Source organism: Ambystoma mexicanum, chromosome 2q (assembly GCF_040938575.1).
Source record: "Ambystoma mexicanum isolate Mex_15411 chromosome 2q, UKY_AmexF1_1, whole genome shotgun sequence".
Taxonomy (NCBI): domain Eukaryota; kingdom Metazoa; phylum Chordata; class Amphibia; order Caudata; family Ambystomatidae; genus Ambystoma; species Ambystoma mexicanum.
Window position 1 is genome coordinate 1,114,013,564 of NC_090924.1, and position 144,179 is coordinate 1,114,157,742.

The following is a 144,179-nucleotide window of genomic DNA, read 5'->3' on the forward strand; positions in this document are numbered from 1 at the left end:
AAAAAAGTCACTACTAAAGTCACAAGGGAATACACTAAGTGAAATAACTTGTGTCATATTGATGAATGTGGAACAAAACAGAACAAACATTAAGTGAAACAACTTGTGTTTATGATATAAATGTAGAATACATTGAATAATGTGTATAAACTGTATGAAAAACACTAACAAGTGTGTACCTCACAATAATTATATGATTTGTGAACCTTTTGGGACACCCGAACTTTAAGCGCAAAGGCTCACTTAGGAAAATAAAACTTCTCTCATAACAAATAGACCGACAGGTGAGTATCGGTCCCTACTGAGCCATGCAGCCACTGACCCCCAACTTAATGTGGACAGGTCAGTTACGAACGAAACATAACATCAGAAAGGAAATCAAACAAACTAAACCGTGGGTAGAGCGCACAGACTGATAATATCCACCCAAAGCAAGAAACTTTGTTTTTAAAATGTACCTTCTGGTACTACCACTACAAAAACTACTTTGTAGCCTTATATTGCTGACTGTACCTTCATGGAGTAAGCCACACTGCCCGTGTACTATAGCAGTATGGTTGCATAGTTGGAAGGAGCTCATACAGTGTGATTTCTGTTGCATTGGCATGCCTCTACTGGGGGACAGTTTAGAGTCCTAGGACCCCAGAGGGCTAACTGGACACTACTGTTGGAAGCTCACTCAAGATGCTAGTGATAATGCATCGTGAGTGAGAGGAGATCAAGAGAGACCCATCCTCACACAATTCATATGCATACAGCACTGGCATAGTAACGCAACATTCACAAGCAGCATTAAAAGTGTGGTGTGGTCTGATCGGGTTATTGATGAAAGATCTCATCTACTGATAAACAATAACCATAACCACAAAATACGTTGTGTTTTGCAAAGAATGGCCACAGAGTAAAAGGGGCCAATTATTTCATAGTCAGTGGTGATCGTGAACATTTGTTATTGTATTATTTTTTGTGTCGTCAGTACGCTTGACAGATTCTTTTGCTACTGGTTGTATTTCTACCAGATCCAAGTTTTCTTATGTGTACAGTACACAGCAAATGACTCAGTCTTTTCTAAGGCATAGATGAGTGTAGCAAGGGTTTGAGCCACTGCAAGCATATTTGTGGACAGTTGATAAGGTTGTTAATTGTGCAGAGATCCTGGTGTGTGGAAGTGTTGAATGGAAGTGATTGGAAGGTGGCAGAGAAAGAGAGAGAAAGAAGGGAGTGGACAGGAGGAGAGTTGTTAACAAATTAGAGTTGTGGTAAAAGAAGATGGTCCAGGTGGAAGGGCATTTGAGAAGGTGAAAGGGGCATATACACATAAAAAATGACCACAATAAAGGTAATCAGATCCAATTACTAATTTGCCTATTACCATGCCTGCTGTAACACTTTAGACTTCCGTTATGACAAGCACTGATGAAGTCAATAGTTGGATCTACAAGCATTGTATCGACATTGTCATCATACCTGTAGGCGCTATCGCTATTTACCAGCTATTGCCATCAAGAGGCCAGAGAGAACCACCATTTGTCAGGTATTGTCTCTGGTACTCACACCATGCAGCATATCATGCTACCCTAGACCAGGTAATGACATTAAAGACCCCAGTACTCACCATTTCAAAGCTTTCTTATCCCAACCCAAGGTACACACACTGTTACCAAGTATAGCCACCAATGCACCAGGGTATTGCACCATTGCTTTTCAATTCCAATGTTCTTACTCCATTGTTAAGGCAATGCACAATTAGTATAGCAGTGCCAGTCTCCATGATGCCCAATTGGGAGGCAGTGCCCAATGCCATGATGTGTATTTAGCACAGAAAGACAAGATACCAATATGCCAAGTTATCATAAGCTATGTCGATTTCAAATATGCTGAGCTAGCACCGTAAGGCCACTGTGATGAATCAACTCTGGGGTACCAGTGGTCAAGGGTTGAATATCGTTTTCTAAATCAGCAATCAGCCCCACACCTCTAATACACCAGAAGGGATCCAAACAGATTGGAATACAAGCAAATTATAAACCTTCTTGTCCAATTTTGGTAATGTGGACAGGATGGCAGGCTTATCTCCGAAAGGTCGTAGATCATTGGTTAGTTGCAAAACAGTGAAATGTAATTATCACCCAATGATAAAAGGGACTGTCCAGTCAAGGTTGTATCAAAAATATCTACTTTATATATAGAAATTCAGATAGTTCTAGCAACACTATGAAATACAACCCACCCTGTAAAGGAATGCAGAGGACAGACAGTTTCAAGGAAGGAAAAGGATGCACTCTGGATACTGACAGGTGGGTAATTGGTACGGTTAATAACCACAATAGTTTAAGGTTTTTTTGGCTTCAGCACAAAGGGAGCAATGGGTCTTAAAATGTCTCCAGGGGCCTTCTGGGAAGGAGCTGGGGACAGAACCACAATGTATCTTGTGTTGTAGATGTTCTTGGTGCTCGACAGGGTGGAGTCGGCTTCAGGATGCTTTGCAGGCTTCTATGACAGAGTTTGAGACAGGAGTCGCGGCAGGTATCAGGTGGCACAACGGTTTGGTGAGCGAAGCTGGACAAATGGCTGCAGGCTGGTCTATATGTCAGCTCAGGCTCAAGAATCGGTGTCTTTAAGCAACTGCGACTTGGCAATGGTCAGAATTCACAGTCAGTTGCAGCTCGAGGAACTTAATTGGTTCGAAAATGTATTTTAAGGTGGATGGAGGTAGATGCTTGTCTAGGCACTTCTCCCCGCTTCTTCAATGGGCTTGTGCTGTCCTTCATGGTGGTCGGGCCACAGCTGTGGAGTGTGTTGCAGGCAGCTGCCTTGTGCTTGCTTGTAGGCTTAGAGACCTTTTGGCACTTCCTACCTAGGAAACCTGCTGCAATGCATAGCAGTTCATGCTGTGTGTTGGCTGGGGCCCGGTTCTGCAGTGGGTGAAGCGTCCTCTGAATTCTGGATCTCCCTCTGTTCTATGGGACATCTTTAGGGGAGCGATATTGCTTCAATCTTTGGAAATCCTGGCCGTCACTGGGGGAAGATGTAAGGCAGACTGGACCTTCACCCAGGGTCCAAGATTGAGTTCTTCTTTGTTAACTTCTGGTGAAGTCTTCAGAGGATCTGCCAAAAGAGGGGCTCAGCCGCTTTTAAAGCCATGTGGGCCACAGTGATTGGTGTAGGCTAAGACTACCTTAATAAACCAATCCCGGGTTCCCTACAAACACTATCCTATATGTCTGAGGTCATAACCAGAGTGCTTTGCAACAGGAAAGTTAAAGGGGTGGAAATGTGTGATATTACATCCAATCCATCTTCCTGTCTATTGTTGATCAAATAAACTCTCTGGTTAATGGATCTTTCTGTGGTTCCTCATTGAAGCTGCAGGAAGACCAGACTCTCTTGCTCTTGCAAAGCACATTCTCATACCTTATAAATGGGGTCCCTCTACCGGGGGGCCTACAGTAAACACACAGTCCAAGGCATAACAGCTCACTGTCATTGAAACTGAGGGCGGGAGATGCGTTCAGATTGACACAGTTACATATGAAAGGCTGTTGCACTTCCTGTCTCCTTTGTTAACCTCTGCAGCTAGGCCCCAAGTGGGCCTGTTTGAAGTACCATCTAATTGGTATGTTAATCGCTGTCACCAGCTGCAGGGCCCAACAAAAGAGCAGGTCGGATCCTTGGAGCCTTTGTTAGTTAATCAGGCTGACCATGACAGGGGGAAGCTTGGTCCTCCCCCTTCCTGGAGATGACATAATGTACTCCTTGCTGTCACATTCCAACAAAATATGACTGGGCAGACTGTGCCCATAGGCTGTGTCCACCCACAGTACATTGGTCCATGTGTTTGTCGTAGTGTGAGCATAGGAAAATGAGTGTTGATTAGCCTCACACATTTTCCTGAGGTTGGTCTACCATCATTCCATTTAATTAAACATTTCAAAAAGCCCAGGTAAGCGCACACCCACCATGCGGATGGTCGAATTCCTCACTGCCACATTCAATTATTTGCAAGATACCAGTATGACCACCAGCACAGTAGGTCCATCCTTCAATATGAGCAGTTATCCTTTCACAAACATTTTGTAGGGGGCTGCATGTGTGTGTGTGTGTATGTGTGTGTGTGTGTGTGTGTGTGTGTGTGCGTGTGTGTGTGCATGTGAATGCACATTTAATGCAGTAGGATGTGGTGAGGGGGACAGTGTGAATGTGCAGTGCAGTGGAACCATGTGCACTGTGGGAACAAGAGGGTGCAGTGCTGGAATGGTGTGTGTGTGCAGTGCAGTTCTGAGGGTGGTGTCTGCAAAGTGCCTTTCGGTGTTGAGTCTGCAGTCTATTAGGTCTCTGCAGAACTGGGGCAGTGTTCATGTGTGTGTGAGCATATGCAGTTCTTGGGTGGTGTCCGTGCATACAGGTTAGTGCTGAGTCCATGTTGAAATATTGTTGCAGTGCTGCGTGTGAAATGCTGGGGCAGTTTGTGTGTGCAGTGCTGGGGCAATATATGGGTGCACTGCTGTGGCAGTATGTGTGTGCAGTGCTGGGGCTGTGTGTACAGAGTGCGTGGTTTGTGTAGCTGTGTGTAGTACATTTCAGTGCTGGGCAAATGTGTGTGGTGGCTAGGGTGATTTGTGTTTAAAGTGCATTACTGGGGGCAGTGCTAGAGGCTGTGTGTGGGGTTATGAAGTGCAGGAGGCTTTGTGTGCAGAGCCGTTTTGGGGCTGTGAGCCTGCATGTGGTGTGAGGATAGTGTGAGTGTAGAGCAGTTTAGGGGCTATTTGCATGGGTGCGGTGTGAGGGTGGTGTGCATGCCTGCAGTGCATTGGATGGTGTTATTGCAGGACATTGTTGTTGTGCATTGGGGTGGTGTGCATGTGCTGTGCTGGGCAGTGTGGGTGTGCAGTGGAGATGGGACGTGTGTATACACAATAATGGGTGTTGCAGATGGGCCGTGAAGTAGTGGGCGGTGTTGGTGGGCAGTGCAGTGGGTTGTTGTATGCACAGTGGTGGGGTGGTTTGTGTGTATACGTGGTTAAGGTGTTAGATGGTGTGGGTGTTTGTGCATGTGCAGTGTTAAGATCTCCTTGTGGATTTCTGGCATTTTTATTTAAAAACTGCACTTTGGCAAATGTGCCTGCTTCATGCTCTATAATTAAAGGAGATCCTTAATGGTGAACACATACCAGAACATATTTCCTTTCAATTTTCCTAATAAATGAAAAATGCCTTTCTCAAACTTCTTTAAGAAGTTCTGCTTTGTCAACTTTCAGTCAAAATTTAAAAGTATTTATCTTTTAAAAATGACATTGTTTTTAACACTTTTTGACACAATCCTTCAGCGTCTTGGCACTCTTGTAATCACCGAATGTTTCTAAGACACACTAAATGGCACTTATTTGATTACTTTCAATACGATGAAAGTCTGAGTTGGCTCTGGTGGGATGCAGCTGGTGCGTCAACTCACTGAACTATTTTACCACTTACAATGTCAATGTAATAATTTTCCAGCAACACTGGAGAGTGATTCTCACTTTGCTAAGTCAAAATGAAGCTATATAAAAGCAGGTTAATCTGAAATCATTTGGCATTCCATAAATGACCCCGTTTGTGCCTTTGTCAAAGACAAATTGATGTCGATGAGCGAGGAGGGATTAGCAGGCTTTGATTTGCTTTTAATACATTACAAAATTATAGCCGGTGTATGTGTATGTTAGTACATTTTCACTCTGAATCATACAGAGCAAATATGGCTTAGTGCCTTTAAGCAGTTAACGTTCAAATCTTTTCACTATCGTTAAAAAGATTACACGCAGACTGTCTTGGATTTCCCGCATTTGCCCCCCAGCTTCTGACAGGAAGGTCGAGAGGGCGCAACAGTATTGAGCTGTGCACCTTCTCCTCCCGTACTCTACCAGGACTTTGACAGTCATAGGAAATTCAAAGGAATGAAAGAATGGTGTGCTTACATTTCGAGCACTTGGAAAAAGAAAGGCATGTTTCTAAAAAGACAGCTTCCCAATTGGAAAAATACACAGCCTTTCTTGTAGGGGGGGGGTATGGTGGTTTAAATCATACTTTATCCCGCCTGCAAGGTGAGGGTGATTTATCCCCTCTGGACGTCCCCCCTCCCCATTTGCTATGCCCATGGGCTCGGGGTAGTTTGCCTTCCAGGGTGGATGTGGGAGTCTAAAAAAGTAGCATTTGAGTATATTTAAGTTTTGTGGGGGCCATATTGGTAATATAACTTTGTATGCATTTTCGTCTCCTCCTAAGTATACATGATGTATGTGCGAGAACCTTCGATTACCAATTATGATTTCTTTCCAGAGGTATCCTTGCAAAAAAGTTAGAATGATTACATTTTTGCAAGGGCATTTCCTGGTAAATAATGGTGGGGATAAGGGAGTGGGAACACACAATAATCTTTCCAAAATGTCTGGTAAAATATACCAAATATCATGCACATTCTTTGGGGCCATATTATCGTAGGATAGCGCCCTGCATTGTGTGCCTCTTGTAATTAGCACTTGAATCTAAAAAAGTTATTCCTTCCCAATTATCACACATTGTCCTCTTTTTCCCCTTAACGCAAGCACTAAGAGATCCAATTATGGCTAAGAGATCCAATTATGGCTAAGTGATCCAATTGTCGAACGGGCGCTATGTCTGCATACATTGGTGGAGGAAGGGGGTTGGGCCTTTCATGACTATCAAGGTGGAGAGGGCACATGGCGGATATAGGAAGTGCCTGGGTTTTCTCATATGAAACGTGTTTGCTGTTATGGGGGAAGGACAACATTGTTGAAGTCATGACAGTAGAGATTGTGCAACAAATAAAGAAGCATACTTTAAAGCACAACTGCAATCCCAGTGCAATATATCAGGCAAATAACACAATTTATCAAAGAGCAACACATTGCAAGGCTTCCTGGAGAAGCAATAGAACTACAAGAAAGCACATTCCTGCTACAAGTGTGGCAATACAGATGACGAGCGTAAAGGTGAGAGAATGCTGAGTTCGCCAATGGCAGAGAGCATGCCCCCATCTCATATACCTGCAAACTGTAGATTACGAAACTAGGCACACGCCTTGAAACACTTGTGTATAGGTACGTTAAAAATGCCATCTCATAGCATATCATGTACATGTTGTGTTTTCTGCTGTGCTTTTTGGCTTAATTGCAAAGTGGACGGCACTATGAAGTCTATGTAATTCCTAAGACATTCTTTTGTCAGCTAACTTGTGGTCACTGATCAGTTACCCGGCTTTATCCAGGGGTCAAGTCCTAAAAATTAAAGTTGAGGGACTCATTAACAAATGCAATGTGATGTGACGTCGCCAGAAATTAGCATATCAAGGTGAAATATGCACATTTCATTAAATTGGCTTTGCATAACCATCCAAATTGACCAGGACAAATGGCATTTGCCCTTCATAAAATCAACACACACATAAAACCAAGACAGGATATTTTCAGCGCGATGCCGTCAGGATGTTGTGGATGTTCTTCCTGCAATGGTCTTGTTTGAACGTCTGAACGCCGGTAAAGAGTTTTTGTCCGCTGGTTGCCGTAATTGGATTCCAGCTTTCTACATTTATTGTATGACGGGACGTGCAACTTTCCCGTAATAGGTGAGCGCCACGACATATTGGTTTGAGAAATTGAGGATTGTGTCAGGGAGTGTTTCACTGACATTGTTTCCATTATGTGGTGCTTACTCGGTTCTCATTTGTTTTAGAACTAGTGGGATTCCTGCCAGATAGAGGAAAGAGGTCAGTTTCTTCAGGACGCTGCATTGACTGCAGATTGGAGGACTCTTGGAATAGCCCGTGGGAGGTGAGAACTTCCAGGGTTAGGCAGACCCATTGGGCTGCATAAGCACACTGCCAAGTAATTTTGTTATAAAATCTTTAATTCTAATATGACTCCCACGTTATTGGACATGTTGCAATTACCTATGATTGGGGTATTGGCCCTGTCAGTATTAATTGAGGGGATCGGATTATGGTTTATCAATAGACTATTCATGGTACTCTATAGTGTTTTCTGCCTATACTAGTAGTGAAGAGTCAGAATGTGTCTGACTTGTTAGGTACAAGACATGTAATTCTTGGTACCTTGGTTCAGGTATATGATTTACGGTATATTTGATACCCTTGTGGTAATGAGGGATTGGCTATGGTGTATACATTTAACCTATTATGCCCGTATTAGTGATATGTTTGTTTGTGTTTTTTATCCTTAGAGATAGCAATTGGTGTATGAATAGGAAGATTCTACCTAAAGCACAGGACTACTTCTGCCCCTGATGAATGTCCGGTTACATTGAACACAGAGGACTGAAACTTATATAAGTTGGGCTTTGTCACACAATGGAAAATGAGATTTATTGAGTTGCCATGAGTGTGGTATGCTGGTTGAATATTTCAGCATACTAGTTGCGATACTGTGAGGTGGTAGTGTTTTTACTTTGTATATGACTATGTGATGTGTATATGTTTTTTAATAATTTTTGTATTACCTGTGCTTAACAAAAGATTAATATATTAAAAATGATATTTTGTGAAGAAAATGTTTTCTGATGATCATTTGAAACACAGAATGCAGCCTATATCTGTTCAAGGGCTGTGTCTTGAAATTGCTATCGGAGGGGAATGTGTTGATTGTTCCTTCCTTTTGTAGAAATATAGACCCTAGCCCAGTACATGATTAACTTGAAAGAGGCTGGACATCGTTATAACGAAAATGTATAAATACGCCGATGTCCAGCTAGCAAATCCTGTTCACTGCTCACATTGAACCCTGCTGGTGGTCTCTGTGATGTATTGATGGCCAAATAGCTATTTGTGTACTTTGTTTTGTAACTGTTCAGTTTTGTAATAAAGGTTCTGGGAATCTTTACAAGCCTGTGTCGGTGTATTTCTCTTTGCATGGTGTAAAAGCTTTAATATTGTATTTTCTGATTCCACAGATGGCGCTCGAATAGGGACCCTCAAGATTGACTTCGTCTCGTTGAAGGTTGGCTCGGCTGTCGGACCGGGATCGGACGGTGCCAACAGAAACGGCCACTCTGGACGAGAAGTGAATTCCTCGACAAAACTGCATGATCTGATCCCTGAACGGTGAGCTGTAGCCTGAGACGACGTCTCGACGAGGGTCCATATATCGAGGTGGGTAAATTTGCCAAAATCACCAGACACGTGGGTCCTTAGCATTGTCCTTAGTAACCCGATCGGGCCTCCCAGTCCTTTGGTCAGGTGAATAGTGACCCGATTCTTAATTTAACCCTGACAATTTGAATTTGGCGCATTGTACTCACGAGCACAATTACTTGACCAGGTAAAACCAGAACTTTGATATGCCTGGGAAATTGTCTGCCTGCTTTAGGGCATTATTCCGCAGTGACAGACAATCTTTGGAAGATAGCCGTCCCGCACCACAAGAGGGGTCGCCGGCATGTACTATGTACTGTAAGAAAGGCTTTGGTAGTATAGCATTTAATGACATTTGGCACAGACAGACCAGACATAATTCTAATCTTCGGTGGCCAACCAATGATAGCTTGAAATCCCTCATATAGAATATCTAGAGTCTGTATTAGTAAAGAAAAAGGCTAGACCTGCAACATTTGACGCATTGCATAGTTGGAAAACAGAAGCTTTGCAGCAACAAAAGAGTAGAGAGAAACATATGCGTAGACATATGACAAGTATTGAAAAGGCACGGTTATATGATCAAAATAAACAATTGGAGTCAGTTAGGAACACGGACAGGGCGTTTCAGTTAGGCATTCAGAAAATGTACCCTTCAAAAGATTTTCATACGTCAGATGAATTGATTAATAAACTTTTGCATGAATGAAGGCCCGGTGCCTCCGCGCCACCTCTGTACATCCCTCCTCCTGGCGCTTTGCCCCTTCCCGTTGTTATTCCCCCTCCTATAGTTCCTCCGGCCCTCCCTGCTGCTCTTCCTGTTCTTCCAGCCGTCGCTCCTTTGCCTGCCCCCTTGCCTCCACCTGTTGATATTCAGAACGTGCCTTCTCTTCCTCTTCTAAGTGATTCTGCATCGCTTGTAGTAGACCAGGAAGCGAGACCAAGGGTTGTGGCTCGTAATACTGTGTCCCCAGAAAAAAAGAATGAATTGATCTCTTGGGCTAAACATTGCATGGAGAAGGGTGAACAAGCTGATGTTTTTTCCACACTCGAAAATTTAAAAGGGATTCCTGAGAAAAATGTTTTTATTGAAGGATTAGGGACTCATTTGAGTATAATGTGGAATAGATTAAACGTTGTAGATTTCCCACAAGGGTTACGGGATTTGAACGCCTTAGCGTTGTCTAGAGATACATGCAGAGAAAGTATATGAGCATGTCAAGAATGTTTTTGAGTATAAGAAGGAGTTGGAAGGGTTACAGAATGAGGAAGCAGATGGTGGTAGTTTAGGTATTATGTACTTACAGAAACAGTTTTCTCCTCGCCGTGAATTAAAAGGTGAGGAAGCGCGAATTTGTACAAAGGATGCGATAAGATGGATTTCGCATATGTCGATAACTCCAGATGAAGTATATGACACATATAGTCAGTATACGTTAGAAATGCAAAAGAAAGTGATACAGGTTATGGTAGAATACCTGCAGAATGAGTGTGTAAAAAGAAAGATTTGTTGTCCCGCAGAATTGTTGAGTGTTGATAAGAGAGCCTTTTCGGTTGATACTTCTTCGACTGCCCTAGCGCTTGATTTGGCTCTGTTGCTTAGTAAGCGTATTCGGAGCTGCCTACTTCTCAGTTGCCTATGAGAGAGGTCCCTCCGACATTTGTCCCAAAAGTTGAGATTGCGGCCAATGCCGCACGAGGTATACTCACTGGGGAAATTCCTGCACATTGCGTATCACAGTTTGTTCACGTCCCATTTTCAAGACAGGAAGTAAACACCATAAAGTAATCTATTCCCGATGTAAGAAAGAATCCGACCGGGTTCTATAAAGAAATAGAGTCGGTCTTACAGTCATCGGTATTCACCTTAAGTGATATTGATTTATTATTTCCCGTACTCCTGCCAGTTGATTTGTGGAAACAGATTAGGACTGTAGATGATGTACCTGGGTTAGGAGATACATGGGATAACCTGGTTAGGCTAGATAGAGAAAGACCAGCTGGCGAGCGACCGCCTCAAGTGATATTAACCTTGCCTGATAGGATTATTGTAAAAGATTATTGTAAAATTGAAAACTGGCGTTCCTGAAAAAAGAATCATTTGGGACAAGCTTACGGCCTGTGTTCAAGGAAAGTCTGAGGGTGCTACTGATTTCTTCAATCGGTTTGAAAAGGTATTTTCAGATTTCAGTGGACAAGACTTAGGCACAGAGTCAGGGAAAAGGCTGTTTGTCGACAAATTTGTACGTGGATTGTTGCCCGACATCCAGTTACAGATTATGTCTTCCGAAAGCGCTTGGCAGACGAAGTCTCAATCAGAAGTACTGCACATGGCTCAGTACTATGAAAATCGTGTGAATAATGAAAAAGAAAAACTTGAGAAAAAAAAGGGTGACCTGAAAACAAAAGTCCTATTACAACAGATTGTTAGACACCCTAGATGGGGTAATCAATTTAGAGGTCAGTACTTTCCACAGGGAAGTACGCCCCTGGCTCCGGTAACCATTAACCATTGTGCCTATTGTCGACAGGAAGGCCACTGGCACGCACAATGTCCGACCTTGCAGCAAAGGTCATTTGGGAACATGGGTAGACGATCCAGAGGTCGCCCAGGTGCAGGGGGCCCTGGCAGAGGTCTGTTTGCACCAGAATCACAGCAATCTCCTTCACAAGATAAGCAAGTTTCGAATATGGATAATAGAAACATTTTTGATCACCCTTCTGCCGCGTACCTCTCTGAAGAGATTCCTTTTGATAATAATCTGTTTCGCTAGGATTGCCCGAAGCAGGATTGGGAACCGACGCCTATTCCCGTTCATCAGAAAGGCCCGACGTTGAAATGGCGGTGGGAAATAGGAAGCATCTATTTTTAGTAGATACGGGAGCACAGAAATGTTCCATTGACCATTCACGGGTTCCAAATATTCCCCCGTCAGGGCTGTCCAATGTTTCCGTAGGGTTTTCAGGCACACCTGTAGTTTGTCCGGTCTTTTTGCCGGTACCGATAACACTGGGTCCCTTCACGGAACAGTGTCCATTTCTACTTACCACAAACTGTGGGGAGAACTTGCTGGGGTTAAATTTGTTGAAGGAATTGCATACAGTAATACTTTGTTCTCCGGACGGAGTTCGGTTAACAAATTTCACCTCAACAATCACTCGCCTCTCAGTTTTTGACTCAACCTTTACCGCCATAATTCAGTAATGTTCCGGAATGCTTGTGGGCAATGGATGATAATGATGTGGGCATTCTTCAAATTGAACCTGTTAAAATTATTCTGAAACATGGAGTAAAATTGCCTCGCATCTCGCAATATAAGATCTCAGTTGAAGGCGAACAGGCTTTGAAATGTATAGTCTCTGATTTTGTACATCGTGGAGTATTTGAGGAAATTACGGGTAGCTTGTGTAACAGCCCCATTTTGCCAGTATACAAAAAAGGTGATAATGCTATTCCCTTTCGGTTTATAATTGATTTACGCGCTATTAACAAAATTGTGGCTCCTCAATTTCCTATTGTACCTGATGTTACAATGATACTAACCATGATTCCGGCTTCTGCCACTCATTTTAGCATTGTTGATCTTAAAAACGCGTTTTTCAGTATTCCCATACACAAAGATAGTAGGTATTTGTTCGCGTTTACCCTAGGTGGACGCTCGTTCACATTCACTCGTGCACCACAAGGGTACACTGAGAGTCCAAGTATTTATAGTAGGGCATTAAAAGAGCAGCTCGATACTCTCAAGTTGCCTACTACTTGCACGTTACTACAGTATGTAGATGATCTCCTCTTGGCTGCTGATTCTGAGAGTGCCTGTAAAGAAGGCACCGTGTTGTTGCTTTGTCATCTAGCGAAACATGGCCACAAAACTTCACTCAAAAAATTCCAATATTGTTGTCAGGAGGTCGCCTATTTAGGCTATCTCCTGTCAAAAGAGGGAAGACGGTTGACACCTGAATGAATAAACACTATTTCTGGCATGTCTGTCCCAAATACGCAGAAGGAAGTTAGAGCCCTGATAGGTATGGCTTCTTACTGTAGATTGTGGATCCCTAACTTTTCATTAACGATTACACCAATGCTGGCTTTGACAAAGAAGGGAATTTCTTTGCCATTGCCATGGACTTTGGAACACCAGACAGCATTTGATTTGCTCAAATCCACGCTGTGTTCAGCGCCGGTTTTAGGAACTCTGAATTATGACAAGGCCTTTGTGTTGTATGTGCATGAACGTGATGGATGTGCTTTGGCTGTGTTAACGCAGGAACATGGAGGGAAGAATAGGCCGTGCGGCTATTTCTCATCCGCCCTTGATCCTGTTGCATGCGCTTTGCTGAGATGTTTGAGAGCTGTTGCTGCTGCTGCTGCGTCTGTAAAACAGAGTGAGGGAATAGTCCTGGGTCATGCGTTAACCCTAATGGTAGCTCACTCTGTAGATATTTTATTGAATCGAACTCAAACGCAACACCTCACTTCCGCACGATTGACAAGATATGAACTGATGTTTTTTGCTCCCCACATCCAAATTCAGAGGTGTTGTGTATTAAATCCGGCTGAACTTTTACCTGTCCCGCAAGATACTGTTGATGGTGACGAAACGTCACACGATTGCCTTTATGCAACAGAACAAGAGACTAAAGGTAGAATCGATCTGAAAGACACGCCTTTGAATAGCCCACAAGGAGAGCTATTTTGTGATGGCTCTTGTTTTAAACTTCCAAATGGTACATCCACAGCTGCGTATGCCGTTACTACTTTAAGCACGATTGTGGAAACCAAAAGAATTATGCATAATTCCGCACAGGTCGCAGAAATTATAGCGTTAACTCGAGCTTGTGAACTTTTGGAAGGGCTTACAGTAAATATATATACCGATAGTCAGTAGTCAGTATGCTTTTGGGGTGGTTCAGAACTTCGGTAGACTTTGGAAAGAACAAGGTTTCTTGACCTCGCATGGAACGAAAATCCAGCATGGCACTTTAATAGTGCGATTACTTTCAGCGCTCGCACTCCCTGTTCCGTTAGCCATTATAAAATGTGCAGCACATCGAAAAGTTACAGATGATATAGGAAAAGGGAATGCTTTCGCTGATCAGATAGCTAAACAAACTGCCACTGATTTTAGTTCAGAAAAGTATGCTGTAAGAGAAACTGTAAATATTTGCACTTTGGGTGAAAGTATCGATTCTGTAAAAAACGTTCAAGCAGATGCTACTATAGAGGAAACTAAGAGATGGGTCGTGGGTGCAGGAAGGTTGGATGATGATGGGTGTTGGGTGGACAATGTTGAAGGAAAATGGTTACTCCTTGACGCCTACATTACAATGATGGTTATTATTGCTCATGGTCCGACACATGTCTGCGCGCGTAAATTGACTAAAATGCTACACAGTGTATGGGCCAATGATAAGATTTTCAAAATTGCGGAGTGCTTTGTCCAAGGGTGCATGGTCTGCTTGCAGCACAATGTAGGAAAAGGTACCTCGACTCCTAGAGGAAGTTTCGCTCCACCTTCTGTTTCGTTTGAGGTTATTCACTTTGATTTTATTGAAATGGAACGTTGCAACAATCTTAAATATGTGTTGGTTGTCATTTGTGCCTTTAGTAAGTGGGTTGAAGCCTTCCCGGTTAGAGATGCAACGGCCATAACCACGGCAAAAACTCTGTTGAAAGAGTTTTTTCCTAGGTTCGGGCTGCCGAGAGTCATCTGGTCGGATAATGGGCCACACTTTATCACTGCTGTAATCCTACAAATATGCAAAGGATTACAGATTGATAAACGGTTCCATTCGGCCAGACATGCCCAAAGTGCCGGATTAGTGGAAAGGCATAACGGCATTATAAAGAACAAGCTCGCTAAAACGTGTGCTGGCACGAAGTTAAAATGGCCGGACGCCTTACCGATCGTGTTGCTGTCGATGAGAACAACCCCTCAAACTAAGACTGGGCTCTCTACCTTTGAGGTGGTAATGGGGAGACCTGCTAATGTTTGGGGTTTGCCAAAAAGTAGTTTGTTGCGGGATATAGAGAATGTGCTTCTTTCAGATTACTGTAACCAGTTGACTAAAAATCTGTTTTCAATTTATCACCAGGTGCAAGAGGCATTACCTGTACGGTACAAGGGTCCTGGTCACAGTCTACGACCGGGGGACTGGATCCTCACGAAAGTTTTTGAGAGGTCGTCTTGCCTTACACCTCGGTGGAGGGGTCCCTACCAAGTCCTGCTAGTCACCCAGACTGCTGTGCGGGTGGCGGGTGGTAAGAACTGGATCCATGCGACGCACACCAAATGGATCCCGCAGCCCGTGCCATACGATACAGAAGACACAGAATCCCTTTCCACTGCTGTAACCAATGTGCCCGAAACAGCAATAATCGACAAGAGAGTATCGGACACCGTTCCAGAATTCGCAAGGCCAGACAAAACAGCCATCTTGTCTCCGAAAACTCCAACAGAGGTACTTCCGGATCAGTCCTTTTCTGATCCCATTTCCGTTCACTCGCCACCTCCAATGGGAAGTGGTGACGCTTTGCTTTCTGATCCTTCAGCACTAGAAATTGTGAAATATAATTTACGTCCAAGGAAATAGACATACAGCACGGTTTGACTGTGCGATTGAGGAAATCATTTGAGGGCTTGCCTTTTTGCCCGACTGTACGGAAGGATTCTGTTGGCTAAGGGTTGTGGGAAAGACATTAAGAAGACGGGCGACTGGAGTCACCAGCAAATGAACAATTGGTGTTTTTTCCATTGAACACTACAATGCCTGCACCCGCTACCGCTCGTACTGAACCTTTAGCTAAATATGTGACTAGCAGAGACAATGATCAAGCATGCAATGGGACCCCCAAAGTGTATTGTTGCCTTTTTGTAATAATAACTGGATTTTTAGTAACTGTTGGTTTTGGGTTATGGTATCTGTAGGAAGCATATCCGTTAGAGGAATTTTTACCTATTGAAAATGTATCTGTTATCCCCACTGCTTCCATGCAATTGCATACTTTATCGCCTAGAGATTCTTCGCATAGACAGAACTATCAGAATAATACCCTTTTGTTAATCATGAATGCCACTCATGCAATTTTAAATAGAACCAATTGCTGGATCTGTTCACATCTCCCGCAACATTGGGATAAGGAGCTAGGTTGGTATATTCATCCTTTACCTTTGACAACTGCTTGTTATGCTTCTCTTAGAGCACTATTCTTTGGCCGATGGAATGACAGCATCTCAGGGAACTTTGATGGTACAAATTTGAATAGTTTTGAAAAACGTGTTTTGATGCCCCTGGGATGCTCGCTTTTTGCAAATAGGAGTAAACCAAACGTTGCTTCTGTTAGGCCCTCTGATAGATTGTCTCGTCCTTTTCAGTCTTTAATCTCTTTCAAAATGGCACCTATAGGCAATAAGGATGCCACACCTCCATCTTATTCTGTTAATCATAGCCCCGATTCAGTATCCTTCTGCATACAGAGGAATGGAACACGGTCAATGGGTGATTTTAGAAAATGCGCCAACGTTGCGAATTTGACTAGTGAGAACAAACCTCTGTACGTAGGCGAACCTGTCTATTTTGTTTGCTGTAATGTGGCATTTCCATGGTTGCCCAGGGATTGGCAAGGAACCTGCTTTTTAGGGATTCTATTACCTGGGGTATTTATTGCCAGTACTGCAGAAATTTCGAAGACTCTTCCACGACGAGGTGTGAAAGGGGATACTCCAGCGCAAACTCTAGGGGACATCATGAAATCCTTTGTGCCATTTTTTACTAAATTACTACGGTTGTGGGGATGGAAGTTGTTTTCGGTACTGCTGATTATCTTGGGAAGTTAACTATTCCTTTGTTGTTGTATACAGTGGGCCTCATTACGATGCAGGTGGTAAGTTACCGCCTGGGCCGTGACTTTACCACCATGGCGTAAACTACGTTTACGCCATGGTGGTTGGCGGACTTACCGCCCCATTCCGACCTTGGCGGGGCGGTAAGTCCCCAATCCCCATTTACCCTTCCCCATTCCCATTTTTGTCCCATAGGGCATAATGGAAGTGGGGAAGGCGTTAATTACGCCACCGTAAATTACGGTGGCGTAATTAACTCCATGGTCCCTTAGCGCCATGGATTTTAACACCTGCTAAAAGCAGGTGTTAAGTCTGCCATGGCGCTAAGGGACCTCGTACTCAGGCGGTAAGGGTCGGCGCTGTTTACGCCGCCGTAAAACCCTTACCGCCTGAGTCGTAATCAGGCCCAGTGTCTCCCTGGTATATGTTCAGTATTAGGGGGGTGTTGCGCGCAAGCAACAAGTGTATTAGGGCATCAAATATACACCCCAGATAAGGTTTCCAAGGAGTATGTGTTGAAAGAAACTCTAGTGTCTGATCTAATGTCAATAGATATGTCTGACAATGATTCGGGGTGTATATATGTTGAAATATGGAGTTAATCGCAAAATGATTGAAGGTAGTTTAGCGCTTGGCATAGGCCAAAAGGAGGGTTTGTTAGAACTGATATAATATTGTTTCATCCTCATTGTATATGTTGGCCTATGCCCAGTCGCTTTGCGAGGAAACACGTATTACAAGGTTGTGACCTTAAAGTGAATCAAGCCTCCATTTTAGGTTAAAGCCGACATTTTATTTTATCGTACAAAGTCACCCTGTGGCCTAAAATGGCCGTCTTGTGTTCTCTTGTTCTTGCTTTAACCTCTTCAACATCTGGAGGAGAGTTAATGTCCAACCTGCCTTCAGGCTACATGTTAGGGTCATGTAGACCTTGTCCTTTGTTGACCTCGGGATCAGGGGATTACTTGAATTAGCAATGTTAACCTACAAGTATACAAGAACAATAACGGTATCCAAATACGACATGTAAAACATTTGATTGATCTGTATTAAAGCAATGTGTAAAGAGTGTAACATTAAACTTAGAGAATAATACTGTTTGTTAGTAAATGTATTAAAAAGTAAACCGCATGCACGGGATATGTAAATTAGGAACGAACCTGGCGTGACCCTAGCACAGTACATGATTAACTTGAAAGAGGCTGGACATCGTTATAACGAAAATGTATAAATACGCCGATGTCCAGCTGGCAAATACTGTTCACTGCTCACATTGAACCCTGCTGGTGGTCTCTGTGATGTATTGACGGCCAAATAGCTATTTGTGTACTTTGTTTTGTAACTGTTCAGTTTTGTAATAAAGATTCTGGGAATCTTTACAAGCCCGTGTCGGTGTATTTCTCTTTGCATGGTGTAAAAGCCTTAATATTGTATTTTCTGATTCCACACTGGCAGGGGACTGAGTCCACCCTCTGAATGAAGAGGGTGGATTCTGCCCCCTCCCCTCGACTTGAGCCCTGGCTTTATCTGATCTTGACACGTACCTTTCAAATGCATGTTTCATTCGGTTTTCCGGGAATCCGCTTCTTCTTCTTCTTAATTATCGGATGCGTGGGCAGACCCACGCAGGCGCTTCCCCATCCTAAAGGATGATGTGCACCAAACCCACCAATCAATACTTAGCTCACATAAACTCACAACTCCTCCCACCGCCTCGTCTGCCTCACAAAATCCAACAGCACACTGCTCCTCCTCCTGCCTCTCACCCCGTCACCTCCCAGCAAAGCCTTCCCACTCAGCTCAGCCACACCCAGCACAGACAACCGAACCCTCATCAATTCTCTCTCCTCAACATGTGTCTTACACCTAAGCAAAAAATGTCCCACAGTCTCAGGCACCCCACACACTGCACAGTCCCTCGACTCACGCTTCCCCACTCGAAACAGACAGTCATTCAGCCCCACATGCCCTATCCTCAACCGATTCAGCATCACCTCCTCCCCCCTCCTCGATTCCAGACTCCCCGCATCCACCTTCACCGACACTTTCCCACGAACTCCAAACATCCACCTGCCCTTCACCCCACTCACCCACCTCTCCTGTCACTCATGCATGACCCGTCTCACCACCACAGCCTTCACCTCATCCACACTCAAAGGCAACCTCACATCAACCGCTCCCCTTCTCATACCCTCACCCGCCGCCAGATCCACCAACTCATTACCCAAAATGCCACTGTGACTGGGGACCCACGCCAACTCCAAATCCATTCCCCCACGCACACACCGATCATCTTCCTCCTGATTTCCAAAATCACATCCTTCCTATCACCATCCCCTGCCACAATCGCCTGCAACCCACTCAATGAATCCGAGAACACCACCACCTTCTCATACCCCAACTCGCCAATGCAATAGCCGTACAAATAGACATATCATTCTTCAGTCGCCCCACTTTATACTCCCCAGTGCTTTCCAGATAATACGCCATGCCCACTCTCCCAGACATAGGATCTTTCGAACCATCCGTGAACACCTTACATCCTTCCTTCCCTGCCACATACGCCTGACCCAAAGTCTTGATCTCACCCCGCAAACCCCGCTTCTTCGACACCACACTCGCCAACTCTAAACACAACTTTGGAGACCCCATCATCCACATCGGCCATCTCACCAAATCTGTACCCGTCACAGCCAACAACTCACCCACACCCCACTGCACTCCCTTCTCCCACATGTGAAACCCCAAAGTCCCCCCCTTCCTCCTCCACCGGTCCCCATAGTAGTCAAACCTTATACTTCAAACATTCACGCACCGGATGAGCCACACTCTTCGCACTGCACTTCACCCACCACCTCATATTTAACGCATCCCTCCTCAACCCCAACGGCATCTCCCCCACAAGCACCTGCACCGCATTCACTGGAGAGGACCTCATCACACCCGAACACACCCTCAATGCCCTCGCCTGCACCCTATCCAACCGCAGCTTCTGACTCGCTGTGAAACCCACTGCCACCTGGCATCCAAAATCCATCACACTCAAAATCAATACCTTATACAACATTCGTAAACACTTCTGCTGCGCACCCCACTCTTTCCCAGACACCGCCCGCAACAAATTCAACCTACGTTTACACTTATCCACCACACCATCCACCTGCAAATTCCAGTTCAACTTCCTATCCAAAATCACCCCCAAGTACCAAAACTCCTCTACGCTCTTCACCCTCACACCTTTCAAAACCAAGTTCAACTCATGTTGCACCCTGTGCCTCGAGAAAACCATACTCACACTTTTATCCACAGACACCGAAAAGCCCCATTTCCCACACCACTCCTCCATGCGCACTATCGCAGCTTGCAGCCGACTCTGCACCAACAACAAACTCCGCCCTCTTACCCATACCACACCATCATCTGCGAAGAAATCCACCTGACACCCGATTCCCGCCAAAGTCCGAATCAACCCATCCACCATCACATTAAACAGCATTGCACTAATCACACTTCCCTGCGGCGTCCCATTCTCCATCGTCCAAAACTTCAGACAGCACCCCCCTCACTCTCACCTGAAAGGTCCTATCTGCCAAAAACGCCCTAATCCACCGAAACATCCTCCCCTTCACACCCATCTCCAACAGTCCCACCAACAACCCACTCTTCCACACCATATCATACGCCTTCTCCAAATCCAAAAATAACGCTACCACCAACTCCCCATCACACAATGCCTCCTCCACCCCAGTCACTAACCTCACTAACGGAACAGCCACCGACCGATTCCTCCTGAACCCACTCTGAAAATCACTCAAACATCCATTCGACTCCAAATAAAACCCCAATCACTCAACCACCATCCGTTCCATAACCTTACACAACACAACAGTCCGCGCAATCGGCCTATATGACTTACACTCCGTAGGAACCTTGCCACCCTTCAAAATCGCCACCACAATCGCTCTTTTCCACAACTTCGGCAAAACTCCACTCTTCCAGATCTCATTGAACAGAGCCAATACCTCTAACTTACATTCCACTGGCAACTTCTCCAAAAATACATACATGACCCCATCCACCCCTGGGCTAGACCACTTCCCCTTCCGAATCGCCACATCCAACTCCACCATAGAAAACGGAACCTCATACTGCTCCTCCCAAGTCCCAACATCCGCCAACAACTCCCGCATCTCCTCCTCAACCACACCCATACTTAGCCTCACTGCTTCTGGGAAGTTCCCCGAACTGTGCACCCCCGCAAAATATTCCCCCAACAATTCGCTTTATCCCCATCCTCACTGACCACCTCTTCCCCTTTCAACAACACTGACACACCACCCTGCGGCCTCATCAATCCGGACATCCGCTTGAACTGTTTCCAAACCTCACCCACACCAGAATCATTCCCCAGGGACCCACAATAGCCCCTCCAATATCCACGCTTCCTTTCCCTAATTACCCTCTGCACCACCTCCTTAGCCTTTTTATATGCCACCAAATCCACCAACATTCCTGATCTCACTGCCCTGGCCCTAGCCTTCTTACGCGCCGCCACAGCCCTCGAACATTCCACTGACCATAAAGGAACCTCGACCTTCCCACCCTTCCCCATCTCAATCTCCAGAACTGCTGCCACAGACGCTGCTCTCATTCCCTGCACCAGATGCTCATTCCATTCATCCACCCCCCATCCCTACCTCGAGGAACAATCAATTCCCCACACACTCCCTTATACATCTCCCAATCAGCCTTCCTAAAATTCAACCGGCTCCCAGACATCCGTGGCCTGATCCCTACCTCACCCCTCAGAGTCACCAAAATACCAGAATGGTCGCTCCCCATATCCCCATCCTCACGCACCTCCCAATCACATTCTCCCGCAATCGCAGCAGACACCCAGGTCAAATCCAAACACAACAACTTCCCAGTCCTCGCATCCAACCGCGTACCCGAACCATCATTCAGCAAAAACAGACACAATTCATCCGCCATGTCCTCCAACAGATCCCCATTCGCATCTGTCCGATCACTACCCCACAACGTGTTGGCACTGTTAAAATCGCCACACAAAACACAAGGTCCCACATGTCCCCTTATCACTCCAGACAGCACACCCACCTCCACCACCTCACACGGATTATAATAATTTAACACCAATACTTCCGATCCCCCTACCCGAATCCCCGCCCCAATAGCCTCCATTGCTCCATCCACCACAATCTCTCTTGCAACCAACCCCTTCCGAACTGCCAGAGCCACACCCCGCCTCTCCTCTCCAACCTATCCTTGCGAAACAACTCAAAACCCGGAATCACAAACCTCAGATCACCCCTTAACCACGTCTCCTGAATACAAACCACATCAACATTCAATTCCCCACACAGCACCGCTTTCAACTCCTGCCCATTCCTCAACAACCTCCTCGTGTTCCACTGCAAAATCCTCAGGCCGACACCCCACTCTGCTTCCGCACTTTAGTAACCATCCTGAAAACATCCAGTTCCAACAAATCCACAACACTCAAGAACCTCCTCCCCGCTTCCACCACTCCTTTCGTAAGATCCGACATACTGACAGACAAATTCCCCTGAAACAGCTCCAGCACACTCACCATAAAGCACATAAACTCAGTTTTCGGGACAACCACCATTTCCACGCCTTTCACCTCACCCACCATACTCTTCCTTCCCACAGTCTCATCCACCACCGGCTCCCTCCTACATACCTCACTCACCACCCGTACCAGTTTCACCTTTGCCACAGCCTCCGCATAAGACAAACCTTCCACCACCCTCACCTGCATCACCTCTCTCGCGCCCCTGTGGCTCTCACACCCCCTAAATGCAGTCGAGTGCCCTCCCCCAGAATTCACACACTTCTCCGGGGTCTCCACCTTGCATTCCTTAATATCGTGATCTCCTCCACACCTCCCACAATGCCTCTCATTCCTGCACACTCTCGCCACATATCCAAACTGCTGACACTTATAATACCTCAACGGCATCACCACATAAACTTTCACACGGAACCTCTGATAACCCATCTCCACCACCTCCGGGCACTCCATTCTCGCAAACCTCACTGCCACAGTCGTAGACACCACATCCCCATGTGCATCTCTCCTCCCCAACCTCCACGCCTCCACCACCCCCACACCCGCCAACTGCTCCTCCACCTCAGACATATTTACAGACACCGACACTCCATACAGCACCCCCTTACATGACACACCACTTTGGTCAAACACTCGCACCGCATGCCTACCCAGACAGCGTACCTCCAGAATCTTAGCCTTACTAACTGCTTCCGTCCCCTCCACCAACAACCGGCCCCCAGCCACCACTAGCACCCAAGTAACATCCCCCACAGCCACCTTCACCCATCTAACAATCTCCATCGGATTCTCCCCCAGAAACGTCTTCTCGCGATTATCAGGCTTCAACACCACCTTCCACTCACTGTCACACTGCATCTTCTCCTCCCCAGACACACCGCTCCCTGAGGCTTCCAGCCCCTCCAAAGCGCACTTTTCCTGCGTCCCTGACCTAGAGTTGCCCTGGTCCAGCCCCCCTCCATCATTCCTCTGTGGAGACCTGCTACGAACTCGCCCCTCACTTCCCTCCTTCCCCCCCTCCACAGATGTAGATTTCACAATCAGCGTCTTCCCTCTCTTCTCCCCCACTTCTTCTCAGCCTTCTCACTCCCCTTTGATTTCCTTCCCATCTCCTCCATGCACACTCACCCCCTGCACCCGCCTGGAGAGTCCGCTCCGCCTCCTCGAGCCCAGCACCCTCCACCCAGACACCGCTCCGCCCTGCCTGAGTCAGCCTCACCAACGTCATTCAACGCTCCGACCATGGATAGACTCCTTCCCTCCAGTGTCCTCTGGGAATCTGCATCAGCTGTTTCAAATTACTATGGTAGCGTGCCCGAATTACTTATGGTTACCAGCTTCACAGAAGGGGTTGGAAGCGTCATTCTGCAGTGCGGGAGAACGCTTTTCCTAACCGGAGGTCATTTGTTATATCTGCTTTTGCAAAACCGCTTTTCATCACCCCTTGAACAATGCTCCCATAATACATTGCGCCACCTCTGTACTGACAAAATGAAGGTCATTCCGACGTGGTTTTGATAATGAGGAGACAACTAATGTGTTCCTCAGTTTAAAAAAAATAAAATAAAAGACTCACTAGTGCCTATCTGGGAAACATCCCCCTGCAGGGCAACAGCGAGTCTCGCAATAGCATGTGCATTTCGAAGCGAATAAACTGGGCCTTCTAGTGTGCGCACCTTTCTGATAATCAGAAAGCACGTCAGTTCAAATGAAAACAAAGAGCAAACCTTTGATAATGTGGTCTCTCATTAGCGCAAAGTGAGCAGCGGCCATGGCCACAGCTCATTTATGCAGGCTATAGCCAGTTGGCCACAATGGTGGAAAACCCTATAGTGCACAGCTTAGAAACATACCATTATTTGACATCTATGATGATATAAAAAGAAACACGTTTAGTACTACAGGTGGTGATATAGTTTAGGGAAACCATCGAACTTTAATTGAATTGAAGTTAAGGTAACAGTTTGACCAACAAACTTCCGGTGAGTACACTAGTGACATCACGGATGGCATTTCTGATGTCATCGCTTATGACACCATTGGCTACATCATCAATCACATCAATGGAACAACAATCAAGATCCCAGTGGAGCACAAGGGATGACAATCATATGGTAGAGAACAACATAACTAACCAGGCAAGGAATCAAGTTGGAGTCATGCCAGGGGACCTTGGGGGAAAAGACCCTCTCAATCCCACAGGTCTATAGAGTCATGAATCCCAGAACAGACTCTGTAAATTGTGAGGAAGCTGCAACTCCCACAATGTTCCTTTGAGAAAATGGTTGAATGAGTAAAATAGTCCCAGATAATTTGCAGTGCCACAGGCCAAGCCCACATTGTTAGTCTCTAACCAACCCAAATCCAAGGTTGCCAGAAACCCAGTTATAGCCCAACTGGGTCAAAGCCCCCACCCAAATATAGCCCCCTTGCATGTCAGGCAATCACCTTCATCAGGGGCGGACTGGCCTATGGGGAACTCTGGAGATTTCCCGGTGGGCCTCTGCACCCTGGGCCTCTTGTGTGGATGTTACAAATTGTCTAATAGGAAAAGCATTGGGCTTGCTGAAATTGTGTCATATGGGGCTACTTTGAACATTATTTCCAGGGCCTCTTTTGGTCTCCAGTAGTTATTTCCAAGGCCTCTTTTTTAGTTCCCAGTCCATCCCTGACCTTCATTGCTACCCGACTAGTACAAATTAACACGTCTCATTATTTTCTTACTTGACAAACACAACAAAGGGTTCGATTTTTTGTGGAACTTCACACGTTCTTCTCATTGCATCTATATCAAATAATGTCAAACAATGACTTCAAACATGTGACCTTATCACAGTATTTTAATTGTGTGTACTAAGTGTTTGAGTACATATGCTAAAATCAGAGGAGAACGTTTTTAGGCTCATCTTGCTTTGCATTTCATTCAAGATGAAGAAAATAAACATGCAATAATACTCATTTTGTTTAACATATTTCTAAGATGATTTACATTTTTGTCCGGTTGGATTCTTATGCTGCTCAGGGGTGGGGAGGGGAACTCACTGACTAAGGAAGTGTGACTATAGCCAGTCTCAGATTGAGGGACGGACACGCAGAGGTGTTGCTAGGGAGGTACTATGCAGCTAAGCCATGGGTCCTTTGGTATTTTCCCCGGATAGAAGCTCAGGGGCTACAACCAAAAGGCTAGCTAGCCCCAAGTGCTGACAGTCCTGACATTAGTATAGCCTCGGATCGTTTCCAGACCTATTAACACCTCTGTGGATGAGACACCTGCAGGAGGAAGGGGATAGTCATTGTCGCTACAACTGTGCATTTAAAAAAACATAAGAATACATTGAATGAACATTTCTAACATAGCATGTGGCTGGGTTGGATCCTATAAGGACATTGTACACATTGGCTGCAAACAATGATAGCAGGGAAATAAAATCATTTTTTGGGGCCATGCCTGATTATTATTAGCAATGAACAGAGGCGTTGCTAGGGGAGGGCTAAGGGGGCTATAGCCCCTGGTCTTTTGGTTGTAGCCCCGGATAGAATCTCAGGAGCTACAGCCAAAAGGCTAGCTAGCCCCCAGTCCCAACAGTTCCAACATCAGCATAGCCCCGGGTCTTTTCCAGACCTATCAACACCCCTGGCAATGAACAGCATTCAGCAAAGCCCTTGCCACCTTCTATTGCTCGATAGTACACGTGCTTGTGGGGCAGGCAACATCATCCTCCTAGATCTTAAATGCAAAGTCCAAAAAGAAGGGTCAAGTTAATCCAGCCTCCCACTCCAGGCTCAGGTTCTCTCAAAGGTCTTGGCTATTGTCAGGGACGTCATTTCACAAAATTGCCAGAGAGGAAGTGACAACCCTTGACCCCTTATGAAATCACAGGAAGTGATGTCATTTAACCTCATCCTGAAGTGATATCGCGGGAAGCGATGGAACACAACTTTTCACCCGTTGACAAAACAGGAAGTGGCATCACATAGCATTGTACACTGCGAAAAATATGGTTACCATATCACTATAATGTGATGTACATTTCATACAAGAATGGATTACCATATGTATTGTTAAGATCAGTGTGTATAGGCCCATATTACCAAATTACTGTGAATGCAAGCAGACGTCAATGACCAAATGATAATGATGTCTTATTATATAGCACTTACGCTTAAGCGCTTTTTATAGAGTAAATGTACATACAATATCACCAAACCTGTGTTGGTACTGATTTATCGACCTAAGAAAAATGAACGGCTGAGTTGAGGTATTTAAATCAGTGGCTTTATATAGAAAAAATATACACTCAATATCATCCAACCTGTGTTGGTACTTGTGATGCTGGAAATGCATTGGAGGGACAGGGCCTCCCTCACCTTGTCCTGTAGTCCTTTCTCACTTATGTTCTTTAGTGTTTTCTGTCCAGGAGTCCATGCGGGACTCCTGGCAGTGCAGCTCTTCCTGTTTTTGGTTTGGTGTACAGACCCTGGGATACCCCTATGGCACCCATGGGTGGGGGTGCAACCCTTTGCCCCTAGTGTATGTGTTTGGGCACCTGTGTGTGGCCCACAGAGCAGGGTATGGGCTGGTGGCAGCTCCATGCTGAATTTGACAGGTGCTCTGAGTATCCTCAATTTTGGGATACCCAGGACCTGCCATTGGAATCAGTTGATTCCTGATAGGAAACAAGATGGCCCCTGTGGCCTCTTTCTTTCTATTGCCTGTTACCTTGTTTTTCAAAAGTCCTGGGAAGCCCTGACTCTGTCTCTTCCCCCTGACTGGCTGCTGGGTCGAAGTTCCATATATGGTGTTGTTGAGAAGTCCAGGCCAGACTGGCTGGAGCCTTCCCAGTGACTGTATGTTGTGGGTACACCCTGTGAGTGGGACCTGGGTGAATGGAGTTTGTGACCAATATGCACTTCTTGTTGTGGCTGTCTGGTTTCTGGTATGAGAGACAAAGACTGAGACAGCCCTGCCCACAACTGGTATGAATGCAGTGTGTAGTGTTGAATGGCTGGGTATTTGTCCCAATATACATTCCTTGTTGTGAGTGTCTGAGAGGGAGGAGTATGGCCTGAATGTACTGTATGCCTGATTGTCTGACTGACGGCATGAATGCCCTTCTGTATGATTGGCTGCTGAGTGTGACCCAGCAGTGTGGATGAGAGGCAGATTAGTATATGTGGGGACCTCTAACCACTGGAAATTGTTCAGAAGCTGTGTCTACACTTGAAGAGTAACTGGAACTGCTTATCCTCGACGTCCAGCTGGAAGAAGACCCGATCGAAAGCTGCCGAGTTCGTCGAGGACTGATCCGAGAGAGGACCTGACTAGGCACCCTCTTCCCGTGCTCCGAGGGCCCATCGAGCACCGCAACCTTCGCCAAAGCTCCCTGGAAGTCAGACCCTCGAAAGGCTGCCGACCGGAGACAGGGACCACCAAGGAGAACGAGTGAAGCACCCGGGCATAGACGCTGTCGAAGTCCATTGCTGTCGACCAGGGTTCGGATTATCACTGTAACCGCTGGAGGCCCATCTATGCTGTGTTGCCTAGAAGAGGGGACCGTGCTCTTTTGCCTAAGACTGTTGAATCGAAGGACTCCCTTGTCCACACCGACAACCACAAAGACTTTGATGACTCTACGCCCTTGTCGGGCCACAGTTCTTCAGAAACTCTTTGCGGTCCTGCACTATCCAACGCTGAGGTGCCCCGCACACCTCATCCTTGCAGGACATCACTGACGAGCACCGCCTGGATCGATGCCGTGGTCTCGGGAACCTCGAACTTTTAATCAGCGCCGTTGACGTCGAGTTCACCTTCTTCGATGCCTCTCGACGATCCATGGCTCCTGCTTTAAAGGGAGTCACTGAAGAAGGATCTATCGATGCCTCTTCGAAGAACTCTGCTCCACCAGGTACATTGGGGGGTAGAAACGTCATAGAAGGAAATAAGACTTATAGAACAATATATGGACTGGGTTTGTGTTATATCTGTATTTTACAGGTTGCCCAGGTGGGGGGATCTCCACACAGAACTGTGATTAACGGTAGAGGCCAGTATTCTGCCAATTGTTCTAACCAACTGCTTTCCTCCTATGTCTATTATTGGTTCCCTTTATTAATTGATTTGTGTGACATTTTAACCAGGGTACAGTTGATGCACTTTAATGAAATCTGATAATAATTGCGATACCACTTAGAACTGTATATATTTGCCATTGTAGATTTTCTGAGCCAAAGTGAGTTATTGTGATAGTGTACATAACCTTGAATATTAATTATATAAAGACTGTGATTTCAGTAATACAGTGTGTGGACATTCCTTTGTGGGGGATTGGGGACTACACTGTACTTAGGAACCAGCCTGCATCACCTCCTGAGAAGCTAGGCCTTCTTTGCTCGACTATGTTACCAATAATAGAGAATCTTGGCTGGGGTCCTCTGTGCCTCTCCTCTACCATATAGCAGAAGTACAGACACCCCCCTCCAGTCTTTACACTGGTGGCAGTGTTGGGATGCCTATGGTTTTAAGAATCAGTGTATAACCGTCCCACTTACAAAATATCTGCACATTGTTAAATTAAGGTTTAGTTGTGTACAAGATAACTGCAATACAAGCAATGGAGTCTATTGCAAATGGTAAATTGACTAGGATGAGATTAGAGGCTCTCCAGAGTGCTTGTGAAGCAAGGGAGTTAGACTTTGTGGATAGGTCTAGGGCTGAGCGAGCTGATAGCTGCCCTGGTGGACTACCAGACTGATGGTGAAACTCTTGAAGGTGGGGATGCAACCAATGAGTACTCTGCCCCTCGGATTTTTGCTGAATCTGTTTCTGTGAATGCCACCATTCCTGCTGCCTCTGTTCCAAACCGCAGTAATTCCTTGGAGCTTGAGTTATTAAGGATGAAATTGGCTTTTGAATACCGCAAGTTGGAAATCAATGCTGAGCTTAAGAAGAAGGAGTTGGCTCAACAAGTGGAGCTCATGAAGAGGGATCTTGAACTCACAAATACGGACCTTGAACTCAAGAACAAGGACACTGAATGTCAGAGAATCCAGCTAGAGAAAGCTAGAGTGGAGACTTCAGCTAAACCCAGTTAGAGTGTCAGGTCCCCAGCAACCACGTTTATGAAAGATTTGATTGGTGTGTATGCGGAGGGTTCGGTTATCGTCCAATGGATTGAAGCATTTGAAATGGCGTGTGCAATTCATGATGTAGATAAGAGAGATTGGGCTAAGTGTTTGTTAAGCAGAGTGCCTCAGACTGGATATGACTGTATTCTGAAACTGAGTGTGGAAGAAAGGGGTCAGTATGAGTGCATGAAGTCTGCTCTGATTGCCAAGTTTGGCAAGACACCTACACAATACCTTAAAAGGTTGAGGGATTTTAAGAAAAGAGAGAATGTGTCTTTGGTTGACTGGGTGAGTGCTGCGCACATGAACATGATGGGGTGGATTGATGGTTACAAAGTGAAAACGTTTGTTGAATTGTCTCACCTTTTGTTTTTTGAGCATGGTCGACCAGCACCAGGATAAACCTATTGCCTGAGGATGGTTGGGGGTCAAGGGGACCAACAATGTTGATCCCTACCCTCTCACATGGTACCCTCACAACTGGGAGTGGTACCAATGGAGCTTGGATTGTTGAGCCACTCTTACAAGATGACTGGCAGGAGGCACAACTCCTGCAGTGACTTTCTACATGCACCCCCATCTTGGGCCAGTAGAAGTGCATGGATAACCTTTGCTTGGTTCTCTTGATTCCCAGGTGACCAGCAAGGGGCACTTCATGCGCCAGCTGTAGGAGGAAGGGTATTTCAGCAAGGGGAACCACCAACCTCCTATGGTCTCCCTCTGTAGACTCTGTAGGCTCACTATACAGGAGCCCACCTTCCCAATAAATCCTGTGCTTCCCAGGAGGTTCACCCTCAAGCTGGGAGCAGGCCTGTCTCCTTAGGCGTTCCAGATATGGGCAGTCACATTGGCCCTTACTGAATTCTTCCCTATCAGGACCACCTTCTACTAATAAATCATTTAGTGCAGGATGGTCATGTGGGTCAATTTTTTCAGGTATCACCACCTCCTCGTCAGGTCCTGGTGAGTGACCAACTACCTCCACCTCAGTGGTAGGTGAGTTAGGGGGAATGTTTTCTTTCTCTCTTTTGGATTTTCTGACTCCTTTAGCCTTGGGTTTCCCCTTTGGCTGGGGCATAGCAGTGGTCTTGGCCAGTGCTGCCCTTGTTTGAGACCTTGTGCAGGGTCTTTCAGCTGTATCTTCCACAAGCCCTAAAGCTCTGACATCATTTCCTAGCAAGACCTTTCAGGGACATTCCTCTGTATGCTCACTGGAATTCTGACTGCTGTACCATTGATAGTAAGACTAACAGGTATTACTGGAAACATGAGAGGTGGGCCTTCTGCCAATTTAGTGGGGGCCAGAGGAGCTCTGGCAACTTCCTATGGGTCTACCAAGGTAGCATCCACTACAGTTCGACTGCACCCACTATTCCTAAGAGCTGGAGTATCTGATCCATTGATCAGCACACTTTCTTTAAAGTAGTGCTTGGTATTATCTGGAATCCTAGCATAAGCCTCTGAGACTTTAGGCTCCCAGGAACCCAGGGAAACTAAAACCACCTCAGCTTCTATCCCACTGGGGAATGAGTCTGAGGAGAAGGATGCCCCAGTAATCTCTTCTTCAACATAGCAGTAGAAGGCCAGATTAGCAGAGTGGACCCCCAAAGTGTTGACCTTACATCTGGGGTCCCCCTTCACATGGTCAGTTGCTCCACAAGCAAAACAAAATCCACTGGGTCTGTTTACATAGGGAGGCTTACTAAAACCAGAGTTCTGTTTTAGAGTCTGACCTCCACTACCCTGCGAGTTCTATTGTGTCTTACCCTTATTTCTTCTTTTGTAGCCCTTCTGGGAGGAAGTTTTATCAGTTTCTCCACCCTCCTTATCTTTGGACTTTTTCCCTTCCTCCTGCTTACCAGGATGAGTCTTGTCCTTATGGGACACTCTATGTGACACCCACAAATCTGCTGCAACGGCAAGCTTCTTAGGATCTATCTCCTTTGAATCTGCCAAATGCTGCTTAAGCTCAGGGGACGAAGATGCAAAAATATGTTCCAGCATGACAAGACTTATCATACCTTCAAAGGTAGAGACCTTATAACCTTCAAACCAGCCAGTCAAGTTCTTTAATGATTCAGTTACACAAGATACCCAAGTACCACCTTCTTTCTTCTTGTACTCTCTGAATCTTTTTAAGTATTGGGCAGGAGTCTTTGCAAACTTTAAGATGAGAGTTTGCTTCAACAGTGCAAAATCTGCTCTCTCAGCTTTTGACATTTCCATAATGACACTGCAGCCAGAATGGGGCAGTCTGCTAAGTAACCAGGCAATTTTATCAGCATTGTCAACTTGTTCAACTTCACATGCATATCCAAATGTATTCAGCCAGTCCATAATGTCATTCTTTTCCTCATACACACCGAGCAGATCTTTTGGAAACCTTGGATGAGAGGAGGCCCCAGACCCATGTCCAGGACCCTTGGATCCATTGGCAACTTGAAGCTTGGTCAGTTCCAACTGGTGATCCCTGTCTTTCGGTTTTTCTGCCTGCTCTATCTTTAGTTTGGCCATGTTGAAGTCAAGCTCCTTCTGCCTAAACAGCAGTTCTTGTTTCTTGAATTCAAGTATGGCCTCCCCATCAGCACTGGCAGAGGAAACCTTAGACATTACATCCTCCATGTCCTCATGGTTGCTGTGGATCAGTGCAGCGGCAGCACTATCAGTTCTACCAGTGAGAACAGCTCCACCTCCTTCTGCACTGCCCTCAGAAGCTATAGCTCTAAGCCGAGCTTCTTGCCAGTCCATGATTCTTTGGATCATTTCTATTTTTGTGCCTTGAGAGGATACCCCTCTCTCAGCACACATCTTTTTTCAATGTTTTGGATTTAGAAGCATTTAAAGTTAACAAGGTAGTTGTTTCCATACTGTTAGATAGGACGATGGCCTTTTTAATGTTATACTACAACAATTCACTATGTGTCCTGGTAGAAATAACTTGAAATGCCTTCACTAGTATGCAACACTGGATACCTTCAGTCCTATCCCACCGCTGTACACCAATTTGTTAAGAAGGATTTTTGAACTCTGTCCAGGAGGGGCAGAGGTTCAGAAGGCCAACCTAGTTTCTTGGAACAGGGTAACCTCTGGACAAGCCAGACCAATGAGGGTAGCAGGCGGTCAAGACTAAGTTTCAGAAGGGGTGAGGGTGACTGAAAGACCTCAATGAGCATATAAAGCAAGGACACTTACAAATTACTCCAGACAGGTGTTATATAAAAAATATAGACACATTTATTACTATATTTACAGCAAAGAATCACAATAACACTAGAGTAAACCAATACATCATAATCAACACAATATATATACAAGACCAGTGGGGTCTAAGGAATTAAAAGCACGAAATATATTGACCACCTAGAGGGGGAGGAAAACAGGCAGTGCAGGTAATCTTTAGATCTAGTTCCACATCAAGAATACACCTAACTAAGAGATATTCCAAGCCCTACGAAGAGAGGAGCCTTATGCTCAATAGTACATGCATGCGCTTGTGCCAATGGACAAAATAGGGTCTCTTCAAGGGTTTCTAGCAGCTCAGGAAGGTGGAAATGGCGATGAAGAACAAGTTCCCACTATTCAAGCAGGACCTCCACTTGAGGGCAGAGGCAGTTTGAGAGTGCGGGATGGAGTCGCTATTTCGCAATAGCTGTGGAAAGGAAAGGGGCCCTTGGGCGCCACTCGAGCATGAAAATGGGCTCCTGCACTAGGGGCCACCTGTTGGGGTAAGGACTACTCACCGGTCCCCGATGCAGGCAGACCCAAACTTCGCCAGAACAGTCCACTTTGCTGGCAGGTTTGAATGCGACAATCAGGATGTCTCGACACTGTGTAGTTCCCGAGTTGCAGCGAGGATTCCCAAACGGGACAGTGGCGATTTCTTCGCGGAGAGTGAAGGAATTGGCCCATTTCTACTGCAGCAGGCTTCAGGGGCAAGTGGGTCACAAATTCAGCAAACTTGCACAGGTCGTTGCCTAAGCAGGGCAACACGGTAACCGCGTTTACTCTAGTCTGGGTGCACTCATCTCACTTCAGACCTGGGAATGCCAAGTGTACGAAAGTTGATGTGAGGGTGCCGTGGACAAATAGCTAGCAGTATACCAAGTTTCGAGGGTCTCCTCAAAACAGCGGCGGTGACAGAGCAAAGGTCCTGTGTAAGCTTGCCAGCCCACTTGTTGGCCCAGGGACACTTCCGAAGAGGCTTACTTGCAGGGTTTGATGAAGGTGCAGAGAATAGTGGATCCCACTATTCCAATGGGTTGAAACATCTTCGCAGACCTTCTAGGATGATCAGATGCAGAGGGGGTCTCACGGGATGACAGCAGGCTCAGGGTGCCAAACTTTCCAGCGGGTCACCAGCGGTTCCTTGACTCGGCTTCTTGTTGCAGGATACTTGGCTCCTTATCCTTTGTTCGGTGTGAACTCAGGAGATCGACATGGTAGTGGTGTTTTCAGCCTCCTCTTATCCAAAGTTCCCTTCATGCCCAAATGGAGAGGACCCAATGGGAGATCTGCTCACAAACACTCACTCCATACTTGGACCAATCATGGATCACAGTGGTCCTAGGCATTCAGCACACTCCAGACTGTCTGGCACCCAGGATGCGTATTGGGAGGAGACATCCCAGTCCACATCCTGGAGGCACACACACAAGGCATGCAGAAGCCAGCGAAAACATTGGGATTCGCGGGAAAGTGCATGACCAAATACGGACTGCCCCGGGTTGACTCGACCTGGGGAAGGTGAAGGGGCAAGATGGCCAAACGACATCACAAAGAACCTTGTGGAATGGCCATTTTGGGATCCAGGCCACCTATTCGTGCCAAACGCGGTTAACATGGTTAACATGGTAAGAAAGGGTTGAAAATATAAGAAAACGATAGCTGCCACCAGTCTTGTCCATGACACATCTGCACAGTTCATAAAAAGTCCAGTGAGAGTTTCTAGTGCCTTTGGAAATGACTAGAGACTCAAGTGTGCTGTATGTTAAGATACTTTGAACACTTGTTACATGTTGCACAAAAGCTGCAACATGAGGAAAGGACTAAGGGAAACAAAGTCTCCCAGTACTGACTGTCTTAAGGGCTTGTCAGTTTCCCCATAAAAAGTGAGTGAAAGCCCAGAGGAGTGCAGCTGAAGGCTGTGCTTCTCTGTCAAAGTCAGTCAGTTCTGTTCAAACAGCAGCAAAACGTTTGGGGGGTTTACACATGGAGGGAAAATTACATACAATTATGAAATCTTTCCTAACAACAGCCCTGCCCAAAACTGGTATGAATGCAGTGTGTAGTGTTGAATGGCTGAGTACTTGTCCCAATACACATTCCTTGTTGTGAGTGTCTGAGAGGGAGGAGTATAGCCTGAATGCACTGTATGCCTGATTGGCTGACTGACTGCATGAATGCCCTTCTGTATGATTGGCTGTAAGTGTGACCCAGCAGTGTGGATGAGAGGCAGAATAGTATATCTGGGGACCTCTCACCACTGGAAATTGTTCAGAAGCTGCGTCTACACTTGAGGAGTAACTGGAACTGCTTATCCTCGATGCCCAGCTGGAAGAAGAAGAACTGGTGCTGCATTTGCCTTGACCCGATCCGAAAGTTGCCGAGTTCGCCGAGGACTGATCCGAGAGATGACCTGGCTAGGCGCCCTCTTCCAGTGTTCCGAGGGACCATTGAGCACAGCTAACCTTTGCCGCAGCTCCCTGGAAGTCAGACCCTCGAAAGACTGCCGACCGGAGACGGGGACCGCCGAGGAGAACGAAGTGAAGCACCCGGGCATCGACACCGTCCAAGTCCATTGCCATCGACCAGGGTTCAGATTATCACCGTAACCGCTGGAGGCCCGTTGAAACCATGTTGGCCAGAAGAGGGGACAGCTTGATGCCGTGCCGCTGACACCCGGAGTCGCCCGCTCCTTTTCCTAAGACAGTTGAATCGAAGGACTCCCTTGTCCGAACCGACGACCGCTTTATCCCGCTGGACAAAGTTGAGGACGCTGACGCGCTGAGGAGAATCCACTGGTGGGTTTCCCGCCACCCAAAGACCACAAAGACTTTGACGACTCAATGCCCTTGTCGGGCCAAAGTTCTTCAGAAACTCTTTGCGGTCCTGAACTATCCAATGCTGAGGTGCCCCGCACACCTCATCCTCGCAGGTCGTCGCTGACGAGCACCGCCTGGATCGACGACGTGGTCTCGGCACCTCAAACTTTTCGTCGACGCCGAGTTCACGTTCTTCGACGCCGCTCGATGATCCGTGGCTCTTACTTTAAAGGGAGTCACTCAAGAAGGATCTATCGACACCTCTTCGAAGAACTCTGCTCCACCAGATACATTGGGGGGGTAGAAATATTATAGAAGGAAATATGACTTATAGAACAATATATGGACTGGACTTGTGTTATATCTTTATTTTACAGGTTGCCCAGGTGGGGGGATCTCCACACAGAACTGTGTTTAACGGTAGAGGCCAGTATTCTGCCAATTGTTCTAACCAACTGCTTTCCTCCTATGTCTATTGTTGGTTCCCTTTATTCATTGATTTGTGTGACTTTTTAACCAGAGTACAGTTGATGCACTTTAATGAAATCTGATAATAATTGTGATACCACTTAGAACTGTATATATTTGCCATTGTAGATTTTCTGAGTACAAAGTGAGTTATTGTGAAAGTGTACATAACCTTGAATATTAATTATATGAATACTGTGTTTTCAGTAATACAGTGTGTGGACATTCCTTTGTGGGGGCTTAGGGACTACACTGTACTTAACAACCAGCCTGCATCACCTCCTGAGAAGCTAGGCCTTCTTTGCTCGACTACGTTACCAATAATAGAGAATCTTAGCTGGGGTCCTCTGTGCCTCTCCTCTACCATATAGACAGCAGAAGTACAGACACCCCCCTCCAGTCTTTACAGTACTCATTTATTCACCTCAGAAGGATGAAAGGCTGAGGTGATGCATTTAAGAAAAGACTAAATCAGTGACTGACCTCCTGAAGTGTGCCTGAAATAAACCTTTAATGAGTCTAGCAATTATTTTATAGAATTCCAGAAAGACACATTATTTGTATTCATATTCTTTCTTATTTAGGGTGAGTGCTGAAAGTGTTAGACTTGTGGCATTCCTGTTCTTATTTTTCTTCTTTTTTTTAAGGTGTCTGAACAAAAAAGCCAGCCACTCCAGAAGTAAAGAGCCACATGGTGCTGGCCACAGCCCAGGAGCTTGCATTTAAAAAAACAAAAGGTAGACCACAAAGGTCGCAAGGGAAGTCCCTGGCTATTGTTGAGTCCCAGATGCATGACCCTGCTTGCAATCGCCAGACCCAATTGTTCATGACAAGCTGGACAAGCCTGTTGTAAACCATGCCTCTTTAATAACATCATCTAATATCAGCATAATTGTACTTTCTTCTACAAGTGAATAGTTTTCTCCCTTTTTGTAAAATGCAATTAAAGAGGTTTAACTTAATATTCAAAATATATCAATCAAGTATGCAGTTACATGTAACATCAATTTGTGAATTTGTAAATACTGCCCTCAGGTTGCCAAAGTGAAAAAATAATATATGCCCTACAGTCCCTGTCACATATTCTCACACTTCCCTTCACCTGCCTCAATCAAACAGTGATCTTATGCAACGGCACCTTACCATAGGACTTGCCTCTCCTCTATGTCATTGTCTATTTTGTAAGTCATTTCTGTTTGAAATGCCAACCTAGTGCTCCTATATACAATAAATGCATTCTTTGCAGATCAAACATGTCATTCAATTTAATTGTTCTTCTGTGACAAACCTTTGTTAGTCACATGACCAAACTAGAATTGTGGTGTGAACTCTATACCCTCATGTTCAGGTGGACTCTGTAGCCCATGCCCTTGGAATGGATGTACCACTAATGAAGCTAAGCACCATAAGGAGGGGGTGCAGCAAAAGAAAGGCAAGTTGTTGGTGACAAGCCAAAGCCAAAGGAAAATTAGCCTGGCATAGAAGTGATCTTCACTTTACGGGTAGTGGTGGACTTCCTTACGTAATGCTTTGGGTAAAGTGCCCAGTAGGCAGGTATCAAGAAAGTGTCAAGTGCAACTCCCTGGGTTTCAATGATTGAGTGAGAATTCTAGCTGCCAAAGCACAGCCCCTACCAATGAAGGCTACTGATGTTACCCTTAATGCAAGAAAATGATGCGTGGATTGAGGATACCCAATCGGGCAGCAATGCAAAGCAGGGAGCATCCCCATTATTGCATTTTGTTCAAAGAATGCCCAGCACCCAGTTGAAAAAGTGACACAGCCTCCCCTTCTTCCCCTGGCCAGGAGGTGACACAAACAATGCTCCAACTATTGATGTGGTTCAATTTGAGGTGCTTTTTGGTGATACCCTTAGATTTGTACTCTCGCGACCGATACTTTTGCTCCAAATCTATTTGGAAATTGGAATTTTTGAATTGGAGATTCTGTTTTGTTAACCTTCAGTTTGTCGCACAGGTGTATGCAAACACAGAGACCATGAGCTCCTCAACTCCTGTTACTCACCGGACGGGAAGTATACCAAATCGGTGGCCGGAAGACACAGGACTGAACTATTGATTGAAGAGCTAGGTCGGGGCCTCCAACCTAGCCTCCTCTCTGTGAGGGCACAAGACCTTTTTAACGATATGACCCTCTGCTGGGTAGGACCAGGCAGAGGGACTGATCGCTCAAAAGGGCGGGGAGGACACCCTGCCAAGAACCCAGCTGTAAAGGAAAAACAAGAGGTGAGTAATTGGAAATTTAAGAAAGATCCCTTTCCCTCGATACTTCTTTCTAGTAGTACCTGAGCTATGCCCTCCCCTTGTTTCAAGGCAACCGGAACCACCTACAAGTAAGAGAGGAGAATGTAACCTATCCTGACTATAGTGGTCGATTAGCTAAGGAATATGGAATCATATAATAGAAAACCCTTACCACTGATGTGCTGTTGAGTATGTGTTGTCCCAAAGAGTTCATAAAATGGAAGTGCAAAATAACAAACGGGTAGGTTAGTTAGGGAACTGAACCCGGGCGGAACGAGGGCCGCACTAGAGTCGGGTAGGTGCACTATCCGCAAGACATCCCTGTGCACTACTGAAGTATGTCCAATGGAAGTCTGATTGTGGAGAGGATGGTAAAGTCTGATTGTGGAGAGGATGGTAACATCAACAATAGGGGACACAATTGAGTTGGAGTATTACAGGTGATATAGTTCAGCGGCAAGGTACAATGAGTACAGGAGATATGCTTGTTAGCAAGTGGTGAAAAAGAAGAGTCTTACCGATGCCGTCATCACAAGTTTCCAAAAAGCGACAGGCAAAAGCAGTCCGTGAAGGAGGAAACAGGTCTGGTACACGGGTAGGTAGTTTCCAAGAAGCGGCAGGCAAAAGCAGTCCGTGAAGGCGAAAACAGGTCTGGTACACGGGTAAGTAGTTTCCAAGAAGCAGCAGGCAAAAGCAGTCCGTGAAGGGAAAAAACAGGTCTGGTACACAAGTAAGTAAAGTAGGATCGAAGACGGAACTTCTAAATACCGGGATGCAACTTTAATCAGAAGCAGCGTTTCACCCGGTTCCGAGGTTTAAATCGGGAAGGAGAAGGCGGAACTGGACGAAACCGAGGTTCACGCATCATCGCCTCTCATCTGACAGCGGGAGGCGGAAGGCTGGGAATCGTAGTCCAACTTGCCGCAGAGTGCTGCGGAGTGAGCCGAAGCCACTATTTTCCAGGGCAGTTGCCAGTGGGTGTAGAATGGGTTTGCAATATGATGCATACCCTTACGGAGGGCAATGATCTTCCTCCGGGCCTGCCGGGGCGTAACAGCATCCACCCCCAAAGGCGGCACCACCCCCCTACGAGCATGAAAGCGGCGAAGCAGGGCCGGAGCATGAATATTAGATAAAGGCTCCCAAGACCTATCCTCAGGGCCAAAACCCTTCCAGTCAACCAGATAAAAAGGACGACCCCTCCGAAGTCGGAAATCCAGGATATCAGCCACCTCGAACTCATCATTGCCATCCACCCGCACCGGGGGTGGGCGGACGGGCAACCGCATGTTGGGCGGACAAGGCTTCAGCAAGCTGACATGAAACACTGGGTGCTGTTTCCAGGACGAGGGTAATGAAAGACGCACAGCAACTGGATTTAAGACCCTAGAGACAGGAAAGGGACCCACAAACTTGGGTAAGAGCATTCGTTTACCAGGCATTCTCAGGTTGCGTGATGACAGCCAAACCTTCATACCCACATGGTGGTTGGGTGCAGGTGTCCGATGCATGTCAGCAAATTTCTTAGCCTTTGCCTGAGCATGCAGCAGGTGTTGACGAACGACCCCATGAATGGACTTGAGGTCCCGAACACACGCATGAGCCGCTGGATTGTCAATGGGAAGGTCAGGATCCAGGGGCAAGGACCGCGGATGGTGTCCGTAAAGTGCAAAAAAGGGAGATACACCAGAAGCGATATGCAGAGAATTGTTATAAGCGAATTCAGCAGGTGGTAGCAACGCCAAACAACAGGACTGGAAACGAAGTGTGAGACAGCGCAGGTATTGCTCGAGAGTAGCGTTGAGCCATTCAGTTTGCCCATCTGTTTGTGGATGGAAGGCAGAGCTGAACCTGTCATCAATGCCCAGAGATGCCGTCAGAGCCCTCCAGAAACGTGACGTAAACTGCGGTCCGCAATCCGAAACCACAATAGAAGGCAGACCAAAGAAACGAAATACGTTCTTAAGGAACAATGAGGCCAAAGTCGGAGCGGAGGGAAAACCCACACAAGGAATGAAGAGCGCCATCTTTGTGAAATAATCAATTACCACCCAGATGGTATCAAAACCGTCCACAGGTGGCAGGTCCACAATGAAATCCATAGAGACCATGTACCATGGCTTGTGAGGAACCGGGAGTGACTGCAACAAACCCACAGGTTTAGACCGGGAGACCTTACATTGAGCGCACACAGAACAGGAGGCCAAATAGGTAACCACGTCTCGAGACATAGACGGCCACCAGGCCCAACGACGGAGCAAGTCCAGAGTCTTCTTTTGGCCTGGATGAGCCGCTATCAAGGAGTCATGGGACAAAGCAAGGGCCTGGAGACGAGCTTTCCCCGGGGGCACAAACAGGCGGCCCTGAATATAGGGAAGTCCTTGGACCACATCAAGATTTAGGGCTATTCATTCCTCTTTATGTGTATTCGCCCAGTCCGAGATTAAAGAACGGAGCAAAGGGCGTGGAGTACATGCACATACTACCCTAGAAGGCAGCAGAAGAGGGCAATTGGGTTTGCTTTGCTCCGAGTGAGAGGGCAGGCGAGACAAAGCGTCTGCACAAACGTTGAGACGGGCTGGCCTATACGTGATGGTGAAATTGAACTGAGAAAAGAAAAGGTGCCAGCGGGCCTGCCGGGCAGTGAGACACTTCATTGATTTGAATGCCAATAGACTCCGATGGTCAGAGAAGACAGTAACCGGATGACGGGCCCCCAATAGGTGATGACGCCATTCAGAGAAAGCGTCCTTGACTGCCAGCAATTCTCTTTCCGTGATAGGATAGTTGCGTTTGTATGGTGTCAGTTTCCTCGAAAAGAACGCAACCGGATGAATCTCACCCGAATCCTGACAGGGTTGCGACAGTATAGCCCCGATGGCCATCCCAGAAGCATCGGCTTCCACAAAAAAGGGTAGGAGCGGATCGGGATGTTGCAGCACTGGGGCTGAAGAAAAAGCCGCTTTTAAGGCCTCAAAGGCGGATTGCGCTTCTGGTGTCTATCGGTATGGCTGTTTTGTGATAGTTAAAGCCATCAAAGGAGCCGAGATGGTAGAAAATGAAAAGATAAAGCGCCTGTAAAAGTTCGAGAACCCCAGGAATGACTGTAGGGCTTTGGTTGTAGTAGGAGCAGGCCAATCCAGAACGGCCTTAACCTTGGACTGGCTCATCCGGATACCCCGATTGGTAAGGTCATAACCTAGAAACTCAACCTCTGATGAATTGAAGATACACTTCTCGGCTTTGACGAAGATATGGTTCTCTCTCAGCCTTTGTAAGACGAATCTCACAGGTTCGGTGTGTTCACTCTTGGATGAGGAGTAAATCAGTATATTGTCTAGGTAGACCACAACAAATTGGTCCAGACAATTGTGAAAGACATCGTTCATGAAGGCCTGAAAGGTGGCCGGGGCGTTACACAACCTGAAGGGCATCACCAGGTATTCAAATAACCCGTACCGGGTCTTGAAGGCGGTTTTCCACTCGTCCCCCTCTCTTATGCGAACTAGGTTGTAAGCACCCCGCAGGTCAAGTTTGGTAAAGATTATAGAAGAACCTAGCTGATCCAAGAGTACAGAGATCAGGGGAAGAGGGTACTGGTTCTTAACTGTGATTGCGGTTAATGCCCTGTAATCAATGCAAGGGCGAAGGCCGCCTTCTTTTTTAGGAACAAAAAACAGAAGAGACGCTGCCGGTGATCTCGATGGTCTGATGAACCCTGTAGCCAATGCCTTGTCAATGTACTCTTTTAGCACTTTGTCTTCTGGCAGTGTGAGCGAATAAACCCTGCCAGCAGGTATTTTAGCCCCCGGTACCAGGTCAATAGGACAATCATATGGCCTGTGTGGGGGCAACTGATCTGCTCCACCTTTATCGAAGACGTCCCGAAAAGAAGCGTATTCCACAGGGATGCGAGGTTCAATGGCATTGGTAATAGCACCTATCAAGGCCATGGAGGCCACCAGGGCTTGACAGGAAGTACCGGAAATGCTACTAGTCTGAAAACACCTTTCGTTACAGACAGAGGAAGGAAATTGTACCACCTTCCTGGCCCAGTCGATGTCAGGATTGTGGTGTTGTAACCACGGAATACCCAAAATTACACGAAGCTGAGGGGCCTTAATTAGGTCAAATGTGAGTGTTTCAGTATGTCCATCATCCGTCTGCATACGGACGAGAGACGTGCTTTGAGTAACCATACCCGAGACCAGAGAAGAGCCGTCTACCACATGTATGGCTTCAGGTTGTGGTTTAGAAACCACAGGAACGTTATTGCTCATGGCATAGTCATAATCCATATAATTACCAGTAGCACCGGAATCAATTATAGCCTGAGAAGAGAAAGAACAGTCAGTTGTAGTGGTAAATATCACTGGCAGACTAACAGGTATGGAAATTGCCACATTTGAGTCCAAAGATAATACCCCCGGCGTAGGGACTCCTGCTATCGCCGGGTTCTGCCGTTTCCCGCCTTCTTAACGGGTCTTTTTGGACAATCCTTGAGTTGGTGCTCAGACGAACCACAGTACATACATAAATTGTTGGATCGACGGTGTTCACGTTGTGCAGGAGACAACGGACCACGCACTGCCCCTATCTGCATAGGTTCAGAAGAAGCAGAGGAAGGAGGATTAACGGAATCAAGGGAAAGGGGTACTGGAGTCACATTTTTCCATTCTCCCTTTCTTTCAGATCGTCTAGCGTCTATTTGTAACACCAAATCAAGCAACTCCCCCAATGTGGTAGGAATCACTGGCACAGTAGCAAGGATGTCTTTTAACTCCTCAGACAATCCTTTGTAGAATACCGCAGATTTCTTCTCTTCTGGCCAATCCGTCTTGGCTGCCAACTGATTGAACCTAGTGAGGTATGTAAACAAGGAAGACGTACCCTGACGTAAATTTAAGAATTCTAGATCCGTGGCCTGTGACTTGTACCGGGTATCAAACACCCTATTCATGGCTGTGATAAGAGCATCACAGTCATACAAAACATAGCTATTGGATTCAAGCAAGGGATTAGCCCAGGCTGCCGCCGTCCCTCCAAGGTGTGAAAGGACAAAGGCCACCTTCGTGGTGGGATTGGGAAAGACAGAAGGGCGACAAAGAAAATGCAATTTGCATTGGTTGATAAATGTCCGGTACTGCTTTGGGTCACCAGAAAAACGTTCCGGAGGGGCCAATGGGAATTGGGTGGCCATCAGAACAGGGTCCGAGGTGAACCCAGAGGCGGAAGCTGAATGGGCTCCAGAACCTAAGGCAGTAGCACCGGACGGATCAATCCCCAGAGTCTGGGGTGCAGGAAAGGGCCTCATGTTATCAATCCGCTGGTGTAAGGCATCATGTGCGGCAGTCATGTCTGCCCGTAGTTCGGATACCAAATGAACTAGAGTGGCCAACGGATCTGCTTCTTCCATGGCTTCTGATTTTGTTACTCACCGGACGGGAAGTATACCAAATCGGTGGCCGGAAGACACAGGACTGAACTATTGATTGAAGAGCAAGGTCGGGGCCTCCAACCTAGCCTCCTCTCTGTGAGGGCACAAGACCTTTTTAACGATATGACTCTCTGCTGGGTAGGACCAGGCAGAGGGACTGATTGCTCAAAAGGGCAGGGAGGACACGCCGCCAAGAACTCAGCTGTAAAGGAAAGACAAGAGGTGAGTAATTGGAAATTTAAGAAAGATCCCTTTCCCTCGATACTTCTTTCTAGTAGTACCTGAGCTATGCCCTCCCCTTGTTTCAAGGCAACCGGAACCACCTACAAGTAAGAGAGGAGAATGTAAACTATCCTGACTATAGTGGTCGATTAGCTAAGGAATATGGAATCATATAATAGAAAACCCTTACCACTGATGTGCTGTTGAGTCTGTGTTGTCCCAAAGAGTTCATAAAACGGAAGTGCAAAATAACAAACGGGTAGGTTAGTTAGGGAACTGAACCCGGGCGGAACGAGGGCCGCACTAGAGTCGGGTAGGTGCACTATCCGCAAGGTGTCCCTGTGCACTACTGAAGTATGTCCAATGGAAGTCTGATTGTGGAGAGGATGGTAACAGCAACAATAAGAGACACAATTGAGTTGGAGTATTGCATGTGATATAGTTCAGCGGCAAGGTACAATGAGTACAGGAGATATGCTTGTTAGCAAGTGGTGAAAAAGAAGAGTCTTACCGATGCCGTGATCACAAGTTTCCAAAAAGCGACAGGCAAAAGCAGTCCGTGAAGGAGGAAACAGGTCTGGTACACGGGTAGGTAGTTTCCAAGAAGCGGCAGGCAAAAGCAGTCCGTGAAGGAGAAAACAGGTCTGGTACACGGGTAAGTAGTTTCCAAGAAGCGGCAGACAAAAGCAGTCCGTGAAGGGAAAAAACAGGTCTGGTACACAGGTAAGTAAAGTAGGATCGAAGACAGAACTTCTAAATACCGGGTTGCAACTTTAATCAGAAGCAGCGTTTCACCCGGTTCCGAGGTTTAAATCGGGAAGGAGAAGGCGGAACTGGACGAAACCGAGGTTCACGCATCATCGCCTCTCATCTGACAGCGGGAGGCGGAAGGCTGGGAATCGTAGTCCAACTTGCCGCAGAGTGCTGCGGAGTGAGCCGAAGCCACTATTTTCCAGGGCAGTTGCCAGTGGGCGTAGAATGGGTTTGCAATATGACACATACCCTTACGGAGGGCAATGATCTTCCTCCGGGCCTGCCGAGGCGTAACAACTCCGTTAGTAAAAATAAAAAACTTTTTTGGTTTTGCTTGCACCTTTCTTTGCGTCAGTATTTCCTGTCTTCACAGATATGACTTATGCTATTCCCAACGAGTCAGTTAGACTCGGGTCTAGGTGACTTGACGCTTGGAGCACGAATTGGACTTTTTCCAGCAGATGGGATTTGACTAACTGGACTGCAATAAAGCAGACTAACGGGACCGCGATACTTTAGGAAATGCCCGGATTTGAGAAAGGCAAAGTGTAATGCCGAAACACGTGTCATCGAAAAGAGCCTAGAATTATCACAAAAATAAAAAAATCTACATGCAGACAGACTTGAATGCTTTCATTTATTTGTTGGGAATAGCATAAGTCATATATGTGAAGACAGAAAATACTGGCGCAAAGAAAGGTGCAAGCAACTACAAAAGTTTTCTACAACTATTGATGCCTATCAGGAGCATTTTTCATAGCATTTGCCCTCTATATGCAATTATTCTGCCAATGTAATAAACATGTTTATTCTGACGGTGCCCATTTGTATTAATGCTGACTGCATCAATATATGCCAGTATTCTCACATAAAAACATTATAATTTTTGCATTGCCGATAATGTCAGTAATCATAGTACAAGAAAACATGTCCATGCTGGCTCTGTTGCCAGTATCCCCATGTAGGAATATCCTCCTGTTGGCTTTTCCCTTAATGCCAGTAATACATTCCATGACACAGTGAGAAAACATGTCCAGACTGGCTGTACCAGTGTCGGCCAGTTTGGACACCTTCGAATGCTCCTCATGTTGCCTTTGCTCTTGATGTTAGTCAAAAATGCCAAACTACAGTAAGAAAGTGTTCTTACTTGGATATACTAGTCTACCTCCTTCCCTCCATGTGTAAGAACACGAATCATGTCAGCTTTGCCCTTAACGCCAGTATAAAATACTGTGCCACAGTAAGAACACGTGTGTTTGCTGGCTACCTAGCTGCATAAATGCTCCTCACCCATGTAAGAACAGTCATCATGTTGGTTTGTCCATAACACAAGTATAAAATGCCATACCACTGTAAGAACACATGTCTTTGCTGGCTGCACAAATGTCCCCATCTAGTAACACTCATGTTGGCTTTCCTCTTATTACCAGTATATAATGCTATACCAAACGTGTCTTTGGTGGCTCTATAATGTTCCTCCATGTAAGAACATTAAACATGTTGGCTCTGGCCTTAAATTGCCAGTTTAAAATGACATGCCATGGTAAGAAAATATGTCCTTGCTGGCTGCATGCAGCTTCACACACACACACAACCCCCCCCCAACCTCCCACATCTTTTGCGATTTTTATAACGTTTCACTTCCTGCAAAGAGAGGTTAATGACATGTAATCGAGGTGAGCTTCTTTCCCTGAAGAAAGCGTCCTCAGAGCAGGAACCTTGGAATGTTCACAGCTAAATAATGCTTGTTACAGTGAGTCTCTCGTCACCGAACACAGTCTGTTTCTAGCTGCAGCAACAACCTCCAGATGTAGGTAACGCATATTTTGGTAATCTCTGTACTCTCTGTTCTTTATCTTTTTCATTTGTTTTTTACCTCAGGGGCAACACGTTTGTCTTGGAAGGAAGAGAATGCATAGCAACACAGGTTTGAATCCAAAGTGGCGAAAAAGAGCGGCAAGCAGGAAGGCACCAGGAGGGTGGTGCTTAGGCCAGGTGACCTAGATCCACTTGCACCTACTCCCCAGCTGCCTGGAAGGATTTAAATCCATACTCAAGGATTTTAACTCTTCCTTTCACATTACGCCACAATCCAGTATGTGCTCAACTGTATCATTAGATCAACCTGAAAAGCCCATACTGCAAATCATTATTTTGGCCATCTGGCTTTAACTTTCAGCAAAACAAATTAATCTTCGATCCCAAAATACAAATACGCGGTAGCGTCCATGTAGTTATGGTTAAGTTGGTGTTTCCATAGGAACAGCATTTTTTGGGTGGCTTATAACTTCGCTCCCTCTGGACGAATCCTCACCAAACTTTGCAAAAAAAAGTATATGGCCCACTCTGAATTGGTTTGCAAAGTTTGGAGAGGATTGGTCCAGGGGGGGCAAAGTTATAGGGGGGTCCCAAAACTTTTGTTTTTACCCATAGACATAATGGGAAAAAACTTTGCGCACGCCTACAGCCCAAACCGCTGGACGGATTTACACCAAATTTGCGGCAGGAGTGGGGGCTTGGTCCCGAAAGCGTGCTTTTGCAAATTTGGTGTAAATCCGTCCAGTTGTTTTTTAAAATGACCAAAATGTAAGGCAACAAAAATTAGTGATATCTCTGTTCGCTCCGCGGACGGACTTCCCTGCTCGATCCGCGGATAGCGCCCTGATTGGTCAAGCGGCTTGCGTGATGTCCGTGGACATGCGACGTGTTCGCTGATTGGACGGCGTGGTGCGTGAAGCGCATCAGATTTTTTGTGGTGCCCGCCATCTTGCATTCGCCGACGACCGCGGACAGCGCGGTGAAACTTGGATTAAAAATGTATTTAGTGGAGTGTGTTGGTGTGTAAGAGTGTTTGGGGAGGGTGGGGAGTATGAGATAGGTTCAATGTTCTGTTTTTTTATGTGCTAGACGCTTTTGTTGTGTTCGATTTGTCTGCGGACAACATGGCTGTTCTGAAATTTTCTATATAAACTAAATGGTGGGGTGTTCTGAGGACAGAGTATGTGTCCGTTTTTTTTGCAAGCAAGCTAAAATTGAGCTAAGAACACTCGCAGTGTCCTTAAATGTTTGTACATAAATAAAATGGGGGGTGTCCTGAGGACGCTGTCCGTATTGTACTCTGGCAAGTTGAATGTGTTCTAAGAACACTTGCGGTGTCCTGAAATGTTTGCATTAAACAAAATGGGGTTGTTCTGAGAACGCTGTTCGTATTGTTCGTTGCCAGGTTGAAAGTGTTCTAAGAACCCTCCTTATGTCCGCTGACATTACAATTTCCTATGGGCCTTACCCAACTTTTTGTCCACTAGACAAACGATAAATCAGGCTGCTGTGCGCCGACATTATGTCATAATCCTATCACTTGCCCCATCGACCTGGCTGACCTGTTTTTGCGACACTAAATCATATCTCCCGCCCCTAAGCCTGACATTATCAAAGCATTCATATTCCCCGTCTCTCCGTGACGTTACAGGGTGCGTAGCCAAACGGGCCCAGTCATCTCCAGTACTACGCGACTTTACACAGAACCCGGAAAACAACACAGATCATCTCACAACACAGCGCGCCACAATTCGGAATATGAAACTGTAATTTAAAAGCAAACAGCAACATTGTACATTTCGTAAAGTACATTTATTTGAAATCAAATGTTTAGAGAATATTCAGCGATTTGCATTTGTCTTTGCTGTCGATACGCAAAAGTTCATCTTGAGTCACGTGCTGTTCCTTTGCGCTACACAGGGTGTTGGTTTATGATACAAGAAGCACTATGGTCACTATGATAATCGAAAGGATGTTCCAACAACGAGGCATTATGGATTATACTATACCTGTCCGTACTGTTCGCCGTAATAAACCAAAATGGAGGTGTCCTAAGGACACTACAACTGACCGTACTGTTTGCAAACAAAATGGAACCGTTCTTAGAACATACTTGGTGACCAGGATGTCCGCAATTAACCAAAATGGAGGTGTCCTAAGGACACTATACCTGTCCGTACTGTTCGCAAACAAGTTGAAACTGTTCTAAGAATACAAGCAGTGTCTGGGATGTCCGTAATTGAGCAAGTGGGGGTCTCCTAAGGACACTATTCCTGTCCATACTGTTTGCAGGCAAGTTGAAACTGTTCTAAGAACACACACGGCGTCCGGGATGTCCGTAATCAAACGAAAATGGAGGTGTCCGTATTGTTCGCAGGCAAGTTGAAACTGTTCTAAGAACAAGCACGGTGTCTGGGATGTCCGCATATGCAAAATGGGGGTGTTCTAAGGACACTATACCTCTCCGTACTGCCTGAAGAACATCTACTTACATGCGCACCACAACCGTAAGTTCTCCAAACATCGCTTCTGTTCCTAACAGTTCGTCTCACTCGCATGCGCACAACCATTCCCGTGCATTTGGTTTCCTGTGGACACCCGTTCCCTTCGCAGACATGTTCGCGGCACCATCATGTGACCGCACCCACGCTGAGTGTGTGTCCTGAATTGCGGACACTGTCCGGGTCCCCGAACATTTTAAAAGTACCTTTTCAGGCAATCCACAGTATTTTATAGTAAAGATCCATCATAGCACATGTCCCAGACAATGACCCTGACTTTCTACATACTTTTTGGAACTTTTTGAGTTTTTTGGGGTGTTCGATCTGTCCGCGGACAGCGCGTGTGTCCGGGGAGTGCGCACCTACACCCTTATAAAAGGCCACACCCCGGAGCTCATCTTCATTCTGTCTTTCTACTATTGAAGATTGACCTGCTTTTGCTGCCTTTTCTGTTGCATCTTGAAACCAGATTGCATCCATGGCTGCTGTACTTTAAGCTGGTGCTACATCTGCCTCAGCACCACCCCCAGCCCATCCGCCCCCACCATCTCCCCAAGGGCCTGAATAGGGGAACAGGCATGAGGATGTAGAGGAGGATGACGAGGATGAGGTAGTGGAAGTCCCTATTGCCAGCACTCACCGTGAGTCTTGGGTGTGGTTGTTATTTACCATTCATGGTAACGTACCCAAGGCGCGTGCAAACAAAGACACCTGCAACCAGTGCAAAATGGTGCTGAGTCACGGGAGGCTTGGTTCATACAGCTTTGGTACAACAACTATGAAGCGACACCTAAGGTCGTTCCACGGTAGGGCCGTTCACAAGGTGGTACCTTGTGAGGAGCGTAGTAGGTTGAGTTCCTCTACTTCATCCTCCGTTTCCGCTCCTCTCACCACAAGAGACACTCTTGTGGGAGAGCGCATCCCTCCAGCTGCCTCACAGGCCATTCACAATGCTGATGACCTTTACCTTTCCAGGGTCACAGTTTTGTGTATGTACTGCGACGCAGTAATCTGCAGTGGGGAGAGACTTCGAAGTGCTTTCGAGACTACGGTCTCGGAGCACGAGAAGACCTGCCCACTACCTAAGTAAGGCCCACCCGACATCTTCTTCTCTCCACCCGCCCTTCCTTAGCCCCGTGGTTGGTGTCCCCCTTTACCCTCCTTTCCCTTCCTCTCCTAGTGTGTTGTGTGTAAAAAAACAAAAAACATATAAAACAACAAAAATCCCCCCCAAAAAAGGCTCTTTTTAGAGCCACCTTTCACAGTCTAAAAATAGAAGTGACAAATAAATGGAGCAGGGCCCTGTGCATTTTTTTTTAGAAGTCTGCGGACAGTTCGCGATCATCAAACATTCTGAGGTGCTGCCCTATCAAAATCATTGCACTTTTCTCTGGGAGGAAGTGGTGGCTCTGAAAAGAGCCTTTTGGAGGTGTTTTAAAAACATGAAATAGTCAACACCTACTGCAAAACGGATGGCTGTAATTCCACAAAAGGACGCAATGGCAATGCATTTTGTACATTTCTCAGAAAAATCTGATTACCAGCATAATTAAGATGAACTCCATCTCTGCGAAAAATGTATGTGCTACGGAACATAATCATTTCATTATGTAAAGAGGACATTCCAACATCTCCTAGAAAGGAACAAACAGCCTTATTAACATTCCGCGTTCCTTTCTCAATTTGTGGACCAAATGAAGAAGAACGCAGCCACATTTGTCCCTGCAGAATACGAGAAAATATTACTTGGGAATTTAGAAACATGTCCATGACCTTCCCAAGTACTTCTTTCATCGCAAATTGCGAAGAAATTCCTGACACATGTCCTAAACTGTTCCCTCCACAATGAATTATAATTATGTCTGGATGAAGCTCTGTCTCCAAACTAGCACAGAGAGGTACCAAGTCCAGGCACTTCATTCCACGCACTCCATGCCAGTGCACTTCCACATGAGGGAATCCAAGATCTGCAGATACTCTACAGCGTTGTGCACGCACCTCCAACCAAAGTATCCAGGAGTCTCCCAAAATCCAGAGAATCTTTTTTCTGAAACACACAGCCATAGATAACTGTTCTTCTCTTAGGAAAAATACACACCCACTAAACTTTACTGACCAATCAGTTGGTCTGATCATTCTCATTTACATGCCTCTACACCCCAAAATCCCTGTATGTAATACGCGATGCTCGCGGACTACCGCCATGTCCGCGGACATATCGTAACTTGGACAGCCCTCTACATTTCCACTTCACTCTCAGTGCCATTCCCTCATTGGATACAGCTAACCAGTCACACAACCATCCACCAATCACATCCAAGACCTCTACATCTAACTCCATCATCAGAGTTCAGCACTTCAAATGTACTGTAGATCACTCTGAGTACAAGTCTCATATCATTCGAACGCACCTACTACAAAAACTACTGTACAAGTCTTCAAGATTTCTACTTGCAGCTGCATGCATGTCCCCATGCATGAATACAAACTACAGGTATGCATATTTTCTGCACAGTACATGTACACACTTATAAATGAATATACACAGACTAACTGCCACTTAACCTGTATAGCCTATACAATGAACTTATTGTCATTTTTTCCATCTGCTACAATCAACTATCACTTCCAAACCTGTCTACTATCTAATGTTTCTTTACACACACACCTATCTAAAAATGTATAATATTAGAACATGGAAGAAATAACAATATAATTGTGGAAAAACACTTAGTAGTGTATCATAAAATTACAAACAGCCAATAAAATGTCATGCATCTTCATACACTCACACCCATAGACATTATCATTGAAATGCTCCAAGCTGTAATAACACCACTACCTGTAACTCGCATACTTCTACTTTATTACCCACAGCTTCACAAATACATATATTCCATGCATTTCTGTACAGTTTCTACCATTTACCTAATAAAAATTGCAAAATATATAACATTATTTCTTCTTTCTCCTAACATTCTATAACACAGCTTTAAAAAACCAAGTGAATTTCATACACTTAGCGGGTAATTCATAGAATTCAGCGCACAAGTGGCACACGCGGCTGGCGCACAGTGTGCGCGTTCGAATCCCTGCGCCATCCGCGTGCGTTAAAATCCATTTCCGTGCACAGCATATTCATGGATTCCAGCCACCAAAACCAGCGGTGGCACACAGTGGCGCAGCGACCTTGCAGCAGCGCCAGTTACGCCCCCAAGAACGCCTCTCGCGCAGGGAAAAGCCATCAATATACCCAATCCAGCGCAAAGGGCTGCGCTAACCCTGTACCAGCACAGCAAGCGGGCTACGTGTATCACTGGGGTGCGCGGGAAGTACCTCACGCGATTGGCCCAGTGCGAGCAGGGTACGCGTATTTCAGGGGTGCGCGGGAAGTTTCAAACGCGATTTCATCATGGTACGTGTATTTCAGGGGTGCGCGGGAATTTCCACACACGATTGGGCCCGTGCGAGCAGGGTACGCGTATCTCAGGGGTGCGTGGGAAGTTCCACACACGATTCCATCAGGGTACGTGTATTTCGGGGTGCGCGTGAAGTTCCACACGCGATATCAGCAGGGTACGTGTATTTCTGGGTGCAGGGGAAGTTACACACGCGATTTCAGCAGGGTACGTATATTTCAGGGGTGCGCGGGAATTTCCACACGCGATTGGGCCCGTGCGAGCAGGGTACGCGTATCTCAGAGGTGCGCGGGAAGTTCCACACGCGATTTCATCAGGGTACGTGTATTTCAGGGCGCGGGGGAAGTTTCACACGCGAAATCAGCAGGGTACGTGTATTCCAGGGGTGCGCGGGAAGTTCCACACGCGATTCCATCAGGGTACGTGTATTACATGGGTGCGCGGGAATTCCCACACGCGATAAGGTCCGTGCGAGCAGGGTACACGTATTTCAGGGGTGCGCGGGAAGTTCCACACGCGATTTCATCATGGTACGTGTACTTCAGGGGTGCGCGGGAATTTCCACACGCGATTGGGCCCCTGCGAGCAGGGTACGCGTATCTCAGGGGTGCGCGGGAAGTTCCACACGCGATTCCATCAGGGTACGTGTATTTCGGGGCGTGGGGGAAGGTTCACACGCAAAATCAGCAGGGTACGTGTATTCCAGGGGTGCGCGGGAAGTTCCACACGCGATTCCATCAGGGTACGTGTATTACAGGGGTGCCCGGGAATTTCCACACGCGATTGGGCCCGTGCGAGCAGGGTATGCGTATTTCAGGGGTGCGCGGGACGTTCCACACGCGATTTCATCATGGTACGTGTATTTCAGGGGTGCGCGGGAATTTCCACACGCGATTGGGCCCGTGCGAGCAGGGTACGTGTATTTCAGGGGTGCACAGGAAGTTCCACACGTGATTCCATCAGGGTACGTGTATTTCGGGGCGCGGGGGAAGTTTCACACCCGAAATCAGCAGGGTACGTGTATTCCAGGGGTGTGCGGGAAGTTCCACACGCGATTCCATCAGGGTACGTTTATTACAGGGGTGCGCGGGAATTTCCATACGCGATTGGGCCCGTGCGATCAGGGTACGCGTATTTCAGGGGTGCGCGGGAAGTTCCACACGCGATTTCATCATGGTACGTGTATTCCAGGGGTGCGCGGGAATTTCCACACGCGATTGGGCCCGTGCAAGCAGGGTACGCGTATCTCAGGGGTGCGCGGGAAGTTCCACACGCGATTCCATCAGGGTACGTGTATTTCGGGGCACGGGGGAAGTTTCACACGCGAAATCAGCAGTGTACGTGTATTCCAGGGGTGCACAGGAAGTTCCACACGTGAATTGCACGTGTGGGTCCTCCCAGGTTTTCCCTCTACACCCTCCACAGCCCCTGCAGGTGGCTCACACCACAGGGGCCTACCCTGCACATGTCCTGCAGGCACCCCATCCACCATGGCCATGCCCCCCAGCCAACCCACATGTCAACTTGCACTACTGCCCACCAACGCATGTCCCCCTGAACCCCCAGCCACCATGGGCACCCTCCACAGGCCCCCACCCATGTCTCCCACCACCCCCCAGCAGTGCAGGGGCACCCTCCACCAGGCCCCCACCCATGTCTCCCACCACCCCCACCCCCCAGCCACCAGGGGCAGCCTCCACCAGGCCCCCACCCATGTCTCCCAGCACCCCCACCCCCCAGCAGTGCAGGGGCACCCACTACCAGGCCCCCACCCATGTCTCCCACCACCCCCACCCTCCAGCCACCAGGGGCAGCCTCCACCAGGCCCCCACCCATGTCTCCCAGCACCCCCACCCCCCAGCAGTGCAGAGGCAGCCTCCACCAGGCCCCCACCCATGTCCAACTCATGTTCCCCACCCCCCCACCCCCCAGCACTGTGGGGCACCTGCCAGCTGGCCCCCACCCATGTCCAACTCATGTCTCCCACCACCCCCACCCCCCAGCACTGTGGGGCACCTGCCAGCAGGCCCCCACCCATGTCCAACTCATGCTCCCCACCCCCCCACCCCCCAGCACTGTGGGGCACCTGCCAGCAGGCCCCCACCCATGTCCAACTCATGTTCTCCACCCCCCCACCCCCCAGCACTGTGGGGCACCTGCCAGCAGGCCCCCACCCATGTCCAACCCATGTCTCCCAAAGCACTGTGGGGCACCTGCCAGCAGGCCCCCACCCATGTCCAACTCATGTCTCCCACCACCCCCACCCCCCAGCACTGTGGGGCACCCACCACCAGGCCCCCACCCATGTCCCATCAATGCCCCCCTGCACCTGGGTCCCACCAATCCCCAATCATGTCCGTAATGGCCATCCTCCCCTGCCAAAAGGCCCAACCAACTATCACATCCTCCCACATATCAAAGGCAATGACATGTTACACACCCAATGTAAATAATGCAAATGAACACATGTCTGTCACACACAATGGCTGCAAGTGAATGTTAAGACACCCAAATGCATGTATGAAAGCAATGAGATGATACTACACATTGAAGGATGAAAATAAAAATGTATTTAAAATCAACTTGAATGGAAATGAAATGAGAAAAACCACAAAGCAAAACAACCAAAAGAAGAAGAATGTCCATGAAAAAAATCAAAAACGCACAGCACAAATCCAAAAAAATGGTGTCCAATGTCACAGTCAGAAAAGTAATCCAAGTGTAAATGATTAACAAAAAACATTGCTCCATGGCGATGAAAAAAATCCAAAAAATAGAAAAATCCATTGAAGAACTATTTACAAGATAATCCCGGGTCCATGAGCCCAACCAAATGAAACCTAACTATGACAACTAACTAAAAACTGAACTACATACAAAAATGTGGCGCATTGTCCAATCGCAACCAAATAAAAAAAATAAATAAAGGAAACCTAACACTAACTATATAACTATATAGAAAGGCGGCGGGCAAGTCCAGCGGCTCACTCCGTGGTGTTCCGGGCCAGGGCATCATCGAACTCCTGTTCGATGTCCCGGAGGCGGTCCTGTCCATGGCCCAGAGGGTCTGCAGGGACGACGCCGTCTCCTCCTCCAACCCCCTGCGGATTGCCTCGAGGCATTCGGCCCGCCTCAGGGCCCTCCGCATGGAGTCCTCCGCCCTGACCATTGTGAGCCGTGCCTCTTCCGCCCGCCGCCGCTCTGCACCTATCTGCTGGCCCAACCGCTGCCACACGGAAGACACTTCCCGTCCTGGGTCCTCCTGCCCTCCGGCCGATGCCTGCCCCTCCGATGTTGATGGCCCCGAGCCATGATGCCTCCCACGTTGACTCCGCTGCTGCCTCCGATGCCAATGCCTCTGCCAGCACGATGGCATCCAGGCTGATGGAATCCACCGACGCCGTCGTGCACGTGCCCTGCTTGATGATGCCGGCACATCCTCCATCTGCTGGGGTACAGTTGCTGTGGTGTCCACCCCTGCTGGACCTCTGACTCCCGACTGTGGCAGGGATGGGATCCCCACCGAGCTGGCTGTATTGGTCAGGGCAGGTCCACAGGGGGCCCTGGTGGCATCTGGGCTGGAAGACGGCAAGGAGAACGACTGGCGTATAGTCTCCACAGAGGAGGAGAGGGCCGCCAGATTGGCCGACACATGCAGGTAACTCCCGAACATGGACGATCCCAATTGGGCCACGTCGGCATGGTGCTATTTGTGATGACGTGCGTGCTCCTCCTGGGAAGCACGCACGGCATCACGAATCACAGACGTGCGCATCGCGACCCCAATCAGGACCTTCTCCATACGGCCAGTGGTCCCCTCGTCTGCAGGTGGAGGGGAGTCAGATGACATGGACATCCCCTCTACCTGCGGATGGGCCTGGGACGGGGCATCCCTGCTGGTGCATGGTGGTGCACCCACAGGGTCAGGGACAGTGACATGCACAGGCCCCTCCACGGTGACCTGTGCTGCCTCCTGCCCCTGCCCCTGGACTGCACCACTTGCACCAGCAGGGATGCCCCTACCAGGCCCCATGTGCGCCTCAGTGGCGGCCTCCTCCTCCTCTGTGGAAACCACCAACCTGGATGGCTCCTCACCGTCTTCCGCCGTAGAAGGCCCCTGTGGGGGCTCACCCACCCCTTCCGCTGCAGCCGTGGGGGCATCCCCGCCGCCTTGCTCCACAGCGCCATCTCCACCCTCTTCTTCACTAGCCGCTGCGTAGAGGGAGACATAGAACACAAGCATCAGGGTACTGTACAATGGTCCCCTAGACAGGAAGCAATAGCAGATGAGTGCCACTGTCAAAGTACACTTCCATCATGTCCCTCCACAACACATGTGTCAGTCCAGGCAAAACACACACAGTGACAGTCATGGTGCATGCCATGGACATTTCCATACATGTCCAATGGACTCTTGAAACATACAATGTAATGCAACTCACATGCATCATGGGTCATGCCTATCACATGCACACACTTCACCTCAGTCACATCCATCTGGCCCCGTACAACTCAATCACAGTGGATACAAGGATGACTAGGCTGCATCAGTGAATCTGTACATTGTCACAGACATGTGTCATGCATCCATGGCATTCACAAGTCACAGACACGCAGGTCAGGCACACAGACATGGATACCATATATGTACCTGGCATCAGCACCCATCCCTCACCCCCACCCATGTCCAGGAACAGAGACTGCCATGCTCTCATGTGTACAATCTGCATAGGGCTCCCCATGTCGCATTTAAACACATGCAACAACCGTGCGGTTCACACATTACTGGTCACAGATGCATTACCATGATGTCCCTGCACACATACATGCGTACATGGCCTATGTCACACATACAGGCAAGTATCAGACAACCAGCACACTGCAACATGCCCTGTCTCACACAGCAATGCTTGGCCACTTACCGCTCAACTCCAGACGGGTCTCCCTCTCAAGGACCTGGGCGTGGAGCGCTGGGTGTACGCATTCCAGGACCCTCATCTGGATGGAACTCATGCTGCCCCGGCCCCCCTCCACGAGGTGCCAGGCCTTTATGAGGGCCCTGGACCTCAAGTCCTCCCAGCGCTTCTTGACCTTCTGGATGGTGCGGGTTGCCACCCCCTCCGCGTTGATGGCAACCACACAGTCGGCCCAGATCCTCTCCCATCCTTCCTTGTTGGCGCGGGACGATCCGAAGAGGGCATCATACTGCCCCAGGACTTGCTCCACCAGGACACCAACTTCGGTGGCAGTGAAGCTGGTGCCCCTCTGCCCCTCTGGCCGGGGGTTGCCACTGGTGCCAGATGTGGATGTGCCCGACATGGCAACCCCAGGGGCAGGAGTTGGTGGGCAACTGGGTCCTGGGGCTGGGCTGTGGAGCGATGTTATCTGAGTCGGGAGTCTTCTGTTCCGGCAGGGGTGGACACAGCAACTGGACCCCTGCAGATGGCTGATGTGCAGGCACCAAATGGCAGGGAACGGTGGCAGCAGGCAGGCAGGCAGGCAGCAGCAGATGGCACGTGGGAGGCTGCTCGGGGCACTGGGGGGCAGTAATTCGGCCTTCTGGGCAGGAGCATGGTCTTCTCCCTCTGTGTTTTCGCGTGGCCAGCTTGATACGGAGTGATTTGGCACGTGAAAATCCTGCACGTCAGCGTGAAAATCGAGGAAAGGCCCTTAGCGCGTAAGCGCGTCAGCACGCGTACGCGATTTCATTGGACCAAAGGCCCTTACAGCGTAAGCGCGTCTGTGAAGTTTTGCGCACGGGCGTTGCCCTGGCAGGGCTTGGAGATCCCGCGTGCCTTTACACTGTTCTGTACGTGCTTTTCGTGCGGTGCGTGTGTTTTCCATCCGTTGGGGTTCACACGCTATTACTTCACAGCGGGTGTTGGCTACGCGTTCTTCTACACGCAAGGCAGACGGTGAGTGGTACCCCGCTCCCCCCAGTCCCGATCGCGTGAACCGAACCCCTGAAATACACTTAGCCCGCTCCCCCAGGCCCGATCGCGTGAAAAACTTCATGCGAACCCCTGAAATACATGTAGCCCGCTCCCCCAGGCCCGATCGCGTTCACGCGAACCCCTGATATACACGTAGCCCGCTCCCCCAGGCCCGATCGCGTGAAAAACTTCACGTGAACCCCTGATATACACGTAGCCCGCTCCCCCAGGCCCGATCGCGTGAAACACTTCACGCGAACCCCTGAAATGCACGTAGCCCGCTCCCCCAGGCCCAATCGCGTGAAAAAGTTCACGCAAACCCCTGAAATACACGTAGCCCGCTCCCCCAGGCCCGATCGCGTGAAAAACTTCACGCGAACCCCTGATATACACGTAGCCCGCTCCCCCAGGCCCGATCGCGTGAAAAAGTTCACGCGCACACCCGAAATACACGTACCCGCTCAATCGCGTGTGTTACTTCCCGCGCACCCCCGAAATACACGTACCCCGCTCAATCGCGTGTGTAACTTCCCGTGCACCCCCGATATACACGTGCCCTGCTCAATCGCGTGTGTAACTTCCCGCACACCCCTGATATACACGTGCCCCGCTCGCACAGGCCACTTTTGTAATGCGCAGGGACGCTAGCGCCTGCCTTCGTGTGGCGGACGTGTTTCCGCTTGTGCGTGTCTGTGGCTGTGCGTGGCTTTGCCCTATTCGATTCCATGAATACGTGTGGTTCGAGTGCGTGTGGGCGTTCCGTCTGCTTCCCTGCAGTACATCCCCAGTTACGCCCTTATTTTTCGCGCGTTGTTCCCCATTCCGCACGTTACGCCCCGTGTTCCGCCCACTTCCTGGTGTATGCGCCGAGGTTGGGCGCTTTCACTGTGCGCGTCGCGCACGCCTTTCGGGATGTTGCAGTGACTTGTGCGCCATGCACAGGTTTGCCGCACATCCCGAGGTAAACAAGTGCAGGGACTTCCATGAATCGCACACGTGCGCGTGCGCCTGTTTTTTTGCGCTTGCGCCTGCTTGCGCCAAGATTTTCGGCGCACGTTTGTTCCATGAATCGGCCCCTTAATATTCTACTCATTTACCAAGCATGTTGAACTAACATAATATAAATAAAATATAAAGGCTGCACATAGTGTGTGCATGTAGTTTCATTTGACTATGTTCAGAAATCAAATAAGAATACTACTACAAAGACATAAAAATGAATCTCTCAATTAACATCACTGCTATAAACACACAAAATTACTGACTTATTTCTTTTACAATTGCAGTAAAGACCACTCTCCTGGAAAAAAGCAACATCTGAACTACAAACACCAACTACAAAGAAACCTGCTCATTCCACAAACAAAGTACAATGCTACCTTCGTTTCTCTGCCTAGTCTTTAAATCTCCTCACAATCCTACTCCCCCTTATCTCTCCTCTCACCTCTTTTTCTACACTTACTCCCACTTCCTTCACTCTGCTGACCACTTTCTTCTCACTATTCCCCCTTCCCCTTTGGCCACATCCTGTTTCTGCTCCTTCCATCTCCTAGCCCCCCTGCACTGTAACTCCTTACCTCTCCCACTCCGCTCTTTTTCTACCTTTTCCACATTCTACACTTTCCTCCAATCTCTCCTTCTCCATTCCCCAACATGAAACTTCTCCCACCTTCTTGCCCCCTCCCGCCTTGCCTTATCTCCTTAATCATCTCCCTCCCCTTCCCTTTCCCCATTCTCACCTTTAACCCCATCCGTTTCCCTCCTCCTCCTCTTCCCCACCCTTCACTCTCTCTCACTTCTACTGCACTACTCTCCTTCTCACCTTCAGTTTAATTGGTCTACTTACTGTTTTCTTGGTCTGATTCTCAATTTTAAATGGCTTCCACTGTTACTGTTATAATGTTAATTGTTATATGTATCATCGTGTTATTAAAATATATTACTCAAACACACTGTGAGGGTGATTCATGTAATTTGTGCACCAAAAAAACGAAGATTTGTGTACCATTCTACCCACAAATCACCATTTATTAAACAGGGATTAGCATGCAGAATGGCACACAAATTCACGTTTTTCAGAGCACAAATTACATAACTCAGCCCCTAGAATACTTGTATTACAAAACAAAGAATTGTTTTAATTTTATACTATTTGATTTACTATTAGTGCTTATCCTCACCACTAGCTCACTTTCTACTGTCATCTGAACCACAGTCTAGTAACACACAAATAGAAAAATAGCCTTCCCAACTAATTGTAGCTGCCCAATGCACAATCACACACCACCACATACATCTTTACCATCATACTCAGACACTCATGCACACAGCACACATACATTGCACAACAGCCCAACCCATACATTCTATTCTTTTGTTTCAACAGACCCCACAGAATGCCTACCAGAAAGCAAGTCTGTAGAAAGCAATGCAGAAATAGAGCAAATGAAAATGAAAATGTCCAAAATAAGCATCCATCTCTAGCAGAGTGTGTACAAAAAGTTCAAACAAAACAAATAATACAGTCATTTAGCAAAACTAAACAATCTTCCAGTACAGAAACATTGCCTCCTCTATCAAAATGTAAAAGAAAACAGAAAATGATTAACAGAAATGCACCTACCACTACTGCTAAAACTGCTCCTATAAATCTTGATATAGTAGGAAGTAACCATACCAAAAAAAAGTATATTAGCAAAAATGTTCCACCACAGAGTCCTTCAGAATCTTATACAAACAGGAGACAAATCATGCACAACCCTTAAAAACTACCGTAGAAAATTAATATTAGAAGCTTTGATAGACAGTGCAATCCTACTGAAAAGAAAGTTATTTATTTTAGTGTTAAACAGAATGAAACCACTAACAAAACTAAGTACTAAATTACAAAAAAGGTACTCAATAAACGGAATGTCAACAAAAATAACTTCTTAAATATCTGTGGAGGTGAATGGAGTCACACCACAAGCACAGAACCATATTTCAAAGAAGAAGCATGCAAACAAAATCAACAAACACAATTGCCATGCATAGGAGTGGATGAGGTTATGAAAAACTTAATAATACCATAATGGAACAAGAAATACTGCTTACAAAAATATCCCCAGAAAACTCAGAATCAATTCTCCATTCGACTGAACCAGAACATCCAGTATACAAATGGTCATGCACGTCAATGTGTAACATAGCCAAAAAATCTTTCAAATCTTTAAGCCAGTTCCTCAATCAATATGTGAAAGGCAAAGACAAAATCAAAATAAAACTGCTGCAAAATATGGATATCTGTCGAGTGTGCAAATACACAGGACTGCAAGGACATTCATTGGCCTGCATTTCAGGACCTATTTGCAAAAGCAGCTTCCATCATATCAAAATGATATTAACACATCATTCAACTATAAGAAATCTAGTCTATAAACTGTACTATGCTAAAAGTCATGCTTTAGCACTAGCCAATTTAATTAACACTCTTCTACATGGTACAGCCAAAGACCTACTCGAAGAAATCAACCCTATCCAGAGTCAATATTTTGGAAGTGAAATCCACTTACAAAATGCAATAGCTTTATAACAGACTAGCAACAATTCTGCACATGGCAACCTTCTACTACACACATGCAAAAATGAAATACTGAAATTCAAAAGTATATCCGCTGAAGTACCAAACCATGTGTGTGTGTGTTGCCGCAGAACTTTTTATAAAAGTAACACAAAAACTATAGACATAACATACAAAATAGAAGACAATGAAGATTCCAAATGGTTTGAATTAGATCTCTACCTTATAGCAGAAAACAAATATGAAATAACTGACCACTTAACACTTTGCAGTTACTGCACTACAAAACTTGACAACATTCAAACTACTTCACGTGCTATCACAAATAATTTGGAATTATTCCCTCTACCAAAACCCCTGCAACAACTCAATTTATATGAGAGCATCATAATTCCAACAGTGCACCCATTTCAAGCAATAATACGCCTTCAACCAAATGCAGCAAAATTACCTCCCTCTGAATTGGTGAAAGGCATTCACAGCAAAGTAGTATATTTACCATTAGATCTAAAAGACAATGTGCACACTCTTGGAGTGCAACATCCAATAGAACAATCTTTAATTCTTTAATTGTCTTAGTAAATGGTGTACCTACAAAAGACAAAAATTTGGCAACAACTGGTAGACTTACATAAAGTTAGACAAGCCTTGTGCAGGTGCAAGTGGATCTAGGTCACCTGGCCTAAGCCACCCCCACCTGGTACCTTCCAGCCTGCTGCTCTTTTTAACCACTTAGCAAGCCCCGCCCACCCGGTGCCTTCCTTCACCATCACTGTCTTGTGGCCAATGCTTCATTTTATGGACTTTATTCATTCACGGTGCGTGATTCTTTCTCAACTCTCATGCTGGACTTCCTTTGCATCTTGTACTCAAGGTGGCCCTGAATCATGCTGTTCCCATCTTCATCTTGTATCCTGGCTTGCAACATTATGTGTTACTACTGACTTCTGCAATTGTATTCGCTCTCCGCTCTTGTTTCTCCACTCTTTTTGACTGCTTACTCTCTTTTCTCTCCTCCTTTCCCTTCTCCCTTTTCCTATCACCTCCCCTTACTTTCTTCTATGCACTTACTCTATCAGAATTATCCCTGGACCTAATATGATAGCAATCTCGTCTGTTTCCTCCACCCTCTCATTACTGTTTTTTTCCTCCCCACCACCCTTCCAGCACTATCTGAAATGTCGTCAGGCCTAGTATGATAGTCACTTGTTTTGTTCCTCCCCTCCCTTTCTGCACCCCTCTCCCTCAACCTTTTGTTTTTCTCCGGCTCTACCAGAAATGTTGTCAGGCCTAGTACGGTAGTCGCCTGTCTGTTTCCATTTCCTTCCCACTCTCCCCATCCCTTCCTTATCTATGTTTTAGCTCTTGCACTATCTGAAATGTCGTCAGGCCGAGTACGATAGTTAATTTCACATCCTTACTGTTTATGGCCTGTAAGAATGTGGTTGTATTTTCCCTTGTTCCCTCCCTTGCCTTGAAGCGCTTTGAAACTCATTGTGTATAGGCGCTATATAAATAAACAATCATATCATATCATATTTAAAAGACAATAATGAATACTACGAAGAAATGAATATTGAAGAAAACCTAAGGGAAACAACTGAAATAATTCAAGAATCACCATTAACTGGTCAATTTGAGCTTCTAGATCCTGCTACAATATCCAATATTTTAGACCATTATACAATTCATCCATTACACTCCAATGACACCATAGAAGATGCACTAGATACGTACCAAATGCGACAAACGAAAGGATCACCAATCAGCATATGGGAAAAAAGTATAGAAGCACGTGCTTTTCCTCTACTCTTTCCTACTGGCAAAGGAGGAAGGTACGATGATAGACCCACTCAGATAACAGTATCAGAATACCGCTTATTACGAATGTATTCTGAAGATCCCAGATTTAGACAAAATGTGGAATACATATTCCACCTACTCTTTGAAAGTGAACTAGCAACTCTCTGTTACAGAGTTGCACACACATTAAAATCAGGAACCCACTTTCAATATATGTCAGCTACGCAATTACTACAAAAAGTGCAAGAAAAAGATGAAGTTTTACAATCAAGCATTTCAAATCTGTTAGCAAACATGCATGGTACGAAAGAGTACTGGTTCCGACGTCACGGAGATGTGCGTTGTATGATAAGAAACCTTGGCCCACCCACTTGGTTTGTTACATTAAGTTGTGCAGAATATGCATGGGAAGATCTACATGGTTTCCTACGCATATCAAACAAAAACAAAACAAACATAGATATACTAACACCTGGATAACTTTGCTCACTAAATCCTGTTAATGTTTCAAGATATTTCCATCATCACTTCATTGCTATGCTACACTTTATTTGTAATAAAACTGTTCCTCCCCTCGGAGAAGTGCAACACTTCTTTTGGAGAAAAGAATACCAAGCCAGAGGAGCACCACATATCCACATGCTTTTATGGATTAAAGATGCTCCTAAATTTGGTCAAGTCAGTGATGCCACTGTGTTACAGTTTATCGAAAAATATGTCACTTGTGAAATTCCATCAGAAGCAACAAATAGTGATCTTCATGTACAAATTCTACAATTTCAAAGACAGAAATGTGGCAAATATTGTCATTGCAAATACAAAAAGAAAGGGGAATACTACACCAAATGCCGTTTTGGTTTACCTAGACCGGTTACAGAAACAGGTGATGTGAACAATTTCATGTCTTCAGTTAGATAGTGTTAAAGGTAAATCACCTAAAAATACATATTACATAAAAAGAACAGAAGAAGCAAAATATATCAATGATTACAACACAATCATTGCCCTACTGTGGAATGCAAACATAGATGTGCAGTACATTGCGGACAATTCCAATGTAGTTGCACTACATGTTACAGCCTACTTAACCAAAGCAGAAAAAACAGAGCTTCAAGACCTCTGGAATGACCTGTCATCAGATAAACACTGTCTCAGAAATTGTATAGCTTGGGCATAAAAATGCTCTCCCATAGAGAATGTGGCTGCTATGAAGCTGCAGATTGTTTAACCGGTACTTCTTTGTATGGAAAATCTGAAAACATAGTAGGGCTAAGTCTTGGTCCTGCTAAATCTAGAAAAAGAGTTCTCAATCATACGACGACATATAAACAATAGCCAAAAATGATCCCAACAGCCAAGACATTTTGAAAAACAATATACTAGACACATACTACCCAAACAGAAGTACCACTTTGGAAACCATGTGTCTATACCACATAGCCCAAAACTTCACATACAAAAATAATATATAACATGATGAAAAAAAGGTAGATACTCAGTGACAAATTGTGAAGACAGCTTAGTAAAACTTACCAAACCAAGTTTAATTAATCATATCAAATTGTCATTAAAAACTCCTCAACATAAATAACTATATTACATGTCCCTGGTACAACTCTTTAAACCATGGAGAAAAGAAGAAGAAATACTAGATAACTATGACTCCTATGAAGACGCTTTCAAAGCAAATGAAAGCACTATCACTGATGTAAACTTTACAGAGTACAAAACAATGTTGCACAATGAACAGCAACACGAAGAAGAACTCCAGGCCCAACTAGATAAGGACACTCCTGACAGTAGTCAACCTTCTGTAACAGGAAGCCAAGAACCACTGGGACAGCCACTAATAGCAAATGAGGCAGAATTATCTATGACAGAAGTAGAAAACAGCATGTGTCAGTATGAAGATACAGAAGACTTAAGTACACTACAATCAAAACTAAGCAATGAGCAGCGTAGCATTTTTCAAGAAGTAACAAAAGAAATTGCACATGGTGTACAACATGAAAATAAAGAATGTACCTGCCAAAATTACAAACCTATAATATTATACGTCAGTGGTGAAGCTGGTTCAGGCAAAACGTTCTTAATCAAAATCATCAGCAAGTTCCTTCAACAATTGACAAACAACAAACTGTCAGCTATTGTAACTGCCCCCACATGTTTAGCTGCCTACAACATAGGTGATGTCACTTTACACCGATTACTACTCCTGCCAGTAGAACACGAAAACAAATTAGAATATTACAAACTTTCTACAGAAGCTGCAATGGAACTACGCAGAGTGTTAAAACAAATGAAAATGCTAATAATAGATGAAGTGAGCATGGTTTCCAACCGAATGTTCGCTTTGATTCACCTTAGATTACAAGAAGTACTTAAAACAAACTATGATGAGCTCTTTGGAGGAAAACACATTATTGTTTTTGGAGATCTTCTTCAATTGACACCAGTGAAAGGTGATCCAACTTTTAAAACCTTAGGACACAAACTCTGCAAGAAAACTGTTGGCAGCATAGGAAATGTCAACCGTTGGCAACGTTTCCAATACAGAGAATTAACAGAAAACATGCAACAGTCTGCAGACCTCACCTACGCCAACATTTTAAAAAGTATTAGAGTTGGTGTACTATCTCAAGAAGCACAAGCAATATTAAAAACCCGGCATATCCATGCACTTTATGGCCATAACTCATGTGCTACTAATGTTATGGAACAATTAACGCACAAAAATTTCAATTGTATGTCCTTAATGCCAAATCTTGCAAGCTGTTCCAAATTCAATGAAACATTGTTGAAAAAGGAAATGCAACCAATATTTGAAATTTTCGCAACAGACAAACTGGATGTACATGGTATGACACTACCCATGTGTCAACAAGCCACAACAAGACTAAATACCTTAGAAAATTCTATCTCCAACACAGCTGGCTTGGAAAAAATATTAAAATTATTCTTAAACTGTAGAGTAATGCTTAATTGTAACCTTGACGTGGAGCAAGGACTAGTTAATGGAGCACTGGGTACAGCTGTTGGCTTTCAAACATACCCACGTGACAACAACATTCAGTTTGTCAATATTCTCTTTGACAAACTTTCAGAAGTAAAAAGGATAGGGCGCTCAACAGCTTGATTCCTTCTCTTCAAAGACATGTATGTAGGCAGAGAACATTTTTATCTAACTCTAGGATACGCAGTCACCATTCATAAATCACAAGGTCTTACCCTAGACAAAGCCTTGATAGGTATTGGTAACACAGTCTTTAAAGAAGGCATGAGCTACGTAGCACTATTACGCTTATGTACACTTGACGGTCTATTTGTAATGAACTTTGATGCAAGTAAAGTAAACGCTGAAATTCCTTGCATTTTAGAATACAATTGAATATGTTCACTATACACCCCCATCTAAAAACATATCCTGTTCCACAAAAAAGAAAATGTTGTAAAAGAAAAATAATTCAAACAGAAATGCAACAGGATCTCACTGCAAATTCTCCAAAGAGACAAAAAGAAGCTAATACTTCATCAATGACCACAACCAAAGAAGAACCTATTACTCAAAGTAACTCAGGTACTTCTTCAAAGAAGCAACAAACACTCCGAAACAATGACTTGGACACAGACCTATCTGGTCCATTCAAATTTTCAAATATAACTGGTGTAAGTTGCTACGCAAATGTAGCAATGAATATTCTATTTCTATTACCACCAATTGTTGACACCATTTACTTACACAGTACAGACCAATTGTGTTTGCAAATGTTAATACTTCATAGAAACACAACAAACAATCCTTCTTGTCTTTGAATAAGACAAGAATTGGACTACTGTGCTGGAATGGTGAAATTCACTATAAACTCACAAGAAGATCCACAAGAATTTCTAATGTACTTACTACAAGTACCTGAAAACAAAAACATACCTATAAATGAAATGTTCCAGATTTCATACATGTGGAAACATACATACACTCTCTGCAACAATGTGACACAGGAACAAATCCCTAATGTGCGCTTTGTGTATGTATCCATACATAATTGTGAATCTGTTCCATTTCAGCATTTCAGTACAAAATGCAAACCATGGTAGATTATGTACTACCTGCAATTCAGATAATAGGTCCACCTTACTAATACAAACACATAGAAAATACATAATACTAATGCTTCTATGTTACAATGCAGATGGTACCAAAAACAACTGCAAGCTGACTGGATTCACACATGGTCAAGTATCACTTGGTAAGAAAATCTTCACAACAATAGGTATAATCTACCACGCAGGAGCCACAACCAATGCAGGTCACTACACTGCATATATTAAAAAGAAATGTAGATGGTTCAAACGTAATGATAGTACCATTACTCTAAAGCAGAGATTACCAACAAATCTTACAAATGCTTATTTAATCTTCTTAAAACCAAAATTTAATAACTAATCTGTATTAAACATTAACAAAACTTCAATTAAAAAACTGTAAACTGTTTCAATACGCCAACAGGTATCTAACTGCCCCAATATTCTACAACAACCAAACAGATAAATGAATATCACTAAATTATAACAAGATATAAACAGTTAGAATACGCCAACAAGTATCTAACTGCCCCAAGATTTTGCAACAACCAAACAAATAAATCAATACCACTAGATTATAACAAAAAATAGACAGAATACGCCAACAGGTATCTAACTGCTCCAAAAATATGCAACAAGCTAACAGATAGAACATTAGCCAGAAACAACAAGTGAACTCTGAAAACAAACAAACAAATAGACTGTAGCATAACAAAAAAAGTTTTTTTTTAATCCAACATGGATTTTTGTTTTCCCACAGACCCAATGATTTGAAAAACAAACACAGAAACTGAGCAAATAGCACGCTACACTGGTTTGTAATCTACTAAATATGAGGGTCAAAATGAATAAACAATGTCTATTATGTCCTTACAAACTACCAATACTAACATGATCTTTTCTTTTGTCACAGAAATTGACATAGAATATGTGTACAGTTACCAAACCAAACAGTAAGTATATTACAATGAATACAACTCATAAATACTGCTCCATAACCCAACCAGTGAAGCAAACAGTGCATATAACTTCAGTTTTGGGTGCATGTCCCAGGCACCCAAGACTCTATGACCTAGCCACAACCACCACAGCATATCACACCCATACTAGCTTATAACTTCGATACTTATAACTTTGGTCTTGTGTAGGCCCTGGCCACAACCACCGCAACATATCACACCCATGGTAGCTTATAACTTCGGTACTTATAACTTCGGTTTTGGGTAAGCCCTGGCCACAACCACCGCAACATATCACACCCATGCGATCTTATAACTTCGGTACTTATAACTTTGGTCTTGAACTTTGGTCTTGGGTGCATGACCTTTGGCCATGCACCCAAGACTCTATGCCCTGACCACAACCACCACATGCACCCAAGACTCTAGGCCCTGGCCACAAACACCACAGCATATCACACCCATAGATCACACCCATAGAATCGAACATTTTAACTATGTCATATGGGCAATTTTTATGTCCACGGACACCGTGTGTGTTCTTAGAACAGTTTCAACTTGCCTGCAAACAGTATGGACAGGTATAGTGTCCTTAGGACACCTCCATTTTCATTTCATTATGGACTATAACTTCGGTACTTATAACTTTGGTCTTGAACTTTGGTCTTGGGTGCACCCAAGACTCTACACCCTGACCAGAAACACCACATGCACCCAAGACTCTAGGCCCTGACCGCAACCACCACATGCACCCAAGACTCTAGGCCCTGGCCACAACCACGGCAGCATATAACACCCATAGATCACACCCATGTTTGATTCTATGGGTGTGATCTATGGGTGTAATATGCTGCAGTGGTTGTGGCCAGGGCTTAGAGTCTTGGGTGCATGGCCTACGGCCTATGGCCTTTAGCCATGCACCCAAGACTCTAGGCCCTGTCCACAACCACCGCAGCAGATCACACCCATAGAATCAAAAATGTTAACAATGCCATATGGGCATTTTTTATGTCCGCTGACACGTGTATGTTCTTAGAACAGTTTCAACTTTCCTGCGAATAGTACGGACAGATATAGTGTCCTTAGGACACCTCCATTTTCGTTTAATTATGGACATCCCGGACACTGTGTGTGTTCTTAGAACAGTTTCAACTTGCCTGCGAACAGTACTGACAGGAATAGTGTCCTTAGGACAATCCTGCTTGCCCATTTACGTACATTCTGGACACCGTGTGTGCTCTTAGAACAGTTTCAACTTGCCTGTGAACAGTACGGACAGGTATGGTGTCCTTAGGACACCCCCGCTTGCCCAATTACGGACATCCCGGACACCTTGTGTGTTTTTTGAACAGTTTCAACTTCCCTGCGAACAGTACGGACAGGTATAGTGTCCTTAGGACACCTCCATTTTCGTTTAATTATGGACATCCCGGACACCGTGTGTGTTCTTAGAACAGTTTCAACTTGCCTGCGAACAGTACGGACAGGAATAGTGTCCTTAGGACACCCCCGCTTGCCCAATTACGGACATCCCGGACACTGTGTGTGTTCTTACAACAGTTTCAACCTGCCTGCGAACAGTACGCACAGGTATAGTGTCCTTAGGACACCCCCGCTTGCCCAATTACAGACATCCCGGACACCATGTGTGTTCTTAGAACAGTTTCAACTTCATGCGAACAGTACAGACAGGTATAGTGTCCTTAGGACACCTCCATTTTTGTTTAATTACGGACATCCCGGACACCGTGTGTGTTCTTAGAACAGTTTCAACTAGCCTGCGAACAGTACGGACAGGAATAGTGTTCCTCAGACACCCCCGCTTGCCCATTTACGGACATCCCGGACACCGTGTGTGTTCTTAGAACAGGTTCAACTTGCCTGCAAACAGTACGGACAGGAATAGTGTCCTTAGTACACCCCCGCTTGCCCAATTGCAGACATCCCAGACACTGTGTGTGTTCTTAGAACAGTTTCAACTTGAATGCGAACAGTATGGACAGGAATAGTGTTCTTCGGACACCCCTGCTTGCCCAATTACGGACATCCCGGACACCGTGTGTGTTCTTAGAACAGGTTCAACTTGCCTGCGAACAGTACGGACAGGAATAGTGTCCTTAGGACACCCCCGCTTGCCCAATTGCAGACATACCGGACACTGTGTGTGTTCTTAGAACAGTTTCAACTTGAATGCAAACAGTATGGACAGGAATAGTGTTCTTCGGACACCCCTGCTTGCCCAATTACGGACATCCCGGACACTGTGTGTGTTCTTAGAACAGGTTCAACTTGCCTGCGAACAGTACGGACAGGAATAGTGTCCTTAGGACACCCCCGCTTGCCCAATTCCAGACATCCTGGACACTGTGTGTGTTCTTAGAACAGTTTCAACTTGAAGGCGAACAGTACAGACAGGTATAGTGCCCTTCGGACACCCCGATTTGAGTCGATTGTGGACATCGAGGACAGTGCCTCTGTTCACGGGCACAACGAACACAACAGGGGTGCCTGACACCTAAATAGATACAATATTCTACCCATCTCTTACTCCCCCACCCTCTCCAAATAGTCTTACACGCCAACACACTTGTCAAAATTGTATTTCTCCACCATTTGTCACTGCGCTGTCCGCGGACACAAGAGGGCGTGCGTTCCCAAAATTCCGACACACTTCACGCTCTTCACCATCCAATCAGCGGACACGTGGCATGTCCGCGGACATGACGCTAGCCGATTAGCCAATCAGGACACTGTCCGCGATACGAATAGGGAAGTGTGTCCGCGAACCGGACTTAGATATCACTAATTTTTTGGGACCTTCTTTTTGGTCATTTTTTTAAAAACTACTGGACGGATTTTCACCAAATTTACAAAAGCACACTTTCAGGACCAAGCCGCTGCTCCTGCCACAAATTTGGTGAAAATCTGTCCAGCGGTTTTGGCAGTAAGCGTGAGCAAACTTTTTGTGATGTCATCTTTGATGTCCTGGGTGTTAGTCTTAGCAGTGCACAGTGGTGGCGCGAGTTATGGTTTCTTAGCTTACCATAACTGGCGAATTTCAAGGGTTTTACGGTTTTACTTGGAACCATAACGTCCCGTTAACAAAGTTTTTTTACTGAAGTTCATAGGTTTCTAGTAGTGGCACGTAACCATAATGTAAACGAAAATCTGACTTCATTGCACACCTTCCGGAGAATTCCACATGACCATATGCTGGCGCACAGCATGGTGACATGTCCGAGAACCCGGAAACACTTAACAATAAGATCTATGCCTCGTGGACAGTCTGGAACTATATTTTTTACTGATGTAGGAACTTGAACTTCAACATTTCCCATGCACAGCTCCAACACCTATTCGTACGAAGCTATTAACAATCTAGTACACAGTACATAATTTTAGCAAAAGTAATATTTATCTGAAAACGACATGTGCTAAGGCCATCCCTCCTCCCCAAGAAACAGCACCACTGCTGTAATGAAGGAGCATGAGAAACACTGCCCCTACCTTACAAATAACACACACACAACATTTCCCCCCGTCCACCTACCCCTCCATATTACTGTGTGGTGCCACTTTGCTCATTCCCAACCGCAACTTTCATTCTTAGCTGTCCTCCGAAAAAAAAGCCATCCGTAAACAAAATAAATATTCCTTTAAGAACCACCGTTCACAGTTAAAAAATATAAGTTAAAAAAAACACGCATAGACTCCATCTACTTTATATTTCTCAGTAAAGTACATAGACACAATAAGATTTTCCAACATTTCCATTTGCAGTTTGTGTTATGCTAATGGGAATATTGTAGCGTTCATCCTCCAGTCCAGGGACTGGAACGGTGAATAAACGGCTAGCAGGCCAAGTTATCAGCCCAATTGAAGCGAGAGTGCATAACGAGATCTCTGGATCATTACCCCCCTTCCACCTCTAAAATGGGGGATGAATGCCATTAACAATCTAGATTTCCAAAGCAGTAACCCGTGCTACTAAAAAAGAGGATTTTTCGTACTAAACCGGGACGCCTATAGAGTCCCGGTTTAGGAAACAAAATCCTTTTCCAAGATGGCTACAATAGAAAGGGAAGGCGGGTGTTCCATACAGGGCCCCTCTTCGATTTCCATGGCAGCCTGCAAAAAGCAAAAAGGAAACCCTGTTAACATATTACCATGAACACTTTTTTCTTCCCTTTCAAATGTATCGTAATGTCGAACAACTTTATCACAAAGCCAGTCCCAGGTGGACATGGCCACTTTAATCCTATCTTTTCTCCCTTCTGGTCATGACCAGTAGCCACATTGTGCGGATCATGACCTTATACCATGACCCTGACCCTGACATTCTGCCCACTCCCCATGGCTACAGCCTATCCCTCAGTCAGTAAAGGAATACCGCTATTTTTTTAACTACATTATGGCACTTGTCAAATATGAAAACACTCCCACATCTCCAACACCATGCTTTTCGGTCGTTGCCAATAAGCCTCATGGAAATTTACTGTGAATCTACCCATGTTATTTTTTTTCAAAACTGTCAAAAGAATACACAAATAATTTGTCATATTAGGTGTGCACAAAATTTCGACAAATTTTGTAAACTCATTCACAGTCACTAGTCTTGTCCATTGCTGCATCTGCCTAACATAAATTGCCCTGATGTCACTAAATTATATGGCCCGCCCCTAACTGTCATATAACCAACCCTAATAATATTCTCCCCCTTTTTTGGATGACGTTCCGCTCCAGCGTACCCAAAAGCGCCCATAAGCATCTACGTGCCGTGTCGCAGAACCTGAAAATGAACACACAGCGACTTCGTCACATTTTGAAATAATAAACTGGTTTTTAAAAGAAAACATTAACACTTTACAATTTGTAAAGTACTTTTATTTCACAATAAACTGTCTGAGACCATCAGACTATTCCCATGTTCAATCAAATTGTAACTTTGTTTCTTCGGTCGTCATCAAAAATGTTAATCGTGAGGCTTTCCCATACACAAAGTATTCGTTTTCGATAAAGCAACCGCTTCGGTCGCACAGTGAATTCCAAGACGTCGGCATGAACTTGGACCTACACCACCATAAAAGATGTTATGTTACTCCTAATCGCCACTGCAGCGTACGGACAAATGGGTCTTGTGTGATCGTCCCGTAAAACAGTCACGGTTAGGCAGCCGGTCACGAGTACATGCATGTGGCGTGCGAAAAATCCATCACTTGGTATCCATGGCAATCACAGTAAGGCAGGATGTAGCTATTTGGAAAACATAACAGAAAATAGCTATCAATACCCAACCTTTAGCAAACAATTTCAAAAAAGACAAAAAGGACGTGGAAACTGATACACAAATCGATGTGGTCATACAAGACATTTTAAAGAAATATTAGCGTTGAAAATGGGCGAATCTAGTGATAGTCTACAAACGCTGAGAATCTGCACTCTCCATAACTAAAAAAAAATGACAACTACACAAAAAAATGATACTTCAGTTACATTGGCAAAATTGATGGTCAGGTAATAAAAAATTAAATCTCGTTCCGGTGTACAGTCGTGAAAAGCAAACTTACACGATATTGACCGTCTCCATTGTCTTTGTGAAACTCAGACAGCAAAGTGCTTCAACCAAAGAATCTTCATGAACTGATATTACATGTGCCTTAAAACCGTTTTGAATGCATAACCTTATCAAATGTTGTTTTTGCAAACTTTCACTCACTGCATTCATACTAAATTTTCCCTTTCACTCAAGGTCAAAAAATAATGGACCCTTATGGGTTCAGTCGGATGCGTGGGCCTACTGAGCTCGCAATCAAAAAAGCAAAGCAAGTGACCTTCACACAGAATCCAAATACATTCTGACTATGCAACAACATGTCTCAATGCATTCATGAGAACTGGTACTCCCATGCACTTGCAGACCCGCTGTTTCCATCAAACACTGCAGGTGGCTGCCTCAGATTTCAAACTCTAGGGCGCCAGTCTGACTGCAATATTATTTTAAATCCATTATAACACAAACACAGTAATTCTTCGCCTGTACTTTACAGACATTATATTGAGCAACTACTTCCAATTTACCGTATGACTTTGTTGACAAAAAAACACCACTTTTTGACTTCCTGCTGCCACATCACATCCCAGCCTCATTAATCCTCACCTTCTGAGACAGTATTTCATAAGTTTAACAAGTGAAATGTTGTGTTGTTTTATAAGTTTTAGTGGCGACGGCCACGTACACCAAAACACAAATAAAAGATGGCGGGCGCATCGAAACAATCTGGCGCACTTCACGCTCTTCAACATCCAATCAGTGAATGTGTCACATGTCCGCGGACATGACGCTATGGATTAGCCAATCGGTGTCTTGTCCGCGGAGCAAACAGGGAAGTGTGACCGTAGAGCAGCAATAGATATCACTAATTTTTTGAGAAATATTTTTGGGTCGTTTTAAAGAAAACTACTGGATGGATTCTCACCAAATTTACAAAAGCACGCTTTCGGGACCAGGCTCCTGCTCCAGATGCAAAGTTGGTGATAATCCGTCCAGCAGTTTGGACTGTAGGCATGTGCAAACTTTTACCCCCATTCAGTCTATAGGAAAAAAAAGATGTTTTGGGACCGCCCCTATAATTTCCCCCCCTGAACCAAACCTCACCAAACTTTGCATACTGGGCCATATACTCTTTTTGCAAAGTTTGGTGAGGATTCGTCCAGGGGAAGCGAAGTTATAAGCCACCCAAAAAGTGCTCTTCCTATGGAAACAGTAACTTAACCATAACTACACAGCCACTACCGTGGCCATGTAATATATATGTGTACATGACAGAACACAAAGCTACACATCCTAAAATACAGCTGCACTCGACAATGCACCAACTACTGCACAATGCAACTTAACACAACACCAACATATAACACATCACATTTCAACAAAACAAAATACAATGCCGGGGAGCACCTATGTTTGCACTTACGTGCTGTGGGATCCCCTCCTGAATGCAATTTTCATCACTATCAAAGCGAGAGTAAAACTAAAGAATTAATCGAGGCAAAATTGCCTTTATTCTGAAGGTTTGCGTTTCCCTTTCATGGATAAAAAACACCACCTGCAAATACGTTTTGCAGGTGGTGTTTTATAATGGAGCTACTGTGTGCATTTTCGCTCTGGCATGATCACTTTCTCTTGGGTCAGGTGACAACTCCAGGGTCAGCCCCCTGGTCAGCCACTGCCATAGAGGTTGTGGGTCAACATGAGACATAGGGCAACACCTCAGAGGACAATAATAAGCATTTAAAAGAGGCTTCCCAGGTGTGAGCCAAAGGTATCAAAGGCTAATTTAAGGCACCTGGTTATTGCATCCTGAATATCCACATCAGCCATGGCTGACAGGTTCTCAGGCTGAGGAGGGGGGTTCCCCTTGAATGTGGACGCATGGGCATAGATGCTTTACACTAGTTCATTTTCCTTTCACCCTTTTTTCTTTCAGCCCCTTTTGTCCCTAACCTTCCTCTTAATTTCTATTTTTATAAACTTTTTTCTGTTGCAGGTAAAGCATTTACTGAACACAGAGGAAAGAAGTTACCAATAAAGGTATTTTTACTTTGTTGCCTCTGAAGCCAGCTAACTCGGCTAGCCTGGCACATGAAGCCCCTAAACTATCGCCCAACCGAAAGGAAGCGAAAGATGGAGAGACATAGGTCTGCCAGTGCTCATCAAACAACTGAATCTGACAACTGCCTTGATGCTCCGGGCCAAGTCAAGACGGCTGGCGAATCACTCTACGCGCATGCACCACTGAGTTCCAAAATTCAGGATGCCCAGCAGCTGCTAATGACTGCGTACCTGGAGCTGTGCCCAAGGTACAGAATGCCAGAGAGACATCCCCTTTGTAAGATGTAAGAAGGCACCTGATAGACACAGTAATTGAGCTTCAGTGTGGTGGAGAGCGGCTCAATGCCAGTGGCCCTTGCAGAAGGCGGTAGCACACTGAGCCTGGTGTTCGCGCTGCTTGGGGAGAAAAGGAGAGGCAAATGTGCGCTAGTGGTGCCAAATGTGGTCCAATTAATGCAAGATGCCCATTCGTAATCAGAGGCAGAATCACGCAAACACAGGTAAACAATGAGAATATGTCAAATGGTTTATAGTGATAAGGTAGAAAGACAAAATGTAGAAAGTCAAAATGTCGAAAAATAAATGTAGAAAAAAAATGTTGAATTTTATTTTATGATGTTTTTAATTCGAAATGGGGGGTTCCCCTGCAACCCCCCTTTTTTTTTTGTTTTACCTATTTATTTTTATTCCCGGACCCCAAAATAAATATATAATTAAAAAAAAGGGAATTTGACATTTTTTTTTCTACATTTATTTTTTGACATTATTGTCATTCTACATTTAATTTTTGACATTTTGACTGACCACCATGTCAAATCCCCAAAGTAACATGACGAATGAGGCACGGCCTAAAAGCGATACTTCTCTGAAGCTTGAGGACAGAACAAGTTGGAGGGTGGCTGGGAGCTGTGGCATCACATGCCTGATGACTTTCGATGACATCAGCCTAGTGATGTTCATCTTGCCAAAAAAAAAAAAAACTACTCCAATCTGGTGGAGCAATAGGAGATTGCATAATCCTGGCTTCAGTGCCATGCTGCATAATCAATAAGTTATTCAAAAACACTTTACTTACTAGTGAACAAGGCCATCAGAGAGGCTACTCTATACGCCGATTATGGGATTACATTCATATTGGTTGTAAACACAGCCCGTTCTCAAGTAATTGTAGAACAAACAAGATTTCTACTGGCACTTGTGGCTTGATCCAAAACGACAAACTTTGGACTTCTATCACTTCTAATCTCTGCTACTGTGATCTTCATGACGTTTCACTTCTTGCAAAGAGAGGCTACTGACATGTAATCGAAGTGAGCCTCTTTTCCTGACATCGGTTGTTAAAAAAGCGTCCCCAGAGCATGAAAGGTGGAGTGTTCACAGCAAAAAAATGCACGTTGCAATAAGTCTCTAATACATTGAACACAGACTGTTTCTGGCTATGGCAACAACCCGGATATCTGGGTAACACATTCTGGGAATCTCTGTAGTCTCTCCTCTTTATTTCTTTCATTTGTTCTTTGCAAGCCACAGAAATTGCTCTTCGAAAGGTCAATGCCCCAGAGGTTTCATTGCAGCAGAAAATAATATCTTTCCTTTCGCTTTCGTCTTGCTATAGAAATGGGATTTAACCTATTGGAAACGAAAAACTCTTGTCATTTAGCAACTGAGCTTTGAGGTTAGTCTGTCTTTTTTATGTCGACAGTACTTGACTTTTAGACTCTTGCAGATGTTGTTCTGGAGGATTTATGAACTACATTGGTACTGTTACTAATGTTTCCCATAACCATATCATTTTGCATTCCTCTGAAATGTGCTCTGACATATAACATGCCGTGTATTTAATGATTTCAGGTATGATAAGGTTCTTTTGATATGAAAGACACCACCATTGTTCATGAAAAAACGTTTACTGTTGGTACATTTTAAAACAACACGTTTTGCTGTTTCCATCACAGAAAAGGTACACTGATGTCCAAAATGGATGGCGAATAACTCCAGGAAATTACAATCTGCTGGAATAAAGCAGGTCGCTAATCACACCACTGGATTAAATAACACCACCATCAGTGCTAACGTTGTAGATTACTGGTGGTCGATGACATATCGCCAGAGAAGGAAAAAAACAATTGTTTTAGGTGGTAACTTCCAGCCAACACCTGAGCAGCCTGGGGCTGAAACACCTCTTCCACTTACAACACCCATGTGACAGAGCCTCCGAAAGCCTGCAAAAGCGACTCTGGGGGAAAGACCACGTGCCATTAATCCACAGTTGTCAATCCAGGCCAAACCAAAATTGATGAGAAAATTGGTACCTAGAACGCAACGGGGTACAAACAAGGGCCGCAAGGACAACAAAACAGTTGTAAAGTTATTACATCAAAAGTCCAAAAGGAATTCAAATGACTCTTGGCTCAAAATATTTTTTCAAAAAAATGTTTATACTTTCTCAAAATACATGCAAAATAGAGTATTTGTATTGACAAATGATTCAAAAGACAATAGCAAAAGACATTGATTTACATGGATTTCATGGAGAGTGTTATACAATCAAATCAGAATATATACCGGTTTCCAAAGTAACAAAAGGTTCTCTAAAAGAGAGAGAATTTCCAGATATCTTTGTAGGGATGTCTGTTTACATAGGGCCTAAACTCGTCCGCCTATCTTCTACAACGTGTTTCGGGCGTAAAGCCCTTCTTCAGGTATAGTTATCTGGAACAGTAGTGCTTAAATTATATGGGTAGATACTATTTAATTAAAGTAATAATATTGGTGTCAGTTCATTAACTTTAACCGACTGAGGTGGGTGTTGCTGCACTAACCTGCTGAAGGAGTCATACACACGTAATATCCTTCATTAGTTCTGTTTCAGGAAAGAATACGAATTCAGTAAATAGAAAGCAAATTCCTGAGATTGCTAGGTCTGACAGAGTATGAGATTTATTATTTAAAATGCTGTTTTCTGGCAGTGCAAGTTGCTGAAAAGGTGCTCTGTCCCACTTAGAGACCAACCTACGGTAATAAGAAATCTAAGCTGCCTTGTTAGATCAAAATAGACTCACCCCCACTACGGATGTAGTAGCGTGTCCCCGGAGGAAATTAGATGATTTCGTAATGATTTCCAATCTGCTACAACTGGTGATGTACATAGGGTAGTGCTGAAATGGCATGTTGGCTAAAATCAGTATCCTTTAAACCCGTAATTATTCTAACGCAATTCTAGTGCTTAAGATGACATACCTCTGGTATCAAAATGGCCTGAACGTGGCTTCATAAGGTCACAATATCAGGCTTTGTCGTATCAATAACGCCTTATTGGATGAATTCAAATATCGCCATCCGTATTGATAAATCATTACAACCCAAAAGTGATACCAGCACAAGCATCTGAAGCAATGAAACACACACGCACACGCGCACAGACACACACACACACACACACACACACACACACACACTTTGTGAAATCAGCCCCAATCTATTTCACTGCTAATTCATTTTTGCATATGTGTATATTATATCACTGCATTATACTTTGCCCTATTGCACCTCCCCGTATTTCTATGGTTATATCAAGTGCATGCAGAAGGCTGTATTCATCACACAACAGAACATTTTATGTTGTTTTTTAAAACTCGCAAGAAAAGGGTTTATCTTTCTACTACCCAGTACTTTCACTCATTGCCATTGCTATGTGTAAATGTTCACCTCAGCCAAACGGCTACTTCTCTATGATGGTTTGGGTGGCTTTGTCATGTGCATTATTAAAGTGTATACAACACTAGATGTTAGTCATCAATTACCTTGAATACTGCATTGGGTGAGATCTTCTCACGAGGGCCATAGAATATCGTGCGTGCGTTTGGTCAGTAGAGTTTACACTAATACTTGCCTACCTCCACTGCTGGGGCCCTCAGCTCATCAGCAGTCACGAGCTGCTTCCTCAGTCACATGCACGTATTCTGCATCTTCCAGTTTATGTTCCAACCCCCTCCCTCTCTATCCCCTGGAATAATGCCAATCAATGAATAATAGTGTAGGGTCTGGAGCTTTGCTGGTATGTTGGGCAGAATGTGTCAGGGGTTGTTAGCTCCCTGATGTGTTGCCCCAGTTGTCAATGGGCCTTCCATAGCTTCAATTTGCAATACCTATGCTGCCTGCTTCATTTTCAACGAAAGCATGTTTCTTAGTGTGGCACATTCCTTTTCGAGTGATGGTTATTTACAGTTGGATGGAAATAATATTGGACAGTAAAGTACCAGCACCTTGTCGTTTTACAATCGTGGAGCATGCCCATTTGGCAGAGCATGTGTATCTGCAGTCAAGTCATCTGCAAGCCGAAAAGCATCACCACCCATTGTTCCATGTCTACTTTGCTTGACTTCCTTTCCTGCACAGATTCCCAGGGGCTGCGAGTGTGTTGGCTGTGTCTGTGAGGGCGTTCCTTTTCCTGCTGTTGATGTGCACATGGACCTAAAGTCTTTTCACAGTTGCCTTTGTGAAGGCAGACCTTGTGACTTGGACCTGGCTTCAAAATTCTGAGCACAAGCAAAGCTTCTGCAAAGTGCTGCGAGCGTGTTGGCCGTGTTTGCTGGAGAGCCGGGCGGCTGTCCACGAATGAGGCCTAGCCCTGACAACACTCGGCCAGCATAGTACTAGATCAAGAGTGATTTTAGACACCACCAATTGGGTAAGTGAAACTAATCATGGGACTAACCTTGTGGGCTCTCCTACAATCAAATACATGTGTGTGATCCTAACAACCAGTGTGGTAAACAAAAGAAAAGGGGGCAGTAATTTTTATAGACCCGTGGTCACACGTCTCGGTCCAACCCACTATCACACCCATTATGTACAATTTGAGAAGCGTCTCAACCTCAATGGAAGATGACCTCAGAGAACTTGAATTCAAATCCACAAGTGAGACACAAAACATCCACTCCTGTCCACAGTGGAAGACTTGAATTTGGCTGTCCCAACTGTTTCGGCTGAAGACATTGAAGACATTGACTCACTCAATGAAGAACCCCAATTACTTGAAATATCTCCTGTACAAAGACATTTGGTCAAAGAATCCATAAACAACCTATCTTGCATCACCGGAACAACACAACAATGCCCCGACAATGAAAGAATCATACTTGATCTTCCCATGCGAGAAAACGCATTCGAGAAGATCTCAACAGAAACGAACAGAGACCCTTGTGAGAGGTTAATTTACCCCACCAAAGGCAGACACGCCTTAACTACATCGAAGGCACTGTGGAACATCCAGTTTGTCCCCTCTAGTGGGAGCACAAACATAAAAGAGAGATCAAACCTGTCAGAGCAGTGTAAGATTCCCTCACATTGCCAAACTACAAGAGATAAACCACAAGATACCACTCTGACAGCACTGAGTTTCGTACTCAATTCTCTTGTCAACATGTTTGAATCTGGGGAATCTTAATGGGACTATCGAGAGAAGCGGGTAGCTGCAAGTCCTCCTTGGTAGGCTTAAGTTCATCCCTAAATATTCAACTAAAGGACCCAATGGATTCTCCTCAATCAAATGGTAAAGAACACGCAACCATCTTAAAAAATCTAAAAAAGGATCTCAGCTCCCACAAAGAATGCAATGAATATATGTGGAAGGACTTCATCCGCATTAGCAGATTTGAAGAGGCTGACAACAACGAGAAAGTCCATGCAGTCTTAGAACAAGACAAACTGTTCTATGGTGACGCTACTCCACTCTCTGCATCAGCGTTGGAAGAGTTGATGAGACTAGCTGAAATGGTAGATGATCAAGAACTGGAGGCAACCTGTAGAACATAAATCTGACGTAACCATTAACAACTGTTCAGCTCAAGACCTAGCTCCCACAACAGACAATGAAATCAAAAACAAAAAGACATTGGAGCTGAAAAAACAAAACCCAGACAAGGTTGACGAGGAGAGCACCACAAATAATTTACAATGGAAAAAAAGAGAAAAAAGAAAACAAGAAAAGTTCCCTGAACACAGTGGAAGATTTGGAAGGCACTGTTAAATCTGGTGAAAAACCGAAATTGAGGAAACAGAACACATCAAGTAAAAATAACTTTTTCAAAGCACTAAGCAAGATCACAGAATTGGGTGTACTGAAAGAAGGGAAAAATAAAACTAAAATTGTGGACTTAACCATGAGACAGGTAGAAAAAAAGAAAAATGCAAAAAGAGATGATCCCTCAGAGTGCATAGAGGTGAAACCCACCTTTCCCCACCAAATCGATCAAAAAGTAAGAATCAGTACTGGACCTAAGACAGTGGGACCCATGATCGAACCCAAAGTCATGCAAAAACCGTTACAACTAGCTGCCATTTTTTTAAGAGGAACCAAACAAATGTGGGGGAATATGATGAATTCAAAAATCGCAAACTTAAGTCTCTCCAAGTACCATCAGCAACGATTGATTTAACAGAGGAAAACAGAGATCCAGCACAATCAATACGTTACACTAAAGCCAAAACGGCTCTATTACCTATAACAATCAAACACTTTGTGGCTACTAAATTATGGCTAAGACAAACAAACCAAAAAACGGGACAAAAAGCCCTTAATCACAGTAACATCTTATCCTATACCAAAAAGGTGTCAGACCTATACCTATTCTCAAGCAAAGATATAGGGCCTGATTCACAGAGTGTTTTCCTATGGGATTCCACCATTATAAAACCGTTCTGTGAATCAGGCCCATTGAGCGTATCTCCTTGCCCCACGAAAAATGTACATACATAGTGGAACTTATCTTAAAAACAAGTGAAAGAATAAATGCATTACAAATTTGTGCTGGAGAATTGAGAAGTATGGGTATCGAAGTATTTGATAGTTTACCACCAACACTGTTAGATGAACCAAAAAACTGACGACATGTCATATCAACAGGTGTACAAAAAACAACCCCCAATCAGATTAGAACTTCGGATTCCATAGACACCGCCTCGCGGACTGCCCGCAAAGATACCCTGACCAAAGAGAAATCTAAGCTATGGGCCCTCCTCCCTGACATTCTGATGGAAGTCCTCAGACCAAGAGCCTTAACGCCAATGAGGACTTGCTTGAGGAAAAACGGAATTGTCCCTCTTAAGTTGGAACACAAGAAGCCCCTCATCTTACAGAGACAACGAGAACAGTAAATTGATTTTCAATGACAAATATCTAATATTCTCCCAGCAGACATGGTTTCTGCAAAATGTACAAGTTGATGGGTTTACAACAATGAGCCAACTTGCTACATGTATAAATGGTGGCAGACCATCTGGGGGCCCACTGATAGCTATTAGAAACAGCATGGGTCATGACACCAGCGGCATAAGCCAGGATATCCCAGGAATTCTTGTTGTGCGATCCATAGTTAGATCGGGAAAAACATCAAGAGGCCTAATTTTGATCAACATTTATTGGAATCCATCCAGCAAGGGCATTCTTGTATTTCTTGAAGACCTTTCTGTCATCCTGATGGAAGTATATATTTCCTTCAGCGTCGATCTTATCTTATTAGGAGGTGAGTTCAACGCATACTGTTCCTCTACTGTCAGACAAATATCCAAACCAGGTATCAATAGGTCTAATGGAGAATTGTGGGAAATGCTGTTCTCTGATTGGAATTCTATGATTCGTAATGGTAATATGTGTAATGACCTGGTCCTTGCCTCTACATGGTCAAATGGTAAGGCTGAGTCCATGATTGACTATGTCATAGTGTCAGCAGAATCGTTTCACTGCTGTAAGCAGTTTAGAGTTGTCCATATGTGTCTCGGAAGGAAAGCTCAGGGGCAATGTGCTCGTTTTGGAAGCAAGACGACACAGAGCAACACAGGTTCAATCCCTGGGTCTGCGCTTCAAAACCTCTGGGTATTAAGCGCGTTATAAATAACCTGTCATATCATATCATATGAACCAAAGTGACGATAGATCTTTACAGGCCTGCTTCTTCCTTGAACGCTTTCCTATCGATAATCTGTATTCTTCCAGACTTCAAGTGTCCAGCCAAGGCAGCCGGGTAGTGAGCTTTATAAAGTGGGGCAAAAAACAAAATTCCAAGTTAGGTCACAAAATAGAACATGGCTATGAACTGGAATAAACAACTCCTCAAGCTACAAGGACTTGAAAACCTAAGTCCCATTCACACTCTTTTGATGAATATATGTATATAAAAACAAACAGCTTAACTAAAGCATACGTGTACTCAAAAAATAATGTCTAGATAAAAAAACTTTGACAGATAAAAAGAAAGAACTCTGCAATAGGTACCGATATTGGTCACAAACTCATAGAATAACACGTGACATCCATGATGCCCAAGCCATGCTTCAAGTCTTATTACTGACACAGACAAGAAACTTCTGGTTGATAATAAATGGGCGAACCCTATCCCAAAGAATGCAGCAATCTTCCACAATCTCTAGCAATGCATGGGTAGAATTTTTCACTGAGACCACAAAACCAGCAACCCTGGACCTACTTGATAGTAAGGAAAAAATCAAATGGGATCTCACTATATCTAAAGATGAAATTGAGCGTATTATTATTGAATCATCAAGATCTAGGGCCGCTGGCCCAAATGGATTAACACATGTGATCTTAAAATCTGACACAGCAACTTGGTCGAGGATCCAGCATGGTCCCTTCGAAAATATTATACAAACTGAATACCTGCCTGAGTCTTGGAAACGAGCCATTGTCATTCCCATTTACGAAAAGGGAGATAGTATGGACCCTATCAACTATCGTCCCATTGTCTTTTTAGATTGTGAGAGCAATATTTTCTCAGGCCTAACGCTAAAAGATCTGGAGAAATGGGCTGAGAGTAGAACAATTCTTGCTAGACAAGAAACAGGCTTTCAAAAGGGACTTTCTTGTACACTTAATGGTCTGATTCTTTACACCATAAAAGACCAAAGTGCAAGTAACAAACTTAAACCAACATACATTGCCCTAATTGACCTGACAAAAGCCTTCAACTTAGACAACAGGGCCAAATTGTGGGGTAAACTTAAGGCATGGGGCATCCCGGAAGGCTTGCTTGCCATCATAATAGCTCTCCATCAACATACCAGCACTCAAGTTAGATTGACAACTCTCACCTGAAATAGCCAAGGGTTGTATCCTGGCCACTTTCCTTTTTAACCTTTACCTAGCAGATCTTGCAGATTCTTTGCTCGCACACACGCTCGCCTGCCCTAATATAGGAAAAAGTCCTCTTCATTTTCTCAGGTACGCAGACAACATAGCCTTGATTGAGCATACTTCCATCGGATTACAACATCAAATAACGGCTATGCAACAGTATGCGGATTCAAATGAGCTAGTAATTAATCCCTCAAAATCTAACATAACGATTTTTGGACAACATTCAAACAGGAAAAATCTACCCAAATGGTGTATGAACAACCACACCCTGCCAATTGGAAAACAACATTAATATCTAGGCTTTAATCTCAGAACAGCCCAGTCGTTAAAAGATTTGACTGATGAATTAGAGATTAAAACCACAAAATATATAAGCCAATTAAAAAAACCGAATGAAGTCTGTATGCAGATTCTCACTCTTACCTTTGCTAAAATTGTATAAAGGGAAAGTGATCCCAGCAATTCTGTATTGGATGGAAATCAATCCCAGCACCCGCAAATTTAACTGGGCATATTTAGAAGGCCATATATGGAAAGAAATGTTATCACTTCCCATGCCTCTCCCAATAGCATGCCTCAGATTTTAATTAACACTACACTCCCTCCAATCATATTTTGATTGGAAAGTATTACTGATATACCGATCCATTTTATATTCATGTAAAAACTCTCTGTGTGAGAACATAAGAGATCACACAAACTCACACAAGAGCACATTTTTGTGCAAATTACATAGAGTCGCTGAACACATCCTTCAGAACTGCGAGGTAACAAATGAGATCCTGGTCACAAACGTGGATAAAGCAAAACGAGCTCTGATGAGAGCTGACTGGATCACAGAGTCTCATTTTGCGACCACAAAAGCACAACAAATGTCAGTGCATGCAGGAAACCAAGCAAATACGTGCTGCCCTATCTACGAAGATTTCTAAATCCCAAATGGCATACCGAACGTCTGCGCTTTTGTTTACATCTGGTGAAAACAAACTAAACTTCCAGAATATGGCAACATTTTGAACATAAAGAAGGGGAATGTGATCTATGTGGTGAAGTGTATATCCAGGATGTAAGACACCTATTAATAACTTGCACAGCCACACTTCCAGTAAGAGTGAAATATTTTGCTAGATTTGTCCACCACATCAAGGGGCTGATTACCCAAGAATTTTGGCACAGACTGTCAGCTGGTAAGACAATCTTCTTATCAATAGAGCTTCTGAAATTATTAAATGAATTGTATTTCATAAAAATTCCTTTATAAAAGACAACACGAAATGACAACATTTAGACACTAACGATTAATATTGCACATGTTTTTAAAAGAAAATGTAAAAAAATTATTCTGGCTTTTTCTTTTTTCAATCTCATGAGTACTGTGTAAAAAACTTTATGTATGACTAATGGCACAATAAAACAAACAAAAAAAAGATTCCCAGGAGCCATCAGAGAGTCGCACCTCTGGAAAAGGCTGTGTCTGACCTGACCTATTCCAAAAGCACACCATGAGAATGTATACGTATGGAAACATAGTTGCACTGTCAGTTCGATGCTGGCCTGTAGTCCAACTCATTCTATACAAAAATAAGGGGTTACCTGTACTAGAATCCCTGGTCCTTCAGGTAAAATGACACAGCAATAACACAGTGGACCAGTGGATAAGGGATGACACGACTGACTACCTCAACTAACTTAGTACATAATACAAATTTAAATCGATCAAATACAAAAATAATAATCATACATTGTATGTTGCACCATATTTAAAAATACCATTAGCCATCATCATGATAACAATTCTGCATCACTCGACTCATACTCAGAAATTCTCTGTCCCTCATTCATACAGACACTCCTAAAACCACAACGGCTTACTATTATCTAGTGCAACAGCTCTTCAATGTTACACATACATTTGGCAAGTACTTATATAACATATATTTCTGACCCTATCCTAAGTAATGGTGTCATATACAGTTTGTTTATAATTTCCAAACAGATCATAAAGTTGACACGTGTTCAGGCAGGGGACAACCAGTACTGTCCCTTTCTTCATAAGACCGTACTCAGGACGTAAGGCGAAGAATTGATGTCCCGCCTTCCATGGACTGGAGTAAGCCAACAAATTCCCGTATTCCAACTTCGGAGGTGTAGAAAGATGTAGTGGACTGAATCCCTCAATGGTACCTAGTAATCTCCTGTAGAAGCAGGTCAGATCCACATCACAAATCTATGCATCTGTCACACAGTATCACATTCTCTAGATACTCGTGTTCAAACATCCTTCTATAACAGATATGCAGCCTCCGCCTCTCGGTCCCTCCATACAGATGACAGATGGGTAAGTAATTATTGGGCCCTCAGGCTTCCTTTGTTCATTATGATTACCTAATAGAATAGGTTGTTTTGTATTCTTTTTCGTTCTATGTCTCCAATTCGATAGAACTGGCCACGATAACTACCCGTCACCCGTACGGCAAAATGTACAGTCTCGTTTCTTTCTCGCTCTAATTCCAAATTATGGTGGTCCAATTCATTCTGTCTGGAAGGGACGGTTTCCTCATGTGTATCCCTCTAAGCCATATTTTGACATCTGTACATTTTCTATATACGCCTTAGAACGCTCAAGCCAATGCATGTCTTCGCATTCTATACATCCTATAAATATATAGAGTTCTCTAAGGATGCCTGTGCATAGTGGACTGGGCACACCCACATCCCCATATTCACAGTCATCATTACCCTTCAAACTAATCTTTTCTCCTCTAAAATTCTGCAAGGCTCCGAAACCCAGCGACTCTCACCTCATATGGGATTGAAACAATACCAGAGGCATGATAGACATAACATCCATTTTAGTGTTAAATATGGTGGGGCCAAACCTGGTTCAGCTGATCAAGGAGAATAGGTAATAGTGTTACTTGACTGCCTCTTGGACAAGTGTGCATAGGTTGAGCCCAAACCTATGGTAGCTAACTGAAAAGGGAATTGTAAAACCCTAGTCCATGCACATGTGTGTTATCGTCACTTGTCTATAACTTGAACAATCTAGATGAAAACAATGTGGTTGTACAAGACCATCACTAGGTTGAAACACATGTTGGCTCTATGGCCACTTTTTACTGTTAATCTCAAAAGAAATGAACAAAGAAATCAGAGTTCGGGAGGATATCTTGCGCTCACACCAACAGCTTATTATAAGACCTATTATCATTAGTGCAAAGTTCTTCTGAAAAAGTACAAAAGTTCCTCAAATTACATAGCAATTATCAAATATATTTTTAATTTTAATCTTCAAAGTGTAGAACAGCCGACACGTGTTTCGACCTTTGGTCGTTATCAAGGCTGTACAAATCATTACATTTGTTCAATATATCATAAAAATGAAAGAGAAAATTCAAAAAACCATACCATGCAGTGCCAACATGTCAGATCAGGATATGGGAAAATTCACGCCATAGGCAAGATATGAAACAAAAATTCAAAGAAAAATAAACAAAAAACAATAGTTTAGTTTTTCCACCAAAAATATAAATACATAGATGTATAAATAAAGTAATTCTATATATTCAACATAGTGTCCAATTATCATCTAATTATATAGTAATACTCAAATACAATATATTGGTTACACAAATTACTGGTTATCACCCTGTGACGCCATTCCAACATGACCAGAGAATATGTGAATGTTCCAAATATATCATTACACATTAAAGTTGCAACTTACCCTCTCTATGTCAATAAGTTATATCATCTGTTTCTGTATAGTAGACCCTTTAGGTAAAAATTGAGTAATATGAGTTGCAAAAGTGTTTTATCCCATATTGTAACATGAATTAAAAATAAACAATATAAAATATAAAATGTTCACCAACCTGAAAGTCTATGTTCCTATCATACCATATGTTCCAATGATCTTAACACTCCAACATTTTTTATCCAAAATTGGCTTACTCCTACAAAAAATAATATATGTATTTTGGTAATAGTGCTTCCTAGGGTAAGCTGGATCCCCCATGTTTTATCATTTCAAATATATTATTGAGCAGGATAATATTATATTGTGTTCAGTTCCCATCTGCACATCATGAGTCACTAAAAGGACCTTCCTGAAACATACCAAGAGGATAGTTCGATATATCTTGTATTACAAATCTCCATAGGCTTACCTATACATGGGCTGGATCCCAGAACTTCAATATGCTAAGGGGGTCTCACAAGGTTGTCCTTCCTTTTAAATGAATTGTCACTCGCGAAATCGCGGGCCGCAACGCGATGACGTCACGCGCACGCAAGCGCGATGACGTCACGCATGCGCGATGACGTCATGCGCATGACCGCGCGATGACGTCACGCGCACGTCCGCGTGACAGCGCCAAATGGACGTGCAATTAACATGATACGATCAAATAGCATAGAATTACCTAAATCGGAAAGCAACATTAAATTGCAAATGATTCTTATTTATTCACTATATTCACTAATGAATGCATGGGATCTTCTATTTGAGCATTTATAACAATTTCCCTGATTGGAGAGACATTAAATTGCCAATAGATCTAATTCTTAAACTGGTATCCATCAGTTACGACTACCCAGTACTACAAATCAGTAAAGCTACTTCCACTCGAATTTTACTTGCCGTATTAGTTAGTAGAAAATAATACAATAGAACCACACCTAATTCTACACTTAAATCCTCATGATGTGTAAACGTCCACCAAACACATCGGTTTCATTACAACCCTTAAATTATTTAAATGGTCTACAGTTTCGTTAGTGAGTACATGGGATCATATAATTTTCCGATCCCATATTTGCAATCTTCTGGTAAGGCTGGAACAACATCACAAGTTGCGATAATTACAATACGTGACATTACTGATTACGCTGGTTACATTGATTTAAAAGTCAGAAAGAAGAAAAATTGTCAATCATATTGCTTTATAAGAAAACATGCATTTCGTGGTCCTGATTGAGACCGACTACAGTACTCCTGAAATAACAAATTAATTTGCTCTCTTGTTGCCTGAGTTTGAGCCTAAGATTTCCACCCCGTTTACCCAACTTCACTTGCATAAGACCAATAAATCGTATATCCTCCTGGCTATCCAACTGATGTCGCAGCTGCCAATGAATGGACATTGGTGTCGTAGGATCACTACTTTTTAGACTGGCCAAATGTTCTCTTACTCGTATTCTCAGTTGCCGAATAGTACTACCAATATAAAGCTTACCACATGTACAGATAATGGCATAAACAACAAAACACGTTTTACAGTTAATAAATTGCTTGATCTTAATTGTCATTGCATTATCATCAGTAAAGGAGTCACAATTGGCATGCGCATATTTACATTGGTTGCAATTACCACATTTAAAGAATCCCTTCTTGCCTTTAAGCCAAGTACCTTCAGTATTGTTTGTCTGAACATCCAAAAAGGAAGGGCTCAACTTCTGTTTGATACTGTGTGCTCTCGTGAAAATAAATTTGGGTTTCTCAGTCAAAAAGGGTAGCAGATCCTTATCAAGTCTCAAAATATCCCAGTGTCTGGACACCATTTTGTACACCACGGATGAGTCTTGCGAAAATTGAGTTATTATTGAAATACAGTCACTCTCAGGTTTCTCTTTTACACGGTCGCATAAGAACTCCAATTGACTACACTCTTTGTACTTGTCTGCCGCTTTCTTAATACATTTCAGGTTATATCCTCTCTTTTGGAATCTTTGCGTGAGCAGATCAGACTCCCTCACGTATTGTAATTATCGCAACTTGTGATGTTGTTCCAGCCTTACCAGAAGATTGCAAATATGGGATCGGAAAATTATATGATCCCATGTACTCACTAACGAAACTGTAGACCATTTAAATAATTTAAGGGTTGTAATGAAACCGATGTGTTTGGTGGACGTTTACACATCATGAGGATTTAAGTGTAGAATTAGGTGTGGTTCTATTGTATTATTTTCTACTAACTAATACGGCAAGTAAAATTCGAGTGGAAGTAGCTTTACTGATTTGTAGTACTGGGTAGTCGTAACTGATGGATACCAGTTTAAGAATTAGATCTATTGGCAATTTAATGTCTCTCCAATCAGGGAAATTGTTATAAATGCTCAAATAGAAGATCCCATGCATTCATTAGTGAATATAGTGAATAAATAAGAATCATTTGCAATTTAATGTTGCTTTCCGATTTAGGTAATTCTATGCTATTTGATCGTATCATGTTAATTGCACGTCCATTTGGCGCTGTCACGCGGACGTGCGCGTGACGTCATCGCGCGGTCATGCGCATGACGTCATCGCGCATGCGTGACGTCATCGCGCTTGCGTGCGCGTGACGTCATCGCGTTGCGGCCCGCGATTTCGCGAGTGACAATTCATTTAAAAGGAAGGACAACCTTGTGAGACCCCCTTAGCATATTGAAGTTCTGGGATCCAGCCCATGTATAGGTAAGCCTATGGAGATTTGTAATACAAGATATATCGAACTATCCTCTTGGTATGTTTCAGGAAGGTCCTTTTAGTGACTCATGATGTGCAGATGGGAACTGAACACAATATAATATTATCCTGCTCAATAATATATTTGAAATGATAAAACATGGGGGATCCAGCTTACCCTAGGAAGCACTATTACCAAAATACATATATTATTTTTTGTAGGAGTAAGCCAATTTTGGATAAAAAATGTTGGAGTGTTAAGATCATTGGAACATATGGTATGATAGGAACATAGACTTTCAGGTTGGTGAACATTTTATATTTTATATTGTTTATTTTTAATTCATGTTACAATATGGGATAAAACACTTTTGCAACTCATATTACTCAATTTTTACCTAAAGGGTCTACTATACAGAAACAGATGATATAACTTATTGACATAGAGAGGGTAAGTTGCAACTTTAATGTGTAATGATATATTTGGAACATTCACATATTCTCTGGTCATGTTGGAATGGCGTCACAGGGTGATAACCAGTAATTTGTGTAACCAATATATTGTATTTGAGTATTACTATATAATTAGATGATAATTGGACACTATGTTGAATATATAGAATTACTTTATTTATACATCTATGTATTTATATTTTTGGTGGAAAAACTAAACTATTGTTTTTTGTTTATTTTTCTTTGAATTTTTGTTTCATATCTTGCCTATGGCGTGAATTTTCCCATATCCTGATCTGACATGTTGGCACTGCATGGTATGGTTTTTTGAATTTTCTCTTTCATTTTTATGATATATTGAACAAATGTAATGATTTGTACAGCCTTGATAACGACCAAAGGTCGAAACACGTGTCGGCTGTTCTACACTTTGAAGATTAAAATTAAAAATATATTTGATAATTGCTATGTAATTTGAGGAACTTTTGTACTTTTTCAGAAGAACTTTGCACTAATGATAATAGGTCTTATAATAAGCTGTTGGTGTGAGCGCAAGATATCCTCCCGAACTCTGATTTCTTTGTCTACTTTGTACAAACTTTGTGGGAAGTTTGAGGGAGTGATATAACTTGCTGCCGACCCCTCCGTTTTTCGATTATATTATATTCTTTTGAAATTTGAGAGTGGAAAAGAGCGCACGCAACCTATTAGCGATCCCACAACTTTTCGTATTTCTCAAAAGAAATGAAAGCTTGTGATTTTTATGTCATACTGTTTTTCATTATGTTTCCTGATGACCAGTAAAAACTACATTGGCTTTCAACTTAAAGACAACCTCTCAGTCTGCTTTTTGCACAAACACATTCTTCTCATCTAGATTGTTCCAGGTGTAGACAAGTGACAATAACATAGATGGGGTGTCACAATCATTTGTTCAGGTAGCTACTATAGGTTTGGGCTTAACTTATACACACCTGTCCAAGGAAACACTATTTTCTATTCTCCTTGCGTGGCAGAAACCAAGTTAGGCCATTGCCAGCTTTTCAATGATTTTTTCCTAGGTTGCCGCAGCAGGGAAAATTCCAGCACAGCTCAATACTTTCTTGCAAGAAATGCGGATACTGCAGCATTATTTGCCCCCAAGTGGCAATAATATTCATGCATTTAAAAGCACTACATCCTTTAAAGAATACCTCAGAAATACATTTATAACATTTGAGAGATTGTCTAAACAGATTAACAAATACTCAGATAAGGTGACCACGAGTCAATATCTAGACACAAATAGAATTTCGAGGGGTTTAAGAATTTTTTTTTTCTCCAGATTTTACCAACTCAGAGGATGCTGATTTAGCACAGAAACCCCAAATCATAGTTCTAAAGCCATGACAGAACTTCTGCTAGAACACGCTACAGGAAAATAAAAGTATTTTGCAACAAATAGATAGTGTGAAAAAAGAAATCTCAGATATGGACGCATTAGTATGCACTTCACGTGCATACTCAAATGCATGTAGAAATTGCGGCATTGGAGACGAAGATACCCAAGCGCTTGCACCCAAATCTGTCAAAGTCAAGTGGTAGCAGGTAACTGTATGCTGTGGTTGTTTTGCCTAGTACACCACAGGAACAGAAGTAATCACATACATAGATACAATCACACTGTGCACAATGTCTAAGTGATTAATGCGTAATTGCATATAATTTATTCAGCTAAAGGTCAGCCTAACACATGTTTCGAGCCGCGCTCTTCTTCTGAGTCAGATTTGTTATAACACAAATTGCTTTCAAAATTAGTTAAGTAGTGGATACAATTTAATAAATCCAAAGATAAAAGCGGCACAACCAAAGAGCACATGGGGTGGTGTATACAATGGTCATAATGTCATTTAACAGTGCACAAGATTATTAATTGTTCATTTAAAATTCAAGAATCATCAATACAGTATAATTCCGGTCAATGCCAATTCATCAATGCAACAGTGCATGGGACATACATACACAAAAGAGAGACAAAGACAATCGGAGAGAACAAGGTTAGTTATTGATTATAGTGGGTGGGATTGGGTTATATGGCAGTTAGAGTGGTGTGTCACATCACCTCTGCCCATTTGGTCTAATTGGTTACTGTACCTTAAAACTTGTCTGTTTCAAGAATTGTCTGAAACATGATGATAATAAAGATGGTAAATGTTCCAACAATTTGATTGGGGGTGAGCTTGCACAACCTTGGTATTCAAATATTAATTTGAATCAGTTGTATATCACTGTTCGTTAAACTTGGGGTGCATACCCACTATTGAGAGAGCCTCTGTCATGTAGCACTGTCTAATCCAAGAAGAAAGACTTTAGCCGTGAGGCCAGCGTTGTGGGCTGCACACCCTAATAACCAAGGTGAGGTGGTATAATTTGATGAAAATTGTACTTAAAGTATTGCTATCTTGTTCAAAAACGTGCTTCCACACATTTGCCTGTATCTTTTATACATCAAGGGACTTTTCATGAAACAATAATTCGGATCTTTCATCAAGATCTGCATTTTCAGACATCTTTTACAACAGATTGGATCTGTTCTTGTTTGGAACCTAGGTGGTCCATTATTTGTGTTATCTTTACTTTTTCATTTAATCTCTATACATATCCTCTTATTATTATTTTTTAATTTCTCTTATCTATTTCCTATATATATTTTTTACAGCTTGAAGCCATGCATGCACCTCTAATAATAGTACGATTACACTTTCACGTAGATCTGTAAGACATCACATGATTTTTGCGATAACAGTTAATAGCAGTCCCAGCTTCCTTCTAAAAAGTTTTAATTCGCACTATACTCGTCGACCACTTCAAAGTGGCCACCGCAATATCAGCAGCTGTCTCCAAGGCAACATAACACAACTTGTAATGAAGTATTCATTCTAAAATGGCCGCTGCGGAATGGCAGCGGTTTCCCAGGCAAACTTATACAACAAAGTCAAGTAATGACCCTGCACGCGCGCGACGGCGTTACACAGTAGCAGTACCTGAGACACTACAAATCGGCTAAGGGAGAGGACATTCAGAAGCGTTTGCTTTTTATCTATTCGATCTATTCCATTCTCATTGCCTACAAGGGACCTTTATATATCAATTTCAGATAACAACGTTGTATGCTTTGAGTCACGCTGTGTAAGCGATCTGCGTTAGATATAGGTAAGAGCTTTTCATTTTCCAATGCAATGAGTTTGAAGCATTTACAGAAGCAAACAGCCTTTTCACATCCATACATTGCTCCTTTCCACAGAGAATATCGCGAAGACAGTGCTACAAACAGGTTAGTGAGGCAAATGAGCGTTAACCTTAATAGAAACATATACTTTGAACCTCTGTAAGAGACAGCAATATGGATTTAGTTGAGTGGTCATTCATATTTTTCTCTTTTTTTCTTTCTTTTATCTCTTGTTTATTTCCGATGTTAATTCTCTGTTTTACAATTTATCATTGATTTGGACACAAATACTGGTAATGTATATAATGATATGTACGGTGTCCAGACATTTGGTCGACCTAAAACTGGTCGAATGACATTTGGTCGATGCAATTTGGTCGAAAACCAAATGGTCGAATTTTTTTTTTTAATTATATATTTATTTTTCGGGTTTTCGTTTTTTACAAAAATGGGTTTTTAGAAAAAAAAGGGGGTTGGTGGGGGACCCACCCCCCCAAAAAAAAGGGGGGGGGGAAATAAAAAAAATAAAAAATTCGACCATTTGGTTTTCGACCAAATTGGTTCGACCATTTGTCTGGTCGACCAATTTTTTTCGACCAAATGTCTGGTAACCGATATGTACATACATGTGTGCTCATGAACCCTAATGCGAATGTGAATGGCAAATCTATGTAAAAAATATATATCCTTGTGATACTGATAAACTACATGGTTGGAATTGTACAACCACAATGGGGTATTCGGTTGATACTTATGATTTGTTTGCTATGATATGAATATTTGCACGCATATCATCATGTATGATGACTGATGACTATAGTCTGATATGAGAAAGATATATTATCACAGGCCATGTGGAAGGACATTATTGCCCGAAATGCATAGGCCAACAATGTGATATGTCTGTCATATAAATTAACAATAAATAGAATTTAGATAACTACACCTTATGAATGTGTGGAAGCAATTTTTGAGCAAGATACCAATACTTTAAGTATGATAATCACCAAATTATACCACCTCACCATGGTTATTAGGGTGTGCAGCCCACACCGCTGGCCTCAAGACCAAGGTCGTTCTTCTTAAATGTTCCAAGAATTAGATTAGATTGGTTCCATATGGCTTGTCTGACTGAATAGTACATCCAGGCACTTACCAATTGGCGTTTTGCCTGTATGTTAGAGTTTGGAGATTCTGTAGGGAGAGAATCAATGATTGGGCCCATAAACATAAGTACACATTAATATTAATCACATTAATAATAACTTATAAAGCCCCTTATGGTTAAAAAGTCCAAAGGTAAGAAACAAAATTAGGTTAAGGAAACAATTATGTTACCTATATATTCTTTGCAGTTGCGGCAATGTAATTTAATTCCTATGTGTCATTAAGATTCACCAATATAATGTAGTTGTCAGCAAGAAGTTGCAGTAGCCAAGAAGTTGTAGCAGCAGAATGACCAAACGTTGCAATCATTGGAGAATAGCCCATAAGGAAAAGAAGCGAGAGTGCTCTGTTAGAAACTTCCAATAGTAATGTAAATTCCATAATCTGTTAAACACTACTGCAATTACTGTTACGGACCGTATCAAAACAAGTAGCTGTGACTACCTAGCCTTTAGGCTCTCTTCTGCATTACCAGGGAAGCCGAGACACTGTTATGTGCATGCATATTTCCTTTTTGAAGTAGATAGACTGATACTAGTTAGAACAGAGCGTAAACTGCTCCGTCCACCATCTTGGTTGAGGGAGTCGGCCCATTGTGGCTGTGTACGCCGCTTATCACATTATAGAGCTGTGTGAATCTATATGGACATGGCATACTTATATTAACAACCCTGTTGATAAATAAACCGCCTATTTAGCCGCATAGTTGTATTAGCATATTTATTAATAAAAAGACTGCCTTATTTAGATGCTAAGCATTAGTTCCCATATGGAATGAGATCAAATTGTTGCTATATGGAATGCTGGTTACGAGTACCACATTACTAAATAATGGATTGGTTAAGTTGTACCCAATGATTGGAGCTAGTTGATCATTTACTACAGTTCAGAGTTCGGCTCTGAGAATAAAGCCTTACATATCAAGCAAGATTGCTAAACGAAATTACACATTTACAACATGTTATCTATAGCTGGGCAATCAATTGTTCAGCATGGTGGATGTGAGACATTCATCCCAACCCGCCAAGAACTCGCTCCCAACCACACATTTTACTGTGGTCAAATTAAGACACTAAGTCAGGGCACTGGCAATGGAATTAAATCCAAAATGGACGAAGGTGAGCTGAGATGAGCTGAGGTGAGCCAAATTATACAATTAGGTCTCACTGAGGTACCACTTAGCGGCCCGTGGCTGCCTGATGCACTATATCTCCCAGATACATCATAAACATGAACCCTTGTCAGGAATGCAGCACCAAATAGTAATATGCACAAGCATTGCAAATTGTTAATAAAATGCATACATCAAATATTATAAATGTTAAGGCCCCTTGCAACCATCCTATATGGGCAAATAAGTCTTGCCTCCAACTGTCTGAGCTTAAGTTCAAGGTTGCCCTCTCTCAGTGGTAGGTTAACCTTGGCCATTCCCACATACTTAATGTCCTTCTTATCATCCATTTGGTGGGCATTTTGCCAATGTGTGGCTAGTGGTTATTTGGCTCCTTGGTTAGCAATGATTGACAAATGCTCTCTAATCCTGCTTTTAAGAGGTCTAATTGTGCTACCAATGTAGTGGAAGCCACACAGACATGTGATACGGCACACAACACATTTGGAATTGTAGTTGATAAAGGATTTGAAAAAAAAAAAAATTAGTGTCCTAAAGTCTACATTTGAGGGTTCCAAAGCATGTGTGTACATAGTGCAGCACCCACATTTGTGGAATCCATTCTTCTGACCCATGTGCAGCCAAGTTTGGCTGTTGACTGGGTTTGACATAAATGAGGGATATGGGATGTTCTTTAATGTAGCTGCTTTGCCAGAATCTCTGAATGATATTGTAGTTTTTTTGGCTATCGACATTAAACTGAGCGATGAGCCTGAGTTTATTGGATTGTGTAATGGGGGTCTGAGCTTTTGGGACAAGTAAATCAACTCTCTTCATAGCATTCACATCATTCTCTGCTTTGGCTAATATTTTCTTGTTACATCCTCTTCCTCAAAATCTTCGATTGATCAGAATACTTTCAGACTTGAAATCATCAATATTAGTACAATTTCTAATAGCCCTAATATATTCTCCTTTGGGAATATTGTCAATCACTGACTTTTTGTGGTAACTTTGCGCATGAAGAACTGCATTAACAGATGTACTCTGGTGGTATGTTTTGGTCCTAAACCCATTGTCTGTAATTGGAAGTGGTGCGTAAGTGGTGTTGACGGTGTTGGAACACTGTTCAAGCACTTTGCCAGGAGCCGGGAAGGCAAAACTTGGTGCCATTTTTTTTTTACTTGCCTGCTTTGCTGCGGCACTTTAAGGAATTGTGAGGAGGAGGAGTGGCCTGCTGCCTGCGATCTGTGACACCACTTAAAAGCATCTACTTCTGTGTCAGTGGAGCGAAAGTGGTGCGTAAGCGGTGTTGACGGTGTTGGAACACTGTCCAAGCACATTGCCAGGAGCCGGGAAGGCAAAACCTGTGGCTGTTTTTTCTTTTTTTTAACTTGCCTGCTTTGCTGCGGCCCTTTAAGGAACTGTGAGGAGGAGGAGTGGCCTGCTGCCTGCGATCCGTGACACCACTTAAAAGCACCTACTTCCACGTCAGCAGAGCGTAAGTGGTGCGTAAGTGGTGTTGACGGTGTTGCCAGGTGGCAGTGGGGTCTTCGAGCTCGCTTGTCCCTACCTTGCCCGGAAGCCCCAATTAACTCCTGTCACCCATTGAGGAGCTGCACGACGCACGCGAATAGGCCAACTGATGAGTGACCCAACAGATCCGGGGGCAGAGCCGGTGGCAAAAACGCGATATCAGGTAAGACAGAGGCTAGCCTCCCACCCTGCATTACCGATTTCCTCATCACCCTCCAGGATGATGAAAAAAACTAAACTCATGCTGCCCATGAAGCAATCGCGACTCCTATTTGTTAAAGACAAACTCCCCATGGAGATAGGACGGACTACAGCCCCCTCCCCAGAGTCAATACCTATACCATCTGAGATGACGGATGCAACCAAAGAGGGTTTGGAACCCAGTGACTTGGCCCAAACATCTAATAAAGGTATGGAAACTCCTAGGGTGGGAGGTGGACCACAGTCTCCTCTACAGTCATCGCTCACGGAGATCCCCCAGAGGGTGTGGGGTACAAGTGACCTGTCCAAAACATCAGAAATTGGGATGAAAAACCCAAGGGTGGAAGATGGACCACACCCACTGATCCAGTCCCTGACTATAGATATCGCCCAGGAGAACTGTGAGGAGGTCGGCCTAGCTGCCCAAGTAGACACGATAGACATGTTGGAAGAGGAAAACTCCACCACCAAATGGATGGGAGAAGGGGTGGAGAAGCTTGACGTATTCCACCTGAAGGAAAAGAAGTGGATAAAAAGGACTCTGCTGTTCCCAACCCGACTACCAGCCTACAGATACCAGGGCTGGAAATAGAACCGATGGAAACAGGCAAAGACGACGCTGAAATGGCCCAGAATCTGAGGTAAATGCTGATTTGAATCTCCTAGTACCAGCACTTACATCGAGCCTGTCAAAGGTACCTGATAGGGAGAAAACAACTGCAAGTTTATTGAAAGAAGCCAGACTAAATGCTGATTCAGAACTACCTATGCCAGAGACCTTACCAAGTCCACCCAAGACCTTGGGACTGGCCGAATCAGTCCCTTGTACTTTGAAGGAAATCAAACTGCAGACGTTCCCTCTCCCTGAAAGCGAACCCTATGAAAGTTGAAACTGAGAAATCAGTGAAAGGGAGCTAATGACCTTGCTGGACAAAGCCTTTTGAGTGAACATGGATAAATCACCCCAGATATTGGCCCCAAAAACAACGCAAGGCACAATGAAAGTACAACAGAGGAAAATCTAGACTCACAAAAAAGACAATTGGCGGATGATGAAATGTCTTTCTCACCCACACCCAAAATTCAAAAGAAGGCACAGATTGTGGAGATGCAATGGTCTCCAATGGTAGGAACCGACCTAGGAGGCTCCATGCCTTAGCCGGATGGAAAACTACAGGAAGAGAACAACAACGCAATTCAAGCCTGGCGGAGAAACTCATTCAGGACATCTCTAATTTAACCGGCAACATTACAACAGAAAAAAGGAGAAGCCTATCCTTTATTAAGGAAAAAATAGTTGCCCTCAATGTAGAGGAACCCTTTGTCGTGGCAGGTCAAAGCCAGTGTAGGCGAAGGGGAATGAGCACATGCCCGTCTGCCAATAAACTTGTCAATCGGATAGGTGAGGATACCGGTCCAGTGCCAAGAGATAAATCAGGAATTACTATTGATGACGACTCCTTGGAGAAAATAAGAGAGCTGTGCAGTAAGGGGAGAATGGATGATTTTGTGCATACTCAGAATGTGGTGGTGGCGGCCCTGAACATTGCAATTGCCTCTTCCTTAAGCTCTATGAAAACATGAGTGAATCCCATTAAAATACCAGCTGGTGAGGAGCAGATGCATCCAGCAAAGAAGCCAAGGATGAAAATGAAAATAATCAACTCATCCAAAGACCAGGTCATTCTTAAGAATTCAGTCTCAATTGAAATTGAAAGTGAAACCTAGTCAAATGGATGCTTGAGTGATTTAGTCGAAATAATAGAAGAGGACAAAAACTGGCAAAATATCAGTTTGTCAGATTGGAAAGCCATGGACAACCAGTAACAACGTTATGAAAGGGAAAAAAATAGAAAAGGAGAAGAAACACATAAAAGATCTGAGAGGGGGGAAACAAAGGTGAAAGACCTTAGCACCCTGAAAAGATGAGGCGGACACAGGTAGGTGAGCTTTATTCAGGCAGGCCTGCACAGGAGAGCCCAGTAAACAACACAGCTCACCAACCGTCTCTCTTCTCCCTCGTGTCCGTCCCCATAGGAATGTAAACACAGCGCGAGGCAGAGAGAGACGAGGCAGGCAAGAGACAGAGTTCCGCGAGATGGAGCTCAATAATAAACATCCCTACATATCTCCCCTCCTTATAACAGGAACAACAACACAACACAAAGTTATACTATTTCATATTTTCAACCTTTCCCAAACTGTTTAACGAACATTTCAAATAGAGATAAATTCAATGTACATAGAATCCCAGCCAATCTGTTTTTTTACTTATCCTTCCTTTTGAGGTGACACTCTTACTCTCATTACACATACTGGCCTCTCCACTCATATTCACACGAATGACATTCTGACAGCCTCCATCTCCAACCTTGGACTGATCATTCACATTATTACTGCCATTTCCATCATCATCCATAAGTTGATGTGCCTCATTTGTTTTCGCCAACCTTCCTTTTGACCATACTTCACCTCCCTCCATCACAACTACTCGCCCCTGCGCCCCTGCGCTCAATGCAGGATGGAGAGCTCATCCTTTCAAATCATCAGGTGAGACTATAAGAGGGGACATCCAAGGTGATCAGTGGGGAGAACAGCGGAGTGGGGGGATTTATGCTCAACGCCACGGGTGGTTCATTCCCTTTCTCCATTTGCAAAAGAATATTCCTACGGGCCAAGCAAACGAAGCAAGGTGGGCCAGTCCAGTCCGTCATCTCAGCCCTACGCATCACATTGGTGGAGACTGCAGCAGTCCAGTCCAGATCGACGCCTCTGTGGGAGCCAGGTGAGCGTAACAGAATGCGAAGCCTACCTACAAATTTCCACCCGGGCGTTATGGATACCTCAGAGACTGACAAATTGGCCCAATTACTAGGGGAACTGAGGGCCGAAGTGCATTCCGCCCGTCAAGAAACCAATGCCCTTAGGAGGGAACTGATTTTGTCAAAGGAGCAAACTGATGATCTTGCTAGGCAACTATTGCAAAGCCAGGCTGGACAAGCACCCCTACCTGGTTCTGGGGAAATCCAGCTCCTGTGTTATTGAGTAACCCAGTGCAAATAAACCTACCTGGAAATATTCCATTAGCTCCACCCGAACGCTTTGCTGGAGATCCCAAAAGGTTTGCCGTGTTTATGAACCAATGCCGCTTGCACTTTGTATGCAGACCTGGAGCCTTCCCAAATGATCAAGCCAAGGTAGCCTTTGTATTGTCATATCTCAGCGGCAGTGCAGCTGATTGGTCAATTCCACTAGTTACTCAGGATGACCCAATTCTTCGGGATTTTCAGGGCTTTCAAACGAGCATGGAAAGACTATTTGCCCGGCACTCCCAAGGACAGGCCCTGGATAACAAACTTTTGTCCCTACGACAGTGTAACCAGGACCTTCTATCTTACATCGCGACCTTTAATAGGTTTATAGTGGAAACTGGATGGCTTGAGGTAAAATGAATCACGTTATTTCATCGAGGGCTTCGAGGAGAACTCAAGGATGTCTTGGCTCAAGTCGTGAACCCACCTCAAGACTGTGCTGAATATATAGACTTAGTGGTTCAGTTAGATCACAGACTTCAGAACAGAAAGGCTGATCGAGCCAAGTTTGAGAACAGGGTGTTGGTCAAAACCCACGCTAACCCCAAAGGAGCAGAGGCTTCAGAACCCATGCAAATCGGAGGGGTTAAAGGACCCTTAACCCAGAAGGAAAGAGAAAGGAGACCGCAAATGCAATTGTGTCTATATTGTGGAACTTCTGGGCATTTTCTACGGAATTGCCCTGTAAAACCACCCAAGAAGGTGGTAGGAGCTGCTGATAAAAGCCATATGGAGTCAGACTCGGGTAACGACCACGCCCGACAAGCGTAGAGGTCCGCTTGCCGAGCTTGAAGAAGGATACTCAGACCTCGCATTTCATCATACCGATGGTCCTCGTAGATCCATGTCAGCCATCGCGTATGCACGCAGTAAGGGCATACATTGATAGCGGGGCCATAGGAAACTATGTGGACTACGAATTGGCTTCCAGGATAAATCTGCCTCTCTGCCGAAAAACCACCTCAGATGTCATCACCACAGTTGATGGAACTGAAATTGCCTCTGGGCCTGTAACTCATTCCACCACAGAGATGACATTATTGGGTCCGGATGGGCATCGAGAAGCTATTGTGTTTGATCTAATCAAGGCCCTGCAGTTCCAAATAATACTGGGGATACCTTGGTTGGAAACACATAATCCTTGTATTGATTGGCGAGAGAAGAGAATAACCTTCCCGGATTGTGCGCAAACCTGTTACCCAAAAAGAAATCTGAGCGCAGGCCTGGCCACAGTAACCACAGCAGTCATGCAACTACCTCCTGAATACCAAGAATTCCAGGATGTCTTCCAAAAAGAACAGGCAAACACCTTACCTCCTCACAGATCGTATGATTGCCAAATCGATCTCATACCCGGTGCACAACCCCCTTGTAGCAGGATCTATGCCCTTACAGTACCTGAGAACCTTCACCTACGACAATACTTAGACCAGTACCTTGCCAATGGCTTTATTCGGCCATCTAAGTCCCCTGCATCTTCAGCTTTGTTCTTCGTGCCCAAAAAGGAAGGTGACCTCAGAACATGCATAGACTAGCGCGCATTGAACCAGATAACTGTTAAGAACCGATACCCATTGCCTCTGATCCCTGAACTACTAGACCAAGTGAAAGACGCTTGCATATACACTAAATTAGATCTCCGGGGGGCATACCATCTGGCACGTGTAAAAGAGGGCGACGAATGGAAGACTGCTTTCCGCACTAAGTATGGGTTATTGGAATACCAGGTGATGTCTTTCGGGTTGTGCAATGCACCTGCAGCCTTCCAATACTTCATGAACGATGTCCTTCGTGAACTCATTGACGTTTGTGTTGTCGTATATATCGATGATATTCTAGTATACTCCTCTTAAGAATCTGACCATGTGAAGCATGTCCGAGCAGTCCTTTAGAAATTGCACCAGCACAAACTATATGCAAAACTGGAAAAATGTGTTTTTCATGCCACAGAAGTTGAATTCCTTGGGTTTATCCTGACCCCAAATGGAGTCCGAATGGACTCACGAAAGGTGGATGCAATCCTTAAGTGGCCATCACCAAGTTCAGTTAAAGGAGTACAAAGTATGCTCGGCTTTGCCAATTTCTACCGCAGATTCATCCTGGATTTTTCACATGTTGTACATCCCATCACAGCACTCTTGCGAAAAAATAAATGCTTTATGTGGACTGAAGAAGTTGAAAAGGCCTTCCAAGAGCTGAAAGCGAAATTCACATCTGCACCTGTACTAAAGCACCCGCGCCCTGAACTTCCATACATAGTGGAAACTGATGCATCCAGTCTAGCCATGGGAGCTGTCCTGTCTCAAAGGGACCCTGAAACTGGCCAGCTTCACCCAGTAGCGTTTTGGTCCAGAAAGTTCTCGGCACCTGAGTTAAACTATGCGGTTGCCGATAAGGAGTTATTAGCCATTAAATCCGCCTTCAAGGCTTGGCGGCACTATCTTCTCGGTCCCAGGCATACCATTACTGTGATCACCGATCACCAGAACTTACAGTATTTAAAGACAGCCAAGGCCCAATCGTCACGTCAACTCCGATGGGCATTGTTCTTTGCCGGGTTTGATTTCGTGATAACCTATCGACTAGGTTGTAAGAATGGTAAAGCAGACGCCTTATCTCGAATAGGGAGGGGAGAGGCAGAAGTGAACCCTGAACCAGTACCTATAATTCCTGAACAAAGGATTCTTGGCATGACTACTCTACAGACTCTAGAGGACATTCAGGTAAAGATCCAGCAACTCTTTGATTCTACAGCCTTGCAGGACTGGGTAAAGAAAGGCCCGGACTACTCTGTCACCAATGATCTGCCTTATTACCAAGGACGGCTATTTCTGCCACACAAGGAACTACAAGAGCTAGTCATTTCCCGTTATCATGATACCCTAACGGAGGGGCATCCAGGTATTGCAAAAACAGAAGCTAAAATTAAAAGACAATTGTGGTGGCCCACCTGGCGAAAGGATATTAAATCATTTGTGATGTCTTGTGGCATTTGCGCCCAAAACAAAAGTCAAAAGAAAAAAACAGCTGGACTCTTACAACCTTTAGACATTCCGCCTACACCATGGCACACCTTATCGTTAGACTTTATTACTGATCTAGCCCCATGCAATGGATTTAACACCAATCTAGTTATTGTGGATATTTTTTCCAAGATGGCCCACTTTATTCCTTTAACGGGATTACCTTCTGCTTCAATCCTGGCCAAGGAGTTCCTCTAAAACATTGTTCGCATGCACGGATTTCTGTCCGTATTGGTCTCTGACCGGGGCAGTCAATTCATTTCACATTTTTGGAAAAAATGCTGTCAATTAGTGCAAATCGATGTGAGGTTATCGACCAGTCACCACCCCCAGACCGATGGTCAAACGGAGAGGACCAACCAGACTCTCGAACAATACCTGCGTTGTATGTTACATCAGACGGAGAGTAATTGGAAAGACATTCTTTGGATCGCCGAATATGCATACAATAATTCAGTACACTCTGGAACCGGACAAAGCCCCTTTTATACCTTATATGTGCACCATCCTCGAACCTCAGACCTTGACTCACCCCAAGACTTAGAAATGCCCGCAGTGGACCATCTGCACGTTACGATTACACAAGCCTTTAAGGAAGCAACTACACATTTAAAACAGGCGAAATAAAAATACAAGAAAGATGCTGATCGGCATAGAAGTGATTCTCCACAATACCAAATAGGGGACCAAGTATGGTTAGCCACAAAACATATACTTCTAAAGGGAACAGGGACCTTTAACCCCAGATATTTGGGACCTTACTCTATTAAGGCCATTATCAACCCTGTGGCTGTCAAGTTGGACTTACCTGCTAATATGCGAATTCATCCCGTCTTTCATGTGTCACTTTTGAAGCCAGTACAACCAGGGACAAGACTAACCAAGCCACCAGACCCCATCCTTGTAGACAGAGAACCCGAATTTGAAGTTAAGAACATCCTGGACTCCAAGATGATAAAGTCAAAACTTTTTTATTTAATCGACTGGAAATTTTACGGACCACAGGAAAGGTCATGGTAACCTAGTGACCATGTTCATGCACCCCGATTGGTGAAAATATTCCACCGAAATTAACCAGACAAACCGAAAACACCGGGAAGAATGACTTTAGGAGGGGCCTTGGGGGGGAGTGCTGTCATGATGCCTACCCCCGGGGACCCAGACCAAGTCCAGCAACCCCGGAAGCAGGCATCAAGTTACCCCAAGCAAGCCCAACAACCCCCGCTAGGGGCTATTTGGGTGCAGTCCTGGCGCCTATGGCGCCCGGCTCATATGGAGAGTCAGTCATGGCGCCATAGGCGCCAGGCTCATAGATTAAAACTTACCTGATGCAGACCATGCTGCAAACTTACCTGATGCAGACCATGCTGCAAGAGCTCCAAGCCAAACGAGGCTTGGAAGGGACTATTTTACCTAGGGACTATCTTTTTACTCGGGTGGGGCTGGGGAGGAATACTTACCTGGGACTACTTTGGAGGCTATTTAAACCACGCCCAAAGAGCAGCACACGCTTCGCGTTATTCTGCATCCAGCAGCGTAACGCTCACCGTGCCTGCAAGTCTGCATCCAGTCTTCTGCCACGCCCGCCTCGAGTTTGGAGCTCCTAGAAAAAGGGAGGAAGAAGGAGAAAAGGTTAGAACAAGAGCAATACTTTTGATCCTTACCTGAATTCCCGATCCATCGCAGCTTCGAGCTGGAAGAAAGAAGTTATTTTATGCGCGTCGCCTCGCCTGCTGCAGCGCCGCGCTGAACTCACCGGCCTTCGCAGCATCTTCACATTTCACCGCATCCTCCTGCATGTTCCCGCTGCACTCCGGCAACTAAGGAGAAGACAAGAAACGCAAGGTGAGCCAAGGGAATACACAGAGGAATACCCCCCATAGACTTACCTGATTTTACCACCGGGGGTACTATTCTTCTTCATGGGTCGGCGCAGCTTCCACTGCATCCTAGCCAAACCACGGCCCCTAAGGTGAAACAAAAGGACCGCAAGGTGAAACAAGGGACTAACAAGGGGAACCCTCCTCACCACAAAAGACTCACCTGATTTTACCGCCGGAGGCATTATTCCCCGAGACTTCATATTTTCTCTCAGCGCCTGAATAAGGGAGAAAGCAACAGGTTACATATGGACATTATTTTATCGAACTGTGTTGGATAATACAAATCCTTACCAGAACATTACCGGTTGCCACGAGGAACTCTTCAGTAGGGTCAAGCTGCAACCTGCAAGGAATCGGACAAGAGTGAAAGTCAGGCCTTTGAACTCTTACGAACTACATACGTATGGCGTCTTGCCGGGAATATCGGAGTCAATATTGTCCTGGAACTCACCAATTCCTTCGAGCCAGTGAGGCAACTTGTTATCTACGTGCCCCTGCGCTCAATGCAGGATGGAGAGCTCATCCTTTCAAATCATCAGGCGAGACTATAAGAGGGGACATCCAAGGTGATCAGTGGGGAGAACAGCGGGGTGGGGGGATTTACGCTCAACTCCACGGGTGGTTAATTCCCTTTCTCCCTTTGCAAAAGAATAATCCTACGGGCCAAGCAAACAAAGCTAGGTGGGCCAATCCAGTCCGTCATCTCGGCCCTACGCGTCACATTGGTGGAGACCGCAGCAGTCCAGTCCAGATCGACACCTTTGTGGGAGCCAGGTGACGGTAACAGATGACCCTGGTGAGCTAGGTCTACCAACATGTTCCTTATTCCCTCCGGTGGAACACAGAACTGTCCTCTCCACAATGTATCATTCAACCAATACAGCTCATCTTTAACTTCCCACCATACCTGAAAGATTTTATCTAAACTCTTCTTTTCTGGCCACCCTTGCACAGTCCACATTTTCACCAATTTCATGTCTTCATCTTTTTGCTCTTCTTGTAACCACACTTCCTGCGTTACTGCACACTCTACTTCCGCCACTACTCCTTCATCCAAGACATCCTCAACGTCTTCCTCCCTTTCTACAGGTAATCTGGACAAATAATCTGCCACCACATTCTTCTTCCCAGGCAGGTAGCTCACTTCGAAATTGTACATCTGTAATCCTAATCCCCACCTGTTGATTCTTGGGGATCTCATTGCCATCTGGAACTCTCAAACAGCTGAACCATGGGCTTGTGGTCAGATCTCACTACAAATTTTCTTCCCCACAGGAAATATTTAAAGTGCTGGATAGCCCAAAACATCACCAGTGTTTCTCTCTCAATAACGGAATAGTTAGTCTCAGCACCTCTTAGGGAACGTGAGGCAAATGCAATTACTCTTTCAACATTATCCTTGTTGTATTGTACCAGGGTTGCACCTAACCCAATACTACTGGCATCTACCACTAGCACACACTTGTCATAAGTCATACATTTTCCAATCGAAGGTGCACTTATTATTGCATCCTTGATTCTACTTAGCGCTTCTTCACATTCCGCACTCCATACATATTTCACCCGTTTTCCCAGTAGTACTCTCAAAGGTGTCGATATACTAACAAAATCCTTTACACATTTGTGATAGTGTTCTGCAAACCCTAGGAATGACCTTACTTGTTCTTTATTTTCTGGTGGGTGCATTCCTAATCGCCTCCACCAAACTTTCTTTAGGCTTCACGCCATTCTGATCCACAACATGTCCCAAAAACTCCACACTCTCTACATTTATTCTGCATTTGCTCCTTCTCACAGTCAGCCCTGCTTCATCCAACCTTTTCAACACTTTAGAAAGAATCTCATCATGCTCTTTCTCTGAACTAGCATGTACCAAAATATCATCCTGGAATATTATTACATTTTGTATTCCCTCCAACACAGTCTCCATTACTTGCTGGAACACAGCGGCAGCCGATGCTCGTCCAAATGGCATTCTACAGTACTTAAATGTTCCCAGCGGCATTATAAAAGCTGTCAGTTGTTGGCTCTCTTCAAGTAATGGCACTTGGTGGTACGCCTGGGATAGGTCTATAACTTAAAATACACTTGCACCCCCGAGTGTTGTCAGCTTCTCTCCTATGTTGGGTAGCGGGTGCCTTTCAACCAGAATATTTCTGTTCAGATCTCTTAAATCCACACATAATCGAATTTCACCATTGGACTTTGCCATCACCACCACCGGTGAAAGCCACTCAGAGCTTTCTACTCTCTCAATAATACCTCCTTGCAGTAGTTTTTGTATTTCCTGTTTCACCTTTTCATACTATTGATGTGGTATGGGCCTGACTTTATTCACCTTTGGCACAGCCCCTTTCTTGAGAACAAGCTCATGCTGGAATTCTTTAAACATTCCCAAATTTTCCGAAAATACTCTGGAGTAATCTTGTTCCCATTTATCTTTTACTTCAGCAACAGATATTGGACTTTCAGCATTGGCCTGTATCTTTATTCCCAGATTCCTTTGTTCTGTCCACCCCAACAGGGTGGATGATCCTTCATGTGTAATGTACACATCAGCCTCACAACTGCGACCTTTGTGTTTTATGGATGCCTTGAACTTTGCCAGTACTTTGATTTTGACATTCCCATAGGCATATGGTTCAATCATATGTTCATCTAGTTGTTCCACTTTTCCTTGTACACATCCTTCAAATGTCTTCCTAGATATGAGAGTCCATGGTGAACAACTATCAACCTTCATGATTACAACTCTGCCATTGATTAAGAAAACATCCGTCGGTCCCTTCCCTCTGGGATACAGCTCATCAACTTCCAATACATGTTTGCCTTGAAAGGGGACTGTATGACTTTCTTCTTGTTCATGAACACCTACTTCTACACTGTTGACTTGCCCAGCCTCCTTGCAAACTCTCGCAAAGTGACCCCTCTTCTTGCACTTCAAGCAATTTATATTCCTTGCTGGGCAGAACATGCTCGAGGTGACGTGACGATTGCTGCCGCACTTGAAACATTTAATTTCCCTGAATGCATTTGGTCTTCTTGAGGTCATATTCTTGACAGCTGCAACTTCACCTCCTGACATGTCTGCCTTCAGATTTATCATATACTTGCTTGTCAGCTCCATGCTTCGTGCCATCTCAACCGCAGCTTCTAGTGGAATATCTCTAGACAATAACCTCTCTTGAATTTTGGGACTATTCGTGCAACAAACCAACTGATCTCTTATCAGTGAATCAGTGAGCAAACCAAATTCACAAGAATGACTCAATGTCCTCAGTGCAGCTATGAAATTTTCAACTGGCTCTTGTGCTTCTTGCACTCTTTTGAAGTACTTGTGTCTTCAAATTTTTCTTAGGCTCAAAGTGGATTTCCCGTTTCTTTTCAGCTATGCTATATGAGTCAGTTTCACCTTGACCTTCTTGTGGTGGCTCAGGCAGACCATTGTAGACACTGTGGCCTTCGGCACCTAAATTGTGCAAAAGGATAGCTTCTTTCCTAGCAGAAGCAAACTTGTCCCCTCCAATTTCAATAAGATAGGCGTCAAATAGTTTCTTCCACCTAACCCACCTAATAATAGGTGTGCCTGCTTCTGATAAGAATGGTGGAGGCACTGCCATGCTTTCTGCAGCCATGTTGAATATTCACTATACACACTTTAATTAGGTTGGACTGTTTCCAAGGGCTGTAATTCTCCCACTGCTTTGACAAGAGTCTTGTATCTGCACAGGTTCTGTCTTCTTTCTTTAAGAACTTAATTCTAGATTTGACTAGAAATATGTCCTTATCTGTGCACTGTATAGGTGATTCCAGCCCTCTTTTTCACTGAAATACAACCTTTACAGAAAGTTCCCTGTGCTAAAAGACTCCTTATAAATGCTTGTTGAAGCACAGATATGGATGAAACCCCTCTCACTGGATCGTGAGGTCTTCAAGGGTTAATCTTTCACAGAGGCGGAGTTCTGAGTAGGTTGTAGCACATGAGCTACTTCATGAAATGTCACTTTCATTCTTCTATCAGAAGCGCATGTGTCGCTTTTCTCCTTTTCTCTGTGAAATGTTACTTTCACTCTTCTATCAGAAGCGCATGCATAGCTTTTCTCCTTCTCCCTCCCCCCCTGCCTCCTCACCTCTCTGCTGAAGATGGCTTGGGCGTGCAGTCAGGAGTGATCCCCCGTTCTAATGTTATGATACAAGGGGGGAGAGGCGGAGTGGCTGCTGGCACCCTCCGCACACTGGCGGCACCTCCCCGCGATCCTTCGCAGGGGGAGGATTTCTGGAAACAGCTGACAGAAAACCACAACGTCCTTCTCTCCAGCGGGCCTGCGCTCACCTCGTCGCCATTGAAAAGATGAGGCGGACACGGGTAGGTGACTTATAAAGCGTAAGCTTTATTCAGGCAGGCCCGCACAGGAGAGCCCAGTAAAGAACACTGCTCACCAACCGTCTCTCTTCTGCCTTGCACCCGTCCCCGTAGGAATGTAAACACAGTGCGAGGCAGAGAGAGACAAGGCAGGCACGAGACAGAGTTCCGCGAGACGGAGCTCAATAATAAACATCCCTACAAACCCGCAAACTCAATAATTGATCTCGCAGTGAGGAAAAAAAAAGATGGACTTTTTGCATTATTTAGATGAAAGAAGGGAGACTATATTCCAAGCAGCGGGAATGGCTTGTGGGAGAGATCCCAGGAACAAAGAACCATAAAAAATTTAAGGACATATGAAAATCAGAGGGAGAATGTTGGTGAAAGAAAAATCACCCACCGAACATATAAACTTAAGCTGGAGAGAATAGCGAAAGACTCAAAAAGGATAATTCTGAATAGAAAGAACTTGATGACTATACTAAACCAACTTTCATCACTAAGAACGGGATCATCGGAAGACATTGTAATTGTCGAATTTCCAGATGAAAAGAGGCCTGATGTGATAATACTCCACCTGAGATCACAAAGGACCAAAGACATAATGTTGAGCGCAAAGAGAAAGCTGGCGGATGCTGGCTTTAGACTAACAGATGCTGAGTCAGCTGAAGAGAGTCGAAGAAGGGAAAATCATGCTCGATCGAGAAGCGAGAAAAAAAAAAGTCAAATTTCCGAGGAAAATACTATAAAAATCCAGAAAGAGAGTATCTCAGAACCAGGACCATTGAAAGCAAAAGAGAAGAAAGGCTTGTACAGCAAAAAACCGAGAGAGAGGTACCAAACACTAAACCTGTTAAGCCAAACTCGCGGACCTAACACCACAAACAGCCAGAATGAGAATACCTCAAGCAAAGGGCAAAAGAAACTCACAGAGCGAGTTTGGAATCCAGAAACATTGTGAATCCCAAAAGAGCTGGAGAAGGCCCCTGATCGCTTGCCGATAGCCAAACGGCAAAATTGAGACTCACGGTGGATAATTGTAAATCTAAGGCACTAGGAGGTCAGAATTCAGGTGGCAATAAGGAGTTCATGAGCTAAATCCTGGGAAAAAGATACAATAGACTAATATTGTGGCAGGGAGGAAAAAGTCCCTACTGGCCTCATGGAACACCAGGGGCTTCAATCACCTCTACTCTGGAGACAGTGCCTTTCTGGGGAAATTTGAAATAATCGGCCTACAGGAATCTTGGATAAGATCGATTCGTCTGTGTGAGGGCTACGAAGTGTACATGAATCCGGCCAGAAAAGGCCTGCTGGGTAGACTCCGTGCTATATTGCTGACGTTAGTAAAAGGCGATTATGACCTCCAAGTACTGGGCCATTGTATCCCAAACCCATATGTTCAGATTTTAAAAATCAAGAAAAAGATGGAACCCTATGACATCAGGCTCCTTTTAATTAACACATATTGGAGTCCAACGGACTGTGAAAATGAAAAATACTTGTTTGATATAATGGAGGCAATAGATGAATCTATGCTAGAAGATGAAAATCAACTTATCATTATTTGTGGAGATCTGAATTTAAAGCTGCTAGATAATCAAGGCGAATTGAAACCAAACTCCAGCTGGAGGGAAAGTAAAAACGATGGACAGAAGAAATGGAAATCAGAGACATGAAAATCTTAAATGGTTGGACGAAAGGAGATTTCCAAGGAACCAACACATGGTCTAACAACATAAGTAGCGCGGTTTTAGAGTACTGCTTTGTTGCCAATAACACTCAAAAGTGGATAAATTCACTTACAGTCAAGAAACAGAAGGCCAGTGACCATGCTTTATTGGAGATTGAACTCCATTGGGAGTCTGGAGCCATGATTAATCCCACCCTTCCTATTCTGGAATTGACATGGGCAAGACATCAGTTAAGAATAACACCGCAGGCTATTGCAAAATTAGCGGACGGCTTTAATACCCAGGTAAAAAGAAGTATAGAGGAAGTAGAATATAAATGGCTACTAAAGGAGTATGAAGTAAAGTGTGATGGGAATAAAAACCTATCACTCTCAAGGAAACATGCGTTCAATGCAGATTTGATGGCCAAGAGAAAGAAGCATTGTGTTGAAGTACGAGGCATACAATGAAGCTCTCTAGCAACAAAGAAGAACTGTTGCGAAAATGTAAACAGTCATCTAAAAATTGGCTAATTTCGTCAAAGGTTTGGAGAGCTCAAGGTGATGCAGAGAAGATGTTGGCAGCAATCCAAACAGCAAATGCACGCAGTCTTTGGGAGATTATTAATAAAGGCGATGAATTCCAGCCTGCCATGACCACTTCTCAAGTCCCAAAAAACCTATAGGTTAAGCACTACACAAACCTTTTCCAGCAGAGCCATGTGGTGGAAACGCATATGCACTTGAGGAAAGAAACCCCCTGGCACATTGAGTGTGATTATGATGATATCTTGTGGAAAATAAAAAAAACTAAGCTCCTCAAGAGCTGCCGGGCATGATGGCATATCAAATCATATGCTGAAAGAAAATGAAGAAGCCTGGGCAAGCTTTATTCTCCTGCTCTTTAACCAAATAAAGAAAACTCAAATTATCTCTCTATCATGGAAGCAGGCACTGATAGTCCCAAAATTAAAAAAAGGGGATCATGGAAACCCTAAGAATTATAGAGCTATTGCTTTATTAGACTCCATTGGAAAGATCTTTGCATCCATCCTTTTGAGAGATCTAAAAAAGTGGGCCATAAAGGCAGGTCTTTTGGATAAACACCAAACGGCTTTTGTGAGTGGAGTTGGAACCTCCCTAAATGTATTCATTCTGAATATGCTAAAGCTCCGGACCCTCTAAACAAAAACAAACATCTTTCTGGGCTTTATCGACCTAGAGCAGACATTCGACGGAGTCAGCAGAGATCTCCTTTGGGCAAAATTGAAGAACTGGAACTGCCCGGAAGATCTCATAGAAGCTATTCAGGAATTATATACAGACACATCAATTCAAGTAATAACCACAAAAGGAGGTGCTACCACTGAAAAGATCCCAAGATTTAAGGGAATCAAACAAGGTTGTGCCTTGGCAACCTTCTTATTAATCCTATATCTGGCTGACATGGCTGAGTTCCAGTGCAAGATAAGAGCCTTTCCACATATAATCGAAGATGACGAGCTGTCCTGCATCCTATATGCTGACGATGTGGTCTTTATAGACGAAACGGCTATAGGTCTTCAGCGACGCATCACGGAATTCAAAAATTATTTCAACAGAAATCATATGACGATCAACATAAAGAAATCAGTGATCCTGATAATGAAATCGGCTCATGGTCAAAACACAAAAAAAAGAGTTTCATGTGGACCATCGACAACCAAAAACTGGATATAGTCGACTCCACAATCTACCTGGGCATAAGAATAAACAAGAACGTTAATGAACAAGGCCAAGACACTCTTATCAGAGAAAAACTGACAAATCAAGGGCGAGCTCTCCATCGAAGATATGGGACATATTCAATGATCCCAATATTGACATTTTACAAGCAAAAAGTGGTGGCAGTGCTGACATATGGAGCACAGTGCCTGTTAAATCTTTGATGAGAAATATGGGATACAATCGAAGCCTTTTTCTGGCTGAAAATCCTAAGGCTCCCAAACTGTTTGTCTATTTCGACCATAAGGCATGAACTCAGGATTCAGTCCCGAAGATCAGACAGTCCTTTGGAAGACAATCTCATTCTACAGGAAATGTATTTTAGACTCGCCTCCAGCCCCCTTTGAGATTTTGACAAAAACAACGGTTGGGAAGCGGGATAAAAAATTCAACTCTGGAAAATGAAATGTCAGGAAGTTCTATCACATTACAACATCAAAAATGAGACATTAAGGATAAATCCTGATAAGGTAAAGAAAATCCTGCGATAAAATGATTGGGATGAAACCAACACGCCAAAGCAGGCAAACAAATTCTGCCATAACATCATATGGGAGCGCAAAGCAGTGAATGACCTGCCTCCGTATCTGAGGAAATTTCCATCATCCCGCTACAGATATTTACTGATGCATTGTAGGCTAAATATGTTTTTTATTTTTTTTATTTTTTTTTTCATTTAGTTTGTACAAACTTTTGAAAAAAGAAAATTCTTACATTATCGTTATCATGCTCTTCCCCAGCAGACTTAGTTTCTAAAACTTTTAGTATGTATTTCTTCTAAAACATTTTATAAGTTCATCGGAAGCGGCTCCCTTTCACTCCACTCCATCAGAGTCTGTCTAGGGCCGCTTTGCCCTTTTGGGGATCTCGCCTGCTTCAACCTATTTCTTGTGACAACATGTGATTTCCTACATTTCTTACTCCATTTCTCGCATCTTGATTTCCATCTGTTGTAGAAACAATGTGAGTGCCAGCGACAATTTTTTATGGGCGCTACAGTGTAAGCGGCACCACCACTCTTCCTCGCTATATGTTGCGACTAAATCTCTTTCAGTAGCCAAATATTTCGTTCTCAGAGCTTTGAGTTCACTGCAATACAGGATCAAGTGTTTCAGCGATTCATTCTCTATTTGGCAGAAGCGGCATCTTGAATGCTTGTTCAGCAGTTTCTTTCTGTGCATTTCCACTTCTCTTGTTTCGTACAAATTCAACCTAAATCTTAGGTAAGATCTTCTTAGAATTTTGCATGGAAACATTTCCAGATATTGTAGTGTCTGCACTCTTCCCTTTGCTTCGCCAGGATGATTTGTCATACATTTGTGGGAGTTTCTTTTCTCAATTGTTTTGATCCAGTCGTGTTCCATTACTTTCTTTTTCACGACGTTTGGATTGGTGGTCAGCTGGTTCTCCTCAGCTCCTAGATCTTGTAGTATCTTTTTGCAATTCAGTCTCCATTGTTGGAGTATTGGCTTTGGCTGCTCTTTTTCGTGCTCTGCCAGTATTTTGAACTGTGTAGCTGAGACCTCAATTGTCTTGCTGTATAGGGTCAGCATGTTCCAAGTGATTTTTGCATCCAGGGTTGGTACTCCTACTTCATAAAGTACACATGCCGTTGGGTAGCTTGTTGGAATTTGCAAGATCTTTTTCCAAAACGACCCCTCGCACCTTGACCATATTTCGCTTGAGCATCCAAACATGCATTCCGCTCCAAATATAAGGGCTGGAATTACCTTGCTTTTGTAGAAATTTATCACGGGCTTGAAAGAGAATTTCCCATACTTGTTGTGGACTGCCCATGCTTGTGCCGTTAATTGCTTACATTTACTTATCGTTTGAGATACCATTGGATCGTTACGTAAGCTGGAATTAATGTGTACTCCCAGGTATCTACTGCTCTTTACTTTTTGGATTTTTTCTTTCCCCATTGCCCACTGGATTTGATGTTTTCTTGGAGCTGCCCCTTTTAGATTTGCAAAGGTCAGGATCTCTGTTATCAACCAAAGAAGTACAACTTCTAAGAAAACAGATTACGCTCCAAGACGCCTGGATGTCGATACTGTGGAAGCTCCAGTATTTTGGAAACAACCAGGCATTTGACATTGTCTTGTCCGAAACTCTTACCTCAAAGGAGAAAGCACCTGGGAACCTGTGTTCCTCTAATTGACTCGAATACGGAGGAGGAATATTAGAAAAGGCTAATAACTGTTTAAAAAATCGGCAGGACACCTGAGCTCTTAAGTTCATAGAACAGATCATACCCTCTAATTGGGACACAGAACTATAGAAGGTTAGGGAGGGCTCTATGTCTGCTTTCTGTCTGCTGGGCCTAAATCGGAATCTACATTACTATCTCTCCCTCCTTCTGCTCCTTCTGCTCCAATTCTAATATGGAAGGATTGGAAAATTAGACTGTAATCAGAGAGGGGCTTCATAGGATTCATAGGATTTATGTTTCATAGAATTTATGTTAAAGGTTGAAATTCAATTATTTAACCAATAAAACATATAAATAAAAAAAAGTAAAAAGATTGTCCGTAATAGAAATTGTCTAGTCTAAGAAATCAATGTTCTTGTCACTAAATTTGTATGTAAATTGTAAACCCCAATCATTTGTATTAAAAAAATGTACAAAAGCCAGCAGACAGTCCTCTGTACCCGACCAGACCATGATCACATCATCAATAAAACATTTCCATATGTTGATGTGCGGAAAGTAGTATGCATTAGCAAATATATATTGTTTTTGAACTGGTGCATAAAGAGATTAGCCAGGGTGGTGCAAAGCTCACGTCCATGGCTATGCCAATTAGTTGTCTATAATACACATTGTGAAACAGAAATACATTGTTCTGAAGTGTGCATAATATCAGTTCCTTAAGCATTTCAATATGTGTATAAAACGATGCTGAATCTTGACGAAACCGGTAATCAACACTCTCAATTGCTTTATGGTGGTCAATGGACGTGGATAAGGCCTTAACATCAAGGGTGACCAATAGGACATTAGGTAGGATGAAACGCCAAATTCTCAAATATCTGCAAGGTATGCATAGTATCTCTCACAAAAGTCGTGGTCTGGACAACCAATGGTAACAAACATTCATTAATATAGATGGAAATGGGTTCCATGATAGCCCCTCTCACACTAACAATCGGCTTCCCTTCTGTAATGTTCTCAAATGCTTTTTGGATCTTGGGGAGGAAGTACAAAGTGGGCATTGTTGGACCCTCCACAAATAAGAAGTGTTTATCATCATCTGTCAGGATTCCTCAGGTGTGACATTTCTGAATCATAGTTGTCACTATCCCTGTCAATTCTCTAAGCGGGTTAGCTGGCATAACCTGGTAGCAGCCAACAATATTCAGATGTTGTAGGCCCAAAGTGATTTAATCTTTTTTATTCATAATAACAACGTTTCCCCCTTTGTCTGCTTCTTTAATAATGAGGGCTTGGTTTGCTAGTAGTTTTTGAATAGCATGCTGTTCTAGTTTATTCAAGTTCAGATTATATCGACACTTCCGTGTTTTAGTACTATCTGCCAATTTGTGAATGTCATTGGTCACCGCCTGATTGAAAGTAGCAATAATATTGTTGTTCAGAAACATAGGTGTAAATTGGAATTTTTTGGTAAATTCTTTAATCTTGACATTTTGCTGTTTTATATCCAATTCTCTCAATAGATCAAGTACACTGTTTGACTGGTCATTTTCCACATCTTGTAGTGTCATTATTACATGTGAGTTAAGCATCGTCTGTAAAGATGTCTCTGATGGTATAGGTATAGTGGGTTTAGCTGCATATTTCTGTACTTGTGTGGCAAAAAATGTCTTGAGTTTCAGTTTGCGTATAAACTTAAAAAGATCAATCTGGATTTCAACAAAGTTATTGAAACCCGATGGGGCAAAATATAGACCCTTGTTGAGAACTGAGTGTTCTTCTGGGGAGAGTTGATATGAACTTAAATGGTACACTAGATCTACCTGTTTAGGTTCTGAAGAGACCTCTGGTATGAGGTTCTCGTCACCCGATACGGTGGGGGTTGGGCTTTTTCACTGGCCCTGTTGGCCACCCATAGTGCTCCTTGGGTGTGCCTACGGTCAATGTATTTGAGCCAACAAATCTAACTGCCATATAACCCAATCCCACTCACTGTAATCAATAACTAACCTTGTTCTCTCTAATTGTCTCTCTTTTGTCTATGCATGTCCCATGCACTGTTGAATTGATGAATTGGCATTTACTGGAATTTATAATGTATTGATGATTCTTGAATTTTAAATGAACAATGAATAATCTTGTGCGCTGTTATATGACATTATGACCATTGTATACACCACCCCATGTGCTCTTTGGTTGTGCCGCTTATATCTTTGGATTTATTTGATTGTAACTACTATTTAATTCATTTTGAAACTCATTTGTGATGTAACAAATCAGCCTCAGAAGAAGAGCACAGCGCGAAACATGAGTTAGGCTGAACTTAGTTGAATACATTATATGTAATTACGCATTAATCACCTAGACATTGTGCACAGTGGCATTGTATCCATGTATATGCATATCCATGTATATGCATACTCAAATGCAGTTAACCAATCCATGATGTCATTCTCGTCTTTTTGCATACTAAGCAGATCTTTGGGAACCATGGATGAGAAGAGGAGCTAGACCCATTACCAGATCCTCTAGAGGAGCCATTGGCAGCTTTTAACATAGCAATATCCAACTGGTGATCTCTGTCTATCTGTTTCTCTGCTATCTCCAGTTCTAGCTTAGCCATTGCGGATTTCAAGCTCCTTCTGCTTTAACAGTAGCTCTTGTCTATTGAATTCCAGCAGGGCCTCAGCCTCAGAGCCAGCAAAAGAATGGGACTCGAAATCATCCTGATCATCACCAGTCTCTTCGATAAAGGCACTAACTGTCTTATCAGTACTGTTACTGGGAGCAGCCCAGCCACTTCTTCACTGTCATCGGAGGGACAAGCTTAGATCTGGCTTCCCTGCCATTCTGTGATCTTTTGGATCATTTCAGCTTTTGTGCCAGAGGTTGACAAGCCTCTTTCAGCACAGATCTTTCTTAGCATTTCAGATTTGGAAACACTCAAAGTTATATATGCAATTGCTTGCATGTTATAAGTGAGGTAGGTGGCGGCTTACAGTTCAATTTACACTAAGGTCACTGTGTTTTCTGTGTAAGTACAACCTTGATATTTCACCAGTGCACAACTCTGGGTACCTCTGATCTTATCCCACTGCTGTACACCAATTTGTTAATATTGATTTCTAAACTCTGATGGTGGGCAGAAATTTAGGAGGCCACCTAGTTTAGCGGAACTGGGGAACCTTCTGGACAAACCAGACCAATCTAAGGTAGCATGGCAGGTGGTCAAGACTAAGTCACAGGAGGGGTGAGAGTGATCGGAACCCCACAATGAGCACACACAGTAAAACTCCACAGATTACCCTTAGACAGATGAATATCAAAAAGACATTTATTATAGACCTTTATAACAAAAACACGATTATACCACATTTATCAAGAAAACAATTACCACGCACGCTGATTCACTATGTAAAATATATACAATAATGCGGTGAGCCAAAGGCCGATGATGGGGGAGAAACTAACCACAGCCTGTAACAGAAAGGGGTTAGTTCAGCACATATGTCAGTTTAGGCAGTCCTTCATTAAGAATCCCTAACTTATGTAGTCCAGCCCAACGAAGTGAGGAGCCTAGCGCTCAAAGTACAGCTGTGCGTTACCAAACGCGCGGTCGTGTGTAAAACGAAAAGTGGGTTCCCTTCAGGGGGCTGTAGCTGCTCAGGAAGGGGCTTGAGGCAATGAAGAATAAGTTACTATTTCTAGAAGAGGGTCTAGCATTGCAGATAGAGTGACTTTCGGAGTTCGGGAATAGATGGGGGTGCAGGCTATCCCAGCCAAGGTGAGTATCTTTTGCGGGATACTCATGCGTAAAAAGGGGTGGATGTGCCAGGGGGACAGCAGTAAGTTCTTGAAAGTAGTCACTGACCCTCAACACAGTCCAGACGAAACTTTGGCAATCCAGCCCACTTCGCTTGTAGGTGTTAACCCTGCAGTTTCAGGACACTCGGCTCTCAGCGGCTGAGGGACGGTACGATCTTCCGTGCCAGGACAGTAGCCTTCACTCAGCTCTCGACTAAAGGAGAAGGATCATTCTGGTGCAGCACATCTCAGAACTTGGTAGGGCAGAGCTGCAGGCACTTTCAGTGATGGTCACCTCAGCGGGGTGACACCGGGACCGCAAGTACTTGAAGTGTGGCGCACTCTCTTGTAAATCACGACCTAGAGGAGCTAGGACAATGAGATTTGTCGGAAGAGGACCCAGGAACACAAGCTAGCAATTCTCAAAGTCTCGAGTCTCAACTTGGGATGGCAGCATTCCTGTGCAATACCGGGGTTTGAGCTGGACAATTCACTGAATGGTCTAGGAACCCTTATAAAGAGGCTCTTTGCAAGGGTAAGTAGGAGGTGCCGAGAGTAGTTGTTCACACTACTCCAAAGGGGTGAAGCGTCCATGCAGGCCTCCATGTTTCGATGAAGAAACAGGGGTCCGACGAGACAACAGTGCAGTCAGGATGCCAACTGTCGGGGGGAAATTCTGCCGGGGTCGGCCGGGCCGTCCGCAGACCTCCGGGCAGGGAGGCCCCAACTCCTCCCGTATATCCCAGATGAGATAGAGTATGAGACACACACACAAGGAGCAAGGTGACTCTGCTGTTTATTTAGACAAAACGGCAGGGATGGGTCAAGGAGCGTACGCGTTCGTCCTGACACACACACAATCGTGGGGCTCGCAGGCCCTTTTTACTGCATTATGACGCGCTACTTGCGTCACTTCAGAAAGTTAACAAAAAACCTATCGCCACTCTTAATTGGTTGCTCGAGTGGTAGGGTTAGTATAGTACACATATAGAGAATGATATTAGTGGACAAGGTGTAGTCAGGTGGTATATCTGGGTTGTCCCTACAATTAGATACATAAGAATTGTTACATGAAAACTCCTGAGGATTGGCTAGTATTACTGACGTCTGAGATAAGGGCCCCATGTTCTGATTGGTGCATCCGTGAGCTTCCCAGCCTGGGACCACCGTTGTTCCCAGCTCTCGGTGTACCTGTGTTTGCAACAATGTTTCAATATGGGTACGTGCAGACAATGTGAGGATTTATTCATAGGCGGAAGGCTGACCGCTCCCACTGTAGCAGATGTCCATTGAGCCTTTCAAGTGTATCGGCCTGTGTCTCGTAGTGAGGGACCCAGACGCCTTTTCTCTCCCGGGTTTTGGCATCTCGTCAGGTTCGGCTTGGTCACGTGGGGAGGGACCGTGAAAGAGGCAGAATTCTGCACAATTAATATTGTTTTTTCTCCTGCGCGTCTGGTTTAATTTGCCGGCGTGCCTTTATCGTTGAGGCGCGGAGTGCGAGGTTGCAACATCGTGCCTTTGATGATTTGTTCTTGGATGTGGGTTTGCAACATTGCGACCTTGGCTGGTTGCTCCACCGGGTTCTTTCTGCAGGATCAGCAACCTGACTCTTGCTTTGTTAATGTCCACGGGAGCTCTTGTTTGAGGCCTACTCGGGCTGGTGCTTAAGTAGTCGGTTTGGTGCATAGGTGCTTTTAGGTTATAATGGCATATATTTTCATGACCAGTATCGTGTTTCCATTATACCTCTCATGGTGGTAACGGGTTTCAAGAGAAGCGTGAGCAAGCGTTATAGATGAGTTCATGATGCGTCTTGCATTTCTGCATTCTGAAAGCCTATGTAAAAATAATAAAGATGCACGTCCGTGAATATGCCTGTCGCCTACGTCAGAGCACTGAGTATGTTCTTCGTGTAGATTGGTGTGGAAATGTTCAGTGTGTATATTTGTACAGATGTGCTTCCCGGTGTCTAGGTCGTCATGGCATCTCTAACGACGTGTGGATTTTAGTCTAGCTGATCCGAGCCGCAGGTGTCGGCATGGCCAGTGCGGGCTGCTGGGCAGGCAGATGGACACATCCGTATGTTCCTGTACCAGGGTACCTGGTCGTCTGGTAAATGGACAAACTCTTCTCGCGGCGGGTGTCTGGGCCGTGACCCTCTAGGCCAGGCGCGAGAGGTGAAGGACGGGAGCCTGGTCTTCCATTCTCCCACTTCACAACGGTTCCTCAAGTCTGCTTTCTTGTTAAGGATACTTGGCTCCTTATGAGGTTTGGTGTGAATCTCAGCAGATTTACCTGGAATGGATGCAGATCCCCTTCTCTTATCCAAGATTCGTTTCCTGCTCAAATATCAGATAACCAATGGAAGATCTGCTCTCTTGCATGCACGCCAGGCGTGGGCCACTCATGGCACACAGTGGTTCCAGTCATTCATGACTACCAGACATACTGGCACTAGTAGTGTGGATTGGGACCAGACAGCCCCAACCCTCTTTCTGGGCACTAGCACACGTGACATGCAGGAGCCTGCAAAAGATGCAGTTTTCACAGGAAGCTGCATGCCCAAATAAGGAATACCTGGGTCTCTCAATCTGGGGGAAGGCAAAGGAACAAAATGGCCAAAGGACAGAAAAAAAGACTTTGTGGCCAAACACAGTAAACATGATATGGTCCATAAAAACGAAGTAAACTACTTCAAAAGTAAACTGCTGCCCCCAGTCATCCTAAGCACAGTTGTACAAACCCCAAAAAATCCTTAGACGGTGGCTAGGGCCATAAAACAAAAGAACCCCTATGCGCGATACTGGAAGGTACTTGACACATAGATAAAAAGTTACCAAGAAAAAGTTACCAATTGTGGCTTGACCTCGAAGAGGCAGAGCGTTCGGTCCAACAACTACGCTGACATTGTGCAGAGACGGGGTCCGAGGATCCATCGCGAAGCAGCAGAAACTGTACAGAGAAACCAGAGAAGCTGCCAACACGGGCCCCAGTCCCAGGAATAAGCAGTGATGTTCCCAACAATAAGAAGGTAAAGGGAGGCATGGATGACCCAGTGGGAATACGGGTAATGACCCTGTGCATCAGGGGTAATCACCCTCAGCCCAGTGTTGGAGATAAGGCTACTGGTGAAAGAGACTGTGACCTGTGCATCAGCAGTAATCTTCCTCGGCCCAGTGGCAGAGATAAGGCTAATGTTGAAAGAAACTGTAACCTGTGCATCAGGAACAATCTCCCTCGGCCCAGTGGCAGGAAAAAGGCTATTGGTGAAAGAAACTGCATTCTGTGCATTGGTAGCAATCTCACTCCGCCCAGTGGTGGAGACACCGCTACTAATGAGAGACTGTAATCTGTACATTGAATGTGATCTCCTCTGACCCATTGGTGGAGATAAAGCCACTGGTGGAAAAAACTCTAATCTTGAGGTTGGGGGTGCTCTCAGTCATCCCGGTAACAGTAAAAAAAATACTGAGGAAAAGAACTGTGAATTGGGGTTTAAAAGTAAACTCCCTTAAACCAATCTCATCAAGATAGATACTGTTCAAAATTGGGAATCATTGGAAAATCATCATGGAACCAAAGAGAAGATCTTTGGACAATTACCCATGGTGCAAAGGAGGAAAGTGCAACACCCACTGGGGGAACTCTGGAGGGAGTTACAACTGCTGATGAAAAGTGTTTGTTGATCATATCAAGAAACTATTTATACCAGCAGAAGGGAGTCATTCTCCTGGTTGGCAAATTGGATCCTGTCATAATAGACAAACTGAAACTTTGGAAATCCTTGTTGGGACCGAGACAGGAGAAGGGGATCATTATCCTCGAGTCCCGATTTGAGTTCTAAGTGTGTAGTATTGAAAGGTTAACACCTTTTGTTAATCAGGAGGAGGGAGTCATCCTCCTGAATAGTATTTAGTGATTTTCTGTTAGTAGTAATAGGACTAGATCAGGAGTTTGGATGGATAACAGATGTATTAGTTGAATGCATATTCTGATTAGACTGACCCGAGATTATTGTTTATTAGGTAGGGCAATCCCTCTAGCATAAGGCACAGTTAGGTTTTCTTTTCATATAAAATCTCAGTTTGAATCATGCCACATCAGTGTCTGACTGCTTTTTCTGAGGACACGACATTTCGAAATGTTCACACTCAATAGTTTTCTGATTCAACAAGAAGAAGAGAAGTGTGCACTTGTGGTCAAGAATATTTTTCATATAAGTCCTGATGAAGGTCAGAGGTTTAATTATTGGGTCAGAATTTTGGTCACTGTACCTGATTGTGTGGACGAAACACAGTTTTGTCGACAGGTAGATGGTGTGAGACATCTGTGGATGTTATTGTTTAGCATTCTGATTGAGGATACCCCTCAGAGTGCAGAGTTTAGTATGGCTGCTCTTAGCAGAATCAAGTTGTGTGGTATCAACATTTTACTTAGAATAACATATATAATAGATGTCACTGGAATTTCAAGATCTGTAAGTATCACTGATCCTTTGTAGGAAGAGTCGTTTTAATTGTTTCTGCTTGCAAACTGCAGATATTGAGAATACTTCGTGCATCTGTGCACTTATTAATCCCTGTTCATTGTCACTTAAATGAAAAAATACATTGTATGATAATTTTGTTATAGGATTTTAGTGAAATGTTGATTGAATATACCTTTTGCAATGAATAATTGTTATCAGAATTGTAATCAAGTTTGAAGACCCTGTTATGTCCTTTATGAGTAGCAATATAATTATTACATTGCTCTTCTAGGGTACTTACTATTGGTAAAGAGGGGTGTAAGATACCACCGTTTTTGATGGTAGAATGCTTACTGGTGGTATTTAAAATACCTCTGGCGTTGCTGTTTCCACCACACAAAAGGTACAATAATTTCCAAAATGGCAAATAAACTCCAGTAAATTTCAATGTGCTGGAATGAGGCACACACCTACACTGACACTCACTTGCATGAACACATACATTCATACATGCAGACATAGATACGCATCGGCATCCTAACATTTATGCACGCATACACACATACAAATATGACTTTTTTCTGATCTGTTTCCTAAACAGCTCTAAACTCTGCGCTTCAGTTCCGTTCAGGACTCTGGCTCCAACCACTCCTTGCATACAGCAACCAGGAAGCAGGGAGAGCGGCCTGGTTCGTGACATGCAAAGAGGAACTAGAGTGCCACCATCTCACCAACCAAGAGGAACTAAATGTGCAGGGAGGTGCAGGAGCACCCATTTTTCACATATTGGATAGTGCTTTCCCAGCCTGCATTAACAATGTGCTGTGCACGGCTGGGGAAGCAAAATGCCCCAAAATTCTTGGCCTATTGGGCATGCGTGCTGGGGTAAAGAAAAAAAACTTTTCCTGACTTTTGTTGGCTTCTCCATAGTATGTGTTGGGCCGGTGCCTCGTCACACACTATGCATGAGCTTACCCTGACTTCAAGTAGACACCAATAAAATGGAAGATTCCACTTTGTAGCTGATTGTATATCTTAAAATGCCTCGCTGGATGTATGTACAAACTCATGCTATTGAGTGCATCCACAACCACAGAAAAACAACAAGTTTAAATGCGGGCAGAAGCACAATTCATTGGAAACCACAAATGAGTGCTGTCATTCCATAAAACACATAGGCCCTCATTACGACCCTGGCGGATTTTTTCCGCCATCGGCGGACTTTTCCGCCATGGCGCAAAGTCCCTTTACGCCATGGCGGATGGCGGACTTACCGCCCCATTCCGAGGTCGGCGGGGCGGTAAGTCCCCATTGACCCATTTACCCTTCCCCATTCCCATTTCGGCCCCATAGGGCTCAATGGGAGTGGGGAAGGTGTTAATTACGCCACCGTACACTACGGTGGCGTAATTAACACCGAGGTCCCATAGCGCCATGGATTTTTACGCCCGCAAAAAGCGGGCGGAAAAATGACCATGGCGCTATGGGAACTCGTAGTTGGCGGTAAGGGGTCGGCGCAGCTAACGCTGGCGCAAACCCCTTAGCGCCAGGGTCCTAATGAGGGCCATAGAAAGATTTTATGTTCAACCAGTTTGGATGCATTAACAAAAAGAACGTTGTCGAAAAAAGCTATTCAAGCACAACTGATTCGATAAAGACACACCAGTAAGTAAAACGCAAGAAAAGGTACATTCACAAAGGAACCAAACCAACACAGATGATTGGATACATGAGAACCAGAAAGCAAGCATTCACATAGGATGCATGCAATACGACTGGATGCATGCAAACGAGGAAGGAAAAACAGAGCTACATTACACTGGAGCTCATGTTGCTCCGAGGAGTAATGTAGGGGCTGGGAGCCATTACGTATTGACATACAAGTAGGCATCTCCAGGCCACCAAAGGTTTGCCATTTGCACGGCGGAGTGCAAAAGTGCAGGGCAAAAGGCAGCATACATATGTGTCTCGGGAGGATAGGTCAGGGGCAACGTGCTCGCCTTGGAAGCAAGACGACACAAAGCAACACAGGTTTGATCTCCGGCTCCGTGATTAGTAACCTCCGGGTATTAAGCAAGTTATAAATATCAATTCATATGTCACCTTCTGTCCTGCACATTTGCACTGTGCCACAATTACAATTAAATGCTGCCTGACATGCGAGTATGCCACCTGACATGGAAGCATGGCAAGAAGCATGCACAATGGATCCCTATGGGGTCTGGCTACTTTATGCTGGTGCCTAAAGCCAAGGGACTGCATACTGATCTCCAGTGATTGCTCTGGCATGAAAACCATGTGTATGGTGGAGAGGAAGGAAGGTGGTGGAAATACAAGTTGCGTTCCACCCCTCCTCTCCATCATACAAATGATTATGTGCTGTGGCGTGAATGGAAGGTTTTAAAGCCATACTCAAGGCTTTTAACCCTTTGATTCACATTAAGCCACAATCCAATATGAGCTCAACTGTATCCTTACATGAACCCGAAAGCCCACACTGCCAATAATTAGTTGTGCCATCTGTCTTTAACTTTGGGCAAAACAAATGTGCTCTTCTATCCCAAAATACATATTTCTACATCGCCAAGGAAAACAGAATGAGAGTGATTGCTTGGCTTCTGCATAAACTCTTATCTAGCATACTGATACCCTTCTGAGTTTCACTGCTATATATATATATAGCATATATAAAACACTGCCGTGTTTTATGAGGTGTAGTTGTTTTTTCCTGTCATGTACCATGTACATATATATATATATGTACATGGTACATGACAGGAAAAAACAACTACACCTCATAAAACACGGCAGCACTAGACAATGCACCAACTACTGCACAATGCAACTTAACACAACACAAACATACAACACATCATATATTCAACGAAACAAAATACAATGGAGGGAACATCTATGTTTGCACTTACATGCTGTGGGATGATGCAATTTTCATCACTCTCACAGCGGAGGCTGAAAATAATGAATTATACGTGGCAAAATCTCCTTTATTCTCCGGTTTTGCTTTCTTCTTTGAGAAATTCGAAAACACCACCTGCAAATACGCTTTGCGGACGGTGTTTTATAATGGAGCTACTGTGTGCATTTTCGCTCTCGCATCATCACTTTCTCCTGGGTCAGGTGACAACTCGCTGATCAGCCCCCTGGTCAGGCACTAGCATAGTGGTTGTGGGCCAGCATGGGACACAGGGCAACACCTGAGAGGACAATAATAAGAATTCAAAAGAGGCTTCCCAAGTGGGAACCAAAGGTATTAAAGGTTGATTTAAGGCAACTGATGATTGCACCCTCAATGTCCACATCAGCCATGGCTGGCAAGTCCACAGGCTGAGGCGGAGATCCCCCTTGAATGAGGAAGCATGGGCACAGATGCTTTACACTAGTTCATTTTCCATTCACCCTTTTTTCTTTCAGCCCCTTTTGTCCCTCACCTTCCTCTTAATTTCTATTTTTATTAACTTTTTTCAGTTCCAGGTAAAGCATTTACTGAACACAGAGGGAAGAAGTTACCAATAAAGGTATTTTTAGTTTGTTGCCTCTGAAGCCAGCTACGCTATAACAAGGGGAGTTGTCCTGCCCTCTATCGATCACAGGGGTGCGCAGGGTAAGTTTAGTGCACACTGGTTTTAGACCCTTATGAGAGAACCAGCATTCTTGCTGCTGTCAAACCGATGTCTCTGATATACTGTTTATGTACAAAATTCCAATTCTTTTATACACAAAGTTGCAGCTTTTTACTAATTAGCTGATGCTTATTTTCTTTGTACACAGCATTTTAGGAGACTTTTTTTATATATATATGGCAGTCTGTAATGTCCATTGTGAAATACAAAAACATGATTAAACAATCACTGTGACATCGATATAAAAGTGCATGGCATGGTAAGACAACTATTCATGCGTACATTTTGAACTGGCAATTTGTTTGTAAGAAAAGCTGTTCCATGCCAATGCATATAGAAAACACAGAATGAAAATGCAAAAAGGAGGAGGAGACGTTGGGAATCAGTCTCCTATGCCCGGCTGTTGTCTGACCTCATATTTGGTCAAAAGGCAGCATACATATGTGTCTAGGGAGGATAGGTCAGGGGCAACGTGCTTGCCTTGGAAGCAAGACGACACAGAACAACACAGGTTTGATCCCTGGCTCCGCGATTAGTAACCTCTGGGTATTAAACAAGTTATAAATATCATATCATATGTCAACTTCTGTCCTGCACATTTGCACTGTGCCACAATTACAATTAAATGCTGCCTGACATGCGAGTATGCCACCTGATATGCAAGCATGGCAGGAAGCATGCACAATGGATCCCTATGGGGTTTGGCTACTTTATGCTGGTGCATAACTGCCAGCTGTTGCCTCTGAAGCCTCTGCTAGCCTGGCACATGAAGCCCCTAAACTATCGCCCAACCTGAAGGAAGTGAGAGATGGAGAGACATAGGTCTGCCAGTGCTCATCAACCAACTGAATCTGACAACTGCCTTGATGCTCCGGGCCAAGTCAAGACGGCTGGCGAATCACCCTACGTGCATGCACCACTGAGTTCCAAAAATCAGCTGCTAATAGCCGTGTACCTGGAGCTGTGCCCAAGGGACAGAATGCCAGAGAGTCATCCCCTGTGTAAGATGTGAGCAGATTACCATGCGATTCGCTGCAACCCGAGCAGGATAACGCTCTGGTACAGGAGAATTGTAAATGAATCTGATGCTGATAACAATCATCCACTATCTGGTGTTTATCTAAGGAGAAGAACTTATATACATTTGAGGAGCCTTCATCAAAACTTGAATTGAGTGAACTTCAGAGTTTATTCATAAGACAAAAGATGAGAAATACATCTTTGATTGTATAGAGTAATGTCTTGAAAACGACCAACGGTCGAAACACGTGTCGGCAAGATTAAACAAACAAGCAACCAATAAATCTTTATCGAAAATCAATCTTCTTTGTTAATAATTATTGAATACATATTTGGTGAATCACTGCAAAGATAAGTGCAAAATCTGGAAAGTGTATATAATTGATGTATATGTTAAGATATTCAGGGGTTACATTTTCATTGGTATGCAGCTGTCCCATTCAGTTATGCTAGACTCAATTTGAATCAGAAACCTAAGCTCTTCGACTGTCCAGCTCACCCTGAAATACCTTTAAGATGTAAGCAGGCAGTGGGGTGAGCACCTGATAGACACACTTAGTAATTGAGCTTCAGTGTGGTGAAGAGCGGCTCAGTGCCAGTGGCCCTTGTGAAAAGCTGTGGTGCACTGATCCTGGAGTTTGCTTTGCAGGAGCACAGAAGAGGGTTTTCAGAGAGGAAAGGAGAGGCAAGTGTACACTGGTGGTGCCAAATGTGGTTCAAGTAATACAAGATGCCCATTCATAATCAGAGGCAAAAGCATGCAAAACACAGGAAAACTATGAGAATATGTCAACTCCCCCAAATTGGAATTGGTGCCCACTATTTGAGTAGGCCCTGCCCTTGTTGGCAAAGCAGTGTTCAAATGGTGAGGATAGGTAGGTAGTGCAGGCTAATCCAGCCAAGTTCGAATCCTTTTAGGGATACTCATGCGTAAAAGGGATTGGTTGCACCAGTGGGCCACCGGTAAGTGATGCAAATACTTACTGACCCATGGTACAGACTGGACCAAACTTTGCCGGTGTAGTCAAGGCTTAGTAGGTTTGAGTCCTGCAGTTTCATGGCTTCCCGGCTCTCAGTGGTTGTGGTGGAGAATGATCATCAGTGACGGAACAGTTGCCTTTTCTCAGCTTCCAAAGGAGATATAAAGAAAATTCCGATGCAACAGGCTTCAGGGCTCTGGAGTGCAGAGCAGCAAGGGACCTATAGTGACCATCACCACCTGGTAGTGACATGGGAATCGTGGATGCGGGCAGCATGATGCACTCTATGGGTCACTAATTCAGCACCCAGAGGAGCTAGGCCTGCGAAATCTGGCGGGAGAATGCACGGACCACAAGAAATCGATGTCCCAACTCTCGGGTTTGCACTTGAGATGGCGGCGGTGCTGCGGATTACCCTGTGGTAGAGCTGGACAGTTCGCTGGATGGCCCAGGAACACTTCCGAATGGGTTCATTTGGTGGGTAAGCAGGGGGTCCAAGAGTAGTTGTTTCCACTACTCCAAATGGGCAAATCGCCTTGGCAGGCCTTCTTGATTGAAAGCAGGGGTCCGACGGGGCAGCAGAGGGCAAAGGGTGCCAAAACCTTCCAAACTGTCTCCGGCGGTTTCACAAGTCCATTTCTGCATGCAGGAGGCTTGGCTACTTCTGTAGTTCGGTGAGAACACAGGTGATCGATCTGGAATGGGTGCAGAGCCCTTTCTGTTATCCAATAGAAGATCTGCTCTCTTGCAATCACGGTCCACACTGGTCTTAGTCATTCAGCCACTCCAGACATCCTGGCACCAGTAGTGGACTAGAAACACACACACGTGACAGGCAGAAGCATGTGGTTTTCGTGGGAGGCTGCATGCCCAAATAAGGAAACCCTGGGGTACTCGACCTGGTGAAGGCAAGGGACCAAATGGCCATGGGACAGAACAAAAGACTCTGGGCCTCATTACGAGTCCGTTGGTAGTCATGCCGGAAAAACCGGCAGGCTGCCAACAGACCAGTAAACCCATTCTGCCTCTCTGATTGCTGGAATCATCGGGGCATTACAACCCCAGTGACCCGGTACTTCTGGTGGTGGAATTCTGTAAATTCCCATTCTCATGGAGTCCCATAGGAGTGGTGTTACTCCAACCAGGTCAGACCTGGTGAGAGTGACACCTTTCTGCCTGCAGGACTCAGAATCAGCCGGACCGGAAACAACAGTGGCGGCGGATTTACCACCACCATTGTTTCCGGACCGGCTGACTTGTAATGAGGCCCTTTGTAGCTCTGACATTTTCAGACATTTTCAGACCTGGCCACAGTCTTGAGGCAAACACAGTAAACATGGTTTGACCCTGTAAAAGGAAGTAAAACATTAGGAAAAGTAACTGCTGCCACTAGTTCATCACAGGCACACTCGTACAATCAACTAAAAATCCTTTGAGAGTCTCTAGAGCCATACAACAAAAAGGGACGCCAGCGCACAGTACTGGAAGGTACATTGTGCATTGTTAAAAAGTTACCAAGAAATGGCAACATAGTCAAAGACTAAGGGAAACATAGTTTCCCAGTACTGACAGTCCGAAGGACGTGTCAGTTTCCCCATAACAAGTGAGCAAAAGTGGAGTTCAGCTGAAGGCTGGGCTCCACTCGAAAAAGTCAGGATAGGAAAGCCAAACAAAAACAAAAAGTTTGGGGTGTCCATAAACCAATATTCATAAAACACTGTTAGTGGAGATAGAAGACTCAATTTGGCAAATGGAAAAGATGATCCTAAACTTGTCATGCCGTCAGACGGGACATTTGGCACACCACTGTCCCTCTAATAAATTAACCTATGGAAATTGGGTATTTGGCAGGCCATGGCTGGGAGGTAGAAGAGGAGTAAGAAGGCAAGGACTGGAAACAAACAACTTATTCTTGGCCAATAGATATTTTAAAACCCATGATAATGCCTTAGGGAAAGGAATTCTGTTTCAAGCTATAATTGATTCAACAAGCAAACAGACAGCCATAAGATCTCATTTAATATTAATATCTTGGAAAAATCATAAGTTAAACCCATTGAAGTCATCTGTGTGCACAGTGTTAGGTAGGAATTTCATTGCAATGATAAATCTTCCTGACCTGTGTCAACCCCAGGAATTTTTGCTGGACTGGTAGATACGTTTTTCCCTATACCTCAGAGAGTGGGAATCTTTTTCCACACTCACAGGGGGTAATTCATAGAATTAATCGCACAAGTGGCGCACGCGGCTGGTGCACAGTGTGCGTGTGCGACAGTCTGCACCAGCTGCGTGCGCCAAAATCCATTTCCGCGCACAGCGTATTCATGGATTTTAACATCCATTACCAGCCGTGGCACAGTGTGGCGCAGCTACCCTGCAGCAGTGCCAGTTACGACCCAACCCCTCCCCTGCGCCATGTACAGCGCACAAATCCCGTACATGGCGCACAGGCCAGTGGATCAGCATACAGGCCCCCAACCACGAAAATGCCTGTAAAATTCTCTGCGCACCCCTCCGAATACACGTACCCCGCTGCGCGGGGAGAATCACACGCAATTGGCCCTGTGCGAGCAGGGTACGTGTATTACTGGGGTTCGCTGGGAGTTTCACACGCGATTGGCCCTGTGCGAGCGGGGTATGTGTATTTCGTGGGTTTGCAGGGAGTTTCACACGCGATTGGCCCTGTGCGAGCGGGATACGTGTATTTCAGGGGTGCGCGGGAAGTTTCACACGCGATTGGCCCTGTGCGAGTGGGGTACGTGTATTACTGGGGTTCGTGGGGAGGTTCACATGCGATTGGCCCTGTGCGAGCATGGTACGTTTATTTCGGGGGTTCGCAGGGAGTTTCACACGCGATTGGTCCTGTGCGAGTGGGGTACATGTATTCCAGGGTGCGCGGAAAGTTTCACATGCGATTGGCCCTGTGGGAGTGGGGTACGTGTATTACTGGGGTTCGCAGGGAGTTTCACACGCGATTGGCCCTGTGCAAGAGGGGTACGTGTATTTCGGGGGTGCACAGGAAGTTTCACATGCGATTGGACCTGTGCGAGCAGGGTACGTGTATTACTGGGGTTCATGGGCAGTTTCACAAGCAATTTTGCTGTCAGAGCGGGGTACGTGTATCCAGTGGGGTGCGCGAGGAGTCCCACACATGAATTGGCAGTGTGGGTCCTCCCAGGTGTGCCCTCTACCCCCTCCACGGCCCCTGCAGGCAGCCCACACCACAGGGGACTACCCAGCACCCCTGCTCATGTCCCACATGTCACCTTCCGCTAGTGATCACCAACTCATGTCCCCCTGCACCGCCACCCCCCAGCAGTGAGGGGCACCTGCCAGCAGGCCCCGACTCAGGTCCCCCAGCACCGCCACCCCCCAGCAGTGAGGGGCACCTGCCAGCAGGCCCCGACTCAGGTCCCCCAGCACCCCCAGCCCCCACCAGTGAGGCTCAGTCCCTGACTCATGTCCCCCAGTACCCCCACCCACCCAGCATTGACGGGCACCTGCCAGCAGGTCCCGACTCATGTCCCCCAGCACCCCCACCCACCCAGCATTGACGGGCACCTGCCAGCAGGCCCCGACTCATGTCCCCCCTACATGACATAAAGATGCACAATCATGGCCCACATCTCCACCAAAATACCACAGCACGCCACCCCATTCTTGAGATGCAATGATTTCCCAATCCACCCCAGACTGACATGCCTATCTCAAGACACAAACCAAAAGTCAACTATGTACATCAACACATGTCCGTCACACACACACACTAGTTAGCATTGATTGTGTAAACCCACATTTTCACATACATGAACTCAATGAGCGAATTACACACATGGAAGTAAAATATCAAAATGTATTATGGACAAAAATAAAGCAATGAAATGAAAGCATAAAAAAAATTGCAAACATGAAATGAAAAGCATGTCCAAAAGATGATTACATGAAAAGTATAACCAATCTAAAGAAATCCAAAAGAAAAATAGTCCAAACTCTCCCTCCACCAAAGCAAATCCAAAGGAAACGTAAAAAGTAAAATCCATTAATCCATGGTGAAATCCAAAGAAAATGTTCCAATAAATCTATTGTCCAACTATGTACAATCAATTGTCAATGGTCCATGAGCCCAACGAAAGAACAGAAACCTATGAAAAAAAACTACCTAATAAAAAAACTATATACAGATGTGTGGGGCAAAGTCCAAACACCCCAAAATAAAGAAAAACGAAAATGAAACCTAACACTAAAACTATATACAATGGCGGCGGGCTAGTCCGACGGCTCACGTTCCGATTTCCCGGGCCAGGGCATCAGCAAACTCCTGCTCAATGTACTGGAGGCGGTCCTCTTTCATGGCCCCGAGGGTTCGCTGGGACGATGCCATGTTGACCTCCAACTCCCTGCGAATAGCTCGCCTCAGTGCGCTCCGCATGGAGTTCTCCACCCTAACCATTGTGAGCCGTGCCTCTTCCACCCGCCGCCGCTCCACATCTATGGGCTGGCCCAACCGCTGCCACACGGAAGACACTTCCAATCCTGGGTCCTCCTGCCTTCTAGCCGATGCCTGCCCCTCGGATGTTGAAGGCCCCGAGCAATCATGGCTCCCACCTTGTTGCTGCCGCTGCTGTGTTTGTGCCTGTGCCCTGGCTCTTGCTGCCTGCACGTCCTCCTCCGGCTGGGGTTCAGTTGTTGAGGTGGCCACCCCTGCTGGACGTCCGACTCCCGACTGTGGCAGGGATGTGTCCTCCACTAGCCTGGCCGCAGGGTTAGAGGCAGCTCCACAGGGTACCCAGGTGATACATGGGTGGGAAGATGGCATGGAGGACGACTGGTGCATAGGGGGTTCAGGTGAGGCGGGGGTTAGAATAAGGACCAGCATACGGAGGAATCCAGCCCTGGTGACCCGTCCCAGTAGGTCAACGCGGTCAACGAGGCATCCGAGATGACGTGCAGTGTCTTCACGAAAACACTGCAGGTCACCTCGCATGCCCCATTGACGCAACGCCATCCCAGCCAGGACAGGCTCAACCCGGTCCCGGATTACCAGTCCACAGGGAGAGGAGGCCAGTTGTTGTGCGCTCATCCCCTCCCTGAAAACGGGTCTGGACGTAGGCATCCCTGTTGGTGCAGGATGATGCAGTCACGGGATCGGGGACAGGATTACACACAGGCACCTCTGCGGCGACCTGTGCTGCCTCCTGTCCCTGCACTGCACCACTAGCACCAGTGGAATCCCCACCTCCAGACCCTGTGTGTGTCCCTTCCACAGCCTCCTCCTCCACCAAACCCCCCACCAACCTGGATGACTCCATGCCATCTTCCTCCATCGGACACTGTGGGGTCTCAGCTGCCCCTTCTGCTGCCGAGGAGTCAACCTCCGACCTCCGCCTCTTGGACATACCCTTGGCAGCTGCGGCCTGGGACGCGGCACCAGACTCCTCACTCCCGACGAGATGACAAAGTGGGAGGGGAGCCGGACCTTGCGTCTCCGGCTGGTGGTGCGATCTCTGCCGCCTTGCTCCACAGCACCCTCTCCGCCCTCTTCATCAGTTGACGCTGCAGATAGGGAGAGATAGAACACAGGAATCAGGGCACTGTACAATGGATGATACACACATGACAGTTGCACATGAGTGGCAGTGTAAAACTACAGACTTGGCATCACACTCCCCAACACACATGTCATTTCAACTCACACACATGAGCAAATCAACAGGAATCTTGCACCAGCAGCACCGTCCATACACAAACAACAGCTCGAGCAGCCGAAGGTGAGCCTGACGTCACATGAAACACAGGGAGTGTACAACACATGCACACACGCCACCAGACTGACATGCATCTGTACATCTCCACCACTGCAGTGATAATGTCACCATCCATGTCACATCTGGCAATCAGCCTCCTACATGTCAGTGTCACATACATCCATGTTGCATCAGAGTTGCACACTTGTCACATACACACACATGCACAAGTACACAGTGCAGATACATGCAGCAGGAACCCCCATCTATGTGTGACACCACAACCATGCCACAGTACATACACATAATTTTCACATGTGCGCACCCACACATGCATTTGGCCAGCATGCTTGCCAACACATACAACATCAATGTGTCTCACACATGAGAGGAATCACATGTGGCTGGTTCACGTCCCTGTACATATGCATCCATACATGGCCCTACAAAGACATATGTTGAACCTGCACACTCCTGGCACACCACAACATGCACAGCGTACAATCAGTAGGCATATACACTTACCGCTCGACTCCAGACGGTTCTGCCTCTCAAGAACCTGGACGTGGAGCGCTGGACGTATACATTCCAGGATCCTCATTTGACTGGTGGTAAGGCGGACCCATCACCCCTTACCATCCGCTGGCTTCAAGAGGCGCTGGGCCTTGCTGAGTGTCCTGGACCTGAAGTCATCCCAGCGCTTCCGGACGTGTTGAATGTCGCGGACTGCCACCTCCTCTGCGTTGATGGCAGTCACGATGTCCATCCAGATACTCTTCCGCCCTTCATTGTCGGCGCTCAAACTTCCAAAGAGGGCATCATACTGCCCCAGGACATGCTCCACCAGGACACCAACTTCGGGGTTGCTAGTGGTGCCAGATGGTGTAGACATGGCAACCCCAGAGGCACGTGTGGGTGGGCAACTGGGTCCTGGGGCTGGGCTGTGGAGCGATGGTATCCCAGTCGGGAGTCTTCAGTTCCAGCAGGGGTGGTCACAGCAACTGCACCCCTGGCTGACGTGCAGGCACCAAGCAGCAGATGGCAGGTGGGAGCGTGCTCGGGGCTCTGGGAGGCAGGAATATGAGCAGGAGCATGGTTTTCCGTGTGTTGTTGCGTGGCCAGCATGATAGGGAGTGATTTGGCATGTGAAAAAATTGCACATCAGTGTGTAATTCGAGGAAAGGCCCTTAGTGTGTAAGCGCGTCAGTGACGTTACGCGTGTGGGCGTTTCCCTCGTGACGTGGGCAAAGTGGTTCAGTGCTTGAAAAAACTGCACATCCACGTGTGAATGCGTGTAATCCATGGAAAGGGCCTACGTGCGTAAGTGATGCGACGTGCGCGGGCATTTCTCTCAGCAGGGGTTAAAGGTGAGCGGGGCCAGCATTTCGCTGTCCGTGCCTTTCGTGGAGACCGACGTGTGTTGCTACTTCGTATTGTTTCATGCGCCATCACAACTTCACAGCAGATCAAGGACATATCTCTTCTTTTGGCGGGGGTATTGGCTACACATGTTTTTCAACATCACGCTAGTCTGACGGTGAGTCGCGCATGCTATTTTTTCCCACTGCGGGTGCCCCTGTGCATCGCACCCATTTTCAAGGTCATAGTAGCCTGCGTGTCCCACGCGTACACGTTTTTCGTGTTACTGGGTGCCACCGCGTAATGCGGGAGGTTGATTCCATGCACATAGGCTGCAGGGTTGCGTGCACGGTTTTACTGCAGTTTTGGGGTGCCTGAGCGTTGTGTGACCCGTCACTACATCAACAGGGTCACATACAGGCTTGTAGGTGCAGGGGGGCTGTTAACATCTTGCATCCCACCCCCTTCACCCCAATTGCCCAGGAAATTTGTGGTGTACACCTCCCATTGGCACTCCTCCATCTTTGCCGGCACTACTCCATCTGTGCCATGGTTGGGAGGTCACCAAAGGTGAGGGGCGCCTCAGCTGGGCGTCCTCCTCGTGGCCGACATGGTCAGGGACATGGCCGGGGTGACCAGGGAGTAGGGGGACTCCAGGGTGTCCAGGGTGGCCGCAGAGGGGGAAGAGGCAGGGGTGTGCCACTTGAGCACGATGTTGTGCCATGTGTCGGTGCAGTCATGCCACCACCCCCTGTGGTTCCGGGAGATACAGCTTCTGCATCTGGCACTGGCACCCGTGTGACCCAGCAGTCCGTTTCATCGACTGCCACAGGCCCAAAGATAGTGGTAGCTGCAGGTGCAGCTGTGGACACCACCACCCAGGCTCAGCGTCTGCCAGCGCAGGCTGCGTTGGCACTTGAAGAGTCCTTGGAAGATTTCCAACAGGGCAGGAAGGAAACCGTAGGTGCACGCAGGGCTGCCCTGACCGAGACACGTGTCCCTGGGGCAGTAATGTCATCTGTTGCCCCGAACAGCCAGGTTTTGGCAAGTGCAGGGGCAGATGCAGCCAACAACACCCCTGTTGTGAGTCTGCCAACCAGGACAGTTGCGGTCAATGACCCTGCCACAGCGGATGTTGCTGTGCAGGGTCCATTAGAGGGCACCCAGCTGCCACTGACGCAAGTCAGGCCTTTGGTCTTCCCTCCACCTGCCACTCCCTTGGCTCAATCCATCGGTGCCACTGGCCATACTGATCAGGACGGCATTTGCCAGCCAGGGTCTGCGCCACAATCCAAGAGGAGGAAGGTTGCACCTGCAGCAGAGGCTGGGACCCACACACAGCTACGACCTCCTGCATGTCGAGGAAGAAGCCTTTCTGCAACCAGGAACTGGACTTCTTCGTGGACTACGTGCCGGACCACAGCCGTGACATGCTAGTGGGGCCTAATTGTCAGACTACGGCTGCCCACCGTGATACCCACTGGAAGCAAGTTGCGGAACATGTGAGTGCATTCGGCCATGAGGTGCGCACGGCGCAAGAGTGCAAAAAGCGTTGGAATGACCTCAAACGCAGTGCTAAGGCTAAGCTTGCCTCAAAGTACAACTTGACTCTGGTGACTGGCAGTGGGCCTGCACTTGAGGAGGAAGACCTCGCTCCGCATGAGTCACTCGTTGCGGAGTTCATACCACCTGAATCGGTTGAAGGAGTGGGAGAGATGCCAGACTGATGCCCAGTCCAGTGAGTGTTGCTGCGTGTTTGTTGAGGATATGTGTGTTTTACTTGTGTGATGTGTTGTGCATGACTGCCACTACATGTCACGTGTACATGGTTCTGATGTGCAAGTAATGCAATGCTTCACTGATGCATGGCTGCTCTGCTGGATGGTGGACATGTGGAGCGGACGGGGACTGTCCGCATCACCACTATTGCACCCTACTCACCTGCTGGTCACCTGGATGCCCCTCTGGTCCATGTTCCAGCTCACTGGCCCTTCTGCATGTAGTCTGGGGTGACCTTCCTCTCAGCCCAGGGACTATGTCATAGCATGACTGACGTGCATGTGTCCTCTGCATGCATGCGGGTACTCCATGTAGGCATGCTCCCTTGCCCCTCCACCCCCCCCTCTGCACCCCAATTCCACCTTTGCACTGGTTTGCTTCAATTTTGCCGTTGAGTACTTGCCTGTTCATGCGTCGTGTGTACATGCTAACTTCCAACGGCCAATCTGCCAGACATATGCTGTGTGGTACATTCTTTGTACTTGATGCAGGGTGTCTCACTTGGACTGTGCAGAGGTCAGATGCCCCGCAGGGACACGAGTGCCCATTCATGCTCCATGTGTATTCCACGCATGCCCCTGTGTGTCCTTGACTGGATGATCATTGTAGTACGAGTCCAGGGTGACCTACATTGCATGGCATTTCATCAGCCTTCCCATGGCCACTGTGGCTCAGTCCTGCGTCACACACATGTTTAGGGTGTGACAGTCTGTGTGGGTCACAGGCCTCAGCCTGTTTAATGGCCAATGACTCTGTCCAACTGGTGTAGTGTCTTCTTCACACGTGGGAGTATTCCGGAGGTTGCATCATGTGTCCTGCTTACTGTCCCATCATCATTTGCTGTGTTGTCACTTGACTCACATTATGCAGTTGATGCTAGTCAACACTGTCTGTCAATACACAGGTCTATGGTCATCCTTTTGATACCACGCAAGGCATCCCTGCATTTGCACTTGGGGGGAGGGGTGGTTTGCTTGTAGCCATGCTATCCATTGAATGCACATTGCATGTGATGCCTGAAATTGACCTTGCACTGCCTTCACATTTTCAGATACACATCATGAAGTACTTGTACATGTAGATAGTGAGTAACGTACAAATTTGCTGCACTGCATCGACCCACTTCTGAGCAATATGACACCATTTTACATGCCTAATCACAGAAGCAATGTCAAGTTGACCCAGCATGCATGGCAGGTTCTATTTTGTGTGTGATATGTCTGCTTGATGTGTTTGGTATCTGTGTGATGTCTGTGTGTGTGTGTGTGTGTATGTGTGTTGTGTGCTTCTAACATGTGTAGTGACCTTTTTACTCTCTACTTTTCAGATGATGACGCAATGGAGCCAGAGGATGGTGTTGTCATGCCAGGCACAGGGTTGTTATCACTACAGCAACCTGGCATAAGTGGGGGTCGTGGAGTGGTAGGCCACGAAAACCCACATGTGCTACAGTCCACCTTGTCTCTGGCTGGCAATGAGTCCAGCCATGATGAACACTCTGACGTCCATGTCGAGTTGGATGTGCATCAGGTCCATATGTCAGGGATGAGTGATTCTGATGTGGGCACTCCTCTGTCCGCGACACCTGCACTGACGGGTCAGACAGTGTGGAACCTCCACCTGTTGTGGATCGGGACAACGGGTCACCCTCCACACCAGTCACTGATGTGCCTGGGACATCACGTTGACGGGGTCATGTAGTCGTGCAGCCGCGGGCAGTGCCAACACAACGAGGACACCCGGTCCTTGGGTCCCGCAGGGGTCAAGCCCAGCAACGCGGTTGCTGCGTGCAACCACAGGATACTGAGTGGGAGCAAGACATGACTGCCAATTCTGAACGCCAGGGGGCATCAATGGAGAACATTGCTGTGAGCATGGAGCGTGTGGCCCAATCCGTGCTCCCCCCTGCTAGGCAGGTGCTTCTCCAATAGCAGGCAGCACGGTCCACGGCCCGCTCGCTCAGGCTGGGCATGGCGGCCTCAGACAGGGCATGCCAGGCTGAAATGCTGTCTCTGCGTGAAGCAATTGCTGCTCACGCAAAGGCACACATGGAGGCCCTGAGGCAGGAGTATGCTTCCCTCAGATCCCCTCTGTGGTTGTCCTACTGATGTCTCAGAGGGAGCGGTCAGAGGAGAGGTTTGCGCAGCTTGAGCGTACCATCTCGGCTGAGCTACATGCTTGCCGGGAGGAGCATCAGTTGTCCAGCCAAGCCTTGCAAGAGGAACTCCATGTTATACATGCTACCTTGCAAGAGGAAGCACATGTATCACGGGAGGTTCTGCATGCAGATCTACGTGTCATCGCCACACAGAACCAGGCTCACCCGTCCGGCAGACTTGCTGCCGACGAGGGGCAAGCTGCGGCTAGGCGTGGTCAGGCTCCTGTGTGACGTCCTCCTTTCCAGGAAGAGCCAGACTCGGACGACAATGCATCTCCCACATAGGTCGGGCTGTGCAGGCGTTGAGCCCATGGAGGGTTTTTTTTCGTCAACATCATTGCATGTGGGTTTTGAGCAGCACCCTGTACCTCCCCCCTCCTGGGTGCCCCCCTCCACCCGGGTCATATGTGGCCATTTTTGATTTTTCTTTTAGTTTAGTTAGTTAAGTTTCAATTTGATAGTTAGTTTAATTAGGTAATGTAGGTTTTTCATAGTTAGTGTAATTAGTTAATATAGTTTAAAATTGCTTGTCTATTGTGCTTTCATGTGATGGTGTGGTGCTTTGTGGCTTTTGAAAGCATCCACTGTCTGTTCCAGCTGGGCCCTTCCAACTTGGCTTGTGTATGTGTTTGCAGCTTGGGGTCCTGACTCACATATGCCACTCCTGCTTCCCTTATCCATGGGCTTGCAAGGATGGTTTGGTGTAACAGCCTATTACACAAGGGCTTTGGACTGTCATATTTGTGGCATGTCTGCTGCTGTCCTACTTCTGTTAATACCCCTAGTGGGGATAATAGGGGTGTTATTGAACACTGTTCTTCTTTTGCTAGATGGGGGGTTTCATGATTCATGTGTACATTAATTGCTATACATTGTATAGTATGTTTCTTATCTTTACTGTACATGTGCTTGTTGCAATTCATGCTGTAGATAGTGTGTACCAAACTTTGCCTGTGAAAGACGCACTGATGGTGTAATTTCTAATGTACGTCTCTGACATGGTCCAGTCATGAAATGCCTGAAGAGACCCACACAGGTGATTTTAAAGCATTAATCATGTGTTTCATGCCCTTTCTGCAGGAGGATGAGCCTCCAGACCACCTTTGCCAGCAGACATGGCCCATTGGACGTCTGGAAGCTGGACACGTTTGGTGGTGCCGACATGCGCATGTTTGCGCAAGCGGAGGCACAGGGATTGTGCTCATACATCCAAAAAAAGCTGACGTGTTTCAAGGGACTCCAGGCAAGGTGAGCAGCACAGCGGGGCCACAACGCAGCCAACCTTTCTCCAGGTCAGTTGCACATGCATGCTTAGTAGCAGCACTGACGGTGAGCTTGGACAAATATTGGTGTTGAAGCGCACAATACAGGTGAGATGCATTGGTGGACT